The 114,772-nt window shown below is 62.7% G+C and overlaps 6 protein-coding genes across 8 annotated transcripts; 4 read left to right on the top strand and 2 right to left on the bottom strand.

The window, feature by feature from the left end:
- Positions 1 to 953: 953 nt before the first annotated feature.
- Positions 954 to 14,200, bottom strand: MORN4 (MORN repeat containing 4; the record flags this gene model as incomplete). The annotated part of the gene is given in 6 exon segments (XM_084635307.1): positions 954 to 2,574; positions 2,792 to 2,901; positions 3,953 to 4,067; positions 5,481 to 5,577; positions 14,071 to 14,173; positions 14,175 to 14,200. Coding segments are annotated over 6 exon segments (600 nt in total). The 3' UTR covers positions 954 to 2,425.
- Positions 14,201 to 17,286: 3,086 nt separating this feature from the next.
- Positions 17,287 to 34,254, top strand: PI4K2A (phosphatidylinositol 4-kinase type 2 alpha). The gene is made up of 9 exons (XM_084635079.1): positions 17,287 to 17,716; positions 24,683 to 24,883; positions 25,146 to 25,277; positions 25,807 to 25,960; positions 26,850 to 26,911; positions 31,336 to 31,435; positions 31,777 to 31,910; positions 32,344 to 32,403; positions 32,610 to 34,254. Exons 1-9 carry the CDS (start codon positions 17,300 to 17,302, stop codon positions 32,769 to 32,771), a joined length of 1,422 nt encoding a protein of 473 aa, XP_084491205.1. The 5' UTR covers positions 17,287 to 17,299; the 3' UTR covers positions 32,772 to 34,254.
- A 1,135-nt stretch (positions 34,255 to 35,389) lies between these two features.
- AVPI1 (arginine vasopressin induced 1) lies at positions 35,390 to 37,887 on the bottom strand. Its single transcript, XM_084635080.1, has 3 exons — positions 37,744 to 37,887; positions 36,671 to 36,990; positions 35,390 to 36,146 (listed from the first exon to the last, which is right to left on the bottom strand). The coding sequence occupies exons 1-3, from the start codon at positions 37,870 to 37,872 to the stop codon at positions 36,008 to 36,010; spliced, it is 588 nt and encodes a 195-aa protein (XP_084491206.1). The 5' UTR covers positions 37,873 to 37,887; the 3' UTR covers positions 35,390 to 36,007.
- A 5,394-nt stretch (positions 37,888 to 43,281) lies between these two features.
- On the top strand, positions 43,282 to 44,076 carry MARVELD1 (MARVEL domain containing 1). Its single transcript, XM_084635452.1, has one exon. It carries the CDS (start codon positions 43,316 to 43,318, stop codon positions 43,922 to 43,924), a length of 609 nt encoding a protein of 202 aa, XP_084491578.1. The 5' UTR covers positions 43,282 to 43,315; the 3' UTR covers positions 43,925 to 44,076.
- Positions 44,077 to 58,902: 14,826 nt separating this feature from the next.
- Positions 58,903 to 72,828, top strand: ZFYVE27 (zinc finger FYVE-type containing 27). 3 transcript variants are annotated; one of them, XM_084633450.1, is made up of 13 exons: positions 58,903 to 58,985; positions 59,813 to 60,060; positions 60,162 to 60,232; positions 60,621 to 60,807; positions 62,442 to 62,537; positions 64,252 to 64,364; positions 65,185 to 65,327; positions 65,533 to 65,604; positions 65,973 to 65,993; positions 66,197 to 66,344; positions 67,027 to 67,073; positions 68,106 to 68,187; positions 70,945 to 72,828. In XM_084633450.1, the coding sequence occupies exons 2-13, from the start codon at positions 59,864 to 59,866 to the stop codon at positions 71,007 to 71,009; spliced, it is 1,242 nt and encodes a 413-aa protein (XP_084489576.1). In that variant the 5' UTR covers positions 58,903 to 58,985; positions 59,813 to 59,863; the 3' UTR covers positions 71,010 to 72,828. The 3 variants fall into 3 exon arrangements, with proteins under 3 accessions (XP_084489576.1, XP_084489578.1, XP_084489577.1); XM_084633451.1 differs by having other exon boundaries at positions 58,919 to 58,985; positions 59,816 to 60,060; XM_084633452.1 differs by lacking the exon at positions 65,973 to 65,993.
- A 23,187-nt stretch (positions 72,829 to 96,015) lies between these two features.
- On the top strand, positions 96,016 to 112,545 carry GOLGA7B (golgin A7 family member B). Its single transcript, XM_084635311.1, has 5 exons — positions 96,016 to 96,123; positions 101,601 to 101,726; positions 107,772 to 107,924; positions 111,925 to 112,026; positions 112,331 to 112,545. The coding sequence occupies exons 1-5, from the start codon at positions 96,112 to 96,114 to the stop codon at positions 112,415 to 112,417; spliced, it is 480 nt and encodes a 159-aa protein (XP_084491437.1). The 5' UTR covers positions 96,016 to 96,111; the 3' UTR covers positions 112,418 to 112,545.
- The last annotated feature ends 2,227 nt before the right edge of the window (positions 112,546 to 114,772 follow it).

Below are 114,772 nucleotides of genomic sequence, written 5' to 3' on the forward strand. Positions count from 1 at the left end.
GCCCATCTCCACCAGGTCGCTCTTAAGGCGTTTAGCGTACATCTCCCTGCTGGCCACTCGCAGGCCGGGCAGCTTTCTACCGTTTCCAGGAAAAACGCTTCGTGTGCCAGTCCTTCTTGAGATCACCACCTCTTTGCCAAGGTCGAGCTGCAGACTCCTCCGCCCCTGGGACCGCTCGCTGCAATCCCCTGGGGGACCCTGTTACTGCAAAAGTCCTTCTCTCTGGTCACACACTCCTAGGGGTTAACCACCCCCAGAAACCGTCTCTCTCTGAATCTTCAACACTCCTGGTCCCCGTCAATTCCCCTTCGTTTTACTGTTCCCCAGTCACTTACTGCAGAAAACGCCGTTCATGGGGTGCAGTAGATCCCACCTCTGCCACCAGTTGTCATGGAGTGTGGGGGAGTCCGGGCCCTGCACCCCTCTTCCTGGGATTCACTGAGACTCTCAGCCAGCCAGTAAAACGGAAGGTTTATTTGACAATAGGAACACAGTCTAAAACAGAGCTTGTGGGTACAACAAGGACCCCTCAGTCAAGTCCTTCTGGGAGGCAGGGAGCTTAGACCCCAGCCCTGGGGTTCCTTGTGTTCCAGCACCCAGCCCTAAACTGAAACCAAAAACCCACCAAGCAGGCTCTCTCCTGCAGCCTCTGTTCACATTCCTGGGCAGAGGTGTTACCTCCCCCTCCCCGCTCAGGTGACAGGCTCTCAGGTCTCCCATCCCCAGGGCACATTCCCAGGTCAACCCTCCCCCCTCCCTGCTGCGTCACAGGGGGCAGTGACTGTGGGGGGGGGAGAATGGGGGCCCCTCCCCAGGCCCCTCCCTGTGCTCAAACCTGGGAAGGGCTGGGGGGAAAACCCCTGGGGGGTCGCCTCCCCCAGCTGGGTGATGAAGGGAGGGATGGGCAGGCCTGGCCCCAGCCCACCTCACAGAACCAGACACAGCAGGGCAGGTTTGGCAAAGCGGTTTATTCACCGAGGCCCCGCGGGGGCGGCGCGGTGTAGGACACAGCAAGGCACGAGGGCAGTAGCAGCACGGAGCGGGCAGTTCACAGGCACCCCGCTCTGCGAGGAGACAGCTCTCAGCCGGGCCTGGCCCCGGGCTCCCTTCCTGCACCAGCATCACGAGTGACAGCTACTGCTCCCAGCAGAGAACCGACACTGGAGACAAGGAGGCCGCGTGGGGGGAGTCCTGTGTGCAGCTCTGCTGGTGCCCCCCATCCTGCTCGCTGACCCGTGAGCCCAGCCCTGGCTCCCCCACCTCACACTGCTGGTGCCCCTCAGCCCCTGCTCTTCCTCGCCCTGCTGGGCTCTGCCTCTGCCCCTTGCCCTGACCTGCAGCCCCCCAGTCACTGGCACAGACACGGTCCCACCACGGCAGGCCCCAGTGCTCACTAGGGCTGAATGGAGACTAAGCCCCCAGTCGGTTCAAGGGACAGCGGGAGCGTGAAAAGCTCACCCCAGGCAGTGCAGACCCACAGCGCCCGGTGCCTGCCGGAGCCCTTGGCACCAGCCCCACAGTGCGGCCTGTCAGCACAGCAATGAGGGAGGAGGCTGAGATGCTTGGAACCATGGGCATAGCTCAGGGCTGGGGCTACACAGTGCCCTCTGATCACAGCCCTGGCCTGAACCTGTGCCAAGGCACTGACAGGCAATAGTGACCAGACAGCCCCCGGGACACAGAGAGGCCAGCTGGGAGGAGACCTGGGCCTGCTCAGGCCATACGCCCTTGGGAGAGCTGAGGGGGAGGCACAGGCCATGGGGCCAGGATGCGCAGAGCAAGGGAAGAGGTGGGGGGGGCTTGCCCTGCCCTCAGCATCAGGACAAAAAGGTGCAGGGAGATACCAGCTCCCTGCCACAGCCACCATACCCCACCAGTGAATTCAGGCCTGGGTCAGCAACCTTCTGGGGAGGGGCACTATTCCCGCTGAGCTTGAGCGGCACAGACTGGGCACTACCCCCAGCCCATCATGTCTGGCTTTGAGAAAGCAGGTGCAGCAGCTCCCAGCTACATCCCCTGCTAAGCACAGGCACCACGGCCCTGGCAGATTGCCCCTCCACTGCCCCACACAGCCCAGCAGCAGGGCTGGCCACAGGGGCTGTGCCCAGCGGTCTGTATGGAGGGCCCTGCGGTACTGCTTGCCCCAAGGCAGTGAGCAAAGCCCCAGGGAAGGGGGTCTCCTGTCTCCCCCCAGTGGGGGGCAGCACTCAGAGCCCCCAGGATCTGGGAGGTGGGCACTCAGAGGAAGTTCTGCAGCCAGCAGGAGGGAGGTGGCCAGCTATGCTGGGGCCTGTGACGAGCTGTGCCAACGCCGCCCCCGCCCCCAGCTGAGCACCGCAGCTCCTGCCCCGCAGGCTCTTGGAAGCCAGGCCGGCCAGCGGCAGGAGGGGCCGTGGGTGGGCGGCGGAGTCCCGTGGCACCACGGTCACGCCGGGAGGTTGTGTGCGGACTTGGAGGCACTTTGAGCTCTCTGGATCACGGCCGGGCACTTCTCCCGCCGCAGCAGCTTGTTGTTCTCAAAGAAGCCCTCGCTGCGGGGCACCCCATGGGAGCCGTCGGGGAAGGTCAGGAGCCCTGGGGGAGGGAAGAGCAGGGAGTCATGGGGAAGGGAGCTGCACACACCAGGGAGGGGCAGGGTGGTGGGAGAGCAGGGTCTAGGAGTGGGGCAGCAGGGGGGCAATGGGGGCCATGCTGGAGAACAGGGCTGCCTGCCTGGCTCTGCCCAGACTGTTCGTCCCGCTGCTCTTGCTGGCAGGGGCTGCAGCTGCTCACGGGGGCTGCCTGGACTCACCGAAGCCGTCCACACGCCCGCTCTTGAACTCGCCCTCGAAGGTCATCGAGTCGTAGCGCGTGAAAACTCCGACTCCATTGAACTTCCCCTGCATGAACTCCCCCTCGTACCTGCACAGATAGACAGCCCCGCAGCGTCAGGCTCCCCTCCTGTGCCCCCGCAGCATCTGGCTCTCCGCCCGCCCCCACCGCCCCGCAGCATAACGGTCCCCACCTACCCCGCAGTGCCAGACTCCCTGCCTGCCCGCGCCCCGCGAGGCTCCCCGCCTGCCCCGCCGCCTGAGGCTCCCCGCCTGCCCGCGCCCCGCCAGCCCACCCGCACCATAAGATTAAGCTCGATAAGTTTATGGAGGAGATGGTATGATGGGAGAACATGATTTTGGCAATTAATTGATCTTTATATATTCATGGTAAATAGGCCCAATGGCCTGTGATGGATGTTAGGTGGGGTGGGATCTGAGTTACTACAGAGAATTCTTTCCTGGATATCTGGCTGGTGAATCTTGCCCATATGTTCAGAGTTCAGCTGATCGCCATATTTGGGCCGGGAAGGAATTTTCCTCCAGGGCAGATTGGAAGAGGCCCTGGGGTTTTTTTGCCTTCCTCTGCAGCATGGGGCACGGGTCACTTGCTGGAGGATTCTCTGCACCTTGAAGGCTTTAAACCACGATTTGAGGACTTCAATAGCTCAGACATAGGTGAGGGGTTTATCGCAGGAGTGGGTGGGTGAGATTCTGTGGCCTGCGTTGTGCAGGAGGTCGGACTAGATGATCATAATGGTCCCTTCTGACTTTAGTATCTATGAATCAGGCACCCTGGCCACACCCCGCCAGCCCCAGCCTCACAGCTGCTCAGGCATGGGACACTGGGGCGCTCTTATACCCGAGACCCGCAGGAGCTGGCAGCGCCAGTCCACAGCAGCCCTGTGGGCAGGGAGTGTGGCTGGCCCCCAACAGGGTAATGGAGGAGCAGCACCCACAGGTTCCAGAGCTGAAGGGGGAAGGCGAGTAGGCAGGAGCAGAGAGGAGAGGGTCTCCGTGGGGTGAGAGGGTACAGACGTGACTCAGCACCAGCACCCCTCAGCCATCCCCAGTCCCCACGGAAGAGAAAGGCCAGTTGCCCCAAGCTGCCCAGGGCAGACCCAGCAAGGCGCTGTACCAACCTGGAGCCATCGGAGAAGGTGAGCACGCCGCAGCCATGGAAGAGCCCATTCTCAAAGTGACCCAGGTAGGTGCTGCCATCCGCAAACGTTAGCTGGCCAACGCCGTGCCTGCGGCCTAGGCAACAAGAGCAGGCAGTGTCACCAGCGCCCGTAGCCCGGGGAAGGGGCCACAGGGCCCATCCCCCCAGAAGGGGACCAGAGGGACAGGTGCAGGGATGGGCAGGGCACTGCAGGGCAGTGCTGGGGGTCATAGAAGCCTCACTTGGGCTCCACAGGACCATACGGGAAAACCCAGGGCTAAGCTTGCTCCCAGAGCTGGCCCAGCTGGGGAGGTTTGGGTTGTTCCCAGCCAGGCTCAGCGGGGTCCATCTCTTCCTGGGGCCCGTGCTCAGTATCTATTGCCAGACAGAGCCAGGAACCCCAGCACTCATGGCTGCTCTGCCGGTGCCCAGGGACAGGCAGAAGGGAGCCCGAGAGATTCAGGGGAAGGCAGCTTGTATTCACGGCTGGGCTCTACGCAATCAGCTCCCCAGGCCAGTGGGGCAGGAGGGTTTGGACTTTGTTACAGCAGCCTCTCCTGCCCTCCCTGCCTGCCCCCCTGGGGCCAATCCACGCATGGGGCAGGCATCTGCCATTCACCAGGACACACAGGAGGGTGAAGGGAGAGAAGGAGGAGGGGACCACAAGGGCATCCCGACAGGGCACATTTATGGTCCACACTGGTAGGAAGCTGCCGGGTGCTGGGGCAGACATCCCCAAACACAGGCTGCTCCAGGGCTGCTGCCAGCTTTCCCGGTGCCATGGCAGGGCTGCCTGGGCAGGGCGCATGCAGCTCAGGAATCCCCAGGCCCGAGCCAGTGGGGGGAGAGGTCACTCGGCCTGCTCTCATCCCTTAGAGGAATGGCAATTGCCAGAGGGGCTTGGACCCTGGGGGCAGTGTCTGGCAGTGCTGCTCGGCAGCCAGAAGTGACACGTGCTGTATAGACAGACCCAGCTCTCCCCACAGCACACCCGGCTCCCCAGAGAGGGCAGCCCCAACACTGACAGGCACAGGGCTCCCTGGCAGCCAGTGGTCCCACAGGGACACACTGCTCTTCCCCAGTCTCATGGGCTAAGGCCAAGGGGGGAGGCAGGAGATCAGGCTGCCCTGTCCCAGGAGTTGGGGAGCAGACAAGGGCCTGGGGAGGGCAGGGGCAGACGCTGTCTGGGGAGAACTTGGGTTACTGATTTTTAAGGGCCTGGCACCAAGAGCCTTGTCACGTAGAGCGGGGCAGGCTCCCCTCTCCCAGCAGCCCTGCAGGGGAAGCTGGCAGGCTGGAAGCTGGCAGGGAAGGAGGGCACCATACAACCTGTGGGACCGACTGGAGCAGGTACCTCTCCCAGCCCCGCCTGCAGGGGAAGCTGGCAGGCTGTGCCCAGCACAGATGGCAGGGGCTGTTTGCAGCCCATCTGGGTGGAGTCAGGGGAGGGTAATGGAACGGGCCAGCTGGGAAACACAGCTGGGCCATGGCACTGCACCCCTGCTCACCTTCCTTCCACTCCCCGCAGTACTCCTCCCCACTGGAGTAGGTGAAGGAGCCCTTGGTCAAGGTCATGCTGCCAGGTCCTGGAGGGTGAGATGACACCTGCAAGGAAGGGGAGGTGAGAACACCCAATAGGTGCTGGGGGGGAGACGCACGTTGCTGGCTGGCTGGGAGCCTGCTGGATGTGCAGGGCCCAGGTTATGTTGTTTGCCATTGTTCTGAGGCCTCACCCTGACCCTAGTGCCCTGCTCCAGGCCAGGCTGCATGAAGCTCTCCCTCTGCCCAAAGCATGTCCCATCCCCACAGCTCCCCGCGTTCCACGCCCAATGCAAGCTCCTTGGCCTCTGCCTAGCACCGGCCAGCACTTCCCCATTCCCTTTGGATCTCTCAGATCTCCTCCCAACCCCAGTGCCTCTCTGAGGCTTGTCACTAGGACCCACCAGCCGGACTGACCTGCCAGGGGATGCCCTCTCTGCACATTGCTAGTCAGGAGATGACGGGGGCTCAACCCCCTTGGGCCAGCAGCCCTTCCAGCTGACCTGACATTGCATCTTCCATCGCCACGCTGCAGCCCCCAGATGGGCTGGCAGCTGCCTAGACCGGGGGAGGAACGAGCCCTGTAACCGTACATCCCTCCATCCCCTGAGCAGATAAGGTGCCTGTGTGGGCAGGAAGGCTAAGGAGCTCCCTGCAGGTAAAGATGGCACCTCTGGATTGGGAGCTGAGGAGGAACAGACTTCCTGCTCTGAGTTAGAGACTAAGCTCTCGCTGGATTCCGCAGAGCGAACAACTCTGCTCCAAGCTGAGCACCAAGGGATGGGGGAAGGCGTATGCCATGTCGCTCTCTGTGCACGGCTGAGCGAGCGTGGGAACCGGGTCTGCCCAGCATTTCAGGGCCAGCTCACAGCCAGCTTTACAGTTTGAATGACTCTGGAGTCAACTGTCGTACGCCAGCTGAGATATGGCCAGTCGCCTGAGCCTCAAAATACCTGGGGACCTGCCAACTGCCTGGACAGACTCCTGGATTTGGGGCCTACAGTATCTGCAGTGGGCAGGCTCTCATTTGCATAAGGGAGACCTAATCAAGCCCTTTTGGTGATCCTGTGATCTCGGGTGAGGAGGGCCCCATTCTGATTTACTGAGGGGCTTCCAAAGGGGAGAAGGCAGCCAGGCCACCCTTTGGTTGCCTGTCCTGGCTGCTCCTGTCCAGGAGTCTCTGGCCACCTGATTCCACCATGCTGGCAGAGAGGCTTGTGCTTCCCCCACCCTCCCACCTGGCCAGGGAAGGGTAGGAGTCTTTGACACCTGCCAGCAAGTAATCTCTAGGAGCCAGCAAGAACTTCTGAATCAGTGATAAAAGCACTGGGTATTACCCCATCCCAGCTTCCAGTGGCTGAACCAACCGAGAGTCATGACAACCATCCTGCGCAAGAATCAACCTTTGGGGTTTGCTCTTCTCTTCCAACTTACCAGCAGAGGGTTGCCGCTACCCCCGCATTTGTGCATGTAGGGTTTAAGCTTCAGCACATGGCTGGTAGCAAGCACACAGGTGTGCAGTGGGGCTGGGCCCCAGAGAAGTTAGAGGAGAGTGGCACCTGTTCAACAGCTCCTCAAACACCTGAGTGCCCTAGGGGAAACAACCTCCTTGCCTAGGAGATCACATGCATATCTCCTGGGTTAGGAGCTCTGTGTTTAATCCTGAGAACTCACCTGGTTTTCACCTACATTTGTCATTTGAATTGTAAATGAAATGTCCCAATAGAACACGGAACTGCCTGCAGATTTGGCTGGGGGGTGATTTTGGCCCTCCCTAAATCACTATTTGTCAGGAACAAAGCTATTGACTGGCATGGAGATTCATAATGCTGCTCCTTGGGGCTGACGGCTACGCAGGACGGCTGCCTTCCCACAGTATCACGCAGATCTCAGAGGGATCTGTTGGATTAAATAACCTGGATCGTTACTGTGACGAAGCGGGACTGTTCTTAATGGTTCCTCTGAATATTGTGGGGGTGCCTCAGTTTCCCCTAGACAGTTCTTAAGTATCTAGGTGGTGGGATAAGGGTGTATGACCATTGCAGAGCCCTAGAGGGCAGGTGTATGCAGGGGTCTGGACACAGAGAATGGCCGACACCCTGTTTCCTGGCAACTGATGGCCTGGGCCCTCCCCCCCGCAAGGTGAGAGCTAAAGGGTTGGAGAACAAAGGAATCAGGTGAACTCCTGGCCTGGGAAAGGGACAAAGCCCAGAGGAGGAGGAGGGGCTGGAGAGAGTTTCAGTTTGAGGCTGGCTGGGGACCTGGAGTGAAGGGCAGACGTGGTTGTCTGGCTCACTGCCCCCCAAAATGGACCCAGCTGAGGGGTCCTGTTCTCTGCACCTACAAGCTCTGTTTTAGACCATGTTCCTGTCGTCTAATAAACCTCTGATTTACTGGCTGGCTGACAGTCACGTCTGACTGTGAAGTTGGGGTGCAGGACCCTCTGGCTTCCCCAGGAGCCCTGCCTGTGTGGACTCGCTGTGGGAAGCGCACGGTGTTAGAAGGGGATGCTGAATGCTCCGAGGTCAGGCCCAGGAAGGTGGAAGCTGTGTGAGCTGTTTGCCCTGGGGACAGTCTGCTCACAGGAAGGCGACTGCCCCAGAGTCCTGACTGGCTTCATGGGGAGCAGTTCCAGAGCATCGCCCAGGGACTCCGTGACAGTTACATTAATTTGCTTGCTACTAACCCACGTTCTCAATGTGACTTGTCCATGCTTTTTGCTGAATTTAGTAAATAAAATAGAATCATCGAATATCAGGGTTGGAAGGGACCCCAGGAGGTCACCTAGTCTAGCCCCCTGCTCAAAGCAGGACCTGTCCCCAATACATTAACTGGAGACCTGCTTGGTTTGGTTCTTTCTTCCCCAGATGTCAGGTTCCAGACCTGCAAAGTCCCAAGGTAAATAAGAGGAAACTGTGCCCCACCTGGTGCTGGTCCATAGAACAGCCCCATAACCCTCCCATAAATGGCAGCTGTACAGGGACACTGCTGGGTTTTGAGGGAAAAACTGACTTCTGTATTAACAGATCCTGTCAATAGCAATGTAGAACCAACCACTGTGGTCTGGGGGGTGGGGGGATTTCCAGCCAGCCAAGCTACCAGCTGACCAGTTCTCCATAACACCTCTAGACTCTTCACGCCCCAATGGAGAGTCACAGCAAGCACAGAGGCAGGATGTTTGCCTGGGTGTACACCAAAGGCCAGGTGTATCAGGTGCTGAATATAAGCCTGGGGAGAGGAGAATAAACCAGCAGAGCCGGGCAAACGCCTTCTGTGAAAAGCTGGATTTGACTAGGAACTCCATGGCCACGGGGATATCAGACATCTTCTCAAGGCCCGGGATCATGCACTGGGAGACTGCAGGGAGAGGAGGGTTGGCGGGCCCTCTCAGTCCTTGCATTAGGGATTGCATTCACCAGTTCAACTCTGTGCTTCACATGGACACAGGGCTAACCCTGGCCAGATGGCCTGACATGTCCACAGCAGGGGCTAAGTCACGTTAGTTAACCCTTTGTGCTTCCCCAGTGTAGACGTGGGTTGTGGGAGGCTGAGGGAGAGCACTCCCCTGTATTTGCTAGCTTGCCAGATGGCTCAGGGAGCAGGGCCCAGCCACCTCCTGGGTGTTACTGATCCTCTCTCAATAAGGTTGAGGCTGGGCCTCACTGAGTCTGTGTATCCTAGATTGCTGCTTGGAGAATCTTGCACAGACTGCCCTGGAAGAGGAGTCCGACATCTTGCCCAACCCAGGCCTTGGTCAGAAGGGCACAGACTATGGCTCCTGTCCCTGGAGGTGCCCTGTGCTGGGACCAGAGTGGACTCCAGGAAATGCCGAAGGCCCACAGAGGAGACGGGAATCTGAGAGCTGCGCACCGGTGACCACCTCAGGGCAGAAGATCCCTGCTCCTCAGCTAGCAGTGACCAGTTTGTGTGCTCGGTTCAGGTTGCTGTTGCCTGTGGCTTTTGTTTCATCAGCGTGGAGTCAAAGCCCAACAGGGCTGCACCTCCATGAAACAGTGGAGAGTCATCTCACTCGAAGGGCAAGGATCCCTGCTCTGTCCTCCCAGACGGAGCGAGCTCTGGCTTCGGCTTGCTGCTCCCTGGAGGCACAGGGCTCCTGCTGAGTATCAAAGGCCACCTCCCGTCCCTATCTAATGAAGTGCTCCGATGTGGGGAAGGGCAGGCAGAGGACACTCTCTGGCCCTGGCAATGAAATCACGGCTGCTGATGTAGGATGTCCCACTGGCTCCCAGCACTGACACCTGTTGTGGCTCTGTCCCAGTAACTATCAAATCCCCCTGCCAGGGCTGTGCCGGCAGCACTCCTGCTTCCCAGAGGAGGGAGGGAGAAATCTTGCAGCCATGGAGCTCAGGCTGCCAGAGGGAGGAGGGGGCGAGAGGTGCCAGGATAGTTCTGGAGGGTGCTGCATGAGCAGTAGTGGTGCCCCCGACTTCCCAGTGGGCCTCTGCTCTGCCCTACAGGACCCCAGTAGGGGTGAGAGGACAAGGGGGCTAATCAGTGACCCTTGTGGTCGTGAGTTTCCAATAACCCAACGATTCATTTCTCACAAGGGCCATTGGACTGAGAGCCCAGCGTGCCAAGCTCTGGAGCCCATTGCCAATGAATCCCAGGGCTTCTCTACTCAGACTTCGACCAACCAGTAAGACTGAGAACCAGGCCTCCCAAGGCCTCAGTGCAGTACCAGGGAGGGGACGGGAGAGAGCTTCCAGCACCAGAGTCCCGTCTTCCTACCCCAGCTCTCTCCCCGCAGCGCAATTAGAAATGCAGATTCAAAAGGAGCCAAGTGGAGAACCATGTCCTCTTGGGGATTCTTTGGGTCAGGCCCTTGGACAGTAACCATGCCCACATGGAGATCACTGAGAGAGGAGAAGAGATTTGCTGGGGTCATGCTGGACTCCAGCAAATGGAGAGAGGGTCGAACATGGCTTTTCCAGCTCAGAGGTCAGTGAGTCTGTAAGTCCCAGCTGCACTTTGCCCTGGAGAGAGATGACTTTACTCTGCTCATTTCAGTGAGGACAGGGAGTGGTGGGAAGAGGACTCTGCCAGGTTGTCACGGAGTCTCCAGGCGATGCTCTGAAACTGCTCCCTATGAAGCCAGTCAGGACTCTGGGGAAGTCTCCTCTCTGGGAGCAGCCTGTCTGCAGGACACACAGCTCACCCGGCTTCCACCTTCCTGGGTCTGACCTCGGAGCATTCAGCATCCTGTGCCCCTCCGTGCGCTTCCCACAGCGAGTCCACACAGGCGGGGTCCTGGGGAAGCCAGAGGGTCCTGCCTCCCAACTTCGCAGTCAGACGTGACTCTCAGCCAGCCAGTAAAACAGAGGTTTATTAGACGACAGGAACATGGTCTAACACAGAGCTTGTAGGTGCAGAGAACAGGACCCGTCAGCTAGGTCCATTTTGGGGGGCAGTGAGCCAGACAATCACGTCTGCCCTTCACTCCATGTCCCCAGCCAGCCTCAAACTGAAACTCTCTCCAGCCCCTCCTCCTCTGGGCTTTGTTCCTTTCCGGGGCCAGGAGGTCACCGGATTCCTTTGTTCTCCAACCCTTTAGTATCTCACCTTGCAGGGGGGAACTGCTCAGGCCATCAGTTGCCAGGAAACAGGGTGTCGGCCATTCTCTGTGTCCAGACTCCTGCACACACCTGCCCTCTAGGGCTCTGCAGTGATCATACACCCTTACCCCACCACCTAGATACTTAAGAACTGCCTAGGGGAAACTGAGGCACCCCCACACTATTCAGAGGAAATATTAAGAACAGTCACACAGGTAGCCAGGAGAGGTGTCACAAATCCATATTCAGCCCAAGGAGCATGCTGCTACCGTGAGAACCACTTAGAAGGCTTTAGCCCTCCCCCCGGTTTCTCTGTTCCCCAGATGTTGTTGTAGTGTCCAAAACCTAGGAAGGGAAACTGACGGCTCTATTCAGAGGGCAGCATCAGTGGTGAAAAATCAGAACCTGTTTCCCCTGGTTCCCTCAGCTTGGGCAGGCGCCGCAGTTTGACTCACAGGCACATTGGGATTTGAATGTCTTACCCCCACTTTAGTCTCTACTCCATCTCATTTTCCCCTTTACTTACTCACCAAACCACAATTCCAAACCCCATGATACCATACGTGCCGCTAGCCTTCTAGTTCAATTTGCAAAACCAAAAGCCAACACCCAAACAGGCTGTGAGTTTAATCAGTATTTCCATTCAAATCGAGGCTCAGCCACTCATTTGGAAAAAGCTGTTCCTGAGAGAACCATGATTAGCTTGTAATGGCACCAAGAGAAGCCAGAGATGCACCCGCAGCACAGCACTAGCCTGGTGTGCAGCTCCCTTGAGCCATGCTTCCCCGCACACATGCTGCCCCTCTTAGGGACCAGCTCGACAGTTCAAGCTGCAGGCCTTACAATGCAAGCTAAGAGAAAGGGCTTTTTAAAGGGGGAATGTATCAGCATCATGCTCTGGGCCAGGGGTGGGCTGCTCCCTCCGAGAGAGAGGATGCTCACTCGCTTACCTCCATGGAAGCTGAGAGCCAGGGAGCTCCCCAGCCAGCAGGATGTATTGTTGGGAAGGACCAAAGCTAGACTGCAGGGGCTTCTTGTCTAGAAGATAGATGGTCCTTAGTCAGTGCCAAGCTGGTAATTGGACTGAGTGCTCTCTGCTGAGGTCATTAACAGCCAGTGCTCTTCTCAGGCTCACAGGCCCCCCATCAGCCTGGAGGAGAGGCCTGGGAGGGGTTGGGATGGGACACAGAGAAGCACTAGTTTGGATGGCTTCATGGGGAGATACACAGAATCCAGACACCACACTGGAATTCATGATCCAAAGCTGGAGGAGAGAGAAATGGAGCTGCTTGGGGACCATGGATTGTCCTGCCTCCCACAAAAAGAGGCGTGTATCTCTAGTAACAATTCCACCAAGCTGTGAGTGCATCTGGCATGTAATCTACACTGTGTGTGCATGCTAGTCATTGTCTAATGCAATGGTTCTCAACCAGAAGTCCAGGGCCCACCGCAGGGCCACAAGCAGGTTTCAGGTGGTCCACCAAGCAGGGCCGGCATTAGACTTGCTGGGACTCAGAGCAGAAAGCCAAAACCCCACCGCCTAGGGCTCAAGCCAAAGCCTGAGCAACTTAGCTTCACAGGTTTGTGGTGGGGCCCCGGACAACTGCCCGGCTTGCTGCCCCCTGACGCTGGCCTTGGTTTGTATATGCAGAAACCCAGTCGTGGCACGGATGGGCCGTGGGATTCTTATAGCCGTTGAGGGGGCCTCGGAAAGAAAAAGCTTGAGAGCCCCTGGCCTAATGGGTGCAACAGCGCTTCTAGCAGCAATCTGCCCCCTCCCCACTACAACCGGCCTCAGAGACACTCCAAGCTCCACCCCCACCCCAGCCGGGCAGCAGTAGATATCCCTGTGAACTGACCCAGAGGCGCCCCTTGCTAGGACAGCCCAGGGCGGAATGACCTCACCTGCCATCCAAGGAGGCTGAATTCATGCACCCCCCTGAGCTTCCAGAAAAGTGTCACTCAGGTGACCCACACAAATGACCCCCTGCACCCCCCACTCCTGCACCCCAACCCCTCCCCCACTTGCACCCCCAACCCCACACTCCTGCACCCTTCTTCCCCACCCAACCCCCTGCACATCACACCACACTCCTGTACCCCACTCCCTGCACCCCTACTCCTGTACCCCCACTCCCTGAACCCCCACGTCACACTCCTGTACCCCACTCCCCCTACTCCGCCTCCACCCCACCCCCTGCACCCCTCCCGCACCCCCACATCACACTCCTGTACCCCCCACCCCACTCCTGTACCCACCGTCACACTCCTGTACCCTACTCTGCCTCCACCCCACCCCCTGCACCCCTCCCGCACCCCCACGTCACACTCCTGTACCCCCCTCCCCCCACCCCACTCCTGTACCCCCCGTCACACTCCTGTACCCTACTCTGCCTCCACCCCACCCCCTGCACCCCTCCCGCACCCCCACATCACACTCCTGTACCCCCCTCCCCCCACTCCTGTACCCCCCGTCACACTCCTGTACCCTACTCTGCCTCCACCCCACCCCCTGCACCCCTCCCGCACCCCCACGTCACACTCCTGTACCCCTCTCCCCCCACCCCACTCCTGTACCCCCCGTCACACTCCTGTACCCTACTCCACCTCACCACCTGCACCCCCACTCCTGTACCCCCCGTCACACTCCTGTACCCTACTCCACCTCACCACCTGCACCCCCACTCCTGTACCCCCACGTCACACTCCTGTACCCTACTCCACCTCACCACCTGCACCCCCCACTCCTGTACCCCCACTCCCTGAACCCCCACGTCACACTCCTGTACCCCCACTCCCTGAACCCCCACGTCACACTCCTGTACCCCTCTCCCCCCACCCCACTCCTGTACCCCCGTCACACTCCTGTACCCCACTCCCCCTACTCCGCCTCCACCCCACCCCCTGCACCCCTCCCGCACCCCCACATCACACTCCTGTACCCCCTCCCCCCACCCCGGCCCGGCAGCACAGGGGGGCCCCTCACCTGGACTCCGCGTTTCACCACCGGCGCCGCTCCCCACTGGGGGCCCCGGTCCCCATCGACGGCCGTCAGCGCCGCTGGCAGCCCGGCTTCCCGCCCACCCGGCCTCTTGGGCAGCAACACTAGACTCCATCTCCACGTGTCATTGGCTGTTACCATGACAACCCGTAGCAACACGGCTTCTCATTGGCCAGAAGCGCCGGCGCTGTCATCAGTCGCCATCTTTATGAGGGGCAAAGATTCTACCCGAGAATCGTCATCGCTGTGAGCGGCAGAGACTCCCCCGCCCCGATCTCGCCATGTTTGTGCGGGGCGCGCCGCCGAACGCCTAGGGCGGCCATGTTTGTGCGGGGCGAGGGAATCTCTGCCTTGGCAAACTGCCTTTCCTCCCCCGGGCACGCGGGCGGCCCCGGCCTCCGCTGGCTCCCGGCTCCCCAGCCACCGCCCCTGTAGGGCTGCCGCCTTTCTCATTGCACAAAACCAACGTCCCTTCCCTGCGCTCACCCCCTTTCACTGGGCTGGGGCAGGGGGTTGGGGGGCAGGGTGGGGCTCAGGGCTGGGGCAGGGGGTTGGGGGGCAGGGCGCAGGCTCTGGGAGGGAGTTTGGATATGGGCTCAGGCCTGGGGCAGGGAGTTGGGGTGTGGGAGGGTTTCAGGATACAGGGTCCTGGGGGCGCGTACTGCGGTTCCCAGAAAGCGGCCATCAGGTCCCTTCGGCCCTAGGTGCATGGGTGGCCAGGGAGCCTCCAAGTGCTGTCCTTGCACCCACAGGTGCCACCCCCACTGGGCTGACTGGAGCTGCCAGGGTCCCTTTTCGACCGAGCATTCCAGTGGAAAACCGGATGCTTGGCAACCCTAGCCCTGTTCCCTGGGCCCAGCCTTCTGCCCGGTCCCCAGCTATGGCCCTGTCCCTCCAGAGCCTGGTCCCCAGCCACGGCCCCGTCCCCTTGGTCCAGCTTCCTGCCCGGTCCCCAGCCACAGCCCCATCACCCCAGAGTGCCAGGCCCCACATAGCTTTTCAGACCAGATGCACAGGTTAGCATCCTTGGAAGGGCGGCTGCCTCTGAGCCCAGAGAGACACTAGGGCATCGTATGATCGGTCAGTGCGGTTCCCTCTGGGCAGCTGCCCATGGGCATTTCCAAAATGCCTTCCTGCTTGTGTCTGGATGAGCAGTTGTGGCTAAGGCAGCTGTGGCATTAGGCACCCTCTGGGAACACTGGCATGAATTGGCACAGCTACACATACTGGCCAGCTGTTTATGCGCGGGCACTGCTCCCATTAGCCAAGTCACCCGCTCCAAAACCATCAGCCAGACTTCCTGGGCTGAAAATCCCATGGCATGCACAAGTGCCTGGGTTTCCTTGTATGGGGGCGGAAGGGCGGGAAAGGCTAAGGCCTGCACTCATGTGACCATGGTAAAGAATCTCAGAAAGAGTCTGTTTCTTCTAACACTGAACAAGGAACTTTATTAGAATGAGGGAAACAGTACTCGCCCTAAAGCCACTCTGTCACTCCCACAGAGCTCCTGTCCAGAACCTTCCCCAGCCTCCTCCCGGTCTGCCTCCCTGCTACAAAGTTAAAGAACCAGCATGCATAGCCTCACAGGACTGCACACTCTTTAGGCTGGTAGCAGCCTTTCCCCCAGAGAGACCAGGGGGTGGGGGTTGTGGGATTCGGTGTGATTAGAGCCTGCAGTCTGTAGCCCAGAAGAGGTCACAAGTGGGGAGCATCTGCATGAGGGCGGCCTGGTGCTCCCTGTTTGAAAACACATTAACAGGTGCAGTAGGACAGAAGGAGAAGTCCCAGGAGTGGAGGGAGGCAGTGACATTGACTCGGGGAACCGGAGTCCCTGCCCATGGATAGATAGTCCTCGCCTCTCTCCAGCTATTCAACCCGCCCGCAGGACGCCTTCGGCGAGGCTCCTTGCAGTCAATGAGTCTAAATCGAGTTTGGATGCAATGAGTAGGAGGAGCTTAGGGAGGGGGCGTGGCCAGAGTTCAAGGACGAGACTGGTCAGTGCAGTGAAGCGGGGATTTGGGGGAAGCGCAGGCTTGGCCGAAAGAACCGGAGTGCTGGTGGCACCTTCCAGAGGTTTAGGGCGAGGACGTTGGTGCCTGGGGGGCTAGAAAGGGACGTGGGAATTGTAGTCAGTGGGAGGAGTTTAGGGAAGGGGCGTGACCAGCGCACTGAAGAGGTGGAGTAGGCGTGGTTAGCACTGTGACTGGTTGGAGGGGTGTGTCCAGAGTAGGCAGGGGGCGGGGTTCGGGGAAGGGGCGTGGCCAGCACAGCCAGGAGCTGGAGGAGTCGGCGCCGGCGCGGAGAGCACCGTGACTGCTTCCGGGGGCGTGGCCAGAGCGGGCAGTGGGCGGGGTTCGGGGAAGGGGCGTGGCCAGCACAGAGAGGGGGAGGAGTCGGCGCCGGCGCGGAGAGTAGCGTCACTGATTCCGGGGGCGTGGCCAGAGCGGGCAGCGGGCGGGGTTCGGGGAAGGGGCGTGGCCAGCACAGAGAGGGGGAGGAGTCGGCGCCGGCGCGGAGAGCACCGTGACTGCTTCCGGGGGCGTGGCCAGAGCGGGCAGCGGGCGGGGTTCGGGGAAGGGGCGTGGCCAGCACAGCGAGGGGGAGGAGTTGGAGGCGCCGGCGCGGAGAGCACCGGGACTGGGTCCGGGGGCGTGGCCAGAGCGGGCAGTGGGCGGGGTTCAGGGAAGGGGCGTGGCCAGCACAGGGAGGGGGAGGAGTTGGAGGCGCCGGCGCGGAGAGCACCGGGACTGATTCCGGGGGCGTGGCCAGAGCGGGCAGCGGGCGGGGTTCGGGGAAGGGGCGTGGCCAGCACAGAGAGGGGGAGGAGTCGGCGCCGGCGCGGAGAGCAGCGTCACTGATTCCGGGGGCGTGGCCAGAGCAGGCAGCGGGCGGGGTTCGGGGAAGGGGCGTGGCCAGCACAGCGAGGGGGAGGAGTTGGAGGCGCCGGCGCGGAGAGCACCGGGACTGGGTCCGGGGGCGTGGCCAGAGCGGGCAGTGGGCGGGGTTCAGGGAAGGGGCGTGGCCAGCACAGCGAGGGGGAGGAGTCGGCGCCGGCGCGGAGAGCACCGGGACTGGGTCCGGGGGCGTGGCCAGGGCAGGAGGCGGGGCCCGGCGCGCGAGGGGCGGGGGCGCGGCCCGCGGGGCGGGGCGGCCGGCGATTGGCCGCGGCGGGCGGGTCAGGTGACGCGCGGCGCCCCGCCACAGCCGGCCGGCCATGGACGAGAGCAGCCCTCTGGTGTCCCCGCAGCGGGCCCCGGCCGCCGCCGCCTACGGGCTGCCCGCGGGGCCGGGCGGCGCGGTGCGCGCGCTGCTGCCCCCCCCGCCGCCGCCCGGGCCCCCCCCCGGCGCCGCCGCCGCCGCGCCCTCCCCGCCCGGCTCCCCGCGCGCCCGCGACCGCGAGCGGCAGCCGCTGCTGGAGCGGGGCGCGGCGGGCGGCCGGGGCCCCGGGGCGGCGCAGGCGGCAGCGCAGGCGGCGGCGGCGCAGGCCCAGCGCGAGCGGAACGACTTCCCCGAGGACCCCGCCTTCGCCGAGGTGGTGCGGCTGGCGGAGGCGGCCAGCGAGCGCGGCGTCTTCCCGGAGCGCATCTACCAGGGCTCCAGCGGCAGCTACTTCGTCAAGGACCCGCAGGGGGTGAGAGTCGGGGGGGGGACCCGGGACCCGCCCCCCCCCGCCGGCCTGGCGCCCCCCCCCCCGCCGGCCCGGCGCCCCCCTCCCCCCCGCCGGCCTGATCCCCCCCGCCGGCCCGGCGCCCCCCTCCCCCCCGCCGGCCTGATCCCCCCCGCCGGCCCGGCGCCCCCCTCCCCCCCGCCGGCCTGATCCCCCCCGCCGGCCCGGCGCCCCGCCCCCCCCCGCGCCCCCCTCCCCCCCCGCCGGCCTGATCCCCCCCGGCGCCCCCCGCCCCCCCCCGCCGGCCCCGGCGCCCCCCGATCCCTCCGCGCCCCGATCCCCCCCCCGCCGGCCTGGCGCCCCCCGCCCCCCCCCGCGCCCTCCCGGCCTGCCCCCCCTGCTCTCTCCCCTGCCCGCCGCGCCGCCCCGCCCCCCCCGCGCCCTGACCCCGCCCGCCGGCCTGGTCCCGCCCTCCTCCCGCTGCGCCCTCCCCCCAGCTTGCCCCCGCCCGCCCCGCTCCCCCCTCCCGGTCTGGCGCCCCCCCGTCCACCTCCGCGCCCTCCCGGCCTGCCCCCCCTGCTCTCCCCCCCGCCCGCCGCACCCCCGCAGCGCCCTGACCCCTCCCCCCGGCCTGGTCCTGGCCTCGCTCCGCCGCTTCCTCCCGCCGGCCTGGCCCCCGCGCCCCCCGGGCCCTTCCTGGCAGCCGCGTAGCGGAGCTCGGGCCTCTCCGGCTTCCCCGTCCCGCCGGCGCCCTCCCGGCCTGCCCTCCCCCTCCGCCCGGTGCCCTGCCCTCCCCCTCCGCCCGGTGCCCTGCCCTCCTCCTGGTCTGGCTCCCCTGTCCCCCTCCCCCCCGCGCCCTCCCGGCCTGCCCCCCCTGCTCTCCCCCCCCCGCCCGCCGCACCCCCGCGGCGCCCTGACCCCTCCCGCCGGCCTGGTCCTGGCCTCGCTCCGCCGCTTCCTCCCGCCGGCCTGGCCCCCGCGCCCCCCAGGCCCTTCCTGGCAGCCGCGCAGCGGAGCTCGGGCCTCTCCGGCTTCCCCGTCCCGCCGGCGCCCTCCCCTCGCTGCGCCCGGGGGTGGGGGGCCTGGCCGCTCAGCAGCCCCTGTGCCCTGTAGGGACTCTCCCTCCCCCGCCCCGGGGCGGGGGGCCCGGCTCCGTCTCTCTGGGCGAGGAGGGGGTGTCGGGAAGAGAAGTGACCTGTCGGGGGGCTGTGCCCTGACCGCGCTTCCCCGGGGACTGCGGAGTGTGTCCGGGGTGCGATGCAAGAGCCTGGCCCGCCGCAGGGTGTGGGTCAGGTGCCGGCCCAGGCTGCCGGGTTGTGTCCCCGCTCCTAGCTGCACACCCCCTGGGGAGGCTGACCCCCGGCCTGGGTTTATGTCCTGCGCCACTTGTTGTTGACTGCAGAGTGAAGCATGGATTGGGCTCCCGGTGCTGTACACACTGGAGGATCCTGTCCTTGTCTGTGTCAAACCTCCGCCTACCCCACTTGCTGGGACTGCCCGGAGATGGGCCTGCTTGTTGCTAATGGACCCGGCTGCCTCTGAGTGAACCGGGCCAGTGGCTGGACGGCTCTGATTAGACCCCCAGGCCCGGCGGTGGCAGGCCAAGACCCCTTTTGAGTGTGTGAGACTGTGTAGGTCTCCCTGCTGCAGGGCTTGGCTGCCCAGAGTGCTCAGCCTCGTCCCATCTCCTGCAGCGTTCAGTGACTGAATAGCGTGGGCTTAGGACAGGGCTTTCTGGGCTGGAGTGGTGGCCAGGGCCTAGGAAAGTCTGTGTCGCCCTGGGCAGCTGCATCAGTTTAACCGAAGTGCGGCTTTCGACTGACAGGGGTGCCAGCTCTGGGTGCTGCTGATCGGTCTGGGGACCTCTTCTGGTTTTGACTGGGGAGCAGGTTTCAGCTAAACCCAAGTGTCCCCGCAGGTTTGCACTGGTTGTTACAGAGATCAGAAGCTGGGTTTGAATGAACAGTGCAGCCGTCCCACGCAGACAGGCCCAGAGGACATGCCAGTTGTCAGGACTCTGCCACGGAGTCTGACTCTGCGTGCTGGGGTTACACGCCTTGCCGTGGCCATTGTCCCAGCCAGGGATCTGGCGCTACAATCTCCGGGAGGGGCGCCGTAAGGGAGATAGACGCTCTCAGCCCAGGTCTGTCTGTGCTCCTGTCTCATTGCTTCGTTCCCTCACATCCCTATAGGCTTGGGCCTGCCTCCTAACTAACCCTCCCCACTGAACCCTTCCTGAGCCCATGGCTGTCACAGAGCCCCCCTCTCTGTGCCCCGGCCCTGTGGGGTCGCTGGCGCAGACTCTGTGGTATGGTGCTGTGGGAGCAGAGCAAGACATGTTCCCTGCAGGAGGGGGATGGACCAAGCCAGTGTGAAGTCCTCGCCATATCTCCACTCCCGGTGGGTCCGGTTGGCTGCGCTGCAGCATTCTCCAGGGCGCTGATCAGGGCTGGACGTGGGGCCGGGTGGCTGCCTTGTGACTCTGGCTGCTAACCGGATTAGTCTCGCTGCTGGTTCCTGGGGCTCCCTTGTCTATTGCTGCTCCTGGAGCAAGGCTTGGCTTGGCTGGGGTTTTCATAACACCAACTTCCCTGCCCCTGTCGGGGGCCAGCTGGGATTCTGGCTACCAGGTCTTCCACTGGCTGGGTCCTGGGGCGTAGGCGGCTCTGCCTCAGCCAGAGGTGAGGCAATAGAACCAATGAGCAACTTCCTTTTCACCCTGGCTCTGCGCCGTTCCCAGCAATGCAGAGAGTGTGTGTGGGTGGAAGCGTTGTCTGAGGGTGTGGCACTGGGGTTCAGTAGATGGGGGGGTTATTCCTGGCTTGGGTGCCTGCCCACCTCCTCGCAGGAGCTGCCCATAACCCTGTGTGTCTGGGGGGCTTTCAGGTGGGACGCAGTGCAGAAGGGCAGGGAGGGTCCTCCAGCCAGGAGATGGCAGAGGCCCAGAGCCCCTGAGTAGCTATCACCGCTGGGCAGCAAAGAGCACTTGTCAAGCACCGTAAGGAATGTGTGCAGCTGAGGGCCTGGCACTGTGGGGCTCGGTGTGTGTGGCTGCTTTTCTGGCCCCCATTGGCCCAATGCCTTCTCCCAACCCTGTCCTCCAGTCCTCTCTGCTTTTCCTGGGATTCCAAAGCACTCGACAAACAAGGAATGAAGCAGGTAGATCGGTGTTATGCCGTTCTGCAGGCGTAGAAGGGAAGGGACTCTTACAGGGTCACGCGGTGAATCAGTGACCGAGCCAGGAGCAAAACTGACCAGAGTAGCACTGAAATGCGGCCACCTCTGGGGTGGAGGGCCACAGCCCACTGTCCTGTGTGATGGATGAATGGATGGGAAGTTTGAGGATACCAGGGAAAACCTTACTACAGAGGGAAAGTGCCCCCCTGCTCTGCCCAGCCTGGGTGTCCTCTGGCACTTCAGAGCATGAAGGGCTGAACTGGACCTGATGGGATTCGACCCTGTGGTGCCAGGGAGTCTGACTTTTACACCTGACGCTCTATCTGCCTGGCCATCCCCTCCCAGTGATGGGGATCTCTGGGAACTTGCGCCAGAATCTGGGCAGGCCACACAGTGCTCCAGGGTCCTGGGCCCCCAGCCTGTGCTACCACCGGTTCCCAAGGGCTCCGTTCTCGGGCTTTGTGGTGGCATGAGGCTGTGGACAGTGGGGTGAGGGGCTTGCCCCCAGGTGCGGGGTCTGAAGTGCCACTGTTAAGGGAATGGAGCTGCAGTGTTCTGTGTGGGGCGCTCTGTCTCGTGCTGTGTTGCTGCCCTTCCTCTGTCGCCTGTCTCTCCTCCTGGGCACCTCGTTCAGATCCCTGGGCCTCCCTGCCAGTCGTGTGCCCCTGCCATTGGGGCCGGCTGCTCTGTGCGTGGCGAACAGACCCCTTGGTGCCCACTCCAGTCTCTCTTCCCCTCCCTCAGAGCAGGGCTCTTCCCCCGGCACGCTGCACTGCCAAGGACTTTGCCCTGCCACGGAGCCTCTTCTCCGCTCTCTCTGGGGATGGCCTCTCTGCAGTGGCAGGACAGGCAGCAGGGAGGCTGTGGGCATGCCGTGTGGGGTGAAGGGCAGGGGCCCCGCGCTGGCTGGGGGAGCGAGCCATCGTGGCTGTGCACCACTTCCTGCTTGTGGTCCCAGCCCGAGAAATGCCACCCACTGAAAGGGGACCTGTGACTGAACTGCTGAGACTGCTTGGCTCTGGCCTGGTCCCGAGGAGGGCGGGGTGGTCGTGCCCTGCTGAATCACATGGGGCCAGAACTGGGGGAGGCTGCAGCCGGCTGCTCCCAGCTGGCTGTCCCTCCGCCCCACGCCTGGCTGCTTGTGGTGAGCCCCTGAACCCCTCCCCTGGCCAGTGGTCCTGTGCACAGCTGTGGGGCCTGGAGAGAGCCCCTGGGGCTGAGGGGGTACAACTGACAGCTGGGGGGTGCTGACCATGCAGCTCATGGGTGCCTGGTTCAGGGGCTCAGCCCCTGGCTGGGCACACTGGGGCAGGAGTTGCTGGCTGGCGTGGTAAGGGGAGCCCCTCTCTCCCCAGCTGGAGCTGCCTCGAACTGAGAGCCCTTGAATCTCACCCGAGCAGCTAGTGCCAGGCCCCACTTGCTCCCTGCAGGGAGGGCAGGCACTGTGGGTGCTGAGCCCTGGTCCCTGAGCTCCCTCTGTCGCTGCCAGTGCCCCCTGCCACGCACTGCTGGGATCCCGACGCCTGCTGTCCTCGATACCCAGCCCTGGCTCCTCGCCCCGAGCTCCCCAGCTCAAACCGGGCAGCCGTCCCTTTCCGTGGGGTGCGTCGATCCCAGACACTGCCCCTGAGAGTCCCTCCCTTTCCCGATGCTCTGACTCCATCCCCTCTCTGTCTGCTGTAGTGCTCTGGGTCCTCCTCTGCCCTGGCGCTGTTGGGGCTGCATTCCCAGTGCGTGGGGCTCTGCCCTGCGTTGGGTTCCAGGGGCTGCTGGGATGGGGCCCCATAGTTTACACCTGCCATGGCCGAGCCAGTCAGTGGGTGGCAGGCAGGAGCCAAACCTGTCTCCACATGGCAGCGGGCCTGTGCCAGGGAAGGGTGCTCCAGGCTTTGGCAGGTTGGAGCAGGCCCCAGCCTGGGGATGAGGATCGTGTGCCCATGTGAGTTGCTCTCCAGGCCTGGCTGTCCTCTGCCAGTCTGACTGGTATGGGCTGGGCCACATTCACATCACTCCAGCCTGGGCAGCATGGGGCTGGGCCAGCTCTCCGCGGGGCTGTGCCCTGGCCCGTGGCCTCGGTGCCCTGGACTAGAGGGGCCTTTGCAGATGGCTCCAGCTCTGGGCTCTGCTGCAGAGACTGGTCCGCCTGGTCCCTGCCTCACCCTGCCCCTCGGCAGGTGCCCAGGGGCTCAGCTGCCAGGCCAGCATGTGTCACTCGGCTGCACTGGGTGTGGTGTGGGCATCTGCTGGGGGTGGGGACTCGCCGGTCAGCCGGTTCCCTTGGATGCAGACCCACGTGGCTCCTCTCACCTTAGGTGCTGAGCCAAGGGCTCAGTGACTCATGGGCTGGTGTCCCTGAAGTCAGGAGGCAGCTGCCTCTTCCCAGGGTCCCCTGCCGGGGGCTGGGGGGCACGTGTCTGGATCCAGGTCATGAGCAGGTCATGCCTCTAGCACCGCTCCCAGGCTCTGGCTGGAGAACGGGGCTGCCCTGATCGGGGCTGGCTGAGTCCTGCCTGGCTTCGAGCCCTTTTGGGTCCTGTGGCTGGACCCCAGTGGTGCACATGTGGGGAGTGATCTTCGTGCGTACCCTCCATGGACCGGGGTTTGTCATGGGGATGGTGAGATGTCCTGTCTCATCCAATGCAGAACCCCCATCCCAGCAGCAGGCTTGCGATGCCCATGTGCCAGGGGGGTTGGAGCCCGGGATGCTCTAGCTGGCCTGGAGCAGTTCACTTGCAATAGGTCAAGGTGGAGATGGGTCCCCCAGCCCACGAGTGTGTGTCCTGTCCGCTCCCCCCAGAGCCCTTGCATCTCCGTGGTGGTGGGGCCTGGGCAAGGCTCCTGCTACAGTGCCATGGGGACCTTCTTGTATCCACTGCCTCATCCCTGGGCGTGGGTCCAGCCCCTGCCTGCGAGTGTCTTCCCTACTGCCTGGAGCCTGCCGTGGGGTGAGCAGGGCTTTGTGGCAGGTCCGGCCCCTCCGCTTTCAGAGGGTCTCCGGCTCCAGGCCTACAGCCTCTAGGGGCAGTGTGCTGGCGTCACTGGCAGAGCAGCACCAAGGCCTCTGGGTGGTGAACGAGTCCCGGGTGGAGCCATGTCCTGTCCTGTGCCCACTGGTCCCTTGGCTCTGGGGACAGGCTGACCCTCCCTGGGCTTCTGGGGCCCGGGGTGACAGGAGTGGCCTGGGGCAGGGGGTGAGGGGGCCTGGGTGGTGCTGCCATTGCTCTTGCTGCTCTCCACGGCCCGGCGGCCCCCAGGGCGGCCCAGGGTGCTGGCCTGCAGGAGGGGGCGGGGAGGGAACCAGTCAACTCATGGCACTTTGGAAGCCCCCTTTGGAGTGGGGATTCCTGGTGCTACAGGGTGGGGTCCCCCCCCCGAAGGTTTCCAGCCACGCCCCAAACATTCCAGCTCCTTACCGAGCAGCAGGCGGGTTCTGGCAGGCCCTACCGCTGGTCCCGGTGTGGGGGCTGGGCAGCCCTCACCTCCCTGAGCTGCTGCCCAGGCTGTGAGGGGCCTGGCCCGCCGGCTGAGCTGTGGGTCAGCTGGGAAGAGGCTCAAACTCCCTGGTGGCCAAGTCCAGCCCGAGCCAGGGGCCCCCGGGGGGGGGGTGTGTGTGCGCGCAGGGACGAGCCAGGTAGGAAATCCCTGCTGAGAGGCATGCAGTCTGTTCCCTGCTGCTGCAGAGTCCTCCCTTCTCTCCCTGGTGGGGTTTGTTAGGAGCCAGTGGGGGCTCAGAGGTCCAACTGGTGGGAGGTTCGTCCCTGCTGTCCCACATCCCTCCCCTGCAGAGACCCAGCTGCCTCCCTCTGTCTCCAGAAAATCATCGGTGTCTTCAAGCCCAAGAATGAGGAGCCCTACGGGCAGCTGAACCCCAAGTGGACCAAATGGCTGCAGCAGCTCTGCTGCCCTTGCTGCTTCGGGAGAGACTGCCTGGTCCTCAACCAGGGCTACCTGTCCGAGGCCGGTGCCAGCCTGGTGGACCAGAAACTGGAGCTCAACATTGTTCCCCGCACAAAGGTGAATGGGGGTGGGGGGCAGAGCCAGTCATTGGGTGGGCTGCTTTTCCACACCCCCGCAGCTCTGCTGGTTCCCCCGCGGTTCCTGCCCTGCCGCCCCCCACCCCCCCCAGCCCTTGGCTCTCGCGGGTCCTGCGCTCCTGGGCGTAGGCTGCTGGCCTAGGAACAGGCAGAGTCCCAGCCCACGCTGCGGGAAGGCCACGTCCCACCTAGGGTCCAGCAGCTCTGCCTGTGCTCCGCGCTGACCGCTGTCCCCCCCCCAGGTGGTGTATCTGGCCAGCGAGACTTTCAACTACAGTGCCATTGACCGGGTGAAGTCCAGAGGGAAAAAGCTGGCCCTGGAGAAGGTGCCAAAAGTTGGGCAACGATTCAACCGCATCGGCCTGCCGCCAAAGGTAGGGGCTGTCAGAGACCCCCTGGGGCTGCCCTGTGTCCGCAGCCCCCTCACCTGGTGTCACGCAGTGTGCGGGAGTCAGGGCCCTACACCCCCACTTCCTGTGATTCCCTGTGACTCTCAGCCAGCCAGTAAAATGGAAGGCTTATTGGAGGACAGGAGCACAGTCCCAAACAGAGCTTGTTGGTACAACTAGGACCTCTCAGACAGGTCCTTTTGGGGGGCAGGGAGCGTAGACCCCAGCCTTGGGGTTCCCTCCATTTCCCCAGTCCACTCCCAACTCAAAACCCCTTCCTGCTGACTCACCCAGCCTCCGGCTCCTCCTCTAGCCTTTGTCCAGCTTCCCAGGCAAAAGGTGTCACCTCGCCCCAACCCTCCTTCTGGCTCAGGTGACAGGCTCAGGTATTGTCCCGGTAGTGAAGCCACCCCCTGCTATCCCATCCCCCATGCAGACAGTCCCAGTAAAACTCCCCTGCCACATCCCCAGGTCAATCCTCCCTGCTCCGTCACACCTGGCCTCTCTGCTGCAGGTGGGCTCCTTCCAGCTCTTCGTGGAAGGCTACAAGGACGCGGATTACTGGCTGCGGCGCTTCGAGGCGGAGCCGCTCCCCGAGAACACCAACCGGCAGCTGCTGCTGCAGTTCGAGAGGCTGGTGGTCCTGGACTACATCATCAGGAACACAGGTGGGGCTGGTGCCGCACCCATGCCCAGGAGCCCCAGCATTGGGCCTTGCTGCCTGGAGGGAGCTGGGGAGGGGGAGAGCAATGAGTGGGGAGTCAGCATATTGCTGCCCCAGGACGGGGGGAGGGTGCGGAGTCGCTGCACCCCCTGCCACAGGGCAGCTGTGACTGGGGTGGATCACGGCAGCTAACAGCACCACTTCCCTGACACGAATGGTGTAGCCAGGGGAGGCAGAAGGTCATAGCTCAGGCTGGCCTGGCCGGGGCCCTGCGGTTAAAACCCTGTCTGCAGCTGGAATGCCAAGGAGCTGGAGCTGCGGTTCTATCCCTGCTTGGCACTGGCCTGGGCAGGGGGGTTCGTGACTGGCTTGGGGGAACGCTCCCCTCCTCAGCACCGTGCCAGGCAGAGTCTGGCCCTGCTCGGTCTGGGAGTGGGGTGGGTCTCCTGGCCTTGGGGCCTGAGCTTGGTCCAGCTGCCAAGGCAGGGCTGGAGGGGAAGATGCCGCTCCTGGGCTGTGCCTGTGAATGCTCCCAAACTGTTCGGTCTCTGGGGGTGACGTATTTGGGGGCAGCCCTGGCTGGCTTGGGGCCTGGAGCCGTTTCCCAGGGTAGAGTTCCCTTTGCCAGCCACTGAGCTTCCCCTGGGGCCCTCGTGTGTGGTTCTATCTTCCCCCTCCCCCGTCCCCTCCCCCCAAAATCCCTGGAGGAGTCTGTGTCCCTCCCGTGTGCCGCGCGCACCCAGAGGGTTACGTGGCCCAGGGTTGCCCTGGTGCTGCTGGAGACTGTGACCCCCCACTCCGTCCCTCGCATGCCCGAGCAGGGAGCTTTGGTGCTGCTCCTCCCCAAACAGGGCAGGTCCTGTAGTGACGTCCACTGGTTCTGCTCCCTGCAGATCGAGGCAATGACAACTGGCTGATCAAGTATGACTGCCCGCTGGACAGCACAAGTGTGCGGGTGAGTGGGGAGGGGGCTGGGCAGGGAGCGTGGGGAAAGTCACTGGACTGTCAGGCAGCAGAGGCGAGTTCTGAATGTGCTGAGGTTCTGGGTCTTCTCTCCAGTGGTGGGGAGTTGCCCAGCCCCATGGATGGTTCTCGCAAGCCTCCCCTTCTGGCTGATGGCAGTGTGATTTACATGGACCGAGGCTCTTGTCAGGGGAGGAGCCAGGGCCCATTCTGTGCAGGTGATGGCATAGGGATGCAGATGGGGAGCTGGGCTCTGTTTAGGTACCATGTGGCAGGCTGGAGACATGTGCTTGTGATGGTGTTGCTAGGTAGACTCGTCGTCCCCACAACAGTAGTGCGATGTGGCAGTCGAGCTGTGGCTCATTCAGTCTCTCAGCGACGTGAGGGCTCCCAGCCCCGCTGTGAAGCCCCAAAGGCTGTGTGGTCTGAGCCCCAGCCAGCTGCAGGTGGTATTGGCCAATTCTTGGCACTCTCGAAGCAGGAGGGGCGTTGGGAGCTAGAAGGGACCATTGTGGGCATCTCATCTGACCTCCTGTATAACACAGGGCAGAGACCTGCCCTGCAATAATTCCTAGGGCAGAGCTTCAAAAACATCCCGTCTGGATTTAACAATGGCTGGTGATGGAAAATCCACCCCGAGCCTGGGAAGTCGTTTCAGTGGTTAATGTACACCTCATTTCCAGCCTCTATCTGTGTAGCTTCAACGTCCAGCCACTGGACTGAGTGAAGCCTTCTTTGGCTGGACTGCAGAGCTTGTGGTTAAATATCTGTCCCCCTTGTAGGTGCTGACAGACAGATCGAGTCACCCCTTAGCCTTCTCCTTGTTAAGCTAAATAGATTGAGCTCCTTGAGTCTGTCACTATCAGGCAGGTTTTCTAATCCTTTAATCATTCCCGTGACTCTTCTCTGACCCCTCTCCAATTTACCCACATCCTTCTTGACTTTGTGTGCACCAGAACTGGACACCAGTGCCAAATCCAGAGGTAAAATCACCTCTCTGCTCCTTCTCAAGTCCCCTGTTTATGCATCCCAGGATCGCATTTGTTCTTTTAGCCACAGCGTCACCCTGGTATGTTTAAAAAATGTAAAAAAAAAAATTAAAAATAGAATGAATGGAAGAAAGGGGAAATTTGGTAGAAATAAATATTCATCAGAAGTTGGGAATTGTAGAAAATGTGATAAGGGAAGTCCAGGGAGACGCAGAGAAATCCATGGCCAGCAGAGTGAGGGACAATAAGGAGGAGCCTGACAATGGTATTGGTCCATTGACAGATGGAAATGGTGGTAGAATTATTAGTGATAAGGCAGAAAAGGCAGAAATGTTCAGTAAACATTAATATTCTGGGGGCAAAAAAAAAATTATATCTCATTGTATGGAGACAATACTATTTCAATTCACCTTGTACCTCTGGAGGGTGTTAGACATTAGTAAAGTTAGACATTTTTAAATCAGCAAGTCCAGGTAACTTGCATTCAAGAGTTTAAAAAGAGCTGCCTGAGGAACTCCCTGGACCATTAATGTTGATTTTCAATAGGTTATGGAGCACTGGGAAAGTTCCAGAAGACTGGAAGAAAGCTACTGTTATGCCAATTTTTAAAAAGGGTAAACAAGATGACCTGGGTAATTATAGGCCTGACAGCTATCCTGGGCAAGATAATGGAGTTGCTAATGCAGGACTCAGTTACTAAAGAACTAAAGGAGCATAATGTAATTAAAGCAAATGAGTTCAGATTTATGGAAATTAGATCCTGTCAAATTGGATATATTCTTTGATGGAGATTATAAGTTAAGTTGATAAAGTGGACATAGTGTACTTAGATTTCCAGAAAGCCTTTGACAAGGTCCCTCACCAAAGGCTCTTACGTAAATTAAGTTGTCATGGGATAAGAGGGAAGATCCTTTCATGGATTGAGAACTGGTTAAAAGACAGGGAACAAAGGGTAGGAATAAATGGTAAATTTTCAGAAAGGAGGGGGTAACTAGTGGTGTTCCCCAAGGGTCAGTCCTAGGACCAATCCTATTCAACTTATTGATAAATGATCTGGAGAAAGGTGTAAACAGCGAGGTGGCAAAGTTTGCAGATGATACTAAACTGCTCAAAATAGTTAAGACCAAAGCAGACTGTGAAGAACTTCAAAAAGATCTCACAAAACTAAGGGATTGGGCAACAAAATGGCAAATGAAATTTAATGTGGATAAATGTAAAGTAATGCACATTGGAAAAAATAATCCCAATTATACATACAATATGATGGGGGGCTAATTTAGCTACAACTAATCAGGAGAAAGATCTTGGAGTCATCGTGGATAGTTCTCTGAAGATGTCCACACAGTGTGCAGCGGCAGTCAAAAAAGCAAACAGGATGTTAGGGAATCATTAAAAAAGGGATAGAGAATAAGATGGAGAATATCTTATTGCCCTTAAATAAATCCATGATACGCTCACATCATGAATACTGCATACAGGTGTGGTCCCCTCATCTCAAAAAAGATATGTTGGCATTAGAAAAGGTTCAGAAAAGGGCAACTAAAATGATTAGGGTCCCATATGAGGAGAGATGAAAGAGGCTAGGACTTTTCAGCTTGGAAAAGAGGAGACTAAGGGGGGATATGATAAAGGTGTATAAACTCATGAGTGGTGTGGAGAAAGTGAATTAGGAAAAGTTATTTACTTGTTCCTATCATATAAGAACTAGGGGTCACCAAATGAAATTAATGGGCAGCAGGTTTAAAACAAATCAAAGGAAGTTGTTCTTCACTCAGTGCACAGTCAACCTATGGAACTCCTTGCCTGAGGAGGTTGTGAAGGCTAGGACTATAATAGGGTTTAAAAGAGAACTGGATAAATTCATGGAGGCTAAGTCCATTAATGGCTATCAGCCAGGATGGGTAAGGAATGGTGTCCCTAGCTTCTGTTTGTCAGAGGGTGGAGATGGATGGCAGGAGAGAGATCACTAGATCATTACCTGTTAGCTTCACTCCCTCTGGGGCACCTGGCATTGGCCACTGTCAGGAGACAGGATACTGGGCTGGATGGACCTTTGGTCTGACCCAGTCTGGCCATTCTTATGTTCTTAAGGTAATAGTGCTTATGAAACATACTTAGACTTCTGTAAGGCATTTGACTTGGGACTGCATGACATTTTGAATTTAAAAAAAAAAATGAACAATATAAAATTAACCTGGCACACATGAAATGGACTAAACGCTGGGTAACTGATAGGTCTCAAAATGTCACTGTAACTGGGGAATTATCATTGAGTAGATCTGTTTCCAGTGAGGTCCTGCAGGGATCAGTTCTTGGCCCTACACAATGTAAGTTTTATCAATGACCAGGAAGAAAACATAAAATCATCCCTGATAAAGTTTGCAGATGACCCAAAATCTGGGGGGGGTGGTAAATAGCAGAGGACAGGTCACAGATACAGCGTGATCTGCATCGCTTGGCAAACGAGCACGAGTAAACAATGTGCATTTTCACGCGGCTAAATGTCAATGTACACACCTAGGGACAAAGACTGCAGGTCACACTTACAGGCTGGGGGACTCCGTCCCGGGAAGATTCCTAACTTCTGATTTATACTCATTACTATCAACTCCCCTGTCTCCCATTTGTGTGTACTATCTCGTTATTTGTTATAGCTGCTGTCACTTCCCCCTAAACCAGTTCAGTTTTGTTTAATCAGCGGAACCCTCTTCCTCAATTGTGGCTTTTGGGCCATCCAGTGAAGTGTTCTTAAATGATCCCCAATGATCATTCACATTGGTCTCATTAAACTCTCCCTCCCAGCTGATTTGGCTCATCATTGTTTTTAAGCTTTGTGAAACTGGCCTTGTTAAAGCCCCAAGTATTTATACCACTGGCCTGGGCTTCTTTCTGCTTCCATGTTATAAGTGTGATCAGTCACGATCACTTGTACCTAAGGTCCCATTAACTTCTAGTTATGTGGTCAGCTCCTCCTTATCTGTAGGACAACGTCTGCTAGAGAATTCCCCCAAGTTGGCTGCAGCACTTTGAGTTTGGAAACTGTCATTAATAATGGTTAGAAATTCCAAGGATGTCTTAAAGCTGTCAGCAGGAGACCTCCGGCGCATGTCACTCAAATCACAGTCCCCCCAATTATGTGGCTTTTTCCTACATGTTAGAGACAGGTGTGTAAGGAGCCGGTCCCCATGTGATTTGAGTTCAGTGCCAGCCCTGACCCCTCAGTGCAGTGCACCGGCTCCTGTGCCCAGGGCAGTATGTTGGCAGTGAGGGGAGTCTGGGATGAGAGCGGAGGAGCCAGGCAGCAGGTGGTTCAGAACAGAGGAAGTGCCCGGGGCAGGGACCAGGCTGCATGGTGGTGCCAGGGGTGAGTGCTGGGCTCTGGCTTCCCTGCCCCTGGTGACTCCTGATCGATTTGTTTCCCCTGTAGGACTCTGAGTGGGTGGTGGTGAAGGAGCCCATCATCAAACTGGCTGCCATAGACAACGGCTTGGCCTTCCCCCTGAAGCACCCCGACTCCTGGAGAGCATGTAGGTCCCTCTGCTGCGCTCCTGCTCGCGAACCTGGGGCCAGCCTGGTGCTTTGACAACTTGTCTTATGCTGGCAATCCCCCGGGCTAGTCCTGCAGCCCCGCACCAGCTCCCTGGAGCCAGCCGGGCACCATGCTCCCAGAAGCAGCAGGGTGGCCTCAGTTCCCCCTGGGGGCTGGGAGATGGTTCAAGGGGTGGGAGCCATGGCAAGAGGGCTCATGCCAGCCCCCCAACGGGTGGAGCTGTCCCCAGGGCACCAGGCTGTGACCCCCATGCCATCCTTCGCAGGCCAGGGCTGAGCACATGGCTCTGACCTCAGCTCTGGCTCTTCCCCCCCCCAGACCCCTTCTACTGGGCATGGCTGCCCCAGGCCAAAGTCCCCTTCTCACAGGAGATCAAAGACCTGATCCTCCCAAAGGTTTCCGACCCCAACTTCGTCAAAGACCTGGAGGAGGATTTGTACGAACTCTTCAAGGTCAGGTGGGGGCCTGGGAGGGAGGGAGGTCTGTCATGTAGATGGGAGGGGCTGGCCTGGGTGGTGCAATGAGACCCTTTCAGAGCCAGGGGGTGGGGGGCTCAGCCTGCGTGGGGTGGGTTTTGCTGCATCCTGCTAGCACCTTCTTGGGGGAGCAGAAATCCCAGGCAGCAGCTGCTGTCAGGGCAGGGGCCTTGCTGCCTAGGGCCCGGGGGTCTCGCAGCAGGGGTCTGCGTCCAGGGTCTCTCTGCCTTGGTGAGGGAGACGGGCGTGTCACTGCCGGGGGGTGGGGCGTGTCGCTGCCTTGGCGGGGGGGGTGTCTCGCTGCCTGGGTGAGGGAGGCAGGGGTGTTGTTGCCAGGGCCTGGGGTCTCACTGCCTTGGGGGGTGAGGGGTGTCTCGCTGCCTGTCCCTCACTGCCGTTTCTCTTGCAGAAGGACCCTGGCTTTGACCGGGGGCAGTTCCACAAGCAGATTGCTGTCCTGAGGGGCCAGGTATGCTGGGAAGGCCCCTCTTGGTGGGGCGGGGCAACGGCTCCCTCTTGCCCTGTGGGCAGGCATGGCAGGGGCATGCTGGGCGCTGCAGTGTGGGACACTGGCCTAGTGCCCCTCAGGGGGGACAGTGGCCCCGGCAGTTCCCTGGTCTGCGGTGCCTAGGGCAGGAGTCCTGGACTCAGCATCCCTTCTGCTCTGTTGCCTAGATCCTGAACCTGACACAGGCCCTGAAGGACGGGAAGAGCCCCCTACACCTGGTGCAGATGCCACCGGTGATCGTGGAGACGGCACGCTCCCACCAGCGCAGCGCCAGCGAATCCTACACACAGAGCTTCCAGAGCCGCAAGCCCTTCTTCTCCTGGTGGTAGCTGGCTGCTGGGCCCCCTGGGCTGGCTGGAGCAGTGCTGGCCTGCTCCTGTCTGCTGCTGCGGACCTGCAGCCAGGACTCTACGCTCCAGGAGAGGGCAGGTGCATCTGGGGGAACTTCCAGCTGAACTCTGCCCGGGCAGAGCCATGGATTCCCCGTGCTGCGGGGCTTGGACGCAGCCTGGCAGAGCCCAGCTCCAGCTGCAAACTGCCTGCTCAGCAGGAGTCCTCAATGCAGCTGCTGAGTGAGTGGAGCCGGGGCCTGCCTCCTGCATGTGGTTCTGAGCCCATCTGCTCCCTGCTGGGGCTGGGATCCGCCCACCCCTCAGGAACCCAGGCTGCTCGCTGACTGCAGGGGAATAAAGGCAGCCAGTGTCAGCTGGAAGTGGCCCTGCTGGGCTGCCCCCCCTCCCCACTGGCTGTTTGGAGCTGGTGTCCCTGGAGAGGAGGCATGTGCATGAGTTGAGGGGCTGGCACAGGAGACCCAGCACGTGCCCAGGGCTGAGCTGGCAGGGGGCAGCAGGCCTGGGGGTGCCCCAAACAGCTGCGCTATTGAGTGTTTGTAGTTGCCCTTCCTGCAGAGGGGAGAGCAGGGGCTGGAGACTGTGGATCCCAGGGAGCGCTGAGCACCTTGGCACAGGAGTGATGCATGCTGGGACCTGGCCCCACTTCATAGGAAAGCTGAGGGCCCTGGTATGGGAGCTGCTTGTCCCCCTTCCCCACTGGGCACAGGGTGATCTATCCTGGTTTAGCTGGCCTGCCATTATTCCACCCTCTCTCCTATATGAGGGGCCCATGTTCCCCTCTGCTCCTGCCCTCAGGCTGCTGGGCAGGCCCTCTGTCCAGGGGCACTCGCCCTCTGCTCTGCAGGCCCTGGCTGCATGTTGGGGCAGCCTGGCTTCACTTCTCAAGGGAGCCATGCCAGCCCTTCCCAGCCAGGGGGGAGTTCAGCCTGGCATGGGGGGGCTGGTGCCTGCTAGGTGAGCTATGGCTGCTGGAAGGGTTCTGGCTCCATACATCTGTACGGCTCCCTCTTCCCCACCCTGTTGCTGGTCCTGCAGCCAGGCGGCTTGCCTCATGGGCACTGCCCAGGGGCAGTTCTGGGCATCATACAGCTGGTTCCCAGGCTGGGCCTGGGCCAAGCTCCTCCTCCTGGTCCTGCCCCAAGCCCCCTGGGGTGGCCTAGCAATAGCAGTGGGGCTCAGGCTGTGCTGCCCCATTGGGGCAGGGGGGTTGGGCACATTCCCCTCCATGAACGGAAGTGGGTGGGGGGAGTCAGGCTCTGGGGCAGGCCTGGGCTGCAGTACCTGGGCCCCTGTGCGCTGGAGCTGGCCAGGGGCTTCGTGGGCTGTGGCCACTGCTAGCAAGCCGGAGGCAAGATTCCATCTTTTTGGCGGCTGCTGCTGCTGCAACCTGACCTGTAATGTATCGTTCTCATGCACTGTTGAAATGTATGTAATGTATTTAAACCCATGCACCAGCTGAGTCAGACCTGCCTTTCCCTGTGGGGCTCTGGGGGTGGGGAGAGGTGACACCTGCTGCAGCTGGGGGGTGAGTGCCCCTCTGCCTGTGGGTGCCACTTGCTCCTGTCTGCCCCTGGGGGCTGTGATGTGACACTTATCAGGCAGGGCCTGTGGCCTACCACGACCTGTCACTGATAAGTCTGGGCTGGGGGTGCTGTCCTTGCTCTAGTGCCCCAGGGAGCTACTCTCCTGGGCCTGAACCCAGCTGCAGGAGTAGGGGGAGCTGCTGCAGCCAGGCTGGAGCAAGGGGCAGCAGCTGGGGGCTGTGCCCTGCTGAGCTGGCTGCGGTCAGTAGAACAGGCCCGTCTCCCTGAGGCCCCAATGCTTCCAGCACCTGTGCTGCTGTAGCTGACCTGCCTGCCATGGGCACAGGGCAAAGCTGCTGTCAGCTGTGAGGAATGCCCTGCAGAGCTGGGCATCTAGGGGTGCCCCCTGGGGGCTGGCAGCTGTGGGCATGCTGCTTGCTGCCTGAAGCTAGAGCCCTGTCTGTCAGGGCCTGTGTAAAGTGACCCCTCCCCCTGCATTAGTGGGCTGGAGGGGGGTGGGATCTGGCGGGAAGGGGTCAGGGAAGGGCCTGAGCAGTGTCCTCTACTTCCAGCTGAGGAGCATGTGCCATGTTAGGAGAATCGTGCTGGCTCCCTCCCCACAAGAGGCAGCGGGGCTATGAGCCCCCTGTTGAATTGGCTGCCAGGCAGACTGACCCCACAGAGGGAGAAAAGCACCCCCCCTACCCCACTGTAGTTCGTGTCCTTCAGCCGGGTGCATCTGAACTGGGGCTTTCTAGCACTTCCCCTGGCCTTTCCACAGCCCTCGTCCTGCAGGAGCACAGCCAGGGCCTGGGGAGTCTCACAGTGCAATGGGCTGAGTGGGATGGTGCCCAGGGATCTGAACAGACAAAACAACAGGCTGGCATTTACACCCCACCTGCCAGGCTGAGCACCCAGCTGGGCTGCTGTACGGAGGTGCCCTGGCTGTGTCATGCTGTAGTGAGAGCCTCACCCCACATAGGTGTGTCTCCCTGGTCCTCCCCTCTCGGAGCTGGCCAGGCCTGCAGTAAATCCTGGCAGTGCAGACAGTAGCAGACTGGGAGGCATGTACAGGTCTCACGGCTGGGTTACTGCTCTGGCTTTTATTACACATTCTCTCCTGCTGTATTCAACAAGCATCAGGTGTTTTCCTTGGGCTGCCCACAGTTGGGTGGGGCTCACCCATGGGACTTGGACCCCAGGCAGAGGGGCACCCTAGAAAGCCAGCTCTGGTGCTGACTGCATTTGCCCCACGTGTACCCCCCCAGCCAGGCCTGGAGGTGGGGGAAGGGCTGCCTGCTTGTGGGTCACTCCCCTCCCCATTGGGGCTCATCTAGCTGCCAGCACAAGGCTCAGCACCACTTGGGTCCCAGAGGCCCTGGCCCCTCAGCAAAGGGCCTTCAGGGCAAGTTTGTGTTGGATGAGGGGTGGCTGCAAGGCCCATTTGCAGCCCAGGCTGCAGCTGCCCTAGGCTGGCTGGTCCCCACAGTGATGGGTGGCTCACTTCCCCGCAGGGACCCCTCACTCTGCTCCCCTCTCCCTTCACCTACTGTGGGGGAGGGAGGGGAATCTGCAGCTGCTTGGCCCAGCTCTAGCCAAGGGGGACAGAACCCCCGCCCTGTGTCTCTGCCAGCGTGTGGGGCTGAGCCTGGCCAGGCAGCTGGGAGCTCCCAGCACCAGCTGCCCCCCTCACTGCTGGAGCTGGTGCAGGTACCCTGTGGGCCCTGGCCCCCTCTTCCTCCGCCTGGTCCTTGGACCTGTCCTGCTGGGCCCCTCCAGCCTCGGGGTGCTGCCAGGGTCTGCGCCAGGGGAGCTGCTGTCCTCGAGCCTGTAGGGGAACAAATGGAGTCAGTGTGAGGGGCAGAGGATGCCTGGCCAGGAACACATGGGGCATCCCTGCCCCAGGCGCGAGGGTGGAGCTGGAATTGCGGCAGAGGCAGCTAGCCCAGCCTCCCTCAGGGCAAAGGAGCTCCCTAGCCGAGGCTGCCCCTTCCAGCCATGCCCTCCCCATGGCCTTGCTGCGGGGGGGCTCCCCTCCTGGGCCAGGCCAGATGGGAGCCAGGGACAGGTTTGGAGTCTGTCACCCACAGTGCTGGGGGAGCTAGAGGGGGAGGCGGCAGGTCCAAGGAAGGGCCCTGGCACTGGGATGCTCTTTTGTGTTTAGGGGTAGCTCGTTCAGTCTACCCTGGGCCAGCCCCTGAATCACACAGGCCAGACATGTCCCCACCAGGGCTTGTGGGGTGACCTGCCACTGCCCCATTTCTCCCCAGAGCCCCACCCCACAGTGCAATCTCCCCACAGGAGGCTGTGCTGGCCGGTCTGCATGCTCAGGGCCCTGGGCCCAGCCTGTACCTTGGGTGGCTGCTGTCCTGAGCTGCTGGGCTCAGCTGGGGTGGCAGCCGCCCCCTCCTCTGCCTGCCCCTGAGCTGGCGCAGGGCTTGGGCCGTGCGCCGGTCGCCCGCATAGCCCAAGACCAGCTGGGCGCGTTCCTCGGCCCGTGCGTCCCCGCTGCTCCGGAACAGCTGCCTCAGCTGCAGCAGCCCCACGCCCTGGAAGATGTTGGCAGAAGCTCTTTTCCGGGCACGGGCCTCAGGAGCCTGGCGCTGCAGGGGGTCACATGCCACAGAGGCCGGGGTGCCCATGGGTCTGCCCCCGTGGGGCCAGAGGAGAAGCTGTGGGAAGGAAGGGAACAGGATGAGGCTGCGAGAAGGGTTTGGGTGTCCCACTGCCTCCTGCATCCCCCGGGGCTCCCCTGCTGGGACGGGCGGGGGAGGGGGGAGCCTAGGGGATTTTGCAGCCTGCACCCATAACATCTGCCCAGTGTCCCAGCCAGTGTGTCACCAGCCAGGGGCCCAAGGCCAGCTGGGAAAGAGACGAGCCAGATATTTCCCTGCCCGGCTGCGCTGCCTTTGGGGCCCAGAGGGGCCCCATTTCCTGAGCTGGCTGAGCAGGGCTGGACCCGAGCCACCATCCCCAGGACACAACAGCCCCATAGCCCTCGGGCAGGCCCAGGAAAGAGGGGGGGCCGCTGCCTTCTCCGGCGGGCCGCGAGCAGGGGGGGGTCGCGCTCCAACGACGGGCGGCCCTGGGCTCTCCGGGTGCGTCTACACGGCAGCGACAAGCCCAGGGCTGGCCCGCGCCAGCTGGCCCCGGGGCTGGGTAACTGTGGTTACGCCCCGGCTGGGTCCCGGCGCTCCAGCCCCAAGGGCGAGAGGCAGTGACCGGCCCCGAGCCCGGCCCCGGCGGGGTTCAACGCCAGTGTAGACGCGCCTCGGCGCCCGCGGAGGGAGCCAGCCCCGGGCCTGCCCGCGACCGGCCCCCGGCGCGGGGGGGCTGGCGGCGGGGGGCCCCGGCCGGGCCCGACCGGACAGACCGGACCGGAGCGGAGCGGACCGGACCCGCCCCGAGCGCCCCCGCCCGGCTACCTGCGCACGCGACTGGCGGCGGCGGCTCCGCGGCCGGGCCCGGCTCTGGGGTCCGGCCCGAACCCCCCGCCCCGAGCGAGGACCGCAGCCCCGCCCCCCGCCTGCCAGCCAATCAGCGGCCGCGGCCATCCGCGTCCCGCCTCCCCGAGCCGAACGCGGAGACACCGGCCGCCCAATCAGGCCCCGCACAGGGGGAGGGGCGGCGCCTGGCGCCTCTCGGGGAAACACGTGGCACTCAGTGACGTCAATAGGCAAGCGGTGACCAGCTGCTGGCGGGGGGGTTTGGCGCTACTGGCGGGGGGAAGCGGGGAGCGCCCCCCCCGGAGCCTGCAGCCGCCCCCCCATCCCGCCCGGGCCCCCCCGGAGCCTGCAGCCGCCCCCCATCCCGCCTGGGACCCCCCCGGAGCCTGCAGCCGCCCCCCCCATCCCGCCCGGGACCCCCCCGGAGCCTGCAGCCGCCCCCCCATCCCGCCCGGGACCCCCCCGGAGCCTGCAGCCGCCCCCCATCCCGCCCGGGAGCCTGCAGCCGCCCCCCCATCCCGCCCGGGACCCCCCGCCCAGGAGCCTGCAGCCGCCCCCCATCCCGCCCGGGACCCCCCGCCCGGGAGCCTGCAGCCGCCCCCCCATCCCGCCCGGGACCCCCCGCCCGGGAGCCTGCAGCCGCCCCCCCATCCCGCCCGGGACCCCCCGCCCGGGAGCCTGCAGCCGCCCCCCCATCCCGCCCGGGCCCCCCGCCCGGGAGCCTGCAGCCGCCCGGGACCCCCCGCCCGGGAGCCTGCAGCCGCCCCCCCCATCCCGCCCGGGACCCCCCCGGAGCCTGCAGCCGCCCCCCTATCCCGCCCGGGAGCCTGCAGCCGCCCCCCCATCCCGCCCGGGCCCCCCCGCCCAGGAGCCTGCAGACGCCCCCCCATCGCGCCCGGGACCCCCCGCCCGAGAGCCTGCAGCCGACCCCCCATCCCGCCCGGGACCCCCCCGGAGCCTGCAGCCGCCCCCCCACATCCCGCTCGGGCCCCCCCGCCCGGGAGCCTGCAGCCGCCCCCCCATCCCGCCCGGGACCCCCCCGGAGCCTGCAGCCGCCCCCCCATCCCGCCCGGGACCCCCCGCCCAGGAGTCTGCAGCCGCCCCCCCCATCCCGCTCGGCCCCCCCGCCCGGGAGCCTGCAGCCGCCCTGTGAGGATGTGACGCAGCAGGGAGGGGGGGGTGTTCACCTGGGAATGTGCCCTGGGGAGGGGAGACCTGAGAGCCTGTCACCTGAGCCGGGAGGGGGAGGGGGAGGTGACACCTCTGCCCAGGAATGTGAACAGAGGCTGCAGGAGGGGGCCTGCTGGGGGGGTTTAGTGTCAGTTTGGGGCTGGGGAGAGGAACACAGGGAACCCCAGGGCTGGGGTCTAAGCTCCCTGCTCCCCCAGAAGGACGTGACTGAGGGGTCCTGGGTGTACCCACAAGTTCTGTTTTAGACTGTGTTCCTATTGTCCAATAAACCTTCTGTTTTACTGGCTGGCTGAGAGTCTCAGTGGATCCCAGGAAGAGGGGGGCAGGGCCTGGACTCCCCCGCACTCTGTGACATGCCCCCCCATCCCGCCCGGGACCCCCCGCCCAGGAGCCTGCAGCCGGCCGGCCCTGCCCCGGATCCCGCTCAGGGCCCTGCCCAGCCCGAGCCCCGGGATCCTGCAGCCGGTTGCACATCCCAGGCTGTGAAATGCTTTGCAGTGAGAAGCTCTGTTCCCTGCACACATTAGGGCACCCCGCCTTTTCCCAGTCAGTAGAGATCCAGGCGAAAAGCACCCGCCCGTACCCAGTCCCTCGGGCTCAGGGTGTCACTAACCTGGTCAATGTAAGTACCCACACCCTTTCCCAATGTGTAGGGCTCCGGGAGTATCCTACTTCTGCAGGTGTGCAGGGCCTTTGACCAGTGAAAGAGCCTTACACTGTAATATCCTACACCACCTCTATTTATGAACAGTCACCAAATCAGACTGCACACGCCACACACAGGGCTCACCACTCCCAATAAGACAGGGGAACTTTTCTGGATGGCCAGTCAGGATCAGGTCCATCCGGGGGACTCCAGTTTCTGCCCGGTGTCATTGGCAGGGTGTTGAGGTCTGGCAGCTCTGATCTTGGGGGTGTGTCCTGGAGTTGGTTCCCAAAGAACTTCCTTTTGGACCCCAGTTTATATCGTGAAATTTGAGTCCTTTTTAGCTGTGCCCTAACCAATCATTACACTAAAATTTTACTAACCAATCCTAACATAGTGTAACAAAAATTTTTAACCAATCCTCTCCCACCATCTTAATTTACACGTAGCAAAATTAATTATGTAACAGACGGCAACAATCAAAGAACCGGAACCATAATGACAAAACAATACAGAAAGGAGCAGTTCACAAGCACGACTATTGAGAAGTGGTTTCTTGCCAGACTGACGCCATCAAACTACATTTTCTTTAACCACCTTAAGAGCCGTGTCTCTATCTGGTGGTCGTGGGGGCCACTGGGACGGGGTCTCCTTCTCCCCAGCCGGATCTGACATTGTTTTACTGTCATGTAGATGGACTGTGAGGATGGGACTTCCCGCTTCTCAGCTAATGGCTGCAGCTCGGTGGCTTTTTAATGGGCTGCAGACGAAGGCTGTATCCTTCCAGCTCCCTGCCCCGCCCAGGCTCAGCCACTGCCCTCTGTGGGTCCGTGCGGCTGCTGGGGACTTTGGAGGCTTCCTGCGCCTGCAGCTCACGGTATCCCAGGTTCTTCCCAGGGGTCACGCTGCCCCTCGCCTGGGCGACTGAGCAGCCGCCAGTGCACTCAAGCCTGCCCAGACAGAAAGGCCCCCTACCTCCCGTGCCCCAGCCCTGCTGCAGCCTGGTTCAGACACGCCACACTGCCTGACGGCATGAACAGGAGCTGCTGGAGCCCTGCACTGGGGGATCGTCCCTGCAGACTTTGCAGAAGGATGAAGGAGATTCTAACAGTAACCTGCAGCTTTCGAACCTGGGACTTTCAGATCTGTAGCACAACCCCTGCCCCTTGAACTCAAGGAGTAACCTCGTTTGCTGCCACCTGTAGTAGGCTGCTATCCACCCGTGGCCCAGGGGGAGATGACACATTTTGCCAGCATCACCCGAGGCTGTATGGAGCCTGGGGAGAGGCCCTGAGCCGGGGCAGTACACAGAGGGGCTGGCTCATTTGCAATATGAAAACCAAGCAATGTTGTTGAAGTGTCACAGATGAATGCAGCACGGGAGGAAATGGGTTTATCGGCCTCCCTGAGTAACAGACGAAATGCTTCGATGAATGGCTGGGTGCAATCCTCTCCCTTTCCTGGCGCAGTGTTTCTGTCATGAATGAGTGAGCCAGAAGAAAGCAGGGTGCGCCCGCCGGGGCACATGGTGGGAGGATGCTCAGGAAGGACAGGTTTCAGAGTAACAGCCGTGTTAGTCTGTATTCGCAAAAAGAAAAGGAGTACTTGTGGCACCTTAGAGACTAGCCAATTTATTAGAGCATAAGCTTTCGTGAGCTACAGCTCACTTCATCCATCCAGCAGCAAGGATCCTGCAGTACAGGGGATTTCCTCAGTGCTGGTCAGTTGGGGAGAGGGGGCGGGGAGTGTAGATGGCTCATGTTCCACACACATGTTGTGGGGCTGGGAGGGGACTGACCTGTCGATAACCCTGTGCCTGGAGGATGGGGGAGGGCTGGCTCTGACATCCCATCCCCTCCAGCTCAGCACTGCCTGTCACAGAGCAGACGAATCCTGTCAAGGCCTAGACCTGCCCCTCAGGGTCTGTCTGCAGAGGGAAGATGCCTCCCAGCCCAGGAGCTAGGAGGGCTGGTGCATGGAGTCTTGGAGGCCAGGGGCCTGCCCACATGGGCCAATGTGAACCTTTAGGGTTTGGCCCCCCAAGGGACTAGTTACAGGCTGGAGAACAGACCCGGCCCTGTGGATCCCTGGCAGTGCCCACCGTGGGAAACTCTGCCAACACTACCAGCTGCAGGCAACACGTGGTCCCCACTAGGCTCCTTCCCTCTGCAGGCCAGCAGTTCCCGCGCCCCAGGTTGTTACACCAGAGCACCCAGCCCCTGCAGCATGGAAGCAGCATGCCACAGTTCACTGGCTTCTCCTCAGTCCCACCCTCTCCACAGCACGCTCACGGATCTCTCATAAAACCACATGGAAGTTTATTTAGCAGAGCTCGAGTTAAGGATTCAGACAAAGGCAAGTCAAAGGATTTACAGACAGGTTACAGGTAAAAGACAAACAGACCAGGCAGCCTAGAGCCTGCACTCATTAACGAGAGCCTCTCAGAAACTAGCAGGAAGCGCTGACCAGACTGTGGTGGGCTGGGCTTTACTTATCAAAGGAAAGAGGACCCGGTCCTTCACCGTGCTGGCTTGTGGCTGGGCATAGGGCTGGGCTCACTGCTGCAGCGAAGGGGTGAGATGTTTGTGAGTGCATGGGAGTGATGGATGAGTTCTACATCCTCATGTTTCAGGGCAAAGGAAATCAGCAGCTGGGGTCAGGAAGGCCTGTCCTTGCTTCACACCTCTCCTGTGAGGTAGCTGGACAGTGAGGCACAGTAGAGAGACAAGGGGGGAGGGCATATCTTTCACTTGACCAACTTCTGCTGGTGAGAGAGACACGCATGCTTCCCGAGGAAGAGCCCCATGTCGGTGGAAAGCCCGTCTCTCACCCATAGAAATCAGTGCAATAAAAGATATGATGTCACCCACCCTGTCCCTCCCATGTCCTGAGACCCACAGGGCTGCAACACTGCTGGCCAGAGCTGGGCACGGGGGGCAGGGATTTATGCCTTTCTCGGAAGAATCAGGCTTTGGGCACTCAGAGACAAGGCACTGAACGAAGGGACCACAAGTCTGCTCTGATGCAGTGGTGGGGCTAGGGACGCCTGGCGCAGGGCTGGGGCTGAGGACACCCGACGTGATGGTGGGGCTGGGGACACCCAGTGGGGCTGGGGATGACTGGCGTTGTGACGGGGCTGGCGACGCCTGGCACAGGGGTGAGGCTAGGAATGCTTGATGGGGCCGAGGATGCCCCGCATTGCGACAGGGCTGGGGACGCCCGGTGGGGCTGGAGATGCTGAGCAGGGCTGGGGACGCCCGGCATCGTGACAGGGCTGGGGACGCCCGGTGGGGCTGGAGATGCCGAATGGGGCTGGGGACGCCCGGAGTTGTGACAGGGCTGGGGACGCCCGATGGGGCTGGGGACGCCCGGCGTCGTAACGGGGCTGGGGACGCCCGATGGGGCTGGGGACGCCCGGCTCCGTGGCCACAGCCGCCGGGGGAGACACGGGGAGCCGCTCGGCGCTCTCGCTGGAAGCGGCAGCCCCCCGGGCTCTTGCCGCCCCCAGCAGCAGCGGGTCGTGCGGGCCTGGCCTCTCCCTGCGCCCCCCGCCGAGAGCGCCCCGGGGCCCCCAGGCCGGGAGAGGCCAGGCCGGGGGCCGGCTCCGCGGCGGAGCCCGCCCCTTGCAGGGAGCCTCTGGCACGTCCCGGGCTGGGCCGAGGCGGGGCGGGGCCGGGCAGGGCGCCCGGCGCAGGCAGGACCGTTAGGCGCCAGATGTTTGGCAGCCGAGCGCAGAGGAAGTGGCTGCCGGGAGGGACGGACGGGCGGACGGGGAGCGGCCCGAGGCCCCAGCGCTGCGCCATGCCCCCGCCCGCGCCGCCCGCCCCGCCGCCCGCGCCGCCCGCCCGCGGGCCGCTGAGCCTGCACCGGCCCTTCCTGCGCAGCCCGCTGGCCCCGCTGCGCCTGGGGCAGCTGCTCCTGGGCGCCGCCTGCTGGGCGACGGTGGCGGCGCACAAGTACGAGGGCGCGGCGCACTTCGCGCTCTTCGCCGCCGTGCTGGCCTGGCTGCTGGCGCTGGCGCTCTCCGGCCTCAGCCTGCTGGGGCGCTGGGCGCTGGTGCCGCTGCTGGGCGCCCGCTGGCTGCTCGCCAACGCGGCGCACGACCTGGCGCTGGGCGCCGGGCTCTACGCGGCGGCCGCGGGCGTCATGGGCCACAAGGCGGCGCGTCACAGCTACTGCAGCCTGCCGGGCTACAGCCAGCCCTGCCTCTACCGCGCCTACCTGGCCGCCGCCGCCTGCGCCGCGCTGGCCGCCGCCCTGCACCTGCTCTCCGGCCTCTACTGCCTGGCGCGCCGCCGCCGGGGCCACCGCGACATCGTCTGAGCGCCCGCCGGGCCGAGCCCCTGGGCCTCCAGCAGGGGCGGGTCGCCCCCGGGACCGACCGACGGACAGAGCCTCTCGGCCTCCATCACCCCCGGGACCGACCGACGGACAGAGCCTCTCGGCCTCCATCGCCCCCGGGACCGACCGACGGACAGAGCCCCAGGGCCTCCATCACCCCCGGGACCGACCGACGGACAGAGCCCCTGGGCCTCCAGCAGGGGCGGGTCGCCCCCGGGACAGACTGACGGACAGAGCCCCAGGGCCTCCATCACCCCCGGGACCGACCGACGGACAGAGCCCCTGGGCCTCCATCGCCCCCGGGACCAACCGACGGACCGAGCCCCTGGGCCTCCAGCAGGGACGGGTCGCCCCCGGGACAGACCGACGGACAGAGCCCCTGGGCCTCCATCACCCCCGGGACCGACCGACGGACAGAGCCTCTCGGCCTCCAGCAGGGACGGGTCGCCCCTGGGACAGACCGACAGACAGAGCCTCTCGGCCTCCATCGCCCCCGGGACCGACCGACGGACAGAGCCTCTCGGCCCCACCAGGGACGGGTCGCCCCCGGGACCGACCGACGGACAGAGCCCCTTGGCCTCCACCAGGGACGGGTCGCCCCCGGGACCGACCGACGGACAGAGCCCCTCGGCCTCCACCGCCCCCGGGACCGACCGACGGACAGAGCCCCTGGGCCTCCATCACCCCCGGGACCGACCAACAGACAGAGCCCCTGGGCCTCCATCACCCCCGGGACCGACCGACGGACAGAGCCCCTCGGCCTCCATCGCCCCTGGGACCGACCGACGGACAGAGCCCCTGGGCCTCCAGCAGGGACGGGTCGCCCCTGGGACAGACCGACGGACAGAGCCCCTCGGCCTCCATCGCCCCCAGGACCGACCGACGGACCGAGCCCCTGGGACTCCAGCAGGGACGGGTCGCCCCCGGGACCGACCGACGGACAGAGCCCCTCGGCCTCCATCGCCCCCGGGACCGACCGACGGACAGAGCCCCTCGGCCCCGCCAGGGACAGATCGCCCCCGGGACTGACCGACGGACAGAGCCCCTGGGCCTCCAGCAGGGACGGGTCGCCCCCGGGACAGACCGACGGACCGAGCCCCTCGGCCTCCAGCAGGGACGGGTCGCCCCCGGGACCGAGCAATGGACAGAGCCCCTGGGCCTCCAGCAGGGACGGGTCGCCCCCGGGACCGACCGACGGACAGAGCCCCTCGGCCTCCATCGCCCCCGGGACCGACCGACGGACCGAGCCCCTCGGCCTCCAGCAGCGACGGGTCGCCCCCGGGACCGAGCGACGGACAGAGCCCCTCGGCCTCCACCAGGGACCGGTCGCCCCCGGGACCGAGCGACGGACAGAGCCCCTGGGCCTCCAGCAGGGACGGGTCGCCCCCGGGACAGACCGACGGACAGAGCCCCTCGGCCTCCACCAGGGACGGATCGCCCCCGGGACAGACCGACGGGCAGAGCCCCTCGGCCTCCACCAGGGACGGATCGCCCCCGGGACAGACCGACGGGCAGAGCCCCTCGGCCTCCACCAGGGACGGATCGCCCCCGGGACAGACCGACGGGCAGAGCCCCTCGGCCTCCACCAGGGACGGATCGCCCCCGGGACAGACCGACGGGCAGAGCCCCTCGGCCTCCACCAGGGACGGATCGCCCCCGGGACAGACCGACGGGCAGAGCCCCTCGGCCTCCACCAGGGACGGATCGCCCCCGGGACAGACAGACTGACCGACCACTACCGGCCTGACGGCTCCCCTAGCCAGGCAGGGACCCGCAGCCCCCAGACACAGGGACCCCCCGCCCCGGAGGACGGACGGACACAGGCTAGTCTCAGCCAAAGAACCCCAGCCCCGATTGCCCAAAGGTGGGGGCTGCTGGCCCTCTGGCTCCCCCCTTCCGGCTCTCACAGGTGGGTGCTGGCTCTGGGTCTCCGCTCACTCGCTCTGCAGGGGGTGGCTGGGCACGGGGAGCCTGGGCTATGGGGCTGGGACAGGAGGGAGCAGGCCCCCATGGCTGTTGGGGAGGGAGGGGAGTTCAGGCACCCCAGGAGCCCCTCCTAGCATCCACTGCCCAGCCAGGATGAGCTTCCCAAGATCAGCCCCTCCGCAGGCTGGAAACGCCCAGGGAGAAGCCCTGATCTATGGGAACCGACTGCCCAGAGACCCCCCAAAGCTCCCTAGTGGGACCCCCTGCTGTGCTCTGAGACCTCCCCCCCTCCCAGGGGCTGAGCCCTCACTCTCCCCTGCCCCCACATGCAGCCCCTGCTCCTGCCCCATCCGCTCAGGGACAGAACTATGCCGCCTAGGCTGGGCGGGTGGCATGTGGCAGGAAGGGGAGTCGAGTGCCAGCCCAGAGCCACCACCCTTTCCCCGGCCACACATTCCCACAGTGTGAGGCCCCAGCAGGGCAAAGCCCTTGTTCACTGCTGCTGCTCGTGCCCAGCCCTGACTCATGGATGCGGGCGGAAGGAGCAGGGGCTGGGCCATGCAAGATGTTCCAGGCCCGGGTATGTCAGGGCAGCCTGAGAGCCCCCTTCAGCTCAGCCTCCTGCTCGGGGGTGTGTCTCTCCCTAGTGCCCTTTTCTTTGCAGAGGCCATGCACACAAACTGTGCACAGGGGTCTCCCCACCTGCCAGGGACGTGCAGCTACCTCTGGGGTGGCATGCAGCCGTTCTTTAACCCCGGTGCAGCTGGAGAGGGTGGGAAGTGAAAGACACTGTGCCCAGCTGACGTTGCAGGGTGGGACAGATTTGAAATTGGTGGAATTTAGCCCAATAAGGAAATTCAAGGGAAAGACAGGCAGGTTTCGTAACCAAGCAGAGACCCCGCTGAGAGGAGACGGCTCCACCTTCGGAAGATCCCCGCGGAGGGCCCCTCCGGCTGGGCAAGCCAGGCCTGGACTGCTTGGGGTGCAAGGGAAGTGCTGGCCGCCCTGCTCTGCGGGCTGATTCCACGGGCGGTGACTCAGGGCTGTGCCCCCGGCCCCTGGGCAGCGCAGAGGAGCCCCCGGGCAAAGGGGCAGCAAGTGCCTTAGATTTTTTACAGACTTCCACCCTGGTGCCATCGATGCGGCGCTGCTCTTGCCCCTGGAGCGGGGCGGGCATGACGTGCCCTGGGCGCTGTGAGCTGGACTGGCTGCGGGAGCCCAGCGCCGCGAAGGAGGCAGAGAGCGACTCTGGAGACGCAGCAGCTGGGGGCTGTGCCTTGTTCCAGGAGCGCTGCCCCCTTCCCCCATGTCTGTACCCATCTCTCAGGCCCCTGGTTTTCCCGGGCCTGGTGACCTCGCTTGGCTGCAACCCGGTGAAGTGCCTTTCACCCCAGCGACCTCCAGAGCTCTCTGCGAAGGCAAGGGGAGCCAGAGGGTGGATCAGCCTGGCCTGTGGCCCCCCACCGAGAACTGACAGCTCGGGGAACTTGACCGGCTCCAGCACACCCTCGGAAACCCCCAGCTCTGGCTCCTCTCCTGACCCCTCCTCCAGCCACGAGGCCCCGGGGATGGACTGGCTGCAAGGGCTGGAACGGGGCTGCCAGCCAGGCCCAGAGGAAGCTACACTTTGGATGGAATTGTGCTGGGAAATTGGAGATTGCTTTGAGCCCAGCCCCAGGCCCCCTGGGAAAGGCCAGCGGCTGCAGGCTCCCCCCCCCCCCACGGCCCTGGACACCGGAGAAGCAGTGGCAGGACCCGAGGGAGGGAGTCGAGCCTGGAGGTGAGAGCTCTGTAGTTTCAGGGTCGTGGCACAGACCTGCTGGGCCTGGCGGGGGACGCTGTGGGAGAGAGCCCGAAGGCTGGAGGTCCCCAGTGCCCCCCACACCTGGGAACAGGCCTGTGCTGCCTGGGGTCTGGGCAGCATCCAGGGCAGGGCTCCCCTGCAGACTGTATCCAGGGCTCAGCTCAAACTCTCCCTGTGTGCTCTGAGCCGCAGGGTGCAGGCTGGGGTGGCCGGGGGGTGGGAAGGGGCTGCCTGCCCTGGGCTCATGGAATTACAGGGGGCTTCGATGCCCCCAGGCAGTGCACAGTCTTGTTGGCTCTGCCCCCGTTAACATGCCCGGCCCGAGGCTCTGCTTTTCCCACGGGCGAGCTGCATGGCTCTGAGACAGGGTCCTTGGGCTGCAGCGCCCTGGGTCTCCGAGTGGTGCTCCAGAGAGTCCAGATGAGTGCAGACCCCAGGGGATAGCCCCCTGCCTTGTGCACACCCTTCTCCTGTGAGTTGCATGTGTCAGCAAGGCCTTTCTGAGCTGGGCGTAGGGGTTCTGGCCAGGTGACTCTACACCTGGTTGGGGGTGAGACAACCGAGAACAATGGGCAGGATGTGGGGGCCCTTCTGATGCCTGGCTGCAGAGTTAACCCTTTGCTGCCTGTTTGGGTTTGAGGGCCATGACCCCCACCCCAGGGAGAGCCCGCAGGTAGCACAAGGAGTGCATGTGACTTCTGGCTGTCGTTCCTGGGCTCCCCACACCCCATCATTTGTGTCAGTGGCTGGAGCCACGACCTATCGGTGTCCCGACACACAGGCAGCAGGGGCAGGGGGCAGAGGTTGGTGTTTGGGGCTGAGGCCAGGGGGCTGAGGCCAGACTCTGTTTCCCTTGCAGTTTGCTGAGGAGCCTGCCCCGTGGCTCCCGTGCGCAGGGCCTGGTGCTGAGCTCGCTGCTGGGACCTCCGGAGGCTGCTTTGGGCTGGAGGGAGCAGGCGAGGACCCCAAGAAGGACTGGGGAGCTGCAGCCTCCTCTCATGGAGAGACCAGCAGCCCCATGCTGCTCTGGGAGAGGACATGGACTGGGCAGCGTGTCCCTGCCCCGTACAGCCAGGCTGGCTCCCCGTGTGTCGTGGACGGGCCCAGGGCTGCCTGGTGCCCGCCTGCCTTGTTCTCAGGCCGTGCCATGATGCTCGTGAACAGCCAAGCCCCAGCGCACTGGAGAACTGCATGCCTCCACCAACCACTGTCTCCCTTTCCCCGGGCACGCCCTGCATGCTGCCCCCGACTCCCAGCTGTGCCCCATCCCCGCCTTGGGGAGATCCCGCCCGTCAGCACAGGGCGTGCCGTGGGCACCACTGGCCTCCCCAGGGCCTGCGGATCTTTCCCACCCTCCCTGCTGCCTGCAGCCAGACTGCTCTGCATGTGGCCGCAGGGCCTGCTCTGCACAGCTGGGGCGGGAGCTGGCCGCGCTGGGTAGCTGGAGACAGAGCCCTGTGGCAGAGCCAGCCAGGTGCCCCTGGCCGTGCTGAATGAGACCTCCAGCACCTCTAGGCTGGAAGCTGCTGCTGCGGAGGAAGCTGGGTCCCCCTCTCACCCCGATGCCCCTGCCCAGGGACGGCACTGCCTAGAAGCAGGAGGCCCGCTGGGTTGGCAGGGAGGGGCTCTGTCCCTGGCCCCTGTTCCCAGGCCCCTGCCCATGCAGCCCCCTTGCTCTGTCTGACTCGTGGGCCCAGCTGTACCCAGATCTCTGTTGTTTGCTGTGGATTCACCTTTTTAAATAAAGGGTTGCTGGTACGAGCTGGGGCTGTCTGTGTTGGGGCTTCATGTCCCGGGCCGGCCGCGGGGCAAGGGAGCGGGACTGGGACTGCAGCCCTGGGTGGGGAAGAGTCACACAGGGGGTGGCTCCAGGCAGGGGTTTCCCAGGAGCCTCAGGCTCACCACATTCCAACCCCTCATCAGAGAGGTCTCAGACCTGCTCCCCCTCCAGCCCCATAGGGACCCCTGGCCCCTCTGCTCCGCCCCGGGTCTGCACATACCCTGCCTAGCAAGGGGGTCCTGCTGACCCTGACTGCCACAGCATGGCCTGGGATTGGGGGTCTGGCCTGGAGCAGGGCTCAGACCATCGCTGGGGATCCCCAAGACCCCCAGGACCCAGCACAGCTGCTGGACTCTGATGGTGGGGCTGGGGCTAGCAAAGGGGCAGACCCCTGCAGTCTGATCTCTGATTCCTCACAGCAGAGACCAAGCTGGGACCTGCATCCCAGGGGGCTGACAGCCTCACCTCGGCTTCCCCAGCCAACCCCCACCTGCCCTTGAAGCTGCCCCGTGTCAGTGCACCAGCTGGGCTGGGGACCAGGGGCCCCTGTAGCTTGCGTTTGTTTCTTGGGGCCACAGGCTGGGCTCCCGAGAGCTGGCGTGACTTGTCAGCACAGGCCTGGCTTTAGGCACCCGCGCAGCAGATGGGCCCCGGGGCCCTGTTCCTCGCACTGGCCTGCTCGCCCCCGGCAGCAGAACACATGGGAGGCAAGGGCTCCCTGCCCCACCAGCAGGATCAGAGTGGGGGAGCAGCCGGACAACCGCCCCCCCCTCCCCGGCCCCATGTCTCTGTGTGGCTTGGGGGCCTTCTGCCCCCTTAACCCGGGCCTGCAGCTCCTTGCTCATGGGGAAGGCTGGCCCAGGGGGGCAGGTGTAGAAAGCCTGCAGGACATCCTGGCAGGAGCGTGGCTGTGACGAAGTGGGACTGTTCTTAATGTTTCCTCTGAATAGTGTGGGGGTGCCTCAGTTTCCCCTATGAAGTTCTTAAGTATCTAGGGGGTGGGGTAAGGGTGTATGATCATTGCAGAGCCCTAGAGGGCAGGTGTGTGTAGGGGTCTGGACACAGACAATGGCCGACACCCTGTTTCCTGGCCACTGATGGCCTGGGCCCTTCCCCCCTGCAAGGTGAGAGCTAAAGGGTTGGAGACCAAAGGAATCAGGTGAACTCCTGGCCCAGGAAAGGGACAAAGCCCAGAGGAGGAGGGGCTGGAGGGATTTTCAGTTTGGGGCTGGCTGGAGAATGGAGTGAAGGGCAGACGTAGTTGTCTGGCTCACGGCCCCCCAGCATGGACCCAGCTGAGGGGTCCTGTTCTCTGCACCTACAAGCTCTGTGTTAGACCATGTTCCTGTCGTCTAATAAACCTTCTGTTTTACTGGCTGGCTGAGAGTCCCGTCTGACTGCGGAGTTGGGGGGCAGGACCCCCTGGCCCTCCCCGGCCCCCGCCTGGGTGGACTCGCTGTGGGAAGTGCACGGAGGGGCAGAGGATGCTGAATGCTCCGAGGTCAGACTCAGGATGAATCCTGACACATCCGATGAAGTGAGCTGTAGCTCACGACAGCTTATGCTCAAATAAATTGGTTAGTCTCTAAGGTGCCACAAGTCCTCCTGTTCTTTTTGCGAATACAGACTAACACGGCTGCTACTCTGAGACTCAGGAAGGTGGAAGCCGGGTGAGCTGTGTGTCCTGCAGACAGGCTGCTCACAGGAAGGCGACTGCCCCAGAGTCCTGCCTGGCTTCATGGGGAGCCGTTCCAGAGCATCGCCCGGGGACTCCGTGACAGTGGCGGAGTGGCGGCGTTACCGAGGGCTCCCTGGCCAGCGGCATGGCTGCAGCAATGCCAAAGGCAGGCCAAGCCCTGGCCAGGCCCCGTTCCCAGCCTCGCATGCCAGGACAGCCCATCTCTCCCAGTCCCAGCAGCGCCCTGAGCATCTCCAGGGCTTTCCCCACGGCCCAACTCAGCCCAGCAGCCCTGCTGTCTGCATGGGGCCCCAGCTGCAGGGATGGTTCCCGCCTGGGGCTGGCCAGGCTGCTGGGGCCCCAGCAGGGAGGGGGAGGGGAAGGGGGGCTGAGCACGCCCCTCTGATGTTTTCTCTGCCAGGCAGTGAGAACAAGGCTGCAGTGAGGCAGCCGGGGCAGGAGGGAGCCAAGTGGCCGCATTCCACAGGCCCAGCACTTCCTGCCCTGGCGGCTGCTGAATGGGCTCTCTGTGTGCCGGGGGCGGTGGGGCAGGGGGCAGGTGCAAGCTGCTGGGAGCTTGGGCACACGCTTGTGCTCCAGGAGGGGCGGGCAGGGCTGGGGGAGGGAGCCAGGCACGAGGGGGTGTGACGAGGCGGGACTGTTCTTATTGTTTCCTCTGAATAGTGTGGGGGTGCCTCAGTTTCCCCTAGACAGTTCTTAAGTCTCTAGGGGGTGGGATAAGGGTGTATGATCACTGCAGAGCTCTAGAGGGCAGGTGTGTGCAGGGGTCTGGACACAGAGAATGTCCGACACCCTGTTTCCTGGCCACTCATGGCCTGGGCCCTTCCCCCCTGCAAGGTGAGAGCTAAAGGGTAGGAAAACAAAGGAATCAGGTGACCTCCTGGCCCAGGAAAGGGACAAAGCCCAGAGGAGGTGGGGCTGGAGAGAGTTTCAGTTTGGGGCAGGCTGGGGACAAGGAGTTAAGTGCAGATGTGGTTGTCTGGCTCACTGGCCCCCAAAATGGACCGGGCTGAGGGGTCCTGTTCTCTGCACCTGCAAGCTCTGTGTCAGACCATGTTTGTGTCCTCTAATAAACCTCTGTTTTTCTGGCTGGCTGAGAGTCACGTCTGACTGCAGAGTTGGGGGGCAGGACCCTCTGGCTTCCCCAAGACCCTGCCTGAGTGGACTCGCTGGGGGAAGTGCACGGAGGGGCAGAGGATGCTGAATGCTCCAAGGTCAGACCCAGGACAGGGGAAGCTGTGTCAGCTGTGTGTCCTGAAGACAGTCTGCTCGCAGAAAGGCAACTGCCCCAGAGTCCTGACTGGCTTCATGGGGAGCCGTTCCAGAGCATCGCCCAGGGACTCCGTGACAACTGGTGGCAGCGGTGGGATGTACTGCACCACGCGGGTGGCGCTTCCTGCAGTGAGTGATGGGGGAGCAGTAAAACGAAGGAGGATTGATGAGGACCAGGCCTGCTGAAGGCTCAGAGATGAGCGGTTTCAGGGGGTGGTTAACCCCTGGGAGTGTGTGACCAGCGAGGACTGTGCAGTAACAGGGTCCCCTTGGGGATTGCAGCGAGCAGTCCAAGGGGCGGAGGAATCTGCTGCTCAACCCTGGCAAAGAGGTGGTGACCTTGAGAAGGGCTGGCACACTAGGGGTTCTCCCTGGAAACCGTGGGGAGGTGAGATCACACAGGCCTGTGCATCCAAAACAACTTGGGAAGAGTGGAGTGATGGCCTGTGTCATGGAGTCCCCGGGCGATGCTCTGGAACTGCTCCCTACGAAGCCAGGCAGGACTCTGGGGAAGTCTCCTTTCTGTGAGCAGCCTGTCTGCAGGACACACAGCTCACACAGCTTCCACCTTCCTGGGTCTGACCTCGGACCATTCAGCACCCTCTGCCCCTCCGTGTGCTTCCCACAGCGAGTCCGCCCAGGCAGGGTCCTGGGGAAGCCAGAGGGTCCTACCCCCCAACTTCGCAGTCAGACGTGACTCTCAGCCAGCCAGTAAAACAGAAGGTTTATTAGACAACAGGGACATGATCTAACACAGAGCTTGCAGGTGCAGAGAACAGGACCCCTCAGCTGGGTCCATGCTGGGGGTCCGTGAGCCAGACAACCAAGTCTGCCCTTCACTCCATGTCCCAGCCAGCCCCAAACTGAAACTCCCTCCAGCCCCTCCTCCTCTGGGCTTTGTCCCTTTCCTGGGCCAGGAGGTCACCTGATTCCTTTGTTCTCCAACCCTTCAGCTCTCACCTTGCGGGGGGGAGGGCCCAGGCCATCAGTGGCCAGGAAACAGGGTGTCGGCCATTGTCTGTGTCCAGACCCCTGCCCACACCTGCCCTCTAGGGCTCTGCAATGATCATACACCCTTATCCCACCCCCTTGATACTTAGGAACTGCATAGGAGAAACTGAGGCACCCCCACACGATTCAGAGGAAACATTAAGAACAGTCCTGCTTCGTCACAGCCTGTCATCGTCTCCCTCAGAAGGACATTGTAACCCTGTGCAGGAAGAGAGGGTTGAGCATTGGAAAGTTCACCAAAGCAGAGTTAATCCTGCAGCTGGAGGAGGATGACCACTCTAAGGAACAGATTCCTGACCCCAGTGGGGCTATAGCAGGATCTGGGAGCAGCTGGAGTGGGAGCCAGGCATCCCCAAGACTCCTGTCCCCGACCAGACGGGGGTCTTCACGATTGAGTTCCCCATCGGGGGATCGGAGATGGACGGGATTGGAGCTGAGTCCGAGAGAGCAAAAAAACTGTGAGAGACAGCGAGAGCCTGAGAAAGAGCTGCAGAAGCAGCAGCAGCATGAACTGGCGGTGGGGGAGCGGAGAGGCCTAGGGAGAGACTGTGAAGGGGAAGCTGAGGAGGGTTGGCCTGTGCTGCCAAGGGGGCACCCATGATGGGGGTTCTCTGTAACACCCCACCCCAGGAGGTGGGCCACAGTCACTGTCCTCCAGTTGAGGAGGTCACTGGAGGACAGAACCCAGGAGTCCTGGCTCCCAGCCTCCCTGCTCTAATCACTAGGCTCCATACCTTCCCACATGTGGGGCTGGAACCCAGGAGTCCTGACTCCCTGCTCTCCCACTCTACCCACCAGTCCTCACTGCCCACCTAGGGCTGGGATTGCAGAAAAGCCCAGAGTGGCGGCAGGCGGGAGATGCAGACTGGAATGAAAGGGACCAGAGCAAAATACCAAGTGGGGAAAGGCAGGAATTGCTCAGCAGGGGCAGTGGGAAGGGCGGGGGGTGGGTGGGATAGGACCTCTGTGGGACCTGCTCAAGACTCCTCCCTAACCGCAGGGTGAGAGACCCTCTCTCTGCCCTAGGTGCTAGAAGGCTGAACGGCCCCTGGGGGGATGTACCCAGCACCCACCGCTGGCCCAAATCCTGTGCTGGGTGCAGGACAGGTGCAGTCTCACCCTGTGATCCCTTGTGCCTGTGGGGCCAGAATCCTGCTCCCAGCTTGTGGCCAGGCAAGAGGCAGGGCCTTCTGCTCAGGCAGCTCTGCCTCGTCTGGAGGCGCAACGTCTGGAGGTGCCAGGCCTTGGGCTGGGCTCCCCTCACAGGGGCCTGAATATCCACGCACCACTGAGACGTCCCAGGCAGGGACTGACCTGTTTGGCCTGGACTGTCCCCTGCCCTCTCACTGCAGAGCCAGCTGCCTGTCACTCAGATCTCTCTGTGCCCAGTGGCAGGAGGGTGCCCAGGTGCTGCCCCCCCCACGGCCCACCATGTCCTGTGGGTGCCTCCAGGGCCCCTGGGTGATGACCCTGCACTAGCTGTCTGAATGCCCATGTGCACTGAGGGAGCTGGGTGCAGGTTGGAGCATCCCCTGGCCACTGGGCTTCCCCCTCAGCTTGGCAGCTGCCTGCCCAGTGGCAGGCTGGGAGAGGGCAGCATTAAGATTGGGCTGGAAACTTACCCAGCACTGGGGCCTGCTTGAACGGCTTCCCTCCTGCAGTGTGGCTAGTGGGAGCCAAGCTTGGAGCATTTCTGAGGAATCTGTACTCGCTGGGGCAGGGGGTGGGGGTGGGTGTTCATGGTGGCTGTGAAATGCTTTGGCCAGGTGCTTAAGAGCCTTTGGTGAGGGACCTTGTCAAAGGCTTTCTGAAAATCTAAGTACACTGTATCCACTGGTTCCCCCTGGTCCACATGCTTGTTGACCCCCTCAGAGAATTCCAGTAGATTGTTGAGGCATGATTTCCCTTTACAAAAACCATCCTGACTCTTCCCCAACATATGGTGTTCATCTATGTGTCTGACAATTCTGTTCTTTACTATAGTTTCAACTCGGGCTGTCGATTAATCGCAGTAAACTCACGCGATTAACTCAAAAAGATTAACTGCAATTAAAAAAATTAATCACAATTAATCACACTGTTAAACAATAGAATACAAATTGAAATTTATATTTTTGGATGTTTTTCTACATTTTCAAATATATTGATTTCAATTACACCACAGACTACAAACTGTACAGTGCTCACTTTATACTATTTTCTATCACAAATATTTGCACTGTAAAAATGATAAAAGAAATAGTATTTTTCAATTCACCTCATACAAATACTGTGGTGTGATCTCTTTATCATGAAAGTGTAACTTACAAATGTAGATTTTTTTTGTTACATAACTGCACTGAAAAACAAAACAATGTAAAACTTTAGCGCCTACAAGTCCACTCAGTCCTACTTCTGGTTCAGCCAATCGCTCAGACAAACAAGTTGGTTTACATTCGCAGGAGATAATGCTGCCTGCTTCTTATTTACTATGTCACCTGAAAGTGAGAACAGGCATTTGCATGGCACGTTTGTAGCTGGCATCATAAGATATTCACATGCCAGATATGCTAAACATTCAAATGCCTCTTTACATGTCGGCCACCATTCCAGAGGACATGCTTCCATGCTGATGATGTTCATTAATTAAATTTGAGACTGAACTCCTTGGGGGAGAATTGTTCGTCCCCTGCTCTGTTTGACCCACATTCTGCCAGATATCTCATGTTATAGCCGTCTTGGGTGATGACCCAGCACATGTTCGTTTTAAGAACGCTTTCACTGCAGACTTGACAAAACACAAAGAAGGTACCAATGTCAGATTTCTAAAGATAGCTACAGCACTCGACCCAAGGTTTAAGAATCTGAAGTGTCTTCCAAAATCTGAGAGGGACGAGGTGTGGCGCATGCTTTCAGAAGTCTCAAAAGAGCAACACTCCGATGCGGAAACTACAGAACCCAAACCACCAAAAAAGAAAATCACCCTTCTGCTGGTGGCATCTGACTCAGATGATGAAAATCAACATGCGTCGGTCAGCTCTGCTTTGGATCATTATTGAGCAGAACCTGTCATCAGCATGGACACATGTCCCCTGGAACGGTGGTTGAAGCATGAAGGGACATATGAATCTTTAGCATATCTGGCACGTAAATATCTTGTGACGCCGGCTACAACAGTGCCATGCGAACGCCTGTTCTCACTTTCAGGTGACATTGTAAACAAGAAGCGGGCAGCATTATCTCCTGTAAATTGTAACCAAACTTGTTTGACTGAGCGATTGGCTGAAGTAGGACTGAGTGGACTTGTAGGCTCTAAAGTTTTACATTGTTTTATTTTTGAATGCAGTTTTTTTTTGTACATAATTTGACATTTGTAAGTTCAACTTTCATGATACAGAGATTGCCCTACAGTGCTTGTATGAGGTGAATTGAAATACACTATTTCTATTGTTTTTTACAGTGCAAATATTTGTATTAAAAATAAATAGAAAGTGAGCACTGTACACTGTATTCTGTGTTGTAATTGAAATCAACATATTTGAGAATGTAGAAAACATCCAAAATATTTCAATCAATGGTATTCTATTATTGTTTAACAGTGCGATTAAGCGCAATTAATTTTTTTAATCGCTGGAGAGCCCTAGTTTCAACCTGTTCGCCAGATACTGAAGTCAGGCTCACCAGCCTGTCATTGCTGGGGTCACCTCTGGAGCCTTTTTGAAAAATGGGTGTCCCATTAGCTCTCCGCCAGTCACCTGGTCCAGAGGCCGATTGAAGTGATCGGTTACACACCACAGTGAGCAGTTCTGCAGTTTCACATCTGAGTTCCTTCAGGACCCTTGGGTGAATCCCATCTGGTCCTGGGGACGTATTGCTGTTTATCAGTTTGTTCCAAACCCTCCTCTAATGACCCCTCAGCCTGGGACAGTTCCTCAGATTGTCACCTAAAAAGACTGGCTCAGGTGTGGGAATCTCCCTCGCACCCTCAGCCGTGAAGACCGATGCAAAGAATTCATTTAGTTTCTCCGCAATGGCCTTGTCGTCCTTGAGTGCTCCTTTAGCATCGTGATCCTCCAGTGGCTGTTTGCCAGGCTTCTGAAGTACTTAACATTTTTTGAGCCTTTTGCTCGTTGCTCTTCCAACTCTTTGGTGGCCTCTTGTATTATACTTTTAAAACTATCAGTGGATGTCTGGAACACAGCTAGAAAGTCCTTGCTTCACACAGAACTCAGAAAGTTACAGCATGCTTGGCCCATTCTGGTTACCCCAGCCAAGCGGTGTCCACCCTTGCCTCCTGCTCTGTCCCTCTGTTCAAATTCCCGGGCCTGTCCCAGCTGGCCCCTCCTCAGCCCTTTGTCCAGCTGGTCACACCTGGCTGGCTTCCTGCAAGGGCGGGACCTTGATGGCCCGTAGCTGCTAGGAACCAAATGTCCCAGTGATTGGATTTGCCATTGTCTTCATGGGCCCCCCCATAGACCTGGGCCCCCAAACCAGAGACAGCCAGGCGACATTCCCACCTCTGTTGTAGCCTGCCCAGCAGCGCGAGACTAAACGGCCTTTTCCCACCACCTACTTATCCATGCAGCAACTAGGGGAAACTGAGGCACACCCAGTTTTCATACAAAGGAATACAGGAAATGTCCACCCCGCCACAACAAGCGCTCAGTTGTCTGCCTGCACGCGATGTAATTGAAGAGGGCTCTTTCTACCTCTCCAGCCTCTCCTCCTCACTAAGACCTCGAGAGCCCCGTGAATGGATCTCCCCGAGGGGACGCCTCTGTCCCCACCCCCTGCTCCTCTCTGCCCCTCAGCTTCCCCCAGGCCCTCGCCTAAAACCTGCTCTAGGACCCTTTGGTTGCCAGCGAGCTGGGGCTGGTGTGGTCCAGGTGGAGCCCGCCCCTTCTGCACAGACGCCTCCTTTCCCAAAACATTCCCCTGACTCCCTCCTCCCCAGACCCTCCTCCGCCCGCGCCCCCAGGCCCTGGAGCGCTGCCGGGGGGCTCCCCTGCGCCCGGCACTGGGGGCATTCACGGGGGGCAGGGACGCCTCCCCGCCCGTGGGGGGCCAGCCCGAGCCCTCCCCCCAGCCGGGCCTGAGGCCCCCTCCCCACTGGCGCCCGGGGCCGGCCCAAGGACCCCCCCGGCGGCCCGGGGTTCGCGCCCCCGCGCTGCTGCCCACGCCGGGAGCCGCCCGAGCCCGCCCGCTCCCCCGCAGAGCCCGGCGGGCGTCGCCACCCGCTTCCCCTGCACCGGCCGCCCCGCCCCGCCAGGGGTCCCACCCCACGCTCTCGGCGGTGGGGGGCGGGGCCAGGGCCTGGGAGGGGGCGGGTCGGTCTGGGCTCTGGGGGCGGGGCCAGGGCCTGGGAGGGGGCGGGGTCGGTCTGGGCTCTGGGGGCGGGGTCTGGCCGGGGAGCGGGGGCGGGGCCTCCTGGCAAGACCCGCCCCCTGGCTCCCGATTGGCCGTTGGGGGCAATGGGCGGGTCCGGGAGTCACGTGCTGAGGAAGCAGCGCCGCCAGCCCCGGAAGCAGACGCTGCGGTCCCAGGGCGGGGCCCGGCCGGGGGCTCCGGCCAGGTGAGAGACCCCCCCCCCCCGAGTCTGGGGGGTGCTGGCGGGGGGGCACCGGTGGGGGGGCACCGGCGGGGCGGGGCCGGCAAGGGGTGGAGGGCCGGGAGGGGGGGCACCGGCGGGGCGGGGCCGGCAGGGGGCGGCGGGCCGGGAGGGGGGGGGGCACCGGCGGGGCGGGGCCGGCAGGGGGCGGCGGGCCGGGAGGGGGGGGGCACCGGCGGGGCGGGGCCGGCAGGGGGGGGCCGGGAGGGGGGGGCACCGGCGGGGCGGGGCTGGCGGGCCGGGAGGGGGGGCACCGGCAGAGCTCTGGCACGTTGGTGGCTGCGGGGTTCATCCCTCCTGCCGAGTCTGGGGCTGACGAGATGTGGGACCCCCGTGGGGCTGACGAGATGTGGGACCCCCGGCCCCCAAGACGCGGCGGGCACCGGCACCCGGTCTTGTCTCCCGCCTGCGGAGCGGAGCGCTCGGGCCCCAGGCCGCCCTGGGGGCGGGACGTGCCAGGCCAGCGAGGGGACGGGGTCTTCGCCCTGGCGGGGGAGGCAATTGGCTGCTGGGCTGCGGCTGCCTGGGCCTGTCTCCTGCGCTGGCGGCGGGAAGGGGCTGCGAGCCGCCAAGGCGGTGCCCGGGCCCCTCTGCCCCTCAGCCGGGTGGGGCTGCCTCGTGCGTCCCTGGGCTGGCTCTGCCCGGCTGGCTGAGCAGGGCCTGGCCGTGCTGCCCTGGGCCATGGCCTGCTCTGGAGGGTGCTCCCCCCATGGGGGGCCAGTGGGGGCCCTGTCCCAGAACCTCCCACGTCCCGCAGCCCCTGAGTGTCTCCTCCCCCCGCACCCCCCCAGCAGGCAGCGCGGCCCGGGGCCGGCGGGCAGGGTCTGACTCCTGTGTGCAGCATGCAGGTGACGGAGCGTGAGGCTGCGGGGCAGGGACTGGAGGGGGGCCCTGCCCAGCCCGATGCCCAGATGGAGTCGCCTGCCCCCCCCAAGTCCCCGGCCTTCGACCTCTTCAGCCTGGTCCTGTCCTCCAAGCGGCTGGAGATGTACCTGGAGCCCCTGGGGGACGCCTGGGAGGGGATCCACTTCCTACTAAGGTAGGTGCTGTGCCCGGGCTCTCAGCATCGCCTGCGGGTGGGGGGGGCTCCCTCTGGCTCCAGCACGGTTGGCAGCCGCTAACCTGGGCTCTGCCCTGCAGGTGGCAGATGCCTCTGTGCTCGCTGCTCACCTGCCTGGGCCTCAACTTCTTGCTGCTCACCCTGACTGAAGGTAAGGGGTCGCCGGGGGTGGGGGGGTGGGGATGGGGAGCAGGCTGGTTGGGGGGAGAACGGGGTGGCGGGGGCTGGGGATGTCGTGGCAGGTGGGTGGGGATGGGGAGCAGGCTGGTGGGGGGGAGGATGGGGTGGCGGGGGCTGGGGATGGGGAGCAGGCTGGTGGGGCAGGGGATGTTGTGGCAGGCGGGTGGGGGATGGGGAGCAGGCGGGTGGGGCGGGGGAGGAAGGGGCGGCGGGGGGCGGGGTGGGTGGGGGGCTGGGCAGGTGAGCATGGCTGATGGGAGGGGCTGCAAGCATGGGGCTGGAACCGGCTCATGCCCTGGGGCATGGCTGGGGCTGGTTCTGCTCCGGCCTGGGGGCCTGATGTGGCCTGGCTCTTCCAGCTGCCTGGTTCTCGCTGTGCGCACTGCTGGTCCTGGTGCCCGCCCTGCTGGGCTACCTGCAGGAGGCCTGCCGGGCCCGCCGGCCGGCGCCGGAGCTGGTGCGCCAGAGGTACCACAGCGTGCGGCGTGAGGACCTGCAGCAGGTGCGGCTGGCGCGGCATGAAGCCGTCACTGAGGTGAAGAGATTGTAAGTGCTGGGGCCCTACGGGGTGGGGTGGGGCGGGGTGTGGCCGGGCAGGGCTCTCAGGGACTCCAGCTTGGGGGTGAGACACCTGACACCCCCACCCCTCCCCGCCAGGGCTCAGGCCTGTGGAGTGGAGGCAGGGAGAGGCTGAGACAACTGGAGTTATTTAGTCTGCAGAAGAGAAGAGTGAGGGGGGATTTGATAGCAGCCTTCAACTACCTGAACCCCCCTTCCAAAGAGGATGGATCTAGACTGTTCTCAGTGGTGGCAAATGACTGAATGAGGGGCAATGGTCTCAAGTTGCAGTGTGGGAGGTCTACGTTGGGTATTAGGAAACCCTATTTCACGAGGAGGGTGGTGAAGCACTGGAATGGGTTACCTAGTGTCACGGACTCACCGATCGTGCCCACTCTTGGCCCCGTGTGGTCCGTGGCAGGGTGCCCTTTCAGTGAGACAGCCCTTCTAGGGGGGCCACTCTTTCTCGGGGTTAAGCCCCTCCACCTCCTGGATCCACACCTCTCTGAGCTTTAGCACCCCTGTCTCTGCCGTGGGCCCCCTCGGGGAGTCCCCTCACTCTGGACCCCCCAGGGCCTCCGCCTCCCAAAGGGGACGATTCCCCCTGTTCTCTACACTGCAGCGACTCTCAGCCAGCGTAAAACAGGAGGTTTATTGAGTGTTGAACACAGTCCAGGAAACTCAGGACCTCAGGCCTGGCCTCCCTCAGCACAGGACATCCAAGTCTCCCTGCACGCAGGGGGGCTCTGCCTGCTCCCTCCCTCCAGCCCAGAGCCCCCCTGCTTCCCTGCTGGGCATCTGATAGCACCGGCCCCAAGCCCCCCTCTGTCCATTGTCTTCTCTTCAGGTAAACAGGGTCGCCTGGACCCCTCTCCTCTCGTCTGCCCTCAGGTCCCGGGGGTTCTCTCTTCACAGCCCTTGTTCTCCTGCTGGCCAGAACCAGCTGCCACTGAGCGGGGCCCCCGGGTCACCAGGCCATCGGCCGGGGTCCCCAGTTCCCTGGCTGGTCCTCTGGAACAACAAGCTCCCTCTCCCGTCATCTTGTTAAACCGGTAACCCCCAGAGAAACTGATTCCCACTCCCTCTGCATGCAAACCATAGGAAAACCAAGGGGGGGGGGGAACCCCTAGGAAGAAGGAAACCAGGAATCTCCCCCACTTCCTCACACCTAGGGAGGTGGTAGAATCTCCTTCCTTAGAGGTTTTTAAGGCCTGGCTTGACCAAGTCCTGGCTGGGATGATTTAGTTGGGGATTGGTCCTGCTTTGAGCAGGGGGTTGGACTAGAACCTCCCGAGGTCCCTGATATTCGATGACTCCGTTTCGTAACTGCCCGCCACGGGGCAGGGTCCCCGCCAGACAGGCCCTGGGGTGGCTAGGCCCTGCTCAGCAGCCTCTGGCTCTGAGCAGTGGGGCAGCCCCAGTGCCCCTGTGCTGCTGGGCCTGGCGCAGGCGAGGGGCTGCCCAGCTCAGCGACTGGCAGGGACTGGGTTCAGTTCCTGGCTGTGGGCCCCGCTGGGGAGGATGGGACGCGTGTCCTGCGCGGGGTGGGGTGGATCCGTGGTCTGGGTGGCTGGGTACATGCCCGGGGTGGGCACCCCCTGACGCTCCCGTTTCTTCCCCAGCCTGATCCACCTGGAGGGCTTCCTGAGCTGGCTGTGCTATGCCTGCGAGGGGGCGTACCGTGTGCTGCATTGGGAGACCCCTGCCCTGTCGTCCCAGTGAGTCTGCCCCGCCCCCCCCCCCAGGGGCTTTCTCCTCTGGTCCTTTCTGTTGCAGGGCCTGGCTGGGAACCCCCTGGAGAGGTTGCAAACCCAGCCAGTGAGCCTGGTGCCCAGTGTGTCTGGGAGGAAGGGAGGTGTCCAGGTTGGCTCCCCTGTGTTTCGGGGGTGGGGGTGGACTTTGGGCATGGAAGAGTCATGGAGCAGGTCCTCAAGGAATCAATTCTGAAGCACTTAAAGGAGAGGAAAGTGATCAGGAACAGTCAGCGTGGATTCACCAAGGGCAAGTCATGCCTGACTAATCTAATTGCCTTCTATGACGAGATAACTCCCTCTGTGGATGAGGGGAAAGCGGTGGACTTGTTGTTCCTTGACTTGAGCAAAGCTTTCGGCACGGTCTCCCACAGTATTCTTGCCAGCAAGTTAAAGAAGTATGGGCTGGATGAATGCACTATAAGGTGGATGAAAGCTGGCTAGATTGTCGGGCTCAACAGGTAGCGATCAATGGCTCCATGTTTAGTTGGCAGCCGGTATCAAGTGGAGTGCCCCAAGGGGTCGGTCCTGGGGCCAGTTTTGTTCAATATCTTCATAAATGATCTGGAGGATGGTGTGGATTGCACCCTCAGCAAGTTTGCAGATGACACTGGGAGGAGTGGTAGATATGCTGGAGGGTAGGGATAGGATACAGAGGGCCCTAGACAAATTGGAGGATTGGGCCAAAAGAAATCTGATGAGGTTCAACAAGGACAAGTGCAGAGTCCTGCACTTAGGACGGAAGAATCCCATGCACTGCTACAGACTAGGGACCAAATGGCTAGGCAGCTGTTCTGCCGAAAAGGACCTAGGGGTTACAGTGGACGAGAAGCTGGATATGAGTCAGCAGTGTGCCCTTGTTGCCAAGAAGGCCAATGGCATTTTGGGATGTATAAGTAGGGGCATAGCGAGCAGATCGAGGGACGTGATCGTTCCCCTCTATTCGACATTGGTGAGGCCTCATCTGGAGTACTGTGTCCAGTTTTGGGCCCCACACTACAAGAAGGATGTGGAAAAAATTGGAAAGAGTCCAGCGAAGGGCAACAAAAATGATCAGGGGACTGGAACACATGACTTGTGAGGAGAGGCTGAGGGAACTGGGGATGTTTAGTCCTCAGAAGAGAAGAATGAGGGGGGATTTGATAGCTGCTTTCAACTACCTGAAAGGGGGTTCCAAAGAGGATGGCTCTAAACTGTTCTCAGTGGTAGCAGATGACAGAACAAGGAGTAATGGTCTCAAGTTGCAGTGGGGGAGGTTTAGATTGGATATTAGGAAAAACTTTCACTAGGAGGGTGGTGAAGCACTGGAATGCATTACCTAGGGAGGGGGTGGAATCTCCTTCCTTAGAGGTTTTTAAGGTCAGGCTTGACAAATCCCTGGCTGGGATGATTTAGTGGGGGATTGGTCCTGCTTTGAGCAGGGGGTTGGACTAGATGACCTCCAGAGGTCCCTTCCAACCCTGATCTTCGATGATTCTATGCAGCTGTAGGGGGATGGTTGTGACAGCCTGTACGAGGGTGGGGGCATACACTGCGGGGACATGGCCTGGGGACATGGGGGAGGTACATACACATGGTGGGAGAGGTGCTGGGGGCTGCGTACGCGTGGCACGGGGTGCGTATGCTAGGCGTGTGGCCAAGGCGCTCCTGCTATTCTGGGCCCTGTACCCTCCTTTCCCAGGTTCTATGGGGCGCTGCTGGGCTCCCTCTGTGTCCTGTACTTGCTGCCCTTCTGCTGGGTCCTCGCCCTGCTCAACAGCACCCTCTTCCTGGGGAACGCCGAGTTCTACCGAGGTGAGAGCCCCCTCCGAGGGCGCCCATGGGCTCTGGGGGCAGCAGTGGGTCTGACTGGCTGCCAGGGGACAAGTGCCAACTGGAGACCCACAAGCACCCCCCTCCTGGCTGGGCCCAGGCAGGTTCCCCCTGGGTCTGACTCTCCCCATAGCTACAGCTGCCAGGGTCATCCCTGCTGCCAGCCTCCCTGCTGCCCCTCTTCTTTGGGGTCCCCTGTGCCCTCTGTGCCAGGTTCCCGCTGCCCCTTTGGTCCAAGGATCCTGGCTGTGGCAGTAGCTGCTGCTTGGCCCTTCAGGGGGTGACGCCGCAGCCTGGCACCCAACGAGGCCGGTGTGAAGGCAGCTGCTGGCCCTGGGCTCAGACCACTAGCGCCCGAGATGCCATCCTGTTCCCTCTGCCGAGCTAGGGACTTGCTTGGCCCCTCACCGCAGGATCGGCCCCTGGGCTGCCCCGGTACCGACCAGATCCGTGGCCCAGAGAGACCGAGCATCTCCCCGGGTCTCCTCCCCAAGTCGGGGAGCTGGTGGCAGGAGTGAGTGCTAGCCGGGACTCTGCTGGGGGAGGGCTGCCTCACGTGGAACGGCAGGTCTGGGGGGGGCCCTGCTGTCCCAGCCAGCCCTTGTGCACTGTGGGGCAGGAGGGGCAGCGGCCCCAGCTCCATGCCGGGGCTGCGGCTGCCCCTCGGCACCATGGAAGCTGCTGCTAGGGCCTGGATCATGGCTGGGCTGGACCCTGCCTGGGGGTGGGAGCTCTGGGCCCCGCCTGGGGGAGGCTGGCATGCTCCAGGTGTGTCCCGCCCCGACGCTCGCTCTCTCCCCAGTGCTGCTGGAGCTCAAGGCTGCAATGGAGCGACGCCTCGGCCCCAAGCCCCTCGCCAGCACCCTGGAGCCAGTGGAGCCTGACGCGGGAGCAGAGGGGGGCAGTCCCCTGGTGGATCGGACCCCCACGCCCACGAGCACCGAGGTGAGCCGGCTGGGCTGGGGGCTGTTGGCTCGTGCTTCCCGGCCCCCATCCGGAGCCTGGTCCCTGTGCTGCCCGCGGCCCTGCCCGCGGCCCTGCCCGCGGCCCTGCCCGCGGCCCTGCCCGCGGCCCTGGCTTCCCTGAGCTGCCCGCGCCGCTCCCTGCCTGGGTGGGCAGGGCCGTAGTGACTGGGCCTGTATCCTGGCAGGACCTCACGCCCGGCAGCGTGGAGGAAGCAGAGGAGGCAGAGCCTGACGAGGAGTTTAAAGATGCTATTGAGGTGCGTACCCAGCGGGGCGGGTGGGGGGCTCCCCACACACCAGGGTGCAGGTGGGCATTGTGTTGAGCTGTGTACCCCCTCGGGTGGCCACTGGAGGGCACCGGTGAGCGAGAGCTGGACAGGGATTCTCACTTTCCCCCTTAGAATGAGAGGGGCTGGATGTGGGGGGGGGGGTCCTGCCCCCAGCCCTTCCCCACACCCTGGCATGTGCTGCCCATGTGCCAGGCAGGCAGAGCCTAGTGCTGCTGTCTCTGCCTCGGGGAGAAGCTGGGGGTCTATGGCTGTCCCGGGCAGGGGCGGGGGGGGCCTGCCTCTGTGTGTTCTGTTGCTACTGCCTCTCCTCTCTTCTCTCCACGCGGCGGGAGAAGGAGACCCAGGCGCTGGCCATGGTGAGTACCACGCAGGGCTGGCGCTCGCCGGGGACGGGGGTGGCACCTGCCCCAGGCAGAGCGCGGCCCTCGGGTCCCTGGAGCGGAACCAGGCCGAGCAGCAGCTCCTGCCCTGTGGCCCGCGGGAGGCTCGGTCAGGGCGAGCTCTGCGCCCAGCTGGGTCCCCAGGGAGCGGCCCCCGGCTGAGTTGGGCTCTCCGGCAGGAGGACGACGAGGTCTCCCAGTGCTCCGCCGTGTTCGACCTCGGCCTCCCGGACGGCAGCAGCGTCATGAGCAAGAACGAGGTGATCCGCAGCAAGGTGTCGCGGCTGACAGAGCGGCTCCGCAAGCGATGCCCCAGCAATAACTTCGGTAGGGGGGGCGGCGAATGCCGGCGGGGCAGGGGCGCAGCTGAGCGCCAGCCTGGCAGGAGGGGCGGCGAACGCCAGCTTGGCGAGGCAGCCCCCCCCGCCTGTGTCTGTCTGTCAGGGGCTGGCCTGGGGGTGCCCGGGCGGTTGCTGCCCCGGGGAGCTGGGGATGGGCACTGGCTGGGCTGTGCTGTCCGGGTGCCAGGTCTGCCCGGCCCTGAGCCACGCTGTGGGCAGTGGGGGGCTCCCCCAGGGGTAATGCTGCCGGGGGGATGCTTGGTGCCCCCTGCAGGGCCCTGCCAGCTGGAGCTCTGGCCTCTGCAGCCAGGCTGGAGCCCCCAGGAGATCCCCTGAGCCAGGGCTCCTGCTGGGCTGGACCTGGGGCTCCGAGCTGGGTCCCCACTCTCCCGGGCGGCAGCAACGGGCACGTGGCTGTGGGAGCTTAGGGTGCGGGCGGCTGCCGCTTCCAGAGCCAGGGCATTCCCAGGCGTGCCAGGCGGCTCCGGGGGAGGCTGTGCAGACAGCAGAGAAGCTGGTCTCTGCATTGAGGCTGCCTTGGGCCAGGGCATCGCCTTGGCCCCTGGGGCGCAGGGCCTGGCGCCAGGCTGAGTTCCCACGTCCCCCCTGCTGCAGGCAGTTCAGCCCCAGGCAGTGCCCAGCCTGACTCTTTGCTCTGTCTCCTCTAGGGAGCTGCACCCGCTGTGCAGCCACCTTCTCCGTGCTCAAGAAGAGGGTGAGTCCTGCCTGCTTCCCACCCGCTCCCATCTTACCAGCTCCGCTTGGGTCTCTCTGGGCCCTGGCCTGGCTGGCTCAGCTGGGCAGTAGTGGAGCCTCCTGGCCACCCCGTGCCCTGGGCTGTTGGTGCGTGGGTCGGCTCCTTGAACCTGCCACACAGCGCTGCTTGCAGGCCTTGCTCTCCGGACAGTCAGCGACAGGCACCCGCCATCCCCCGAGTGTCCCGCCACAGGGCCCAGCCGCTGTTCCCTGCCTGGCACTTGGCCCAGGCTGCTGCTTGCCGGACCCCACAGAGTCTGGGGTGAGACAGTGTGAGAATAAGCCACGTTTCGGGTCGGGGGGAGTCCAGCCATGGGACGTGAGGACCCTGGCACCAGAGCCCGCACTTGGCCCCAGCTGGGTGAGAGCCCCTCTCCGATTGCTTGTCCTCACGCACCCGGGTTCCGCTGCGCCCCAGACAGCGAACAGGGACTGGTCTTAGGTCAGGTCTTTGCTGGTGAATTAGCTGGCCCCAGGGCATGGTCTGGGGAGTGAAATTCACCCCCCTGCCGACCTAGGCCCTGGTGTAGCCAGCGTCGGGCTGCCGCCTGGGGAGGTGGGCTACGCTCCGTGCTGGACTGCGTGTCTATGCTGCAGCACTGGCTCAGCCCCTTTGTAGTGTTGACGTCACCACGCTGGGACGACCTCCCCCCGGTCTCCCCTGCAGCCTGACCCGCACTGTGCCCTGACCGCGCCCGCTGTGCCAGACCATAGGGCCGTGCCCAGCCAGAGGGGCGCGTCCCCCCTCCTGCCGCGTCTCTGCCCGAGGGACAGCGGTTAGCCTGCAGGCAGCTCGGCCCTGCGGGACCTTCCTTGGCACTCGAGGTGGGTGCCAGAGCCAGGTGATCTCCGTAGCCCGGGTGCCCTCAGCAGGTCCTTGGGTCACAGCCCCCCGGGACGGCCTCCAGCAACCCCTGCCCTGCCCCCGACAGGCAATCGCCTGCCTTTCCCCGGGGGGGGGCTGCACACTGACCGGCGTCTCTCTCCCCAGCGGAGCTGCAGTAACTGCGGCAACAGCTTCTGCTCCCGCTGCTGCTCCTACAAAGTCCCCAAATCCTCCATGGGAGCCACAGGTGAGCGGGTGCAGGTGGGGGGCCTCTCCAGCCCTGGCCTGTCCCAGCAGGGGGCGCTGTGGGGAGGGGGGCAGGGCACTGGCTGGGGGGGGCTCCCAGCGACTCCAGACCCGGCCTGTCCCAGCAGGGGGCGCTGTGGGGAGGGGGGCAGGGCACTGGCTGGGGGGGGCCTCCCAGCGACTCCAGCCCTGGCCTGTCCCAGCAGGGGGCGCTGTGGGGAGGGGGGCAGGGCACTGGCTGGGGGGGGCTCCCAGCGACTCCAGACCCGGCCTGTCCCAGCAGGGGGCGCTGTGGGGAGGGGGGCAGGGCACTGGCTGGGGGGGGCCTCCCAGCGACTCCAGCCCTGGCCTGTCCCAGCAGGGGGCGCTGTGGGGAGGGGGGCAGGGCACTGGCTGGGGGGGGCCTCCCAGTGACTCCAGCCCTGGCCTGTCCCAGCAGGGGGCGCTGTGGGGAGGGGGGCAGGGCACTGGCTGGGGGGGGCTCCCGGTGACTCCAGCAGGGGGCGCTGTGGGGAGGGGGGCAGGGGGCGCTGTGGGGAGGGGGGCAGGGCACTGGCTGGGGGAGCTCCCGGTGACTCCAGCAGGGGGCGCTGTGGGGAGGGGGGCAGGGGTCGCTGGCTGGGGGGGGCCTCCCGGCGACTCCAGCAGGGGGCGCTGTGGGGAGGGGGGCAGGGCACTGGCTGGGGGGGCTCCTGGTGACTCCAGCCCTGGCCTGTCCCAGCAGGGGGCGCTGTGGGGAGGGGGGCAGGGCACTGGCTGGGGGGGGCCTCCCAGCGACTCCAGCCCTGGCCTGTCCCAGCAGGGGGCGCTGTGGGGAGGGGGGCAGGGCACTGGCTGGGGGGGGCTCCCGGTGACTCCAGCAGGGGGCGCTGTGGGGAGGGGGGCAGGGGGCGCTGGCTGGGGGGGGCCTCCCGGCGACTCCAGCAGGGGGCGCTGTGGGGAGGGGGGCAGGGCGCTGTGGGGAGGGGGGCAGGGGGCGCTGGCTGGGGGGGGCCTCCCGGCGACTCCAGCAGGGGGCGCTGTGGGGAGGGGGGCAGGGCGCTGTGGGGAGGGGGGCAGGGGGCGCTGGCTGGGGGGGGCCTCCCGGCGACTCCAGCAGGGGGCGCTGTGGGGAGGGGGGCAGGGCGCTGGCTGGGGGGGGGGCCTCCCGGCGACTCCAGCAGGGGGCGCTGTGGGGAGGGGGGCAGGGCGCTGGCTGGGGGGGGGGCCTCCCGGCGACTCCAGCAGGGGGCGCTGTGGGGAGGGGGCCAGGGCGCTGGCTGGGGGGGGGGCCTCCCGGCGACTCCAGCAGGGGGCGCTGTGGGGAGGGGGCCAGGGCACTGGCTGGGGGGGGGCCTCCCGGCGACTCCAGCAGGGGGCGCTGTGGGGAGGGGGGCAGGGCACTGGCTGGGGGGGCTCCCGGTGACTCCAGCGGGGGGCGCTGTGGGGAGGGGGGCAGGGCACTGGCTGGGGGGGGGCCTCCCGGCGACTCCAGCAGGGGGCGCTGTGGGGAGGGGGGCAGGGCACTGGCTGGGGGGGGCCTCCCGGCGACTCCAGCAGGGGGCGCTGTGGGGAGGGGGGCAGGGCACTGGCTGGGGGGGGCTCCCGGCGACTCCAGCAGGGGGCGCTGTGGGGAGGGGGGCAGGGCACTGGCTGGGGGGGGCTCCTGGTGACTCCAGCGGGGGGCGCTGTGGGGAGGGGGGCAGGGCACTGGCTGGGGGGGGGCCTCCCGGCGACTCCAGCCCCGGCCTCACCCAGGCAGTGGGGTGGCAGCAGTGCATCGGCACTCAAGTAGGGATACCAACTTTCTAACTGCAGAAAACCAGCTCCCTTGCCCCACCCCTGCCCTGCCCCTTTGAGGCGCCCCCCCTCCAGCCCCCTCCCTCCATCGCTTGCTCTCCCCCACTCCCACTTGCTTTCACTGGGCTGGCTCGGGGTTGGGGTGCAGGAAGGGTGAGGGCTCCAGCTGGGGCTGCAGGCTCTGGGGTGGAGCTGGGGGATGAGAGGTTTGGGGTGCAGGAGGGGGCAGAGGGTTGGGGTGCTGGAGGGGCTGCAGGCTTCGGCTGGGGCGGAGGGGTTTGGCGTGCTGGAGGGGGTTCCAACCTGGGGCAGGGGTGCGGGGTGCAGCTCCCAGGCGGCGGAAGGGAAGCTCCCTGGCTCCGTGCCGCTCCTGAAAGCAGCCGCCAGGTCCCTGCAGCCCCTAGGCGCAGTACATGCTGCCTGTCCCCGCAGGCACTGTCCCCGCAGCTCCCATTGGCCACGGTTCCCGACCAATGGGAGCTGCGGAGCTGGTGCTCGGGGCGGGGGGCGTATGTGGAGCCATGGTGGCTGCCCCTACGCCTAGGGGCCGGACATCCCGGCGGCTTCTGGGAGCCGTGCGGAGCCAGGGCTGGCAGGGAGCCTCCCTGAACCCCGCTGCGCCCCGACCAGACTCCTACCAGCCTGGTCAGCTGCCACGGTCTCTTTTTGACAAAACCGGGCAGCGGCGATTGCTGGCTCCTCTCCCTTTGCTCTCTGGTGTGGGAGGGGCTCTACTGGGGGCCATGGTGCAGCCGATCCCGGGCAAGCTGGGGAGGGGACAGGTCTCTGCTAGCTGGGAATGATGGGGAGGGTCTCTGGGGGGGATGGAAGTGATGGGATGTGGGGGGTGCAGTGATGGGGCATGGGGGTTGGTGTTGGGGGTTGTTGGATGGTGATGGGGGTCTTTGAGAAGGGTGATGGGGGTTGGGTTTCTGGGGGGGGCAATGGAGTGGATCTCTGACAGCTCCTTTCCTTCCAGCCCCAGATGCCCAGAGGGAGACAGTGTTCGTTTGCTCGTTGTGTAACCAGGTTCTCGTCAAGTGAGCGGAGCCCCCAGCAGGGGCGTCTCCGGCTGCCTGTCCCTGCTGCTCTGGGCAGGAGAGCACCAGGACCCTGCGTTGCTGAGTCCCCCCCACCTGCCCTGGCACTGCCCAGCCCATGGCACTGGGTGGCTGCATGGGCCCCACTGCTCTGTTCCCTGGAGCTTTGCTGTGGGGTCCTGACTGGGGCAGGGGACTGAGGCCAGCCACCCCTCCTCTCTGCTCTGGGGCAGTGCCTCAGGGGCCTTTGCAAACCCCTGACAGTCACCCTGACCTGCCAAGCCAGAGGGGTAACCATATGCACAGTGCCCTCTGCTAGCTAAGTCCCCCAGAGCCTGCCCCTGGGGTCGGAGCAGACCCTCCTCGCCCTACTGGGCTCGGCTTCCTCCCCGCCTGCAGGCAGATGGAAGCAGGCAGGAGCCAGGTTGTGCTGTGCTGGGCTGGGCGGAGTGCAGTGGGTGGCTGGAATGGGCCATGGGGGGAGGGCAGGGGGAGTAGAGGGCCTGGCGTGGGGTGGCTCTTGGCTCGCACTCTGCATGCTGGGCTGCTGGTTCCGCTCCCATCACCTGGGGCCACAGCACCCCCCTGCTCTGGTTCTGCTCCTGTCACCTGGGCCCACAGCACCCCCCTGCTCTGCTGCCGCCCTGCCCCACGGAATCCGGGCAAAGGCTTCACCCCCCATGGCCCTGGGGGGCTCCTCTCTCAGCAAGGGGGTTGCTGTGAGTGAGGGCTGGAAGCAATACAGGGCCAGGGCAGAGCAAGGGTCTCGCAGGCAGGGCGAGGCCCACCGCCCGTTCTGCGCTGACCCCTGCATATGTGGGCATTACTGTGTGTGTAGCTGGAGCTGGCTCCTGTGTCCCCCTGTGAGGGATCGCGGGACCCCTGCAGGCCCCCTGGGCTGCACACACCCTGCTGGGGTAGCCGGCACCTGTTCTGCTGGGGGGGGGCTCCCTGCTGCCCTGTGAGCCGCTGGCAGCAGGCTCCAGCCTGGCCCTAGGGCAGCATCTGCCACGTGCAGGTCACGTGAAGCAGGGTTAAAAGGTGGGGCTGCTGCGTGGAGACCTCCACCTGCTTTGTCCCGTGGCAAACGCCCTGAACCGGCACCAAAGGTACGGGAGCAAGGAGAGCGCTTCATGCCTGGCCAGGCTGGCAGCCCAGGGGCCCTTCCTTGGGGTGCCAGGCGTAGCTGGAGCGAGAGGAGACCTGGGGGGGGGGGGGGCAGAGGGGCTAGCTGGGGCGGTTGCTGCTGCTGTGCCAGGGTGTCCCCCTCTCTGCCCTGGGCTGCTCAGGAGCAGGGTGACCACGGCCGGGTCCCAGGAGACTGGGGATGGGGGGCTGTCAGCGTGAAGCTCCCTTCGGCTTCTGTTCTGCCTATTCCCCCTCCCCCTGTCCTTAAGGACTCACAAGGGAGGGTGGGATAGTCTAGCCCTTCCCCCTCTTTCTCCACCACTTAGGCCCAGTGTCTGACTCTCCAGTTTGGGTTTATTAACTTTCTGGCCCCATGGCCTGGGCCCGGTACCTGATACGAGTCCTGGGGAGGGTGTGGTGTGAACGTGGCTCCTCTGTTTACACAACAGCAGCTTCCCCTCTGCTTCTCTTGCACCGGTTGGTAAATGATGTGACTCACTTTCCCTGGCTGAGTTGGCACCAGTGAGAAACCACCTGTCCCAGTGGCCTCGGCCCCCTGGGCAGGTCCCTGCTCTGTGCCTCCAGCCCCCTGTCCCTGGGTGAAGGCGGGGGAGCTCTGAGGAGGACTGTGCTGTTAGGACCAGGGAGCCTAGTTTTCCATGATAACCCCCCCAATAAACGTGACTCTGCATTTCTCTGCCGTTTCGCTGACTCGCTGTGCGTGTTGCCCTGGCCCCAGGTGGGCACCCTCGGCCGGATCTGGCAGGCTCGGATACAGGGGTGCTGCAGAATGTTTTTATTCTCTCACAAAAGGTGAAAAGTCCAGATTCTCTGCAAACCCCAAATCTGTGTTTTCTGGGCCCAGGGGCTTGCTCGGAGCCCTGGTTATTAGTCATGGGGGGCTGGGCTGCCGTCTCCTTGCCAGGCGAGGGGGCTTGTGCAGAGCTGAGCGGTGCTGGTGCCGGCTGGGGGGGGGTCTTCCCCTAGCACCCATGTCTCTGGCCGGAGGGCAAGGGCCGGCTCCTAGGGTGCTGTGGTGGGGAGGGGGCTTTGCAAGCTCTGCAGGAGAGGAGCCTCCCCTCCCACTTCTGCCAGCTTGGAGCTGGGGGTGAGGGCTGAATCCTGAGGTCTCTGCCTGCAGCCCCCCGGGTCCAGCAGGGAGACGCCCCAAGGGGAGCCAGGCACCCCCAGGTTCCTTGCACGGCAGGGACTCAGCCAGCGGGTGACCGCAGGGGCTAGGAGGGGCTGGAACAGGCGTAGCCCGGCCTCCGTTAGCACCGAGAGCAGGAAGTTACAGCCTGGCCCAGCTGGGTCCGGCCCAGGGCCCAGAGCTCGCGGCCCCTCTGTAGTCCCAGCCCAGAAGAGCTTCTCCCTCTGCCTCCAGCAGCCCCCGCTTAACAACCCCGTCCCCCCCCATCCCTGACCCACCTCGGTCCTTTGTCCGGGGCAAACATTGTCACCTGGCTCTTCCTCAGCCCTTTGCTCTCCAGCTGGTCACATCCGGCTGGCTTGGGTAGGGGGGAGAAGGGCAGGGAGGGGAAGAGGTGCATGGGTGTTTCTTGCTAGGTGCCAAATGTCTGGGCAATTCGGTGGCCATTGTCTTCTGGGACTGTCCGTGGACATGGGGCCCAGACCCTAGACAGCCCCAGGTCAGTCACACCTGGCTCTCTGCAAAGAGCAACCAACCTTCCCCCCACACCTAGTTACCCATGCAGCACGTAGGGGAAACTGAGGCACACAATATTCCTACAAAACATGAAAAATTCCCAGGCTGTTCCCTCCCAAACTGGTGCATTCATTAGCCTTGTTCTGTGCCCTGCTACCCCCAAGCCTGGCGTGCCCCAGGCCCTAGCAGGCTTGGCTGTAGCCCCAGCACGGGTCAATCTCCAGCCCAGCCAACGTCCCTCTCAGCCCGCCAGCCCCCGCCTTGCTGCTTCCTGTGACCTGCTGGAGCCGTGCTCCCTCCCCGGGGCGCCTCGTGTACAGCAAAGTGCCCAGCTCTGTGCAGGGCGTAACCCCTGGAGCTGGGGAGGGGGCACCTGGCTGCATTGATGCTCCTGCAGGGTGCCCGGAGAAGGTGTTGCTGGAGTCCTGGCCAGAGCGGCTGATGCAGGGGTGGGGCAAAGGGGGCAGCTCGGGCTGCGGGGCCTTGGCCTGGCCCCCAGTGGGGGTGTCTGTGCCATGGGGACCTGCACAAGCCTTGGCATGGGCCAGTGGATGCTGATGGGGCCAGCGTTTCCGGGGGCAGGTGGCCACAGCGCCAAGCGGGAGCAGAGTTCTAGGTCTGGCCTGTGGCCCCCACCTGCCTGTTCATTGGAGCCAACGTGTGAGGGAGACAGGGCTGGGGGTGGCTGCGTGGGTCAGCCCCCAGCTCCTGCCACAGCCCCCCAGGTGGTCGTGTCCCTGGACTCAGCCGGTGTTTCCTGGCCTGGCGTGTGGCATCTGCCCCTTCCCCCTGCAGTGCCCACCTGGGATGCCAGGCCTGGCTGTGCACGGGCCGGGCAGCTTTGGCACCGCGTGCGGGGGCAGCCGGGCTGTGCTAGGGCCAGGCCACAGTTGCTGTGTGATGCTGGGTGTTGGCAGGATCCTTGGGTGCCCCTCGGCCAGGACCGTGACACGGAGCACAGAGATCTGCCCCCACCCTGCCAGCAGCCAGGTGCCCAGTGTGGGAGCTGCCTTGGCAGCACCCTCTGCCCGTGTCCCCGGTGCTCGGGGCCTGCCGCGTCTCTCCGGCTTGGAGGGGCAGGGCCATTGGGCACGGGGCATTGTGGTGCCTGCAGGGCAGACGGCTGCAGAGCAGGGAGCCGAGCCTTTGCTGGCCAGGCCTTGTGCCCTCCTGTAGCCATGCGGTCCCCTGCTGGGGCCTTGCTGGGGGATGGGGCCAACTCTGTGGGTGCTCAGGGGCTCAAGCACCCATGAAGAAGAACTAAGGGGTGCTCAGCACCCATGGGGCTGTCCAGGGCTGCTGTCCTGGTGGCCCTGGGGCTGGCTGCCAATCATCTGCTGAGCAGGAGGGGGCAGACAGGAGCAAGTGGAGGGGCCGGAGCCTGAATTCCCCCCTCCCCCGGGGCCACCCCACTGTGCAGGAGGGACAGGAGGGACCTGGCACCCGGGTTAACCTGCCCGACACACCAGAACTCGCAGGCTGGGATGGGGGGGCCCGACTGCCCGGGGTTTGCCACCCGCTGGGCCTGACAAAAACATGGAGTGCCCCTCTGTGCAGCTTGGCCCCATAGACCAGGGGGTAGCACAGGGGGCAGGTGTCCAGCAGGGAGGCGGGAGTTGTGGGGGTCCCAGGGGTGCCCAGCAGAGGGGAGCCCTGGGGGGGTCTCTGGCAGGTGGGTGGGGTGTCTGCGGGGTGCCCGGCAGGCGGGGGGGAGGGTCCCGGGGATGCCTGGCAGGCAGGAGGGGTTCCCAGGGGGACCTAGTGGGGGGGGTGTTCCCGGGGGTGCCCGGCAGGCAGGAGGGGTTCCCAGTGGGACCTAGCGGGGGGAGGGTTCCCAGGGGTGCCTGGCAGGGGAAGTCCCGGGGGTGCCCGGTGGGCAGAGGGTGGCCTGCAGGCAGATGGGGCGGAGTCCCCGGGGTGCCCGGCAGGCAGGGGGGGTTCCCAGTGGGGCCTAGCGGGGGGAGGGTTCCCAGGGGTGCCTGGCAGGGGAAGTCCCAGGGGTGCCCGGCGGGCAGAGGGTGGCCTGCAGGCAGATGGGGCGGAGTCCCTGGGGGTGCCCAGCAGGCAGGGGGGGTTCCCAGTGGGGCCTAGCGGGGGGAGGGTTCCCAGGGGTGCCTGGCAGGGGAAGTCCCGGGGGTGCCCGGCGGGCAGAGGGTGGCCTGCAGGCAGATGGGGCGGAGTCCCTGGGGGTGCCCGGCAGGCAGGGGGGGTTCCCAGTGGGGCCTAGCGGGGGGAGGGTTCCCAGGGGTGCCTGGCAGGGGAAGTCCCGGGGGTGCCCGGCGGGCAGAGGGTGGCCTGCAGGCAGATGGGGCGGAGTCCCCGGGGTGCCCGGCAGGCAGGGGGGGTTCCCAGTGGGGCCTAGCGGGGGGAGGGTTCCCAGGGGTGCCTGGCAGGGGAAGTCCCGGGGGTGCCCGGCGGGCAGAGGGTGGCCTGCAGGCAGATGGGGCGGAGTCCCTGGGGGTGCCCGGCAGGCAGGAGGGGTTCCCAGTGGGGCCTAGCGGGGGGAGGATTCCCAGGGGTCCCTGGCAGGGGAAGTCCCGGGGGTGCCCGGCGGGCAGAGGGTGGCCTGCAGGCAGATGGAGCGGAGTCCCCGGGGTGCCCGGCAGGCAGGGGGGGTTCCCAGGCCCCTAGCGCTGCTCGGCCCTGGGGAGCGGGGCGTAGCGCGGCGGGCAGGGGTAGGAGAACATGAACTTGAGGGCGAAGCGCATCTCCCGGTTTCCCCGCTCCCAGCGGTACAGGGCCCCCAGCAGCCGCCCGCTCAGCACCAGGAAGGGGCGGCGTGGGTCGGTCAGCTGCGGGCAGGGGCAGGCGGCTGCGTTCCGCATGTGCAGCGCCGGGCGCCGGGGAGCTGCAGGGGGCCCCGCTTCAGCAGCTTCTTCTTCGGCGCTCGCCGCCCTCCGCCCGCAGCTCCCGGAGCTGCGTCTTCAGCACTGCAGGGGGAGCGGGGCCGGCTCGGAGCTGCCCCCGGACTGCCCGGGGCGCCTACAGCCCCTCCGGCCTGCTCCCCCCGGCCCCCCGATCCGGCTCCCCTGGCTCCGCTCCCCACTGCCCAGCCCCACCCGGCCCCACTCCCCCCTGCCCCCCGATCCAGCCCCCCCGGGCCTCCTGATCCAGCCCCCTTGTGCCCCCCTGGACTCACTCCCCACTGCCCAGCCCCCCGGACCCCACTCCCCCTGCCCCCCCTGATCCATCCCCCCCGGCCCAGCCCCCTCCTGCCCCCCCACTCCCCACTGCCCAGCCCCCCCAGTCCCTTCCCAGCCCCACTGCTCAGCCTCCCCCTACCCGCTCCCCCCACCCACTGCCCAGCTCCCCTTATCCAGCCTTCCCTCCCCTGGGACAAGGCCTACCCAGGCCGATCCGAGGGGGGGACACCCCGGGAGCCCCCTTCTCCCCACCCCACTCACTGAAGTCACTAGTCACATCTGCTCCATCATGCCCTCCGCCTTGTGCTCCATCTCGCACTGCGGGCAGACCCTGGACGCTGTGGGGATGGGGAGGTGAGAGGCCTGGCACAGGCCCCCCCATGTGACTGTGTTCCCACCGTGTGCCCAGCTGTCAGCGACCCCCCAGGGCAGAGCATGGGGAGTCAGGCTGGCAGCAGGAGGGGATGCTGCTGCCAAGGTGGGCAGAGGGGCTGGGCTGACGTATCTGCCCCGGGGAGCCCGTGCGGCTGCGGGAACGGAGCCAAAGCCCCAGGCTGAGCCGGTTCAACCCCTCTGCCCCAGGGACCATGGCAGGGTCACTGCTGCCCCCTTCCCATCCGCCTGTCTCCCCAGCGCAGCCCCGCATGGGGGGCACCAGGGGCTCTGCAGCAGCCCTGCTTGGCCCCGGGCAGGGTCTGCCGGGCATTCAGCCCACCGACGGGGCTCGGAGCCGTGGGTATCAGGGCCGAGCGGGTGACGTTGGCACTGCGGACGGATGCTCCGCGACCCAGCCCTTCCCGCTGTCCCACCCCTTTACCTGGCGGCGGGGTGACCTGTCCCCCCCGTTACCTGGTGGTGGGGTGACCTGTCCCCGCCCCGTTACCTGGCGGCAGGACAGTGTGTCCCCCCTGTTACCTGGCGGCGGGGTGACCTGTCCCCCCCGTTACCTGGCGGTGGGGTGACCTGTCCCCCCCCGTTACCTGGTGGTGGGGTGACCTGTCTCCCCCGTTACCTGGCGGCAGGGCAGTGTGTCCCCCCTGTTACCTGGCGGCGGGGTGACCTGTCCCCCCCCCGTTACCTGGTGGTGGGGTGACCTGTCCCCCCCCCGTTACCTGGTGGTGGGGTGACCTGTCTCCCCCGTTACCTGGTGGCAAGGCAGTGTGTCCTCCCTGTTACCTGGCGGCGGGGTGGCCTTTCCCCCCCACGTTACCTGGTGGCTGCGGAAATGGAGGGAGGCCCAGATGGGGCTCTGGCCTCCTGTCACAGAGTCCCCAGGCGATGCTCTGGAATTGCTCCCTATGAAGCCAGTCAGGACTCTGGGGGAGCCGCCTCTCTGTGGGGCCTGTTTTAGCTGTACTTTAACCAACCTTGGGGGGCAGGGAGGCCAGAGCCGCATCTGGGCCTCCCTCCATTTCCCCAGCCAGCTCCAAACTGAAACTCTCCAGCCCCTCCTCCGGCCTTTGTGTCTTTCCCGGTCCGGAGGCCACCTGATCTCTTTGTTCTCCAACCCCTTCAGTCAGGCACCTTTGCAGGGGAGGGGCCCAGGCCATCAGTGGCCAGGAGACAGGGTGTCGGCCATTCTCTGTGCAGACCCCATCACACTGGCCCTCTCGGGCTCTGCAACAATCACACCCCCTTATCCCACCACCTAGATACTTAAGAAATGCCTAGGGGAAACTGAGGCACCCACACAGTATTCAGAGAAAGCATAAAGAACATTCCCACTTTGTCACACCTCCCTGCCCCCAAGATGGACCTGGCTGAGGGGTCCTGTTCTCTGCAGCTACAAGCTCTGTGTTAGACCATGTTCCTGCCGTCTAATAAACCTCTGTTTTACTGGCTGGCTGAGAGTCCCGTCTGACTGCGGAGTTGGGGGACAGGACCCTCTGGCTTCCCCAGGACCCCGCCTGAGCGGACTGGCCGTGGGAAGCGCACGGAGGGGCAGAGGATGCTGAATGCTCCAAGGTCAGACCCAGGATGGTGGAAGCTGTGTGAGCTGTGTGTCCTGCAGACAGGCTGCTCCCAGAAAGGAGACTTCCCCAGAGTCCTGCCTGGCTTCGTAGGGAGCAGTTCCAGAGCATCGCCCGGGGACGCCATGACAGGAGCATTGCACAACTTTAAACGAGCATGTTCCCTAATTGAGCAGCGACGTAACTTTGAATCAACGTTAGGCGGGAGGACGTTAAGTGAGGAGTTACTGTAGTTTGTTTGCTGACCAGGTATGTCCTTTCTCTGTGGCTCCTTTGTGCTGCCATTTATGGGCAGTTCTTTCCTTCCTCTACCAGTTAGGCAATTTGCATCAGCACAGAGGCTTCCTGTCTTGCTTTGGGATCCAAAGCCATCAGCAGAGCTCAGCTGTAGCTCACGAAAGCTTATGCTCAAATAAATTGGTTAGTCTCTAAGGTGCCACAAGTCCTCCTTTTCTTTTTGTCTTAGAAGGGACACAATCAACTTCCACCAGAGTTTTGATTTCTTTTCACTTTCAGCTTCTGCTTCCAAAACACACAGAGATCTGAAAAGGAAAACACAACCTATGGTGGCTCCCTTTTGGAGCCCTAATAGGATTTTAATTAAGTAGCAAGTTTTGTTTGCATTTCTTTTACCCCTTCTCCAAGATACACTGCACATGTCCTGGGAAAAATGCACATTCCTTCCATAGTGTAGCTTCTATAACATGCTATTAGCCAGATCAGTTTTTACCTCAGGTGTCCCTGTTTCTTTGTGTTCAGAGTTTTCAAGTAACTTTATTAAAGTCACAGTCTGATTACTCCGGGCCACCTAAGGCTCAGTGTTTCTGACACTGCTTCTTATCGTTTTGTGCACCTCACCCCTGTTGTTGCTTCAGTGGGGTGCTGTCTTTTTTTTTTAATTTCCTGTTATTTTACAAACAAACAAAAAAGATCCAGAATCTCTTCCCGAAGAATCTTTCTTCTCTTCAAAAAGCCTGGTTTTGACTGCCCTGCTGCAGCCATGACTTTGGTCTTTATTTAAGAACAAATTAAACTTTGTAAAGCATTGGGGTTCCTCTTAAGGGTTAAAGGCCAAAGTCCAAAGCAACAACGATAACCCGTATTTGGCAGAAAGGTCTGTTAGTTCCGCAACTTTGAATTAAAGACTCAAATGGATTTTTAGTGGCATTATTGAAACCAAAACCAATTTATCTTAAACCTACAAAACAAGAGTTTTACAAACCAGGTGTGTTGGTGTAGGTCCTTAGAACCTCGTGTATTTTCACAATATAGTTATACTGTACACACAGATAGATCCATACATATCTATGTACAGACACATACGCATATTCTTTTTTCCTTAACATCCCTTACACTGCTCTATGGATACATAGCTGTACATAGATTACATTCCCTTTATACATTTGGGGCAGTTATGTTCCAACAGAAACCCCTTCTGTTCTTTTACCAAATTTGACTAAATTGTCCATAGTCAAATGATTGCAATCCGATTGTCTCTTTGCCTGGATTATTTACAGGCATTCCTTTGGAAAAGGGCCATTTTTCCTTCAGAATGGCTGCAAAGAAGCCAAGAATTCTCTTTCTATAACATCTTGCCTTTTTAACATTTTCACAATGTTCAACTGTTTAATTCCCTTCAGAATTTGCAGAGTTAACTTCTCACTCTCTTTCCTTAAATCACTGGCTTATCTCCCAGAATGACACCTTCATCAACTCAAGATTTCAGGGTTCCAAGAATTGCCCCAGGGATCTGAAATCCCCATGCCTGGACTTACTTACTGCTTTCCTTACTCCTGCCTCTATGCCCCTCAGGGCTCCCATCCTGTTTTCCAGTCTCTTTGTCTGTTGCCTACCTGCTTGTCTGGGCCTGATCCTGCTTTCCTCGCTGAGCAGTCCCTTCCCATGGGCACAGGCTTTGTCCCACTAACCACTCAGCAAGGAGGGAGGGCTCCTCAGCTAGCACGGGTATTGCTCTGTTCTGGGCCTGGCCTGCCCTGTGCGCGTGCGTCACCCCTTGCCCGGGGCAAAGCACTGGCTGCCGCTTGGTTGTGGGACCTCTGTGCCTGGCGTCAGTGACTCAGGGCGTCGGGCACGGGGAGCCTGACCAACCTTTGGTGCATGCTGCCTTTGGCCAGGGCGACCGTGCCCGCTGTATCACCTGGCAAATTCACCGGCTTCCAAGACGTCTGCGGCGGCACCGGCTCTGTGTCCGACGCTCCCAGCGCTGCAGCGGCTGAGCCCACTCCCCTGAGCTGAGATGGCTGCACGGGGCCCCCTGTCCTCATTTGCCGTCTGAGGGGCTGCAGGGCCAGCCCCCAGCTGGGATCCTGGCACCGTAATGAGGCGGGGCGGGTCCCCTGTGCTGAATGTGTGCCCCACTTGACCGGTGCCTGGTCATCTGGGCCACTGGTTGCTCCTGCCCCGGTTTCCTCCGTGGGCCGGGCTGTAGCTGGGAGGGTTTGCACGTGTGTGAGGGAGTCTCCGCAGAGCTCCCCCGGCAGCGTCTCTCTCCTCCCTAGGAGGCGCTGTGCTCAGCCGGGGCTGTCCGCCTGGCCCCCAGAGCTCTTCTGGAGCAGACACCAATGAGTTACTGGGGCTGCGTCAGCCAGGCTGCTGCCTCCGGGCCGCCAGCTTCCAGCCAGCCTCCGCCCGCACGCCCCCTCTGCGGCGCTCCCACACGGGCCGTAGGTGGGCACCTGGGGAAGGGAGACTCCAGCGCCTGGCTCTAGGCCTCCCCCCAGACGGATGCCCCATGGGGCAGAGCCCAGCTGGGGCAGATTGTCACAGCTCTCAGCAGCCTAGATCCGACAGGGCCAGACGTTGCACTCAAGGGCTGAGCTCTGGGGCCGAGGCACCGGGCTGGGGTTCCCCCCAGGAGCAGGTTAACCTTGGGGGGCAGGCGGGGAGCTTTGTCCCTCCTCCCTGAGGGACTGGCTGTCAGTGGACGCCAGAGCCTGGGTCCCATGACGGGGCCCTGAGACCTGTGTGCCTTGACTGGGGTGTGTGTGGGGTGGGAGGGGGGGTTGTGCAGGGAGCTCTGGGACTGGGGATTCCACCCCCCTGCAGGGCCAAGGGGTCCCTTTCCCAGGGCTGGGCCCAGGCCGAGTCCCCCTCCCCAGGGAGCTGGGAGCAGGCCAATGCACTACCCCCATGAGCCCCTCCCTGCCCTGAGCCCGGGACAGGAGATGAAAGGCCCTGTGAGCAGAGGGCTACCTGCCAGCTGGCCTGTGACCCTGTCTGTCAGCACGCCTCCATTAGAGCCACTGAGTCACCACCTGGCAGGGAGGGCTGGCGGCTGGGGGGCAGGACTGGCCCCTGCCTCCCTTAGCTGCCCCCAGACCCCACACAGCCCTGCACTCGGGGCCCCCAGGGGACCCTGGCCTGGGGTAGGGAAGGGCCTGCCCCTTCACTGCCCTGAGGGGAATGCCCAGCTCCAGGCCCCCTGCCCCCCAGCACTGCTGCTGCCCTGCAGCTCTCTGGGGCTCCCGGGGCTGGGCCCAGGCCCCTGTGCTCCTGGAGTGGCGTTTCCCACAGGCTGAGCCCCCCTGCCTCCGCTAATAACCCAGCACCCGTGGGCAAGCAGGTGCTCTCCCCCAGTGGGAAGGGGCCTCTGGTAAGGCAGAGTCATACCCGGAGAGAGAACCCAGGAGTCCTGGCTCCCAGCTCTATGCACCAACTTCAGCCCATCCCCCGAGTCTGGCCTGTGCAGTTTTCTCTCTTCCCCGCTTTAATTTTATCCCCTGCAGCCCCCCTCCCCCTGCACACCCTGCCCCCTCCAGCCCCTCCCCCCACACTCCAGCCCTCTCTGTCTCACCCCCTGTATATGGGCCCCTTGGGGTGTGGGAGGGGCGCTGCTGTCCCTGGCCCAGGGGGCAGGTGGGTTGGAAGGGACAGGAGGGCAAGGAAACCGGCGGGGGATCCCTGGCAGCCCCCCGTCCTGGGACAGGAGTGCAGGGGAAGTCGCTCCTGGCCTGCAGCCCAGCTGGCACCTGTGCCTGTCATTCGGCTGCGTGGGGCTGGCCAGCCCATGGAGGCAGGAGAGGGGCCTGCCCCAGAGCGGTGGGACTGGCGATGGGGGCTGCCACTTCTGCTGCTGGTGCCCCAGGACCCTCACCAGGTACTGCCGGCTCCCCTCCCCCTCAGGCACGTCCCAAGCACCTGGCACTGCCCAGCCCCCCGCCTGGCTCCGCGTTCTGGGGGACCGTGCAGGCCGTGCTGGAGCGGGGGGTTTGCATACTCTGGCCCCGGCCATGTCGGGGGGGACACATGCATTGGCCCTGTCCGTGTTGGGGCAGGGGACATGCTCTGGCCCTGGCTGTGTGTGTGGGGACATGCTTTCTGGCCATGTCGGGGGGGACGTGCTCTGGCCCTGCCCGTGTCTGGTGGGTCGTGCCCTGGCTGTGTTGGGGTGGGGGGACTTACTCTCGTGTGGGCCGTGTTGGAGCTGGCAGGGGATTGCACGCTCTGGCCCTGCCCGTGTCTGGTGGGTCGTGCCCTGGCTGTTTTGGGGTGGGGGGACGCGGCCCGTGAAGCTGTGTCGGGGGATGGGGCGATGTGCTGGGTGGGCAGGGCGAGCCCTACGTGGCTCTGGAACAGGCTCCTCTGCAGAGGGCTCCCCGGAGCTGCTCCCTCCGTGCACTGTGCTCATTGCCAAACCCTGGGCGTGGCACGTCTGGGTTTGGGGCCTCCTGCCAGGGAAGGGAACTGGACCCGCACTCCTGGGTCCCAGCCCAGTGCACTAACCCACCCTGCCTAGCCACAGTGGGCCCCAGGAGCCCCCCTGCCCAGGCCTTGGTGCCAGGGGACTCAAACACACCCGACCTGCCATGATCTTAGGTGCAATGTATGAGCCCACAGAGGCTGGTGGGGCGGCGCTGGGTACCCCTGGGGGGCACTGGTGGGCCTGCTCCCAAGCCCCACACTTGGCCTGTGGGAGGCGGGGGGTGCTGCCCAGCCAGGCAACGCTGGGGCCTGCTGGGGCTCCCTGGCCCTTGGTGAAAGGGCTCAGGTTGTGTCCCATGGCTGGACCACTGGTTCTGGTGGGGGTGGAGGGAGCCCAGGGCTGCTTGCCCTGCTGGGGGGGCTTTTCCTCCGGCTGGGGGGACGGCGGGGTTCAGGACTGCCAGCTCAGCAGGTGCCACAGCGGCCTCTGATGGTCAAAAGCCATAACTGCAGGTAAATGCCTTCCTGCAGCCCATTGGGCCAGGGCCAGTCCAGCTGGGCAACGGGCACGGGAGTCGTGCCTCGCTCTCAAGCTGGGCAGCCCTGCTCCTCCGGGGCTCTGCACTGCTGTCTGGCGTGCGGCTGTGCCGAGGGGTGGGAGTTGGTGACGGGCGTCTGGCTCCTGCCCGTGGACGCTGGGAGCTGGTACTTGCAGAGTTCCCCGAAGTCCTGCAGCAGCCTTTGGCTGAGCAGCACCCTGCGTGCGGGGCGGCTGTGAGCACATGGCAGGTGCGGGTAAGGAGCGAAGGGCTGAGACAGCAGCCCAGCGCCTAGCAGGGCTGTGGCTGGTGATGCCAAAGCAGGTTCTCAGCTGTCTGAGTGGCTGGAATGGATCGTTACAGGGGACTGGCCAAGGCCAACCCAGATGGCTGGAAAATCCAGGAAGACAATGGAAAGCCCCAATTGCCAGGACACTGATGCCTAGCTGTCAAGGGCTCACAGGAACCCCCTTCAGTGAGACAGCCCTTCTCAGGGGTCCACTTTCTCTCGGGGTTAAGCCCCTCCGCCTCCTGGAGCCGCACCTCTCTGAGCCTTAGCCTGCCTGTCTTTCGGCGTGGGCCCCCTCAGGGAGTCCCCTCGCTCGGGACCCCCGGGGCCTCCACCCCCAGAGGGAATAATGCCCCCTGTTCTCTAGACCGGAGCGACTCTCAGCTAGCATAAAACAGGAGGGTTTATTTTGTAAATTGTTTGATGGGGAGTCCCTCACCTGCTGGAGAAGGAGCCTGACGGGCTGAGAAGAGCTGTGGCTCCGAGAAGACAGAGTCACAAATGTGGGAGCAGAAATTGGAGTTTCCTTAAAGGGATCAGCTGTTAATTCCCAGCCAGGGGTGATGGAGTCTTCCTAAAAGTGTGTGTGTGGGGGGGGGCATGAGGCCCTGCCACCTCCGTGGCCCTGTCCCCGCCCCCTTGGGCCCCGCCCAGGGCAGGTGGAGGGTCTGCAGGTCTCCACAGCTGCCTGTTGCGGGACCCTGGGGGTCGGGACATGGGCCGGGGGCTGCTCTCGGGTCTCCTCACCCCAGGCAGGTGGAGGGTCCGCGACTCTGCACATCTCCCTGGGCTCCCTGGGCTGCTCTCACCTGGGCTGGGCTTCAGGGGCAAGAGGAGGGGCTGGGAGCCAGGCCCCGTGGTGAAAAGTGGGAGGGCCGTGGCCCCTTGTCCCCTTGTTCCAGCACCCCTGTTGCCAGCCCCAGGGTGACTCCTTCCTATCCAAGGCAGCTTTGCAAGGAACGATTGCTAATGAATTGCTGAAAAATCGGAGGAGGCCCATGTGCCAGCTATTCTCCAGCGTCCCATGGGTCGGATGCGGGGCTGCTCCCGCGTGGATCCCAGCCCAGCTGACTTGTGCAGATGATGTGGAGGCAAAGGCCGCTGGAAACAGAATTGCCCAAGCACAGGGAAGCCGTGCCAGGGAAACTAGAAGCTGTTGATCCAGTAGGGCCAACCATCAGCAACTATCAGACCGGCCCATGTGAAGAGCTGCCGAGCATAGAATCATAGAATATCAGGGCTGGAAGGGACCTCAGGAGGTCATCTAGTCCAACCCCCTGCTCAAAGCAGGACCAATCCCCAACTAAATCATCCCAGCCAGGGCTTTGTCAAGCCTGACCTTAAAAACTTCTAAGGAAGGAGATTCCACCACCTCCCTAGGCAATACATTCCAGTGTTTCACCACCCTCTTAGTGAAAAAGTTTTTCCTAATATCCAATCTAAACCTCCCCCCCTGCAACTTGAGACCATTACTCCTCGTTCTGTCATCTGCTACCATTGAGAACAGTCTAGAGCCATCCTCTTTGGAACCCCCTTTCAGGTAGTTGAAAGCAGCTATCAAATCCCCCCCCGTTCTTCTCTTCTGCAGGCTAAACAATCCCAGCTCCCTCAGCCTCTCCTCATAAGTCATGTGTTCCAGTCCCCTAATCATTTTTGTTGCCCTCCTTCTTGTAGTGTGGGGCCCAAAACTGGACACAGTACTCCAGATGAGGCCTCACCAATGTCGAAGAGAGGGGAACGATCACGTCCCTCGATCTGCTGGCAATGCCCCTACTTATACATCCCAAAATGCCATTGGCCTTCTTGGCAACAAGGGCACACTGTTGACTCATATCCAGCTTCTCATCCACTGTAACCCCTAGGTCCTGCTAGAGCCATTCGGTCCCCAGCCTGTAGCAGTTCATGGGATTCTTCCGTCCTAAGTGCAGGACTCTGCACTTGTCCTTGTTGAACCTCATCAGATTTCTTTTGGCCCAGTCCTCCAATTTGTCTAGGTCACCCTGGATTCTATCCCTACCCTCCAGCGTATCTACCTCTCCCCCCAGCTTAGTGTCATCTGCAGACTTGCTGAGGGTGCAATCCACACCATCCTCCAGATCATTAGTGAAGATCATGGAGTCAGTCCTGGTGCTCTGGAACTGCTCTGAACAGGGGCAGCAGCTGTGGCAGGCAAAGCTTCCCCTCGGGGAGGCTAGCCCCCTGCCCCCGCCTCTTCCCACCGAGGCCACGCCCCCACTCGCTGCTCTCAGCCCCTCCCCCTGTGGCCCTGGCAAGGGAGAGAGAGGTTATTTAAATACATTGGAAGTGAGAGAAAGACAAAGGAAAGTCTAGGCCCTCTATTTAGTGGGAAAGGAAAGTTAATAACATCAAGAAAGAACATGTGTTTAATGCCTCTCTAGCCTCTGTCTTCATTTAAGACGTTAATGGTGACTCAACACAGTTAATATTAAGAACCCGGGGAAGGAACACAAGCCAAAAAAGGGGAAGAACAGACTAACGAATATTTCAGTGTATTCAGGGTCATGCCAAACCAACCTGATTTCCTTCATTGCCAGTGTCACTGTCCTACTGGAACGGGGAAAGGGGAAAGTGGTAGACGTGATACACCTTGATTTTAGTGGGGCTTTTGACGCAGTCCCACCTCACATTCACATAAGCAAACTAGGAAATCGGGTCTGAATCAAATGACTATAAAGTACACCTGGTTCAAAGACCGTGATCAATGGTTCACTGTCACACTGGGGGCTAGGAGATATACCTGACGGGGTCCAGCGGGGGTCAGTCCTGGGTCTGATCCTATGCAATATTTTTGTCAGGGATTTGGAAAATGGATTGGAGAGAATGCTTATAAAATTTGCAGATGACACCAAGCTGGGAGGGGTCGTAGGCACTTTGGAGGACAGGATCAGAATTCAAAGTGACCTTGACAAATTGGAGAATTGACCTCGAATCAACAAGATGAAATTCCATAAAGACAAGTGCAAAGTGCTTCACTTAGGAAGGAAAAATCAAATGCTCAAGTACACACTGGAGAGCAGCTGGCGAGGTCTCACACAGCTGCCAAGGAGCTGGGGTCAGAGTAACTCACAAATTGAATATGAGTCACAATGTGACACAGTTGCAAAAAAGTCTAATACCATCCTGCGGTGTGTTCACAAGCGCGTCATATGTAAGACACGGGCGGTAATTGTCCTGCTCTACTCAGCACTGGTGAGGCCTCAGCTGGATACTGTGTCCGATTCTGGGCCCCACACATTAGGAAAGATGTGGACAAATGGGGGAGACCCCAGAGGTGAGCAACAGAACTGCTCAAAGGTTTAGAAATGCTGCTCTGTGAGAAAAGGCTAAAACCTGCTTAGTCTTGAGAAAAGACGACAGGGGGGACGTGCGAAGCAACGTGGGCTGTACATGGGCTGATGGGCCGGACAGTGGCTCACAGGGGGGCAGGGGCATCTCTAGGCCAGGCAGGTCTGGCCCCAGCTCACCGTGCGGAGGGAAGGGACCCAGCTGGGAGAGTAATTACAGCTCCTGCAGCCGCGCTGGGAAACGAGCTGCCTCCACTTCCAGGCCGGTAAAAATAGCAGCTCTCAGCTGCTGCGGCTGGAGCCGAAGGGCCAAGCCCCCAGCGTGGTGGCACCTCGCTGCCCGTGCCAAGGAGCTGCAGCAAAGCAACATGCCAGCCTGGGCGGGGGCTGCCGTTTCAGAGCATCAGTGACGTTTACGGCAGAGCTTCGGGGGGCGAGGTCGGGGGGGTCAGTGAGCATGCCCCTGCCTGCCCCCCAGTGCAGCATGCCGCCCACCTGGCACAGTGTGGGGCAGGCCGTGGGGGCTCTACGGGGCCTCTGGCCCTGGGTGGGGCAGACCCAGGAGTTCTCTGGGGGCGCTGGGCGCTGGTGTGGGGCAGACCCAGGGGGCCGCACCGAGATTGCCTTGGCAGAGGCTCAGCGCCCAGTTTGCTTCACACTGCTCAGGCGGGGGCTCTTGCCCCGTGCCAGAGGAGCAGGTTTCCTTGCCCCCCGGCATTCCTACCCAGGCACCAGCCACTCGCCGTGCCGCGGCCCCGGAGTCTGGGTGCGTGGCGGAGGGGGCCGCTCGCCCAGAGCCAGCCTGAGATGGGGCCTCGCGTAGGAAGTGGCTGCAGGTGGGAGAGAGGAAATCCTCCTGCCACACACAAATGTCGCGCCCACTCCCTGGGGCCCCGGGCCGATGCTCCTCTCCCTGGCGCCCGCCCAGCCTGGTGTGACTGAGGGGGCGCCCAGCGGCTGTGCGGCTGTTTGAGGGGGTCTGTGCTGGCTCTGGCTGGGGGACGCTGGGCTACCCTGCCTCAGCCCCTGCCCATTCATGTGCCGTGCTGGCTGCGGGCTCGGCCGTGCCCACAGGGCACGCGCCTGGTTCTGGGGCGCTGCAGCTGGCGTTGGTGCTGCCAGGCAGGCAGGGCGCCCTTAGGCAGGGGGCAGCCCACGCGCCCAGCCCTGCGGGTTGGGGTGACGTTCCCCTGCCGGTTTGGGGTGGTGCTAAGCTCAAGCAGTGGGGGCGGGGTGGGGTCTTTGTGCCAGGGCTGAACCTGGCCACAGACCCGGCCCCCTCCCCTGGTCCCCAAACCCTTCAGGGCCCTGTGGGAGGCCAGCAGGGCCGAGGGGCAGACTAGGCCACCCTGGGCAGCGCTGGCTGGGCACAGACAGGCAGCGTCCGCAGACCCAGACTGGTGCTTTCCCAGCCTAGTCACGAGCCACCTTCTCTGCCCCTGGGGGGCCGAGCCCCGGGGGGGCTGGAGGCAGCTGATCTCCTGGCTCCCATGGGGGGGGGCTTTATTCATACAGTCAAAGGCAGCATCGCTATGGCAACACATGGGGAGGTGGCCTACTGCTGACGTGGGGGATGACAGGAGGAGAGGCAGGAGCTGGGGTCGTGGGGCCCCGACCCCGGGGGGCACTGGGTCTGTCAGTCCACCGGGCTGCTGGGGGATGAGTGTGGGGGTCTGGGGGCTTGTCCCCCCCCTGCAAGCCCCACTCTGGGCTGCAGGGCAGGGGCCGGGCTCTGGGACTCAGGGCCCAGTGCTACCAGGGGCGCCCATCTGGGCACAGGGAGTTGGGTCCGGCCCTGGCTCCGGGCGGGTGGCAGCACCGTGCACAGAGAGTGCGGGGTGGCCGAAGCCTGGCTGCAGCAGCTAGACACGGAGAGGAACCAGATCCCTGCCCCTGCCCCCCGCACAAACCGCCTGCAGCACCATGCCTGTGGAGGGGGGCACAGCATGGCAAAGGCACGGCCTGGGGCAGGCTGGAGTGGGAGAGGTGCCAGCACCATGGGGGTGTTCACCGAAATCCTTCACCCCACCCAGGGCAGCCTGTGTGGCCTTGTGGGAGGCCGGTGGGCTGGGGGCTCTGCTTGGCTCCCTGGGTGACCTGAGGGGAGCCCTGTCAGGTGCTTTGACACTGTAGGGCTGGGTGCGAGGGGGGTGGGGGTGGTAGGTTGGAGAGCTCTGTGCTGGGGGGCCCTGTGAGCCCCTCTCCCTCCCAGCAGCTGCCCCTCCCCGATGTTATCTCAGTGTCTTTGGGTGGGAGGGGCTAATGCCTCCTAGGGGGTTGTTTCCCCCACTCACAGGGCCTTTGGGGGCCACCCATGCTGCCCTGCCAGGCCTTACCCTCCTCTGCTTGCTGGGTTCTAGTCACACGCCAGGCTTGGGCCTGTCCAGGCCCGTCTGAATGCTCCAGCCTTGGGGGTTGCCAGACCCTGTTGCCAAGCTGGGGCAGTTCCCCCCGGCAGATGCTGGTGGAGGCATGGGGGGCGGGGGGATGCTCCATAGGTGCTGGTCGCCCCGGCATGCTCTGTCTGTGGGGAGCTCAGCTGAGCGGTCTCTGGGCCCTTGGTTGTTCTGAGGGTCCCAACTGGTGTCACTCGCTCGTAGCAGGAATCCTGAGCGGGGCTACCCAGCATTACCCCATTGACCGCACTGAGCTGCTTTGGATTGATCAGACCCAGGCCGTGGAAGCCATGAAACGGTTGGATTTGCAGCACCAGCCCCACGACACGCAGCTCTGTGCCAGCCCAGGGCAGAGCACGCCCTCCATGGGGGAGCAGAGAGCAGGCTGGAGCGGGTGGGATGGGTCTGCTCTGCGACCAAGGAAAGAGCAGGGCTTCTGCCTCCTCACCCCAGAGACCCCTGAGGGAGCTGCGGGGTCCAGGCTATACACAGGGGTCCTGGCTTTGCAGCGCTGGTGGGGGTGGGGGGGAACAAGGCTGAAGGAACAAGGAGAGCTGGCTGTATTTCAAGGAATCCCTGTTGAGGTTACAGGGACAAACCATCCCGATGAGTCGAAAGAATAGTAAATATGGCAGGCGACCAGCTTGGCTTAATGGTGAAATCCTAGCGGATCTTAAACATAAAAAAGAAGCTTACAGGAAGTGGAAGGTTGGACATATGACCAGGGAAGAGTATAAAAATATTGCTCGGGCATGTAGGAATGATATCAGGAGGGCCAAATCGCACCTGGAGCTGCAGCTAGCAAGAGATGTCAAGAGTAACAAGAAGGGTTTCTTCAGGTATGTTGGCAACAAGAAGAAAGCCAAGGAAAGTGTGGGCCCCTTACTGAATGAGGGAGGCAACCTAGTGACAGAGGATGTGGAAAAAGCTAATGTACTCAATGCTTTTTTTGCCTCTGTTTTCACTAACAAGGTCAGATCCCAGACTGCTGCGCTGGGCATCACAAAATGGGGAAGAGATGGCCAGCCCTCTGTGGAGATAGAGGTGGTTAGGGACTATTTAGAAAAGCTGGACGTGCACAAGTCCATGGGGCCGGACGAGTTGCATCCGAGAGTGCTGAAGGAATTGGCGGCTGTGATTGCAGAGCCATTGGCCATTATCTTTGAAAACTCGTGGCGAACGGGGGGAAGTCCCGGATGACTGGAAAAAGGCTAATGTAGTGCCAATCTTTAAAAAAGGGAAGAAGGAGGATCCTGGGAACTACAGGCCAGTCAGCCTCACCTCAGTCCCTGGAAAAATCATGGAGCAGGTCCTCAAAGAATCAATCCTGAAGCACTTGCATGAGAGGAAAGTGATCAGGAACAGCCAGCATGGATTCACCAAGGGAAGGTCATGCCTGACTAATCTAATCGCCTTTTATGATGAGATTACTGGTTCTGTGGATGAAGGGAAAGCAGTGGATGTATTGTTTCTTGACTTTAGCAAAGCTTTTGACACGGTCTCCCACAGTATTCTTGTCAGCAAGTTAAGGAAGGTTGGGCTGGATGAATGCACCATAAGGTGGGTAGAAAGTTGGCTAGATTGTCGGGCTCAACGGGTAGTGATCAATGGCTCCATGTCTAGTTGGCAGCCGGTGTCAAGTGGAGTGCCCCAGGGGTTGGTCCTGGGGCCGGTTTTGTTCAATATCTTCATAAATGATCTGGAGGATGGTGTGGATTGCACTCTCAGCAAATTTGTGGATGATACTAAACTGGGAGGAGTGGTAGATACGCTGGAGGGGAGGGATAGGATACAGAAGGACCTAGACATATTGGAGTATTGGGCCAAAAGAAATCTGATGAGGTTCAATAAGGATAAGTGCAGGGTCCTGCACTTAGGACGGAAGAACCCAATGCACAGCTACAGACTAGGGACCGAATGGCTAGGCAGCAGTTCTGCGGAAAAGGACCTAGGGGTGACAATGGACGAGAAGCTGGATATGAGTCAGCAGTGTGCCCTTGTTGCCAAGAAGGCCAATGGCATTTTGGGATGTATAAGTAGGGGCATAGCGAGCAGATCGAGGGACGTGATCGTTCCCCTCTATTCGACATTGGTGAGGCCTCATCTGGAGTACTGTGTCCAGTTTTGGGCCCCACACTACAAGAAGGATGTGGATAAATTGGAGAGAGTCCAGCGAAGGGCAACAAAAATGATTAGGGGACTGGAACACATGACTTATGAGGAGAGGCTGAGGGAGCTGACAGGTTTCAGAGTAGCAGCCGTGTTAGTCTGTATTCGCAAAAAGAAAAGGAGTACTTGTGGCACCTTAGAGACTAACCAATTTATTTGAGCATAAGCTTTCGTGAGCTACAATGAAGTGAGCTGTAGCTCAGGAAAGCTCATGCTCAAATAAATTGGTTAGTCTCTAAGGTGCCACAAGTCCTCCTTTTCTTTTTGAGGGAGCTGAGATTGTTTAGCCTGCAGAAGAGAAGAATGAGGGGGGATTTGATAGCTGCTTTCAACTACCTGAAAGGGGGTTCCAAAGAGGATGGCTCTAGACTGTTCTCAATGGTAGCAGATGACAGAACGAGGAGTAATGGTCTCAAGTTGCAGTGGGGGAGGTTTAGGTTGGATATTAGGAAAAACTTTTTCACTAAGAGGGTGGTGAAACACTGGAATGCGTTACCTAGGGAGGTGGTAGAATCTCCTTCCTTAGAGGTTTTTAAGGTCAGGCTTGACAAAGCCCTGGCTGGGATGATTTAACTGGGAATTGGTCCTGCTTTGAGCAGGGGGTTGGACTAGATGACCTTCTGGGGTCCCTTCCAACCCTGATATTCTATGATTCTATGAAGGCAGCGATGCGGCACGCCGTTGTGAATGGTGTGAGCACAGCTCCATGGCTGGTGATGGCCCTGGCCGGTGTGGCCGGGAGGTGACATGGGCTAGGCCCTGCCCTGTTTTTGCTCAGCTCTGTGACAGTCCCTGGCACTTGGAGGAGCCTCAGGCCTGCAGCACAGCGAAGACCTTGGGCAGCCGGCAGCTGTGACCCCGCAGTGACCGCCAGGCTGGCAAGCCCATTGTATAAATCACTGAGTGCCGCAGCGAGAGGCCTCCTGCAGACCTGAGCACTGCTGTCGGCTCCCGCGTGTCCGCAGGCCCCAGTGCAGCTCGCAGCCCGCAGGGGACGCTTGTCACTGGCACTAAGCCCCATTTGTCTGCAACACCAGGGTGAGTTCTGGGGCCAGGCTAGTCAGCGCCCACAGCTGGGGGCAGCTTTGCACTGTTCACCCACTGGGCTGGGCATGTCTCAAACCCTGGGTGCATAATTAGGTGCCTAACGGGGACCCGGCGCCCTTGCAGTGCTGGGCGCGGTTCCTGTGGCAGACCAGGCTGGTAAAGGGCGAGATATGGAGCAGGTGACGCTGACCCAGGGTCCAGGTTCCCTGCCCAGGGGGCCCAGCCGCTGAACAACAGCAGTGCAAGAACCATGAGGAGCTGGTGCCTTCTCTCCCAGGGTCCCTCTGGGGTTGGAGCCAAGGGCAGGGTTCTCCCAGCTCATCCATTCACAGACTGGCGTAGTGCCAGGCCATGAGTCACAGCTATGGGTGCCAGGAGCCTGCTGCAGCCATAGGCACTGGGCTTCCACGGCAGCCGCTGTATCCGCTGGCACCAGGAGCCATAGGTGCCAGGGGTGATGGGCTCTGGTGCCCACGCCAGCATAGCACGCGCTGATGCGCTTTGTCGACGTTAGCGAGACCAGGTGGGTGAGGAATATCGGTTATTGGCCAACCCCTGGTGCCGAGTGAGAGGCTTTCACGCGTACCCAGAGCTCTTCTCCAGGTCTGTGCTGGGCTAGTGAAAGCTGGTACCGCCCTGTCCCCGGGCGATGCTCTGGAACTGCTCCCTGCCAGGCAGGATGCTGGGGGAGCCTCCTCTCTGCGAGCAGCCTGTCCCCAGGGCAAGAAGCTCACACAGCCCACGGCAGGAACACGAGTCCGTGGAGCCCCTTGTGAACACAAGGCCTATTAGCCATTAGTGGTGTGGGAGCCAGCAGGGGGTTGGGTCCTTTACTGGCTGGGCCAAGCCGCACAGGCCAGGCTCCCAGGGCCGCTGGTCAAACAGCAGCGGCTGTAAACAGCTCCCACCCCGAGGCGCCAGGCGAGAGATGCTGTTGCACTGTCATGCCCAGGGGTAACTCCAGGCACCCAGCGCAGACCTGCAAGGCCAGCCCCGGAGCGAGACGTGGGCACTGCACACTGGCCGAAGGACACCACAGCCTGTGGACGGCACCAACCTGAGCTGGGGGCAGGCATGGGGGGGGGCATGGAGACATGCCAGTGAAGGGGGCCATGCATGTACCTGGAGGGACGGATGGACAGGCAGGCGGGTGCTGCACCTCTGCCATAGTGACCTGGGTACGCAGCAGGCCCCGGCACTGTGGTGGAAGCCCTCACAGATACCAGCTGTGACCAAGTGGGAATTGTTTGTAATATTTGGATGAAGCCTGTGCGTGCCTCAGTTTCCCCAACGTGCTGCAGGGCTCCCTAGTGGGTAGAAAGGGGGGTTCTCTGCAGCAGCTCAGAGCCACAGGTGTGACCGGCGCCCGCCCAGCTCTCTGGCCCTTCGGTCCCACAGGTGGACTGTCTGAGAAGACAATGGCAATCCAGTGGCTAGGACTTTGCTCCCGAGCCCCGAGTCCCGACCCCAGCACCCGCCAGCCAGGCCATGCGGGGACCTTGTGCCGGGGCCTGAGCTGAGGCCGGCCGGGAGGGGCTTTGCACCACCATTTCCCAGCCAGGCCCTGCAAGCCAGGACCCCGGGGCCAGGGCGGGGGGCAGGCAGAGCGCGAGGTGGTTATTCCCCCTCCCCAAGGTGGGTCTGTGCCCTTGGGGGGGCAATGCCCGGGCACCCCACGCTCATGCAGCCACTGGGCTCTGCCCCCGCTCCCAGCTGCCCTAGGGCAGCGCCCAGGAGGGGCTCCCCGGGGTGCAGGGGCCCTGCCAGGCCGGGGCTCCCCGCCCCGCTGCTCCGACCCGCCGAGCCCCCCCGCGCCAGCGGTTCACGAGGCGGACCGGGCGCCAGCTGGCGGGGGGGGGGGGAGCTGCGCTCGGTCCGCCTCGTGCACCGCTGGCGCGGGGGGGCCCGGGAGTCCTGCGCTCGGCGCCGGGATCCACCCCCCTTGAGACCCCCCCCAGCGCCGGGCTCCGCCCCCCCGGGCTCCCCCCAGCGCCGGGATCCGCCCCCCCTGGCCCCCCCCCAGAGCCGGGCTCGCCCCAGCGCCGGGATCCGCCCCCCCTGGCCCCCCAGAGCCGGGGTCCCCCCCCGGGCTCTCCCCAGCGCCGGGATCCGCCCCCCCTGGCCCCCCCCAGAGCCGGGCTCGCCCCAGCGCCGGGATCCGCCCCCCCGGGCCCCCCCCAGAGCCGGGCTCCCCCCAGCGCCGGGATCCGCCCCCCCGGGCCCCCCCCAGAGCCGGGCTCCCCCCCAGCGCCGGGATCCGCCCCCCCTGGCCCCCCCCCAGAGCCGGGCTCGCCCCAGCGCCGGGATCCGCCCCCCCGGGCCCCCCCCAGAGCCGGGCTCCCCCCAGCGCCGGGATCCGCCCCCCCGGGCCCCCCCAGAGCCGGGCTCCCCCCCAGCGCCGGGATCCGCCCCCCCGGGCCCCCCCAGAGCCGGGCTCCCCCCAGCGCCGGGATCCGCCCCCCCGGGCCCCCCCAGAGCCGGGCTCCCCCCAGCGCCGGGCTCCGCCCCCCCGGGCCCCCCCAGAGCCGGGCTCCCCCCAGCGCCGGGCTCCGCCCCCCCGGGCCCCCCCAGAGCCGGGCTCCCCCCAGCGCCGGGATCCGCCCCCCCGGGCCCCCCCAGAGCCGGGCTCCCCCCAGCGCCGGGATCCGCTCCCCCCCGCCCCCCGCCCCTGTTCCCAGCATCCGGGCCGCGCCGCGCAGGCTCAGCCCCGGTTCTGCGCCTCGCTCCGGGCTCCGGGCGCCGAGAAGCGGCTTCAGCACCAGGGACAGAGCCCGCCGGGCCCGCGCCGCGCCATGGCCAGCGAGGTGAGCGGGGGGCGCAGCCTGGGGGGCGGGGAGCGGGGGGCGGGGGGCGCAGGCCGGGCGGGGAGCGGGGAGCGGGGGGCGCAGCCTGGGGGGCGGGGAGCGGGGGGCGCAGGCCGGGCGGGGAGCGGGGGGCGCAGCCTGGGGGGCGGGGAGCGGGGGGCGCAGGCCGGGCGAGGTCCCCGGGCTCCGGACCGGGGGCGGGGGCTGCCGACACGGGACATCCGGCCGGCTTGTCCCTGAGCAAACCTGCATCTTGTCCCAGGGGCTGCCCGGAGCTGGGGGCGTCCCGGGGGCTGCCCGGAGCTGGGGGGGTCCCGGGGGCTGCCCGGAGCTGGGGGGGTCCTGGGGGCTACCCGGAGCTGGGGGAGGCATCCCAGGGGCTGCCCGGAGCTGGGGGGGTCCTGGGGGCTACCCGGAGCTGGGGGGGTCCCGGGGGCTGCCCGGAGCTGGTCCTCGTGTGCGCTGTGGCAAAGTGCCTGTTTCCTTGCACTCCCACAGCGGAGCCGGCAGCCCATTGCCCAGCCCAGCTGGTGCCTGCCTTCGCGACACCCTGCGACCTGTGCACCATCTGCCCGGCCCAATGGGCTGGAGCCACTTGGGGGCACGAGGGAGATGGGGTCAGCACAGCCCCCCATGGGCTGCTGTCTTTGGCCCCCACTCCCTCCCTTCCCAATTCCAGCTGTTGTCCTGCACCCATCCCTGGGGCGTCCCGGCGCCTTCCACAGAGAATCCACAGCAAGAGCCAAATCCCAGTGGGCTCCCTGCCTCTCTGGGTCACAGCTCAGCTGGGGAGGGGGAGTCAGCTGGGTCTGGTGGGTAGAGGGGGGGACAGTCAGTGGAGGGGATGTGGGGCAGTGTCTGGGCTGGGGGCACGAGGGGCAGTATTGGGGGCAGGGGCAGTATGAGGATAGAGGGGCCTGAGTCAAGGCTGGTGCAGCGGGGTGGGGGGGCAGGGGTGAGTGGGGCCTGAGTCAAGGCCGGGGCAGCGGGGTGGGGGGGCAGGGGTGAGAGGGGCCTGAGTCAAGGCCGGGGCAGCGGGGTGGGGGGGGCAGGGGTGAGAGGGGCCTGAGTCAAGGCCGGGGCAGCGGGGTGGGGGGGGCAGGGGTGAGAGGGGCCTGAGTCAAGGCCGGGGCAGCGGGGTGGGGGGGGCAGGGGTGAGAGGGGCCTGAGTCAAGGCCGGGGCAGCGGGGTGGGGGGGGCAGGGGTGAGAGGGGCCTGAGTCAAGGCCGGGGCAGCGGGGTGGGGGGGGCAGGGGTGAGAGGGGCCTGAGTCAAGGCCGGGGCAGCGGGGTGGGGGGGGCAGGGGTGAGAGGGGCCTGAGTCAAGGCCGGGGCAGCGGGGTGGGGGGGGCAGGGGTGAGAGGGGCCTGAGTCAAGGCCGGGGCAGCGGGGTGGGGGGGGCAGGGGTGAGAGGGGCCTGAGTCAAGGCCGGGGCAGCGGGGTGGGGGGGGCAGGGGTGAGAGGGGCCTGAGTCAAGGCCGGGGCAGCGGGGTGGGGGGGGCAGGGGTGAGAGGGGCCTGAGTCAAGGCCGGGGCAGCGGGGTGGGGGGGGCAGGGGTGAGAGGGGCCTGAGTCAAGGCCGGGGCAGCGGGGTGGGGGGGGCAGGGGTGAGAGGGGCCTGAGTCAAGGCCGGGGCAGCGGGGTGGGGGGGCAGGGGTGAGAGGGGCCTGAGTCAAGGCCGGGGCAGCGGGGTGGGGGGGCAGGGGTGAGAGGGGCCTGAGTCAAGGCCGGGGCAGCGGGGTGGGGGGGGCAGGGGTGAGAGGGGCCTGAGTCAAGACCGGGGCAGCGGGGTGGGGGGGCAGGGGTGAGAGGGGCCTGAGTCAAGGCCGGGGCAGCGGGGTGGGGGGGGCAGGGGTGAGAGGGGCCTGAGTCAAGGCCGGGGCAGCGGGGTGTGGGGGGCAGGGGTGAGAGGGGCCTGAGTCAAGGCCGGGGCAGCGGGGTGGGGGGGCAGGGGTGAGAGGGGCCTGAGTCAAGGCCGGGGCAGCGGGGTGGGGGGGCAGGGGTGAGAGGGGCATTCTTATGCAGGTGTCACTGCTGGGTGCTATGCCCCAGCTTTGGCCCAGTCTCTGGGAGGAGCCCGTCAGTGGGCCAGACCCTGAGGGGTCTCCCTCTTCCTCCAGGGTCAGCCCTGAGGCTTCACCACCTCCTTTGGCTGGACCTCCGGGGCTCCAGCCCCCCGCTCCCCACTGTGAGCTCTGCCCAGCGAGTCCCACCGAGCCAGGCCCTGGGGGGACACTTGTCCGCTCTACAGGGATTAATGCACCGCACGCAGCATCTGCAGTGACGCTCGCCCAGCGCTGGCAGAACGGGCGGGTTTATTCGATGCTTGGCCCCAGGGAGCCCAGAGCACGGGGAGCAGCGTCTGGTGCAGCCAGCTCAATCCCCCAGCCAAGCCGTGTGAGCTCCAGTCCCAGGCGCTGTCTCTGCCGGCCTTCGCCAGGCCCAGCAGAGAGCCCCAGCCTCTCCCAGAGCCCCCCATTAGTCCCTGCTGCCCCCCTCCGGGCAGGGCCACGCTGAGGGCACAGGATCCTCACTCCAGGGTCTCTGGGCTCCTGGGTGCTGGCGTTCTGCCCACCGGGGTTTCCAAGGTCCGCTCACATTTTCACTTGTGGGTCGGCCATGACCAGGCCATTCAGTGACCCGCTGTCTGCTCGCATCAACAGCTGTTGTCTGCCCTGGGAGCAAACGGAGCCCTTTCCCCATGGGGAGCCATGCAAAGCATAGAGGGAAACTGAGGCACGTAGGGATATTAAATATTACAGAAAACTCCCACTTTGTCATAGATGGGCTGTCCTTGCCCCTGGCTTGCAGAGTGAGTGTTTCCCCCTTGCTGGTCCCAGGCCTGGCCATGGAGCGGGGGGTCTCTTCCATGAGAGGGAGCAGCATCCAGGCTGAGGCCAGCTCCTTCCCCCAATGCTGACCCTTTAGCCAGGAGATAGGAGCACCTCAAAGACACCCTGCAAGATCCAGCCCCCTCCCCAAGCTGGGGCTAGGGCTGTGTCTGCAAGGGGCAGTAGAGGATGGAGGGGCGCTGGGGGGGGGCACCGAGCCCCTGAGTGCTGCTCGCTCCCCGTACAGTGGGGGTGGGAGTCTGGCTGCAGGGGCACCAGCTGGTAGGGAGGAGTGGTCTCTGCTCACTCTGGGCTGGAGGAAAGGCTTGTGCACCAGAAACAGGGGGAAGGAGCCACCCCAGCTAAGTGCTCTGGGAAAGCAAGGAGCCCTTCCCAAGTGCCAAGGCCGGCCTGTGGGCCATGGTGGGGCACAGGGGTGGTTTGTTGACACAGAGGACGTGCATTGGTCAAAGAGCCACAGGCCCAGTGCTATAGCCCCAGCTTTGGAAGAGTCTCTGGGAGCCCGTCAGTGGACCAGGCCCCTGGGGGTCCCACTCTTCCTTCCCCCAGGGTGGGCCACAAGGCTTCCCTGTCTCCTTTGGCTGGACGCTGTGCCTTTGGGCCTCCTGCTGCACCCCGTGAGCTCCATGCAGCGAGTTCAGCTGGGACAGACCCTGAGGGACACTCGTCCAGGCTTTGGGAGCCAGGCAGCTCCCTGCGCCAGCGGCTGCAGGGACACATGGGGTTTATTAGTGGCCTGGACACAGCACAGAAAGTCCTTGGTTAGCCCAGAGAAAAGGAAGTGACAGCCTAGTCCATCCTGCTCAGCACAGAGCCCAATCTCCGTCCCTCTGACCTCTCTTTGTCCCAGGTCAGATGTCCTGACTGCTTCCCATAGCCACCACTTAACTCCCACCTCACCCCCAGGCCTTTGTTCCCCAGCTGGGGGATGCGGTGCAGCCCCCCTCGGAGAGGTGGGAAGTCCATGTCTCTGGGGACTTGCTTGCTAGGGGTTTGTGTCCAGATGATTGGATTTGCCAGTCTTCTCAAGAGCTCCTGATCTTGGACCTAAGTCCCCAGAGAGCTGGACACCAGCCACACCTGTGTCTCTGAGCCACTGCAGAATGCAAACAACCCTCTCTACCCCGCCGGGTAGCCCTGCAGCATACAGGGAAACTGAGGCACACAGAGCCATCAGAAAATGATTACAGAACATTCTCATTTTGTCACCAAGAGGTATGGGGGGGGGGAAATCGGGGTGTGTGTGTGTGTGACAGCACCCACGGATTCACACTCTACACACCAGTGTAGCAATCTTTGTACAAAATGTGCCTCGTGAGGGGTCATTTGAAAACGAATAACTCACTGGTCAGGAACAGCCTGGGGAAAGGTTGCAGGACTCCGCCCTGGCTTGGAACATTGCCAGCACACGTGCAAACCTAGGTGTTGGACGCGTCTGTCCTCAGCACAGGCCTGTGGGGTCCCGCCGACCGCAGTAACCAGGGCCCGCGTGACAGCAGGGGCGGAGACGGCAGGAAACAGAACAAGCTGCATTTGAGCAGACACAAGGGGGGGAAGGAGCAGGGAGTGGCTGTGTTGCCGCCCTCCCCGTTGGGCTAACTGTTGCTCTGAGGGGTAACCGTCAGCAGATGCCGCTTCAAAGTCTCCCTGGCCTATGAAAGTGAGGGGCAGAGAACGCCAAGTTCCCGCCTTCACCAGGAAGACAAAGGCCTGGCACCTTTGGGCCGCAGGGCGCAGTCCTGCCCCAGGGGCGGGTCAGTCCCCACCAAGGGAAGCCAGGGGGACTGGCCTGGCCCTTGCTAGACTAAGTGGTAGCCTTTAGCTGTGAGTTTTCCGCGTCGTCGGCTGGTCACCACCTCTCGAGTAGCGTCACTGTTAATCTAACCCCGCAGCGCTGCGTGCGAAGGGCGCTGCTTGGGGACGCCCACTAGTGCACCATGCTGGGGAACAGTGACTCTGTGCGGGCGCAGGGAACTGGCCAGGGGTGGGCTGCGGCGTGTGTGCGGAGGGGGTACGGGGGGTGGGGGATGGGATGGGGTGTGTGCAGAGGGGGTACGGGGGGTGGGCTGCGGTGTGTGTGTGGAGGGGGTACAGGGGGTGGGGGATGGGATGGGGTGTGTGCAGAGGGGGTACGGGGGGTGGGCTGCAGTGCGTGTGTGGAGGGGGTAGGGGATGGGACGGCATGTGTGCAGAGGGAGTACGGGGGGTGTGCACAGGGGGTACAGGGGGTGGGGGATGGGACAGCGTGTGTGCAGAGGGGATACGGGGGGTGGAATGGGGTGTGTGCACAGGGGGTATGGGGGGTGGGGGATGGGATGGGGTGTGTGCAGAGGGAGTACGGGGGGTGGGATGGGGTGTGTGCAGAGGGGGTACAGGGGGTGGGGGGTGGGATGGGGTGTGTGCAGAGGGGGTACAGGGAGTGGGGGATGGGACGGGGTGTGTGCACAGGGGGTACAGGGGGTGGGGGATGGGATGGTGTATGTCACCCAGTCTTTGCCCCCCAGCCCGGGGCTGCAGTCCTGAGCTCTGCTCTGTGTCAGGACCCTCCTTCCCTTCCCCAGAGTCCTGCGGCAGCCCCCTCGCCCCGTCCCTGCCCCTGGGTAACCTGCCGCACACCTGTCCCCCCAGGCCCATGACCTGCAGGAGCTGCGGCGAAGCGCCTCGCTGGCCACCAAGGTCTTTGTGCAGCGGGACTACAGCGACGGGACCCTCTGCCAATTCCAGACCAAGTTCCCCCTGGAGCTGGACAGCCGGGTAGGAAGCACGGTGCCCTGCTGCGCTGGCAGGTGATGGGGGCTGGGGGGGCAGAGCAGGGCCCGGCAGAGCCTTGGGGCAAAGGCCCCTGTGACTGGAGTCCCAGGGGGGCCCTGCTGAGATGGCTCCGTTCAGGCAAACTGCACAGGCTGGGGCAGACAATCCCCCAACCTGATGGCTATTCTGCTACTTCGATGCACCAAGCCAGGGACAAAACAGCGGCTGCAACACCTCACTGGCTACCCGGAAGCCAACACACAGCTCCCTTCCAGCGACCCAGCCTTGGGCTCCCACCGCACCCCACACCCAACATCACGAGGGTTCCCGAAAATCTTGTTCATCCTATAAACAGTTCTACCAGTCCCAGAGGAGCAGACACATCACCCACCAGGCTCATGAGCATCTTAGACCCTGCCAAATGCACGCTGGCGGCCACCGCTTATTAACCAGACGAAAAGGTGTTACAAGAAAAGCGAGGGAGAGTCCTGGTTAAAGGAGCATTAAACATGCAGGCATGAGTCATAGGCCAATCCAGAATGGACCTGGGGCCCCTGACCAAGCTTAGGCAGATCTGAAGATAACAAGACCAGGGCCCAAGAATACTCTCTAAAGGTCTCTGGCAGGCTAAGACACCTCCTGGCTCCAGGGCTCCCTTGCGTGAAGAGTAGTAGATCGGAAGCAGAATTACCTGGTTCCTGTGTACACACAGGTAATGAGAAAAGGAGGACTTGTGGCACCTTAGAGACTAACCAATTTATTTGAGCATAAGCTTTCGTGAGCTACAGCTCACTTCATCGGATGCATACTGTGGAAAGTGTAGAAGATCTTTTTATACACACAAAGCATGAAAAAATACCTCCCCCCACCCCACTCTCCTGCTGGTAACAGCTTATCTAAAGTGACCACTCTCCTTACAATGTGTATGATAATCAAGGTGGGCCATTTCCAGCACAAATCCAGGGTTTAACAAGAACGTCTGGGGGGGTGGGGGGTAGGAAAAAACAAGGGGAAATAGGTTACCTTGCATAACGACTTAGCCACTCCCAGTCTCGATTCAAGCCTAAGTTAATTGTATCCAATTTGCAAGTGAATTCCAATTCAGCAGTCTCTCGCTGGAGTCTGGATTTGAAGTTTTTTTGTTGTAATATCGCAACTTTCATGTCTGTAATCGCGTGACCAGAGAGATTGAAGTGTTCTCCGACTGGTTTATGAATGTTATAATTCTTGACATCTGATTTGTGTCCATTTATTCTTTTACATAGAGACTGTCCAGTTTGACCAATGTACATGGCAGAGGGGCATTGCTGGCACATGATGGCATAGATCACATTGGTGGATGTGCAGGTGAATGAGCCTCTGATAGTGTGGCTGATGTTATTAGGCCCTGTGATGGGGTCCCCTGAATAGATATGTGGGCACAGTTGGCAACAGGCTTTGTTGCAAGGATAGGTTCCTGGGTTAGTGGTTCTGTTGTGTGGTATGTGGTTGTTGGTGAGTATTTCCTTCAGGTTGGGGGGCTGTCTGTAGGCAAGGACTGGCCTGTCTCCCAAGATTTGTGAGAGTGTTGGGTCATCCTTCAGGATAGGTTGTAGATCCTTGATGATGCGTTGGAGGGGTTTTAGTTGGGGGCTGAAGGTGACGGGTAGTGGCGTTCTGTTATTTTCTTTGTTAGGCCTGTCCTGTAGTGGGTGACTTCTGGGAACTCTTCTGGCTCTGTCAATCTGTTTCTTCACTTCCGCAGGTGGGTATTGTAGTTGTAAGAATGCTTGATAGAGATCTTGAAGGAGTTTGTCTCTGTCTGAGGGGTTGGAGCAAATGCGGTTGTATCGCAGAGTTTGGCTGTAGACGATGGATCGTGTGGTGTGGTCAGGGTGAAAGCTGGAGGCATGTAGATAGGAATAGCGGTCAGTAGGTTTCCGGTATAGGGTGGTGGTTATGTGACCATCGTTTATTAGCACTGTAGTGTCCAGGAAGTGGATCTCTTGTGTGGACTGGACCAGGCTGAGGTTGATGGTGGGATGGAAATTGTTGAAATCATGGTGGAATTCCTCAAGGGTTTCTTTTCCATGGGTCCAGATGATGAAGATGTCATCAATATAGCGCAAGTAGAGTAGGGGCTTTAGGGGACGAGAGCTGAGGAAACGTTGTTCTAAGTCAGCCATAAAAATGTTGGCATACTGTGGGGCCATGCGGTGCCGCTGATCTGAAGGTATACATTGTCCCCAAATGTAAAATAGTTATGGGTAAGGACAAAGTCACAAAATTCAGCCACCAGGTTAGCTGTGACATTATCGGGGATAGTGTTCTTGACGGCTTGTAGTCCATCTTTGTGTGGAATGTTGGTGTAGAGGGCTTCTACATCCATAGTGGCCAGGATGGTGTTATCAGGAAGATCACCGATGGATTGTAGTTTCCTCAGGAAGTCAGTGGTGTCTCAAAGGTAGCTGGGAGTGCTGGTAGCGTAGGGCCTGAGGAAGGAGTCTACATAGCCAGACAATCCTGCTGTCAGGGTGCCAATGCCTGAGATGATGGGGCGCCCAGGATTTCCAGGTTTATGGATCTTGGGTAGTAGATAGAATATCCCAGGTCGGGGTTCCAGGGGTGTGTCTGTGCGGATTTGATCTTGTGCTTTTTCAGGGAGTTTCTTGAGCAAATGCTGTAGTTTCTTTTGGTAACTCTCAGTGGGATCAGAGGGTAATGGCTTGTAGAAAGTGGTGTTGGAGAGCTGCCGAGCAGCCTCTTGTTCATATTCCGACCTATTCATGATGACAACAGCACCTCCTTTGTCAGCCTTTTTGTTTATGATGTCAGAGTTGTTTCTGAGGCAGCCTACAGACAGCCCCCCAACCTGAAGCAAATACTCACCAGCAACCACACACCACACAACAGAACCACTAACCCAGGAACCTATCCTTGCAACAAAGCCCATTGCCAGCTGTGCCCACATATCTATTCAGGGGACACCATCACAGGGCCTAATAACCACACTATCAGAGGCTCGTTCACCTGCACATCCACCAATGTGATCTATGCCATCATGTGCCAGCAATGCCCCTCTGCCATGTACATTGGTCAAACTGGACAGTCTCTACGTAAAAGAATAAATGGACATAAATCAGATGTCAAGAATTATAACATTCATAAACCAGTTGGAGAACACTTCAATCTCTCTGGTCACGCGATTACAGACATGAAAGTTGCGATATTACAACAAAAAAACTTCAAATCCAGACTCCAGCGAGAGACTGCTGAATTGGAATTCATTTGCAAATTGGATACAATTAACTTAGGCTTGAATAGAGACTGGGAGTGGCTAAGTTATTATGCAAGGTAACCTATTTTCCCTTGTTTTTTCCTACCCCCGCCCTAGACATTCTTGTTAAACCCTGGATTTGCGCTGGAAATGGCTCACCTTGATTATCATACACATTGTAAGGAGAGTGGTCACTTTAGATAAGCTATTACCAGCCCAAGAATGGGTTTGTTTGTGTGTGTGTGGGGGGGAGTGAGAAAACCTGGATTTGTGCTGGAAATGGTCCACCTTCATTATCATACACATTAGATAAGCTGTTACCAACAGGAGAGTGGGGTGGGGGGAGGTATTTTTTCATGCTTTGTGTGTATAAAAAGATCTTATACACTTTCCACGGTATGCATCCGATGAAGTGAGCTGTAGCTCACGAAAGCTCATGCTCAAATAAATTGGTTAGTCTCTAAGGTGCCACAAGTCCTCCTTTTCTTTTTGCGAATACAGACTAACATGGCTGTTACTCTGACACAGGTAATGAGTTGCATTGCTTAGCAGAAGGCGAGTGACCATTCCAGCGGTTCAGAGACCGTTGACTACAAACTTCCAAGCGAAATACAGCCAGTGACATTATTCCATTCAGGGTTGATCTAAATGTTACTATCCCCGTTTGACGTCTGACTCAATAGCTCAGTGACCGACAGGAGCCCCCCGTTTACATGGCTGACATCTAGCAAGGCATAAGGAAACACCCCCATAGCACCCACCCCCGATCCTGCAACAATGCAGGCTGCATTTCACAGCTCCAGTCTGCGTCCCAGGCTTTGTTAGTTGTTATCCGGAATGGCCCCTTTCACCACGGACATACTTCTCTGAGAGGCCTTTAAAGATTGGATTTGAGTCATTTAGCCTGCTTGCTGCTTCACCCTTTCTGGCCCTGCGTCACAGCCTATGACGAAGTGAGACTGTTCTTAAAGTTTCCTCTCGCGGGCTGGGCCTGGGGTCACAGCCCCGCTGAGCCCTGGCCCTGGTCGCTCCCTCCCTGCCATGGACTCACTTCCCAGCAGCGCCTCCGGACCAGGCAAACCTGGTTGGCAGCCGACCTGCCCTGCCTGTGTGTCCCCCGCCCCCAGCTGGGGTCTCAGCACCCCCCGTGCTCAGCGCTGCCCTTGCTGTCCCAGTGGGGGTAGGCAGCCAGCTCCCTGCTTTCCTCACTGCATCAGAGCCAGCGTGAGCCCCAATCCGGTGGGCAAGGGGGCAGGGAGCATCTCTCTGTCCCACCCAGCCCCAGGGGACTGGTTACAGGCAGGCAGGTAGCCTGAGCCTAGCCGCTCCTCCCCCTGCCAGCCAGGTCATCTGCATTGTCCAGAGGCGCTGCTGGGAAGTGAGTCCAGGGCAGGGAGGGAGCGACCAGGGCCAGGGCTCAGTGGGGCTGTGACCCCAGGCCCAGCCAGCGAGAGGAAACATTAAGAACAGCCCCACTTCGTCACACAGCCCCGCCCCCCGCTCCAGTTATTCCTGGTGTGGGCCTGGGGCCCGGAGGCTGTGTGGACTTGCGATCCCTGGGCAGGGCCGGCCAGTGGCTCTCTGGGAAGGGTCTCCCCCCAGCGAGCACAGATGCCAGTGTAGCCCTCAGATGGTGCCCATCATGAACCCCCAGGGTTGGTGCTCAGGAACAGCCCACAAAGGCCCCCTTCAGGGAGCCAGATCCTCCCAGGGGCTCGCTCTGTCACTAGGGGAAGCCCCTCGGCTTCACTGCCCTCTTGGACTGAGCCTTCAGCACCCCTGGGTCATGCTATGAGCTCCCTCCAAGGCGGCCTCCTGAGAGAGACTTGGACCCCCAAGGGGCGCAATGCCCCCCACCTCCAGCCCCTGCAGGGCCGCAGCCGGCACGGTTACAGCAGGAGGGTTATGAGGGGCGTGGAACAGAGCTAGGCAGGCCTTGGGTAGCACCGAGAGCAGGAAGTTACAGCCTGGCCCGTTCGGGTTCCCCAGAGCCCCAGCCAAGCAGTGTCCGCCCTCGGCTCCCGCTCTGTGTTCAGATTCCTGGCCAGCCCCAGTGGTACTCTTCTCAGCCCTTTGTCCAGCTGGTCACACCCGGCTGGCTTCCTGGTTAGTGGGGGCTCCAGGGTCGTTAGCAGCCAGCACGTAGCAAATGTCCCAGGGGTTGGGTTGGCCATTGTCTTCATGGGCCCCCTAGTGACCTGGCCCCCAAACCTGAGCCAGCCAGGAGCCATCCCCACCTTTGTAGTAACCGCCTTTCCCCACCACCGAGCTATCCATGCAGCACATAGGGGAAACTGAGGCACACACCGCATTCATACAAAATAATACAGAAAATTCCCACTTTGGCACATCCCCCGACAAGAGCTGCACCCACAGCCATGGGGTCTGGGCTGGTGGCAGCTGCCCAGGCTCACGCTGGGCCAGGTCCTGGATGTGCCCAAATGTCTGTGTGCATATGCCCTGGATCTGTGTGTGTGCAAACTCATGGGGGTGGGGAGGTACCCGCCCAGGTGTCTGTGTGCATGTGTATGGGGGGCTTCGTTCTCCTGAGGGGCTCCCTATGGGGCACCGTGCTGGCTGTTCCCTGGGTCCCTGCAGAGTGCCTACTAGCTGAGCTGGTCTGTCTGTGGTCGGGGGGACAGGTGGGGTCCTTCAGGGTCAGCTCACTGGGATGCTCACGATGCCCCAGCCGCTGCTGCAGGGCATGGGCTGAGTGTGGGCAGGGGCTCCCAGTGCCGGCTGGCGGAGCCCCGTGTGACCCCCAACGCCCTCACCCGGGTTTCTCTCCCCAGCTCGAGCGGCAGCTCTTTGAGGAGACAGTGAAGACCCTCAATGGCTTCTACGCCGAGGCCGAGAAGATCGGGGGCAGCTCCTACCTGGAGGGGTGCCTGGCCTGTGCCACGGCCTACTTCATCTTCCTCTGCATGGAGACCCACTACGAGAAGGTACGGCCGGCACCTGGGGCCCCCATCTGCCACTGGGTCAGCCCGGCGAAATGCAGGGACAATTGCAGGCCCCAGCAGTGCCCTCCCCCCACCCCCCAGGCCTGGGCTCCCCTGGGTCCCGTTCCACAGGGGGCAATGGCCTTATTCTCTGTGGTGACCCCCTCGCTCCTCCCTGGCAGGGTCCCCAGGCGGCTCGGAAGGGAAATTCTCCCCGGGTACCCTGCCGTGCCAGCCAGCCGGAGCCTCCCCAGGCATTAACCCCCGAGGGAGAGTGGACCCCTGAGAGGGGCTGTCGCACTGAAGGGGGCTCCCCCCACGGGGCCAAGAGTGGGCACGGCCTGTGAGTCTGTACACGTGGGAACACTTTTAATGGTGGTGCTGAAAGGCAGCCCCCTTACCCCTGTCCGTGCCCCCGTCAGAGCTGGGGCCAGGAGCAGGGCTGTGTCTCTGGGTGGGGGACCCAGACAGGAGTGAGGGGGCTGGGGCTGGGCGCAGGACCAGTAGTGGAGCCGCTTGCGCGGGGCTGGGAGCCGGCACCCTGGGTGCCGGGTGTCACGGAGTCCCTGGGCGATGCTCTGGAAGGGCTCCCTACGAAGCCAGGCAGGACTCTGGGGAAGTCTCCTCTCTGGGAGCAGCCTGTCTCCAGGGCACACAGCTCACCCGGCTTCCACCTTCCTGGGTCTGACCTCGGAGCATTCAGCATCCTCTGCCCCTCCGTGCGCTTCCCACAGTGAGTCCGCCCAGGCGGGGTCCTGGGGAAGCCAGAGGGTCCTGCCCCCCAACTCCGCAGTCAGATGGGACTCTCAGCCAGCCAGTAAAACAGAAGGTTTATTAGACGGCAGGAACATGGTCTAACACAGAGCTTGTAGGTGCAGAGAACGGGACCCCTCAGCTGGGTCCATTCTGGGGGGCAGGGAGCCAGACAACCACGTCTGCCCTTCACTCCATGTCCCAGCCAGCCCCAAACTGAAAATCCCTCCAGCCCCTCCTCCTCTGGGCTTTGTCCCTTTCCTGGGCCAGGAGGTCACCGTATTCCTTTGTTCTCCAACCCTTTAGCTCTCGCCTTGCAGGGGGGAAGGGCCCAGGCCATCAGTGGCCAGGAAACAGGGTGTTGGCCATTGTCTGTGTCCAGACCCCTGCACACACCTGCCCTCTAGGGCTCTGCAATGATCATACACCCTTACCCCACCCCCTAGATACTTAAGAACTGCCTAGAGGAAACTGAGGCACCCCCACACTATTCAGAGGAAACATTAAGAACAGTCCCTTTTCATCACACGGGGCTGGGAGCCCGCATGCAGGGCCAGGAGCAGAGCCGCGTGTAAAACCTGGGGGTGCCGCACTATGTTCCCTCTCATTTTTCCATCCACATGCAAATGAATTTTGTTACGTGCAGCACCAATAAGGAGGTGATGCCGAGGTCTGGGGGCCATTGTGACTTCCTCGGACTGTGTGGGAAAGTCGGGGGAAAGCTGCCCTATGGGCAGAGATTAGTAGTCGTTAGTAGCAAGTGCCACGGTAAGAAAGGCTCTCCTAGAGTTGCATAAAATAATGAATGGGACGGAGAAGGTGAACTGGGAGCTCCTCTTCACCCTCTCGACACGGACCAAGGTGGCATTCAATCACAGTGAAAAGCAACACGTCCAAAACGGCGAGAGAGACATTTTTTAACATCATGAATCACTGGCGTGTGGAACTCACTGCCAGCCATGCCACCTGTACACCAGCCTTTCTAAGCGTTCACAACAGGAGGACGTGTTCATCAGAATAATACCCCATCAGCAAGGCTCCACAGAGAGACCCTGCGGCTACCTGCCGCAGGTGGGAGACGAATAGTACCAATTACTTTCCTTTCTGCAGCTCCCGCCCCTTTGCCCCCATCTCCGGCCCAGCAGCTCACTGGGTCGGAGACTACACTAAGCACAGGAAACAGTGCAGGCCGGTGCCCTGAGCCGAATGCTCGAGCGTCTCCGCTCAAGATGAAAAGGAATGGACCTTTCTCCAGCAGCCCCGTCTCCCATAGAGACAAGAAATACTCTCCTCCCCCAGCCTCAGAAAGACAGCCCCAAGAGTGTGAGTAGGCCTGAGGGACAGTGTGTGTGAACAGAAGTGCGGGGAAGTGAGTGTGAGCGGATCTGGGGGTGTGCAGGGAAGTGAGTGTGAGCGGATCTGGGGGTGTGCGGGGAAGTGAGTGTGAGCGGATCTGGGGGTGTGCAGGGAAGTGAGTGTGAGCGGATCTGGGGGTGTGCGGGGAAGTGAGTGTGAGCGGATCTGGGGGTGTGCGGGGAAGTGAGTGTGATGTCACCAGCCCCTTTGCACAGACGGAGGGCTTGCACTAACACTATTAGTCTCGAACAGAGGCTTTATGACCAAGGAGTCTGGTCCCCAAGTGCAGCGCACAGAGGTCTGGCAATTTTTCTCAGGGAAAGAAACAAGGTATTTCTTGCAATGTGCTGGTGAGTTTTACAGATAGTGTTGGTTTCTAGGGTCCGGCTGCGGGAGCAGCAGGAAGTTTCCAGGCTGGTAACTAACGTCAGCTCCAAGAGCCAGTCGGATGTTAACGTAAATGGCAATGGTTAATACGCTGTGCATAGTGCTGCTGAGGGAGACCTCTCTCCCCCCGTAGAGCTGCACGCCCCAAGCTCCCCCAAGCCCCATCACAGCCCACCTCACCCCACCGCCCCCACCCACCCTACACATCCGCCTGGAGCACAGCCCTTGATGGCCTCCGGGGCAGCCACGCCCTTAGCGGGACCCGGGTGCTGCGGCAGCCCTGCACCTTTGGCGCCCCGCCGGCATCCCCAGGAATCACACGAACACCCAGTGCAGTCACGGCGTACTGACCGCACCCTGCCAGGGAGAACACCCCTGCCAGGGCCATGAGCCCACGCCGCCCCAGCCACCAGTGACATGCGGTGGTCCTTGGGCCGCGTGCTCCTGGGGCCCGGGCCTGTGACCGCCCTGCCCCATGCAGCAGAGCAGCCTGGCTGCATGAGACTTGCGGGGGACGAGGCAGCCGGTGACACAGTCCCCCAACCCTTACCCCGCCCTGAAGGCACAGAGCAGGGAGCTGGGGTCTCCCAAGGGTGGTTACTCAGCGAGGGCCGCTCGGGCTCTGAGAGGGGGCTGGGGGCTGCAGACGGCTCCCTCATCACACAGGCATCAGGTTGGTGCTGGGCCCGGCTTGCCCTCCCCACAAGGGGCGCAGATTGCAACAGCCCCTGCCCCCAAGCTCGGCCCTGCGCCCCCAGGCGGCAGCCCTGCGAGCCCCAGAGCAGCGGGACTCGGGGTGACTGGTCTGGGCAGGTGCCGGGGAGGGGGAACTCAGCCCAGCAAAGCTCTGCACTGGGGATCCCCTTGGGCAGGGAAAGGCCCAGCTCAGGGGTGTTGCTGCCAAGCACCCCAGCTCTCAGGCCCGTGTGCGCCCTGGGACTCACCGGCTGCCTGGCCCTGGCTCCAGAACCCCAGACTGGCTTCTCCCGGTCCCAGCACTCTAAGAAGCCAGCTCTTATTCCTGGGCCGTCACCAGCCAATGGTTTGACTCTGCCCCCGCCTTCCCCTCAGACATTGCCCCTCCTCTGAGCAGGCGGCTGGGAGCCAGGACTCCTGGGTTCTAGCCCAGCTCTGGGAGAGGGGTGGGTTCTAGTGGTTAGAGTGGGGCGGGGCTGGGAGCCAGGACGCCTGGGTTCTAGCCCAGCTCTGCCCCTGACTGTGACCGTGGGCCTGTGCTCCCCGCTCCCTGTTCCCCAGGATCTCCTCCTTTCCCAAAGGGGCAGTGACCCGCCCCCAGAGGCTGTTGCTGTGGGGCAGGCGCAGTGGGGCGGGCGTGCTGGTTAGCATCAGTGAGAGCCAGCACAGCCAAAGGGCCCGATCCCCTGCCAGGGAGGGCCGCAGGCTGGTGCCCCGGGCCAGGGAGTCACTGGGTGCACCCGGGCCTGCGGGTGCTGACTGGGTGCCCGGGGCGGTGGGCCCTGACGGGCTGTCCCCTTTGCCCTCGCAGGTGCTGAAGAAGATCGCCAAGTACATCCAGGAGCAGAACGAGCAGGTCTACGCGCCACGGGGCCTGCTGCTCACCGACCCCGTGGAGCGGGGCATGCGGGTCGTATCCTCCTGGGCTGGCTGGGCGGGTGGGCATGGGGCAGGGAAGAGGGGCATGGCTGAGCCTGGCGGGACGGGCGTGGGCACAGCGTGATGCTCTTACAGTGGTGTGTACGGCTGCCGCAGACAGGCCCCTCTCTGCAACGCCAGCCCTGCCCCGAGCCCCCGACCAGGCCCCAGTCGGGGTGGCGAGGGGCTGGAGGGCCCTGGCTGACCTCAGAAGTGGGAGCAGAGACGGGCACCGCCCTGCCTGCCCTCCCCCTGCCCAGCAGCCCTTGCCCGGCTGTCGGTCCTTAGCCGGGGCCCAGATCGAGATCTCCATCTACGAGGACAGATGCAGCAGCCGCAGCAGCAGCAGCCGCAGCAGCAGCAGCGGGGGCGGAGGGGGGCGGTGACTGGCAGCGAGCCCCTGCGGGGACCTGCACTGCCGGGACCAAGGCCTCGCCGAGCTGGGCCGGCTGCGGTACCAGAGCACCCGGTTCTGAGCAGGGCGGGGCGGGCGGCCGCTGGGGGGACCCCCGCGGAGACCTGCTGCCGGAGCGGGGGCGAGGGCGCCTCGGGCGAGCCCCCTGGGGCCCCTCGGCCACTGGCCCAGCCCAGAGCCAATGGCCCTGTGCCAGGACTTGCCCCCGCCCATGCCCTGGGCAGTGCCGCCTGGGGCCTCCCCCTCCCATGAAGCCAGGAGCTGAGGGAGCTGCAGAGGGGCAGCGGGGTGAGCGTGATCGGGGGTCTCCAGCTCGCGCGGAGCAGCCTCCCGCCGGCCACTGCTCCTGCTGCCGTGAGCGTAGCCCCGGCACGTGGCACATGCACGGCCCTGCTGTGGCTGGCAAAGCCCTAGGCACCAGCTTCCTCTCCAGGTTGGGCCCTGTATCGCCCTGACCCACCAGCGAGCCTGGTTCCCTGGCCATGTCCTTCCCCTGTCCCCCCGATCCCCTCCCAGCTCGCAACTCCCACGCCCCATGCCCAGCTGTTCGGGCCAGAGACCGGGCTTGCTGGGGACCATCCGCCACGGCTGGGTCACCGTCCCCTCCCCTGCGTGAATGAGCCCATGTGGGACACTGGTGGACATGCGGGGGAGAGGGAAGGGCTGGGGGGTGACGGCACATCCCAGGGGGTCACCAACTCTCACCAAACTCCTCCTCAGCCGAAGGGATTGAAGCCTGTGAGCCCGGGGGTGTGGCCAGCCCCACGCCTGCTGCAGCCCCTATGTCCCAGCCCCGCCTCTCTGCCTGCTCCCCTCTGCAGGAGGGGTGTTTGCACCCTGGGAGTTGCCTGGCCCGGCCCCGTCCTGCCTGCCCCCCATGTCCCTTCCCTGCGCATCTCCTGCATGAGCCTGTCGCTTCTCCGCGGCATGAACCGCCCCAGCCCAGGGCTCGTGTGGAGTGCATGGCCCCAGCACTGGGGCCGTGTCCTGGGGGCTTTGTGCCCCCATCAAAGGTCAAAGTGTTGACCCTACCGACGGGGGAGGAGTGACCCATCAGCCCCATCGGGGCGTCCCCCAAGGCAGCTTTCCTGGAAGGTGCCCCCCGCGTCCTGGGCCATGCGAGCTAGGTGCACACCCAGTGGCCTGCAGGGGGTGAGCTGAACTAGGCCAGTAGCCAGCCCGCCTCACCGGGCCAGCTCTGGTGGGGGCAGGGAGGGGGCTACAGAGGAGAGGCCCGGCCCTATGGGGCAGGGGCAGGGGCGCTGCAGGGAATGGGGCCACGGGTGAGAGGCGAGGTTCCCTGGCCGGGATGTTACCAGAGGCCAAAGTGAAGGGCCCATGGATCTGGCGATACGAGTCGGCCCTACACAGCAGGGGGCGCTGCAGGGCCTGGGGCAGACGGGGGCTGGGGCCTGGGGCAGGTCTGAGCAGATGTCGCTCTCAGAGGGCTCTGGGAGAGCAGGCTGGGGGCACAGAGCACCGGGAACGGCCCCTGCCCCCCATTGACACACAATAAAGGGGGCAGGGGCCGTGTCGAGGGGGCATGGGAAGCTGGCAGCTGGGGGCCCTGCTGGCTGGGACTGGGGGTGGCAGCCGGCCGGGTCTGGACCGACACCACAATCGCAGGGCTGGGGAGCCCGCCTCTCCTGGCCTGGCACCCTGGGGGCAAAGCTGGGGGTGCCATGTGGCTGGCACATGGGCTGGCCCAGAGCAGGCTACAGGGAAACCAGCCCCCTCCCCTGGCTGACGTAACCCTCCCTGCCTGGGGCCCCGCTCCATCCTGTTCCTCCCTAGAGCTAGCTCCCCTGGCTGCGGGGCCTGGCCCCACCTGGTGTAAAAGGCAGCACTGCAGCTGGCAGTCCGTGCAGGGCGCTGTACAGCCCCCCCACTACTGGATCCAGTGGCCTGCACCCCCAGCACACACTGTGCCACCTGGGGACGGGGTGCTCAGGAACACAAATCCAGCAGGCGGTGACAGAAGAGACGGGGGGCGTGGGGAAGGGGGGGCATATTCAGGAGAAGGGGAAAGGGGCCGAGAGGGGGTGTGACAGCGGGGGCCAGGGCATGGCTGAGCGGGCAGTTCACAGAGTGACAAAGAACAAGGGGGCAGGAAATCACAATGGAAAATCAGTGTGGAGGAGAGGGGGCTTCACCCTGGTGGGGGGCAGGGAGCGACCCTCTGCGGGCAGGATGTTCGGCCCAGGCCTGGGGTTGGTGTGACGAGCCAGGCTGGGGGCTGCAGAGACGGGCCGAGGACTGTTTTAGCTGGGAAACGCTTTATTCATGCAGCGCCAGGCGTGAGTAGCCCAGGCTGGGCCAGAGCCCG

Source organism: Lepidochelys olivacea (genome assembly GCF_965140295.1).
Source record: "Lepidochelys olivacea isolate rLepOli2 genome assembly, chromosome: 7".
Classification (NCBI taxonomy): Eukaryota; Metazoa; Chordata; order Testudines; family Cheloniidae; genus Lepidochelys; species Lepidochelys olivacea.

Coding starts and splice junctions, on each gene's coding strand:
- ZFYVE27 (XM_084633450.1), top strand. CDS start 59,864: ATGCAGGTGACGGAGCGTGAGGCTGCGGGGCAGGGACTGGAGGGGGGC. Junction 67,074..68,105: donor TCTCCGTGCTCAAGAAGAGG/GTGAGTCCTGCC, acceptor CTCTCTCCCCAG/CGGAGCTGCAGTAACTGCGG. Junction 68,188..70,944: donor ATCCTCCATGGGAGCCACAG/GTGAGCGGGTGC, acceptor CTTTCCTTCCAG/CCCCAGATGCCCAGAGGGAG.
- PI4K2A (XM_084635079.1), top strand. CDS start 17,300: ATGGACGAGAGCAGCCCTCTGGTGTCCCCGCAGCGGGCCCCGGCCGCC. Junction 31,436..31,776: donor CCCCGACTCCTGGAGAGCAT/GTAGGTCCCTCT, acceptor TCCCCCCCCCAG/ACCCCTTCTACTGGGCATGG. Junction 32,404..32,609: donor TTGCTGTCCTGAGGGGCCAG/GTATGCTGGGAA, acceptor TCTGTTGCCTAG/ATCCTGAACCTGACACAGGC.
- GOLGA7B (XM_084635311.1), top strand. Junction 101,727..107,771: donor CCCTGGAGCTGGACAGCCGG/GTAGGAAGCACG, acceptor TTCTCTCCCCAG/CTCGAGCGGCAGCTCTTTGA. Junction 112,027..112,330: donor TGGAGCGGGGCATGCGGGTC/GTATCCTCCTGG, acceptor GCCGGGGCCCAG/ATCGAGATCTCCATCTACGA.
- MARVELD1 (XM_084635452.1), top strand. CDS start 43,316: ATGTTTGGCAGCCGAGCGCAGAGGAAGTGGCTGCCGGGAGGGACGGAC.
- AVPI1 (XM_084635080.1), bottom strand. CDS start 37,872: ATGGCCGCGGCCGCTGATTGGCTGGCAGGCGGGGGGCGGGGCTGCGGT. Junction 36,991..37,743: donor GCCGCCAGTCGCGTGCGCAG/GTAGCCGGGCGG, acceptor TCCTTCCCACAG/CTTCTCCTCTGGCCCCACGG. Junction 36,147..36,670: donor CAGGACAGCAGCCACCCAAG/GTACAGGCTGGG, acceptor GTTCCCCTACAG/GCTCGAGGACAGCAGCTCCC.